The following is a 108279-nucleotide window of genomic DNA, read 5'->3' as shown; positions in this document are numbered from 1 at the left end:
AGGATTTGGGTTCTCAGGGTTAATGTTTGTGGTCTGTGATTTTAATGTTAGGATTGGGATAATATTCAGGGGTCAGAAGTTGACAGAGGGGTCTAGGGTGTCTCAGTACTAGAGTTTAGGGTTTTTAGATTTGAAAGGGCTCCTTTTTGGGTTCTAGGTCCTCACTTTGGGAGTTTAAAGTCACAGTTTTAGTGTCTTAATATCATAGTTTAGAGATCTCAAAGCCACAGTTTTCCGGCCTGGAAGTCTCCATTTCTGGGTCTGACATCTCACTACTAAGAAATTCTGAAGTCGAAGTTTGGGAATTTGCTCTTTAGTTTTAGGTCTGGATCATGACTTAGGGGCCTAAATTTACAGTTATTGTCGAGTTTGGGGTTTTTAATTTGGTCTCTGGGCCCATATTTGTGGGGCTTAGGGACGCCATTTTAGGATCTGTAGGGCTCAAAGGAGCCCCATGGGGAAAATGAAGGCTGCCTGTCATACTGCCCATTTCTTCTGGAATTCCAGAGGTCACTAATAAGTCTTTCTTTTTCCCTTTTTGTAGATGTGGGATTCCAGCAGATATCTGTGTTCCTCTGAACGGCCCAGAGCCAGTTCCCTGGGTTCCAGGAAGAGGTAAGGGCTCTCCCCGCCCCACACCACCACCACCCATCTCCCTTACAGCTCCAGACACTCTGGTTGAATAATAATAACAATAATGTTTACTGAGCATTTTCTATTTTGTCTCTTTGCTAAGCCTTTTGTTTGTATGATACCCTTTAATTTTAACAACTCCACAAGGAAGTAGGTGTGATATAACCACCATTTTCAAGATGAGAAAACGCTGAGGTAGTTGGCTGAGATCATCTCTACGCCCTTGTAGGCTTTGGCATTTTGAGTGTCTTAAATGCTCTTCCTTCTTTCTTTTATTCACATTCATTCATCCATCAAGCACTTACCAAACGTCAGGAGTCTTATAGAGGGGATTTTCCCAGCAGATTGAGGGTTGGATCAGGTTTCTCTGTCCCACACCCCCTTCAAAGTCTGGATAAAGAAAAAATAGCCAGAATTCATCTTATCCCCTACTGTCCTCCCAACCCCCATGTCCATTCATCTCTTCATTCATTAACTTCAAAAATAAGCGTCTGCTTTGCTGAGATTCTCTACTTAGAGAAGAAAATGAAGAATGCTTATCAAAGTGCCCATTCCTCCTGGAATCCCAGAGATCACCAGCAATGCTTTTTCTCTTCCCCCTTTCTAGATGTGGAGTCCTTGTATTAATAAAGACTCTTGGTTGCAATTAACAGAGACCTAGCTGAAACCAGCTTAAGCATAAAAGGGGATGTATTGGATCTTTTAAACAAAAAATTCAGGGGCTTTAGGCGTGGCTGGTTCCAGGTGGGGGTTAAATGGTGTTGCCAGGAATCTGCTTCTCGCAGCTCTGCTGTTGTCTGTGTTGGCTTCCTTCTCAAGCAGGCTCTCCTTTTGTGACAGTAAGATGGCTCCCAGCAGCTCCAAGTTCATGTCTTGCCAGCTTGACAACCCTAGTACAGAGCGTCTCATTCCAGAATCCATTGACTGATTGGCCAAACATGGTTTATGACTCCAATCCTGAATCAATCACTGTGACTCTTCTTGGCTGGACCTTGCTTCTGTGCTCCCTAGTGGAAGGGGAAGTTGGCGTTAGCCTCTCTGAACCACATGGACTGAGAGTGGGGGAGGGGTGGTTCCCCAAAGGAAGCTATTACCAGCAAAGGGGAATTGGATGTTGGTCAACCCAAAACAACAGTTTTATCAACCATAGTCATACAATAAAATACTTCCACCCCATTCGCCAATAACCCTTATCCCTAAATCATTCTGACAAATGACTACCTTCTGTCTTGAACTAACATTTTGTGAGTACTCCCTATCTGCCAGGTACTGTATTAAACACCTTCTTGACAAATCAAACTTCCTAGCCACCTGCATTTCGTAAGTGAGTTAAAAACAGGCTCAGAGAGATGAAAGCACTTGTCCAAAGTCACATAGCAAGTGGCAGAGCTAGGATTTTAATCTAGGTCTGTCTGCTTCAAAAGCTGGAGTTAATAACCAACTATAATGCTGCTTCTTGGGACTGCTCCATGATTTGCCGCACTTTGGGGCAGCTCTAATTCCTAAGTTCCTGTGCACGTTAAAGCAAATTAGGGAGCATACCTAATATAAGACATTGGGGCTGGTTCTTGGTTAAGGCTCCTTCCAGTTCCCCTAAAATAGGGAGTGCTTAGGCTGCTTAGCTCAGGGAAGAGAAAACCCAGGAATTACAGTCATTTGACATTTCAAAGCCTGAGAGGCCATCACAAGACAAAATAGGCATTCATGAATTGAACAACTTTTTATTGAGCACCCAAGTGCTGGGCATTATTCTAGGAGCTATGACTTTCATAGGACCTAGGCAATTTGGCCTTCTTGGGCCCATCCCTCCATTAAAAACATATTAAAAATTGTAGTTAACAACAGCATTGGTATAAAGATGAATATAATCCAAGCTGGATTATATCTATTTTTTTATTCTGATTATAAAGAAATTAAATCATTTTCATAAGCCCCCTCAAAGTATCATGGCCCTAGGTACTGTCCTTACTATACCTAATGGGCAGGTCAGCCTGGGATATAACAATAAATAAAAAAGACAAAAATTCCTACCCTTCTGGAGTTTATAATAAATTAATTAATTAATAAGATTTCACATGCTGATAAATTATATGGAGATGTGACAAAGAATGTGCTTATTTAGACTGAGTGGTCAGGAAAGGCCTCTCTGAAGAGGTTACATTTAAGCTAAGTGGTGAATGTCAGAGAGGAAACCAGCCATGCAAAATCAGGGCAAAAGAACATTCCAGGTGGAGGGAATAGTGAAGACCTTAAGGCAGAAGTAAACTTGGCAGTTGGAGAAACAGAAAAGGGACCCACGTGGCTGAAGCTGACCTGTTTCCCACAGACCCAGAGGGCAGAGCTGGGATTAGTGGGTGAAAAGTATAGTGACTATGAGGAAAGAACTTGGCTAAAGCCAGAACCATGCAGTGAGGAAAGGGGCAGCTTTGGGAGGGAGTGCCCGTCTTCCGGAAGCCCCTGTGAGCAGAGCCCGGGTCACACCTATTCAGGACTGCTGCCCAGGAGATGCCAAGATTTTGTGATTCTTAGTCACCCTTTTGTTCTCTCCAAAATTTTTATTTTTTTCGGTAACTTCTATGTTTGGACAGAAGGCTCTCTTGGTGCTTTGCAAACCCAGTGTAAATACCCAAGGACTACAGTTGATACAAAACTTTTTTTCTCAGACATGGTCAAATAACGCGTTGAACTTAAATAGACCTGGACACTTTTTCTGCCTTGCTTTCTGTGTTGTTTCTTGCTGGTGCTTCCAGGTGCTCCTCTAGAACAGAAGGAAAGTGGTATGCAAAATATAAATATCAGGGCTAGACAGGACTTCAGAGGTCAGCCTACCCAGTTTCTCTGCAAGGATAGAACCCCTACACCCTTGCCCCTCAAAGTTATGGTTTCTACCAGGAGGTACCTTGAGACTAATTGGTGATTTTTTCCTTTCATTCTTTAATTCAGTTGATTAATATGTATAGTCTTCATAGTGGTTTCATAGTGGTTTTCTGTATTCATAAGAGTTTTGAGGGGGTGAACTACGTAATATGCCATCCCCTGTGTAAAGCCCTTTAATGGCTTCCTGGTGGTCTTAGGATAAAGGCAAAATTTCTGTACTATGAGCCAACAAGACTCACCTGGCCCCTACCTCCTTCTCCAACCTCATCTCACCCTACAGGACTCCTTGCTTTCTGTGCTACAGACACTTCGGCTTTATTTCTTTTGAATTCATGCTCCCTCATGCCACAGGGCCTTTGCACATGTTCCCTCTATCTGAAATGTGCTTTTTCCCTCTTCACCTATATATTTCCACTAATCCTTCAGAACAGGTTCTGGCCAGGTTTACTTCCTCAGGGAAGACCTCATTGATTAGGTCAAATCCACTTGTTAACAAGCTTCCGTAACATCAAGCAACACCTCTCCTTTGTCCCCATCAGGGTTCGCTTCATGGGCATGTGACCCATTCAGTCACAGAGTCCTGTGCTTAGAAGAGCTTGATGCTTGGTTTAATGCTCTGCTCTCACCATCTTGAAATTCTTAATGTTTGAACAAGGGACCCTGCATTTTCATTTGTGGTGCACCCCCCAGCAAATTGTGTAGCTGGTTCTGGTCCTAACTGCAATTTTATGTTTGTTTGTGTGACAATTTGATTAATGACTTCATCCCTCAGTATACTGTGGACTCTCGAAGAAGCTGTATTTGTTTTTTATACTTTTGTCCCTGTCCCCTATCACAGTTCCTGGCACATAGTAGGTGCTCAATAAGTAGTTGCTCAATGAATGAGTGAGACTCTTTCATGACATCAGAGTTTGGTTAGGGAGATGTGTGTCGTTCACACTGTTCCCCCATCTCCTTGATGTCAGTGTCCGTGATTCTTCTGTTTCCCTGGCGTCCAGCCGAGGGCTTGGCAGGAAAGCAAGGGAGGTCAGAGAGGCTTCCTGGGGCAGGTGGCGATTGAACTGGGCCCTAAAGGAAGGTGAGATAAGGATTGGTGGAGACAGGTGTTTGGGCGTTCCTGAAAGAGTAGCATGAGCAATGGCAGTGGTGTGTAATTTGGGAGAGAGATTCTAATGTCTTTGTGTCTCCATCTGTCAGGAGAGAGGGTGGAGGTGTGTGTGCATGGGTATATTATGAATTATGAATTCAGGGATTAGACCCTGGAAGTTCTTCATCTGCCCAGGAGACAACTACTTTCATGCCCTTATTTATTCATTCATTTAGCAAATACGCAGTGGGTTCCCACAATATGCCAGAAATACAGTGTTCTAGGTGCTAGAAATACAGTGGTAACCCCCACATAGCTCTCAGGCCAGTGCAAGGATCAGAGAAATGCATAAGCCCAGGGGTTGGGGGACCTTAGCAGAGGTACCTCACCTGTCCTGTGGAGTTAGGGTCAGGTGAGGGGAGAGAACCAAAGGAAATAAGATGTGGTCAGCCAGGCCAGGCCATGAGGGGCATTATAAGCCATGTTGAGGGTTTAAACTTGATCCTTAATCATGGGATGGCATTGAGAGGTCTGAGGCACGTATTAGACAATTAATGTATCAGGTTCTGTGCTGGGCGATTTCACACACACTAGTTTATTTGGTCCCATTGATAATCCTCTGAGCCTGAATGATTGTCCTCATTCCCATTGCACAGATGAGAAAAGCGTGGTCAGGTTTGTGTTTCAGAACGATCACTCTGACTCTAGTAGAAAGTATGGTTGGAGGAGGCTGGAAGGGAGGCTGGGAGGCCTATGAGGGTGTCAGTACATGGACTAGGTCAGGGGCTGTGGGGATGGAGAGAAGGGATCACAGGAGGAATGGGCAAGATTTGGTGACGGACTGGACCGGGAGATAAGGGATGATGTCCCGACAAGGCCAGGGACTCCATCTCGGGTGCCTGGGGCAGGGCAACATCGAGACAGGAGGTCTGGGAGTCAGACGCTAAGTTCCATTTTGGATATCCTACCCAAAACCAGCTCTTGTCCCAAAACAGGAAGCAGAGGAAAAACCACACCGGCAAACTCCACGAGCTAGCATTGCTGCTACCCGTGACCCTGAAGACCGGTAGCAAGAAGCTCACCAAGGTAAGAGAACTAAAGGAAAGGAGGTGGGTTTGGGAGGCAGATCCTAAAATGTCAGTAAGCGGGTTAAGCTGGGCAACCTGGACAGACCTTTTCAGTGACAGCACTTAAGTGGGAATGGTCCTGCTCTGAATGGGAATTCCTGGGAGTCTGTGAGCCCATGAGTAGAAGCCTGTGGGATTCTTTCCTGCAAAAGGAGGCTGGGAGGAAAAGTACGCAAGGAGCCGGGAAGTCAGACAGACACTGGTGTGAGCCCTCCAGCTCTACAACTGCAGCAGTCTGGGCAGGATGCTCAGGTTATCCACTTCTCAAGCCTCGGGTTTCTCAGCTGTAAAACGAGAAAAGATAACCCCTCCTATACAGAGATATTGTGAGGCTAAAATGAAATACTGTGTTTCCCTGAAAATAAGACCGGGTCTTCTATGAATTTTTGCTCCAAAAGACGCATTAGGGCTTACGTTCAGGGGATGTCCTCCTGAAAAATCATGCTAGGGCTTATTTTCCAGTTAGGTCTTCTTTTCAGGAAAACACAGTAATAGCCGTGACAGGCCCTGAATAAATGTCAGTTCCCTCTCCCAGTCCCTTGTTTTGTGACCTGTAGGTATCATCTCCATGAGGTAGGAACAGATAAAGCTTCTCTGCGTGTCCCCAATGGCTACTCAATAAATGTGCATAGTGCTGAGGTAACACCAGCTCCCAGTGGGAACTGCTTAAGAGGAGACTCAGAGATCCTGCAGACTTGGCGTGATGTTTTCTTGCTATTTCAGTCATTTATTTATTCATTCATCAGCCATTTATGGAAAGATTGTTGGATAACAGAAGCTTTTATGATTGCAACTAGGGGAGGCAAAGAAATTTGAGGCCCACTCTCATCCTCTGGGAACTCAATCTGGTCAGAAAGATAAAGATTTGAACACAGGAGTAAGTGGCCCTAGCTAGAATGTGCTATGTGCCTCCAGAGAGGTTCAGAGGAGCAGGTGTTACAGAGAGATTTGCCAGACCCTAACCCTGACCTTCTCCCTGCCTCCCACGTTCCATCAATCCCCAATACGAAGCACTTTCTTGTGGCTACTGTAATGACTTACCACAAATGTAATGGCTTAAAACAACACAAATTGATTCTCTTACATTTCTGGAGGTCAGAAGTCCAAAGTCAGTCTCACTGGTCTCCGGTCAGGCTGTCAGCAGAGTTGCTTCTTCTTGGCAGCTCCAGGGGAGAATCTGTTTCCTTTCCCTGTGCCACCTTCTGGAGGTCGCTCATGTTCCCGGGCTCGTGGCCCCTGCAGAGTCAGCAGCGCAGCAGCTTCAGGTCTCTCTCCTTCTCTCTCTGCTTCCGTCGTCACTTTGCTTCTCGGCCTTTGACCTTCCTGCCTCCTGTTATAAGGAACGCTTATGATTACCTTGGGCCCACTCAGATAATCCAGAATAATCTCCCCATCTGAAGACCCTTAATTTAATCACATCTGTGAGGTTCCTTTAGTCGTATAAGGCAACACATTCACAGGCTCTGACATTAGGACATGGACGTCCTTGGGGAGCAGCCTGATGCAGGCCAGCACGGTGCTCAAAACCATTGGAGGAATTTTGTCCTCTGTCCTCAAGCATTTGAGTATTGGGCATGCATAGATGCTGTCAGAAGCTCTTGGCAGGGAGGGCAGCGATGTCTGGGACACAGTCCCTGCCCTGGCAGAACGGCCGTCTAATCAGGGGACAGGCATCATTTCATCACTGAGCAGATCTCCTGGGGGAATTCTTCCCAGGCCACTTTATTTATCATTGATTCTCTGTCTTAATGATCCCTCCTCTTCCTCATCTTCATTCTTCCTTAAATTCAGTCCTGTTCCACATACAACCTGCGTCCACATACTAGTCAGTCCTCAGCCTCCCACTTGACTGGGCTGCCTGAAGTGCATCATCACAGCTCTTCCAGGGCTGTGTGACCTGCTCAGTCCACTGCTCAGTGAACTAATGGGAGCTATCACGTGTGGCCTCTCCCGTGTTTGCAGGATGCAGCTTAGTTCTGTGGCAGCCTTCTTCGCCATCCTGGCTGATTAAGTGCCGCCTGCCCGATAAGATGCTGGAGCTTCTTCTCCCTCTGACCAGCAAAGCCCTCAACATATTACCGCGATTGTTTCCTTATCTCTGACCCCCTTTAGATGAAGAATTCTGAGATGGCAAGGACCACAATGGATAAATCTCTATCCCCAGTGCCCACAGGGCCCAACTTACAGCCGGTAACAGTAACAATTGCTCCCAATTTACTAAGAGTTCTAGGTGTCACACCCTAAATGCTGAGCGTTTTATATACATTTTTTTCATTTAATCCTTCCACAATGCTTTTGAGATGCATCTGGGTATGCTCATTTTTTAGTTTGAGGAAACTGAAGCAGAGGTGTCATATTGCCCAGAGGGACAGCTGGCTAATGGCAGAGTGAGAGAGTCAGATGTGCCCTTTCCAAAGGCCCACACCCTCTGCCACTGTCACTGAATGCTCAATAGATATTTGGGGAATGAATAAATGAATTCCCTCTGCTAAGGCAGTTGTGGCACCTGTCCATCTCACCCTCAGCAGATTTCTGGTATTTGAACCCGATGCAGCCCCCAAGCTAACCTTCCTGAAGTTTCAATTACTGAGCATTCTATTCTGAAATCTGAGGTGATGCCCAATTGCCTTCTGCATAAAACCTTTACACTAGTAATAATAATATTTTATATTACTTTACAGTTTACAAAGACCTCAGCTTAGTGATTGCCGACCATATGCCAAGCCTAGTGATGGAGATACTAAGCAAAAAAGACAGTGTCTGCTCTGGAAAAAACCCATGATGTAGTTATAAAAAGTTAGAAAAGCTGCTTATTTAATTCCTTGAGAACCTGGTGAAGGTGTTTTCCTTCAGCTGTCAACTAAGCATTTATTAGGCAACTGATGTATCCGGCTGTGTGCTGGGAGATTTCACACACAACTTATTTAGGCCTGGTAATCCTCCAAGCTTGAATGAGTATCTCATTCCCATTGCTCAGATGAGAAAACCGAGGCTCAAAGAAGTAAAATGACCTGCTCCCAGCACACAACCAGTAAGTGGTAGATTGGATCCAGGTCCTCCCAAACGAGTAGTCTTTTTGCTATGTCACATGTATTCCTTAGTTAGATTCTAGCTTCCTTCCACGGGTCAAGTTAAATAATTTCAGTGACTGTCTGTATATTTTATGGAACAGTGTCACATAAGTCCCCTCACGAGACCATATTTCCTGATTTGGGGTTTGGAAGATTACTGCTAATGGTTTTATTGTTATTCTAGAGATCCAGTATGAACCAAAAAATACTTACTGGTGTTCTTCCCTCACTTCTTTACCAGGCTAACTCCTTTCAGTCTTCAGGTCTTCAGAGAAGCCTTTCTGGACGCTCAAGCCTAATTTCAAAATCCCTTGTTATACGCTTTCATTCATAATGCTTATCACACAGTCGGTAATTTTGTATGGTTTATGAGTTTATTAAGGTCCACTGCCCTCACTAGATTATAAGTTCCATGAAGGCAAACGAAAATATGTCTCGGTCACCCTTACGTACCTGGCCCTTGGTGGTAGTAGTCTCTTTGAGCATAGTAGCTCCAATATCAATTCAGTCGGTATTTGATGGCTGGATGGGTGATGCCTGCTGGGCAAGAGGCATCATGCTTGGTGCTGTGGGGGAGATTCATTCCTTCAGCATTCCCTGGCTAAGCCACCTCTGGATTCGGTGTGCTTGGGATACAGAAATTAATTCGCTATAGTTAGTCCAAAGTCAGTGGGAGAGAACCTAATGTGTAAACAGATAATTATAAAATCGTGTGGCAAGTGCCTTGGTGGAAACAGACTCCGGGTGTTACACAAGTGCCGAGGAGGAACACCTGACCCAGCCTGGGCGAGAGGGGCCAGGGAGGTGGGAGGCTGGCAGGGGAGGACACTGTGCTGAAGCTCAGAGGAGGAGATGCCAGGTGAGGGAGTGCGTGGAAAGAGGAGCGTTTTGCAGATAGAGAATATGGCATGTGCAAAGGGCCAGGGGTGGGAAGCTGAACAGTGTGTGCTGAAAAACTGGACCAGGAGGTAGGCACACATGGGTTTAGATCCCAGCCCTGCCACTTGCCCTCTGTAACCTTAGCAAGTCCCACTAGCACTCTTAGCTGTAACTGCTACCTCGCTGGGCTACAGTGAGGACTGAACAGCAGGATAGGAACTTGTCTGTCAATGGAGGAGTTGTTGGGTGGGGAACGGGGTCCTGGAGCCTTTCTGTCTCTGGTCTCCAGCAGCCTCACATCATCTCGGGCCCCCACTCTTGAAAGTAACCCTGTGTCTCTTTTGGGGTCAGAAGGAGATTCTGCTGCACGTCCTGCACTACATTCAATACCTCCAGAGAAGCATCGATGTGGCCAAAGCCTTGCTCAAATTCCACACCACTGATGGGGAAGGTGGGCTTGGAGGTGAGTCCAGCCAACGTTTCCCAGATCCTGATACATGCCGAGTATTGTCCTAGCTGTCAGGGACACTGAGTGACTTAGATGATTCAAAGCCATCCCGGATCACAGCCTCACGGAGGGGACAAAGTCAGAGAGCTGTGCAAGATGCTGTGAACTCAAAGGAGGGTGTCTGGGAAGACAAAAGGGCAGGGGGTTTGGAGCTGGGCCTTTGAGGATAGGGGAAGGGCCAGCCCAGCCAAGCAGAAGACACAATCGGAGCAAGAGCGTGCAGGCACGAGAAGACATGTGTGGAGTGTCTGGGGACAAGCAAGCAGATGGGTGTGACCAGAGGGACCGCGCAGCATCGAGATGACATGCGCAGCCTCCGGAGCCAGATCCTGACACCAATACACGTCTTGTTGCCTTAACCTCTGTGCTTCAGTTTCCTCACCTACAAAACGGGACCAGTACTAATACTTCCCTTCTGTGTTTGTCATGAAGATTAAACGAGTTAATACATGCAGAGAATGTTGTAATGCAGTGCCTATAACATGCCAGTCACCCAGTACCATGCGTGCTGGGTGCTGCCATTACTGGTGTGAAAAGTACCAGTAATACCAGGCAAGATGAGTAGATGAGGCAGGAACGAGATCCTGAAGGTCTTCCAGTGCCCAGCTGAAAAGGGAGCGAAGAAAATGAGAATTACTGACAGGCTTCAACCTAGGACAAGCCGTGATCAGATTTTTTCTTTTAGAAAGTGGCCCCCGACATCTAGTGTGGAGGATTGGTTATTCAGTGAGAAACTGGAGTCGGGGAGCTCAGCGAAGATGCCTTTAGGAGTGATCCGGGCAGGAGACAATGAGGCCCAGTGTGGCTCTGTGGCTGAGTGTGGACAGCAGTGGGTACATTTGGAGAGGTTAATGAGGAAGAATTGAGAGGCCTCAGGGAGAGGCCCCGGGGTGACCCTGGGAAGTGGAGGAGCCGTCACTGTCTTCCAGGAGGAAGAACTGGTTCGGAGTGGGGAAGATGGGTACACATTTGGGAAGCATTAAATCTGTCTTCCCTCTTAGCCAACGCCCTGGGGAAACTCCAATTTGGCCTTGTACTTTTGCCACTTCACTATGCAACCTCAGACAAGTCTGATGTCTTCCTGGGACCTCAGTTTCCACATTTGTAAAGTCAGCCTGGGGACCAGGGCAGCCTGCTTCCCATCCCGACCAGCAGTGGGAAGCATTGTCTGGAAGGTAGAGTTTGGGTTGGGATGAGGGTGAAGGCATCTGACTGTCTCCCTCTCCATCCTGTGCAGGGCTTGGCCGGAACCCCGTTGTGGGGCCAGCAAGGCGGAGACACTCCACCCCATCCAGCTCTCCACACTCTTTTAAGTCCCGTCTTCAGGGAGCCTGCCGGAAACCTCAGAAGAAGCAGACCCGAGCGTCAGGTACAAGCTATCAATAGAGGCAGAGCCGGAAGTGGGGGTCAGAGGGGAGGGGCTCCTTCTTCAGGGCCATTATTCTCCTGGGAGGCCTGGTCAGCAATCCTGAACCCCTGACAAAGCTTCAAAGTCTGACATACCTGGGTTCAATTCCTGGCTCCTCCTCTTAGTAGCTCTGTGGCCTGGGGTGGTCACTCTTCTCGCAGCCTCACCTTCCTCATCTGGAAATTGTAGTGTCTGACACAGGGTGGTCTTAAGGATTAGGAGCCTGAGAACATACACACAATCAGTGCCAGCCAAGGAAAACTGCTCTCAGCATCAATTGTCTTTAGGGCCAGTCATCCATCCCGGAGCCAGGGCACCAGGGAGCACAGGGTGGAGGAAAGACCAAGTGTGGGAGGCCAGCTTCCTGGGTCCGGCCTCAGCCTTGCTGTAACTCACTCCATGTCCCTTCCCTTTGCAGGCCTCAGTTTCCATGTCTTTAAATAGGATTTGAACCTACCAATGGTTTCCAGCCCTGGCTGCACGTGAATCATCCAATGTGCTTTAAAAAAATGCCTATGTCTGTGCCTCACACCCAGAAAGTTGGGTTTCAGTGGTTTGGGGTGGAAGCTGGGCATCAGTACTTTTTCAGAGCTCAAAAGGTGATTCTAACCTGTGGGTAGGTGATTTCTAACTGAGGAGCCGGGCTTACCCAGGAAGCACTGATGAGGGACCGGGCCAGACAAAGCTTTGAAATAGGTGGCTGGGCCCAGAGCAAAGAAGACCTGCACCTGAGCCATCTTCTGGTGACAGTCAGACCCCCAACCCCATTTCATGCTGTCTCTGCTCTCCCAGAACGCCGGACCCGGGCCCAGAACCCTCGCCGCTGTCTGGCCTTGGACAAGCTCAGGAAGCAGGTGACCCCATCTCCAGACCAGAAAAGAGGAAACATTGGGGCGATCACCACTCCTCCAAGATGTCCCGACTCCTGCGTGCGCCCCAAGGCTGCATCGTCCCCACCTCAAGGTGACAGAAAGGGAGGAAGATCCTGGCTGACGTTGCTGGATGTGACTGAGAACAGCGTCCACTGTGACCTCTCAAGTTGGCCTCTTCCTCACCGTTAATTTAGCCCATCACTTACACACCATTTCTCAGGCCCCCACAACACCCCGGGCAGTCCTGGGAGCCGGGGCTTCAACGGTGGACAAGAGGACACTGCCTCTCGCTTCACTCAGCTTATGATCTTTGCCCCAGTTTTCTTCTCCCTCAGGCTTTGCTCTGGGTGTAAGGGCAGGACAGGTCAGTGCTGCCCTTGTGCAGGGCCTGCAGGACACAGGACTGGGGCTGAGAGCGGGGCCTCCTGTGAGACTTCACTTGGAGCAGCCAGACAGTTGCTCTCTGACTCCCCATCCCTGTGCCAGCACAGCCGGGAGAGAAAGGGCGCGATTGGAAGACAAGACCCCGGGTCATCCCGTCCTCTCCCCGTTCATTCAGTCCTTACACCCTGAGATCACCTCCACCTCTGTGCCAGGCCATGTGCTAGGTGCTGGTGACAGTCCAGTGAAGGAATCACACTGTCACTGATGAGCCCGAGTGATCCTGACTTCCTGGGGTTGCCCAGGAGGCCATGGGGGCCCAGAGGAGATGCTTGATTCACCGGGAGAGGGAGGGCTTCCCAGATCCGCTAGATGTGTGACGTTGGGCAAGCTACTTGATAGCGCAGTGCCTCAGTTTACTTAACTATAAACTGGGAAAATAATGGCACTCTTCCACAGGGGCTTCTGATAAGTATGTAAAATACTTAAAACCGCGCTGGCCTTAGTAAGCACTTTGTACTATTATCTCCATTGTCATTATTCCACTTAGGGATTTTATCTTCCTTACAGCCTCTGAGAAGGATATAGGATTCCAGAAACCTGGTGATTCGGGTTGCCCTGGAGCCTTATACAGAGACCCTGAAGCTTGAGGTTTTGGCTAGGGCGGGGGAGGGCGAGGCTGTGGCAGACCGTGGGACCTCTTCAACCCTCCATCTGTGAGGCCAGCATTTGTCCCTGCCACAGACGTGATCACCCTGACTTGCCTCCTTAGGCTGCTATCGCAAAAGGAGCACCCCGGGTGATGGGTCTTACCCTACTTTTGAGGCCCAGCAAGGGGCTGAGAGGATCCATTTTCTCAACAGGACACAGCCCTTTTCCAGGTAAGAGAACCCCAAGAGCTTTGAGGGGGAGAGGCTGAAGTTATTAGGTCTGGAATGGCTGAGGGGCAGTAAGAAATGAGGTTGATTTACATTCCTGCTGGTGTCTGTGAAGTGAGCTCTACAGCGGCATCGCGCACCGTCAGCTTGAAGGAGAGCCTTGCTTCTAGTCTTCTAGGCCCCCACCCCACTGGTCTCCCTGCCTCCCGTCTCACCCTTCCAGCCCTTCCTTACTGGTCAACTGAGTGGCTTTTCTAACACGGAGACCGTGACCATGTCAGTTCATGGTTTAAGCTCTCTCTCAGTGCCCACAGGGTAGAGCCCAAATATTTCATTGGCATTTGAGAACTTCTATGGCCATCGTTCCCCTTGCCAGCACCCTCTCCTGCCTCTCACCTGTGTATGAGTCTTACCCTTAACACCTTCAAATATTCGCCACTCCTCACTCACTCACGGGAGCCATGCCCTTGTCCCCTCTGGGCTTTTCACCCTCTGACCCCTCTTTCCAGAAAGTCAGTTCCCCTCGTCCACCTGGAAAACTCTACCGTCCTTCAGCCTGGTCTCAGTGCCGTCTTCCCTCCTGCCCTACCCGCCCTCTCTGTCCTCCCCACACTCCCCATGACTCTGTCATCAGCATGTGATTGCAGCTGCCTCTCCTCACAAGCCTTGAAGCTTCTTGAGGGCAGCGCCTCAGCTGACTAAGCTTTCTGCCCCCAGCATCCCCCCAGCAGCCAGTATGGAATGGTCCCTCTCTTATTTCACAGTGGGTGACACTGAGTCACCCAGTGGGGACACCGCTCACCCAGGGTCACAGCAATTCCCAGCCTAGGGCTCCGGGTCTGCCTCTTGAATTCCACCTCTTGCAGGCAGAAGCCGGTGTTCTACGACTCCAGCGAGGAGGTGGGCCAGGAGGCCCCGGATGCTGACCCTTGGCTTCCTGCCTGGACCCCAGAGGGCAGCCCCCATGGTGACTGAAACTCTGTCTCTCTTCGTAGGCTGGTGTGGGGCCTTCTTGGTACCTTCCTTCTGAGGAGTTCAGTGGAGAGGGGAAAGCGGGAAAGGGAATGGATGTCTGCTAAGCACAGGGATGGCAAACATAATATGCCCTCTGTCACTGAGCCATTGGTTGCCATAGCAGATATTGCAATCGTGTGTCACTCTTTCTGGCGATCCCAGACACTACCTCAGAATCTTTCTTAACACAGAGCTCCAGTAGTTACAATCAGTCTATTGGATCTGGCACATTATGATATTAATTTTTTTTTGCCATCCCTGACATAATGCCAGGCATCTTAATTTCTTCCACCAAGCACTCAAAATGAGCAGTGGACAGAGTCCCCTTTCCCCAATGTCTGGCATCATCTCATCCAAGCCAGCTGCCTTGCTGGGGGAGAGGACAACCTGACCACACCCCCAGCCTGATATTTCCTTTCCTTCAGGGAGCCCACTGGCCTTGGGGCCTCTTCAGATTGACACCTGGAGTGTGACGGGCCACCCAAGCGAGATCCTAGGCCTCAGCCCTTCCCTGTTCAGCTCTCCAGAGAAACTGCTGCCAGAAAAGATCTTGGAGGATGGCGCCGAGTACTTGACCCAAGGTGAGCGTCCTGGCCTGGGCCTGATGCTTGCTTCATTCAGAAAACACACGGTGACGCCTATCCAGTATGTTGCCCCGCGCTGGGCAATGAGGGACACCCAGGGATGCATCCCGTCCAGGCCCTGCCGCAAGGAGCCCACAGCTTGGTTAGGGGGTAGCCCCAGGCCAGTGTGGGCAGTGGGAGGCTACAGGAGCCTGGAGCAGGGACCCACTCCCTCTGCCCAGGTTGGAGGTGCCCCACGGGAGCTGGTCTGGGAGCTGGATTTGGACATGGAGATCGGGAAACCCAGAGAGTAGCACTCAGGCTAGCGGGCTGGTGGACAGGCCTGGTGCCGTGAGAGGCATTCCGGGCCCAGCCACCTCTCTGGCCTCCCTCCCTGACAGCGCTCTTTGAAGAAGTGTTCTTAGATCCTGTGTCTTCACCTTCTGCCTGCATGCTCGAGGTACCACAGAAGGTAGGCGTCTCTCCAACCATCTGTCCAGACATGGCCATCTTTCTTTCCACACACATTGCTCACCTGCTTGATTCACTCATCCATCCCCTCAACCTTTCCAGAGATGCATCTGCCCATCCTTTGAACGCTCATCGCTGGCCACCAGGCACCTGCTCTATGCTGGGCACTTAGACTGAACTAGACACAAGAGATAAAAGCTATAAAGCTGCCAGGTGCCCATAAAAGACCCCACATAGTTTTACGACAGCTCTATGAGGCAGGGTCTCTTGTGACCCCATTTGACAGATAAGGAAACAAAGCAGCAGAGTGGCCCCAGGAATCCTCCATTGGAAAGAGATCCCTCCCAGGCCCCGGGGCTCACCTCTGTTGTCACCATCTGCTCCAGGAGCTCACTGTCCTTCTGACAGAGGGGCAGCCCCAGCTCTGGTCCCCAAATGATTCTTCTTCCAGTGTGTGTGTGTGTGGGGGGGCTGTTGCTTCAATGAGTAGGTGAATGGGCAGTAGAAACAGAAAAAGACACCCTTAGCTGAGCCCTTAGTAAGCACTGGGCACTGTGCTAGGTGCTTCTCAGCCATGCGCCATGTGGGTAGTGACCACTGTTGTAGAGCAGAGGCTCAGAGAAGTTAATACTTGCCCAGAGTTTCACGGCTTCAATATGAGGTGGTGAACTGATGGGATTAAGAGGTATTGCCCCAGAATGGGAGGCAGAAGACCGGAGCCCAATGCAGCCCCTCTCTGACCCCTGTGGGAATTTGGGAATATTTGCGTGACTGTCCAGGGGGTGTTTGAATGAGGTTGTCTTGAATCCGTGATGTTTCTCATGCTCATTTCCTAGGAAAGCAGGAAGTGGGGCATGAAGGGACACCACTATCTCCCTTCACATCCCCTCCCTTTTCCTCCTTCACCCCCTAGAACACACCCTCTGAGGCCCCGAAAGACCCTCCTGACCCCCCCAGCCTGTCCCAGTCCTCCGTCTTGCAGGACCACTGCTACCTGTCGCTGAGTGAGAACAGCAAGGGGCCATCCAGTCCCAGCTCTGAGGACTCGGACCCCGACACAGGCACAGAGTCGGTGTGGAAGCCCCCGGAGGTGAGGAGGAACCGCCCCCGAGGTTGGTCCCGCCTCTCCGGCCCGCTCTCATCTCTCTGTCCTCCACCCAGGACGCTCAGGCCGACCCCCAGGGCCCCCCGTCCTCCAGCGAAGAGGACAGAGACTACACGTGGACCCCAACCCGGCGGGCCTCGGCCCTGCCCGCAGCCCGGAGGAGGACAAGAAAGGGCCAGGCGGGCAGGTGGCCCGTGAAGTCCAAGACAGCCCCATGCCCCATCCAGACGAAGAAAAAGTGTGTCAACGGCTTCATCATGTTCTGCAGGATGAACCGGAAGCAGTACATCCGGTGGGTGGGGGTCCTCGTTGGCTTGCCCCCCAGAGCATGTTGCCCTGTGCTGTCTAACACATTGGCGCCCCCTTCTGGAACCATCCACCCACCCTTCCTCAGCCGGGCTCTCCTCCAGCATCTCCTCTGGCCCCATCGCTTTGGTCAGGGCCGGTCAATTGTAAGCAGGGAAACTCTCCTCGGACTTAAGAAAAAAAGGAAATTGGCTTATACAACGTGAGGGGGGGGGGGTGGATTGCCTTCACGACGTGGGTGGTCTGAGGGCTCACCCGAGGCTGTTTGGAATCCTTGCCTGTCTCTCGGTGCCACTCGCTTCCGGGTGGGCTGGGTTCTCAAGCAGGTGGGGCCGGGTGGGGGCAGGGTCACCTTTGGGAGGTTCCGGCTCAGGTCCTGTCTCCTACCGTGGCAACCCCGTGGGAGGAGAGCTCCTTGTTTCTAAGGTTTCAAGCGCAAGTTCTTGGGACCCATGTGGTAGAGCAGGAGCCCAACCTGAACTGACCTGTGCCAGCCTGAAGCTGGGGGTGGGGTGGGAGGCCCCCAGGCCCCAGGGAGAACAGCTGGTGTCCTGCCAGGAAGATCCAGGGGCTGGTACAGGGAGCAGCGGACACAGGACTACTATGAGTCCTGGCACACAGGTGTCCCTTTCCCAACAACCATTTAGTCCAGTTCCCCCCCCCCCCTTTGGCACCTAAGCTCCAGGGAGCGGAATGGGGGCCTTTCAGGATATCCAACATGGGTGGGAAACAGCTGAGTTCTCAGAGGGAAAGCTGAGGCTCTGAGAGGGCAGGGGAGCCGCGCGTGTTCAAGCCCTTGGCTTTCATCCAAGCCAGGCTGCCCCGCAGGCCTCTCCTTACTTCCACCCTCCTGTCCCAGATCTTGCCCAGGAACCGCATCCACAGCTGCCACCAAGGAGCTGGCCCAACTCTGGCGATCGATGAGCGAGCAGGAGCGGAAACCATACAGGTGAGGAGCCCCAGCCCAGAGGTGCGGTGGAGCAGGGGCCGCCTGCTCCTCAGCCCAGCTCTACCTCCCAGAGCTTTGAGCTTCAGGAGATTGGAAACAGGCTGGGAGATTTGGGTGTTGCAAACTTTTATGAAAGATTGGGGAGTGACAGGTGGAAAGGTCACTCTTGGAGCTTAGAAGGGCAAATAGTTTAATTTGGGATTTGGACCCTGCTGCCCTAAATTTCTTTTGCCCTTTCTGCCACGGGAAGTTTCTCAGAGCAGGAAACTGGGTCTTACCTCCCTTTCACATGGCCTCCTTCCCTCCTCTTCCACCTCCTCTCCCGTCCTGAAGCCCTCTCCTCTCCATCACGGGAGCTGCCCCTGCCTGTTTCTCATTGGCTCCTGAAACACACATCTGTGAGCACAGATTTTAACAGGAACGCGGGGCTTCCGTAGAGAGCCCTTGGTGGAGTCCCATGTATAGGCTGGGCCTCCGAGGCCCAGAGGTTCGCCTGGTGGGACCAAATAAAGCCCTGGCCCTGGTCACTGCTGGGGCCAGAGCACTAAGGGCGGGGCAGAGAGCCTGGGAGGCAAGTGAGGTACCCCACCATCCCACCGCCTCTCCCCAGCATCAAAGCTCGAAGGTTCAGCCGCAGGCACAACCGGATCGTGAAACAGGAGAGCTCCAGCAGCGAGGACGAGGACTGGGGGACCCCGAAGCCCTTCTACCAGCTGCTGGCTGAGAAGGCCCGCTGTTCCTCAAAGCTGGCCCCTCTGCCTCCTCGCCGCCGCAAATGAGGCTAACTCTTCTCACCTCTCCCCTGGGCCACCTGGCAGCTCCTGCCTCTCTTCTTGGAAAGGAGCAACCATGAGGAGGACGTTGCCCCCTCTTGGGCCTCACCCCTGCCAGTGCTGGTCCCCTTGGCCAGTTCCCGAGGAGCTGGGAGGGGGCCAATTTATTGACCTGATGCTTTGTGTATTCGCCTTGTATGTGGGCAGCTGAACTCTGCCCTCCCACAGCCCACTGCCCTTCTCACAGCTCCCTTCTACCCCGGGTACATCAGAGGAGCTGCCAGTGGGGGGCGAGGGGGGGGAAGCCGGAAGTGAAATGCAGGGAGGTGACTTAGGGAGAAGGGGCTCCCCTCTGTCCTACCTCTGCCTGGCCCAGAATCAAATGGTTTTGACCCTGTTCATTCTTACCTTATCTTACTCCTCCCTCCCGTTCTATTTATAGATTATTTATTGTTGCCAACAAAATAAAATAAGTGGAACCCTTGTTACCAGCAAGGGAGACTAGACAGGCTGTCCCGCTCCCCTGCTCCTTCAGCCCTGGGCCTCTCCTTCTGCCCCGGACCCCGAGGCCCTAGGGGCTGCAGTTGGAAACTAACCACACTGGCCGCACCTTCCTTCCTAAGCCCTCCCAGTCTGACCTGCACCCCTTCCCTCAGGGAGCTGCCACCAGAAAACCAGAATCTCAAGTTGGGTTTTGTCTGGTTCAGTTTTTCTTTGGGCAAGTCATTCAGAAGGTAACCCACACCCCAGGAGGTTCAAGTTGTCTGTTAACTTTATTTTAATTGAAATGGAGGCATAATGTGTCCTAGAAAAATAAAGATTTAGAATACAAACTAGACACAGGGGTCAGGGTTGCCCCATGGGTGAGGGGATCTTTGGTCTGGGGCTGATAATGAGGGCTGTAGTCCAGGGAGAGCCAATGGGGCACCCGAGCCCAGGCCACCCCTTCCTGCGTTGCACTGGAGCAGGAAGGGCCCAGCTGGGAGGGTCTGTCAGTCCCTGGGCTCAGGACTGCCCGTCGTCCACCCTCGGCTTCCAGGCAGTTCTGAGAACACTGGATGTCAGTGGACCTATTAATAGTGTTGTAGGGAGTGATAGGGAGAAGGCTCAGGGGGGTTGGAAATCCAGCCACTTGGCAAGGTTTGTAGCTCACAGTTAGTACCAGGTCAAGGGGGGCAGAGCCCGAGTCAGAACCCCCAGATCTCCCCATATGGGGGCAGAGCAACGAGAGGGCTGTAACAGAGGTGGCTTCCCATCCAGAGGGACGTTGCCCCTGGACAGGGAGTGGACAGGGGTGAGCCCCCCTGGCATGTCCGGTTTGGAGAGGTTAAGCAGACCGGGGGGGAGGGTGTAGTGTGTGTGTAATCTTCAGATTGCAGCAGTTGTGTTTCTGGAAGGTTCCCTACTCCCGTGTCCTGGATCTCAAGCACCATTGTCAGGAGAGGCGATGAGGCCCGGGGGGGGCGGGGTCACAGTTCCAAGGGCTCTTCCACAGGCACTGACTGTAGCTGTGTCAGAACCTTGGTCTCAGCTTCCAGCCCCTCATCGACCTCGCCCCCTGACGTGCCCCCTAGGAGCAACCCCTCAGGGTCGGGGTCCGGCAGCCTCAGCACGGTGTGGGGGGCCTGCGTCCCTAGCCCCTTCTCTGCTTCTAGCAACCCCTCTGTGCCTGTGCTCAGTTCCAGTCCCGCTGGCCAGATGGGCACAGCTGTGGTGGACAGCATGAAGCCCTCGGGCGCGGGTGCTGGAAAGCTGGCTAGGAGGCTGGAGGAGTCTGTGGTGAAGGGCAGGCTGGTGGTAACAGTGGCGGCAGGAGCAGGTGCTGGCTGTGGTGGCTGCTGTGCAGAAAGTGTGCCTAGGGCGTGGGCCTCCGGGAGAGCGGGGCTGGAGGCCATCGGGAGGGCTCCTTCAGGCACTGAGATGGCCGTGTCTGGCTTCAGGGGCAGGGCCAGGCTGGGGGCAGGCGGCAGGACCTGGGAGACCAGCATGCTGGTGGGGAAGGTGGCCGTGAGGATGATTTTGCCCTGCTGCACGGCCACACCTGTCACGATGGGGCTTCCAGACACAGGGTTAGCCAGGAGGAAGTTTCCTGTGGGGAGGAGATGGCCGGGCACAGGGTTAGGGGGCAGCTGGCCAGGAACAGAGGTGGAGATGAAACTGCTGGGGGGCAGGACGAAGGACATCAGCCAGAGGCAAAGTGAGCCCCTTTGGGGTGGGACCAAGACTGGGCGGCTTGAGCCTCGGCACGACCTGGCATAGGAAGGTTATGGGACGTACCAGGGATGAGCTTCACCACCACCCCCAAACCCACTGACAGCGCCCTCCATCCCTGAAATAACCACCCCAACCCAGGCTGGAGGGAGGCAGAAGGGGTTACCTGGGGCAGTTGCCGGAGGCAGCTGCAGGGCAGTCACACCCACTCCGGAGTTTATCAGATGCACATTGGTAGGGCCCGCTGCAGCTGCCACCTTCACGGGGCTGCCTGGCCCAGCTGCTAACAGCTGCAGTGGCCCCACAGCCTGTGGCAGGGTCACCACCTGTGAGGTGGGCACCACCTGGGGCAGGTTCAACAATGGGGAGGTGGGGCCCAGGCCTGCAGGGTACCCAGGGGGTGGGGAAAGTGGCACCACTTGTGGAGCAGCTACAGAAGACACTGGTCCTGGGGGCAGAGGAAAGGTGGCAGCCGGCGGGGGGCCAGGCACCACTTGGGGCAGAGGCCCAGACACCTCCTCTACAGTGGGCCCCGAAGTAGTCACCTGGGTCCCCTTAGTTTCAGGGGTCTCAGGCTGAGCCTCCTCCAGTCGAACCTCCCCAGTTTGAGGGTCCAGGACTAAGGAGGTCTTGCCTTCGGTGGGCCCTAGAGGGCTGGGCTGTGGTGGGGGGGCGCTCCCACCCCCCGTGAGCAGCAGGGGCCCCAGGCTGGAGGCCTCGCCCAGGGCCAGGCTGTTGATGATGACAGGACTCCCATTGAGGAGCACCGCTGGTGAGCTGCTGGCAGCAAGGAAGCTCCCGTTGACAAGGATGGAGGAGGAGGCAGGGCACGGCGCAGGGGGGGCGGCCCCCGCCAGGAATATGGAGCCCTGGGCAGGGGCCTCAGTGGCCACTGGAACCACCCCCCTCTCCAGGTCCTCAGGACTGCGGCTGGACTCGTCCTCAGTGGGGTTCCCATCAGACTCGCTGGCCAGAGACAGGATTGTGAGTTGTGGCCCTGACTACTGTGTTCCCGCACTGACCGGCCAGTTTCTGCAGACTTTAGGGCACAGGCTGACCACCGCCTCCCCACCTTTCCCTAGCCCAAACCTGGGAACAATTCCCGGGAGTTCTGAAACCTCTCAGACCACCCAAGGACCCCAGGGACAGAGCCTCTCTGCAAGCGCTTCATTGACACCACTGCAAAGCTAAAGCTGGCCGCACCGCGCCATCCCCTCGGCTCCAGGCCCCAGAAGCTGAGCACCCAGACGACCCCGCGTCTCCAGGGTCAGGAAGAAAGCAGCCCAATGGCTTTGGAGAGCGAGGAGGCAGCTGCCTGCTCAGTTCCCGGTGCCTCCCCCTGGGCGTCAGAGAAGGGAGTGAGAGGCCGACGCACAGGGTGGGAGGGGAAGGGCTTGGGTTACAGGGAAACTGGAGCTGGGGAAGGTTCACGTTTCACAACAAAGACAGACTACGGACCACGCTGTTTTGGGCCCCGAGGGGGGCCGGGGGGGTGAGGAAGAGCCACGGTCAGAGATGGGCCCCGCAGCGCAGGGACCTGAAAGAAGCCGCGACACAGGGTGGGGTGGGCACAGGCCCCTCCCCCTTTCCCGCAGCCCCTTTTTCTCACTGCCTCCCCACAGTCTAGCCACCAACATGGCTAGGATCTGGGATGGAGCCCTGAGTGGAGCAGTGGGAAGAGGTCTCCCAGCCTCCGAGAGAGGAGCAGTGATGTCGGGGAGGGGGCCCGGGGCGTGTGGCTATTCCATCCACACTATTATCCGCGCGGCGGGCGCCGGAGGGTGTGAGCGGGATGCGTCCGAGGAGTTCGGAGCGCTGGCTCCAGCAGTGGGCGTGCGGGATTGGGGGGGCTAATGGGTAGCACGTCCCCGGTAAAGCGGGACCTGCGCCGCCCGGGTCCCCTCACCTCTTGCAGGGCGCACCGCTGCCGCCCCCGGTCCGGTCGCGCTGTCGTCGATTCTTGAACCAGTTGCTGACCTGCGTGAGCGAGAGGCCGGTGAGCGTGGCCAGGCGGCGCTTCTCATCCGGCGTGGGGTAGCGGTTGCCGCGATAGCAGGCCTTGAGCGCGGCGCGGGAGCGCTCCTTGAAGCAGTAGACCGTCTCCTCGCCGTCCCAGATGGTCTTGGGCAGCGGAAACTTCTTGCGCAGACGGTACTTGTCCACTGCGCCCAGCGCGCGGCCGCGGGCCCGCTCGGCCTCGTGGTAGCGCGCGCGCAGGTAGAGGTCCTGCAGGAAGGCGTGGTGGGCGGCGGGGAAGGGGCGGCTCTCGAGCAGCCGGTAGAGCTCGGCGTACTCGCCCCGTTGGAAGGCCACCAGGGCCCGAGCGCGCAGCACCGGGTCGCTGCCACGTAGGCGCTCGGCCGGGGGCAGTGCGCCCAGGAAGCGGCTCAAGCGGCCGGCGTGGCCAGCCTGTAGCAGCGCCTCGCAGACGCACGCCACCTGCTCGGGCGAGAAGCGGAGGCCCGTGGGCGGCTCGGCAGCGGCCTCGGGGGACGACCCGGGGACGCCCGGGGACCCCGGGTCCTCCGCTCCCGCCGCCGCTTCGCCCGCCCCGGCCCCGGCCGCCGCCGCCGCCTCACCCTCCGCCGCCTGCAAAGTCTGCAGAAGCTGGCGCGCTTCCTCCTCCTCCTCTTCGGTCGCCGCCACCGCCACCGCCTCCCCCCCAGCCGCCGGCCCCGCGCTCGGCTCCGCAGGCAAGGTAGCCATGTTTTGCAACTTTGGGAAGTTCCTCCCTCCTTCTCCTCCTCTCTCGGGCTTTCCCCAGCCCCCTCCCCCGTCCGTCCCCCCTCTCCGCCACCCCCCGTTCGCGCTTCCCGATCTTCTCCCCCCTGTCGACCCCGCGTCTGCCCCCTAATGCCAGTCCCGGCGCCTCACTAGGGTCTCTCTCCCAGTGTCGGTGTGTGTGCTCGTCCCCCTCCCCGTCAGTCCGTGATTCTCCCTTTGTTTTCCCTCTGCCTCAGGCCGCGCTTTTTGCCTCCCCCCCGCGTGTGCCTCTTGCTCAGGGCCTCAGTTTCCCCATCGGGACAACGGAGAAGGTAACGGGCCGTCCGAGAGGGCTAAGGGCGCGAGGCCACCTCCGCCCCGAGACTAGGCTTCTGCACGCCTCGGTCTCCAGGGTCTTCTGAAGGCCCCCCCACTCCCCGTGTCTGCCTGCGCTCCGCCCCTCGGAATTCCCAGCTCCGCAGGGGGGCGGGTCTGGCGCGGAGAAGGGGCGGGGAGAACGGGCTAGAAAGTTTGCTTCAACTTTTCTAGAGTGTCTGTCCCTAGAACGGATGCGCGTGGCCCGCGCAGGCGCAGTGGTAGGAGGATGGCTGCGCGCGCGGCCGGCCCAGCCCCCCCTTCTTCCCGGTGCTCGGGTGGCACCGCTAGGCCACAGCTGGACAAGGGGCGGTGCCTCCTGGTGGCCTACTCGCCTGATGCTATTGGTCGGATGCCGGAGGCACGCCCTTAAGTTTCCACCCCTATCCCTGACTCGTCAGCTTAGCCTCCCGCTAGCTCCCCGCCGAGGCCATTGGCCGCCTCCACTCGCCTTCTGATTGGCCCACTGAGCAACCCTTTCCCGCAACGCAAACAGCAGATACTGCGGAGTTCAGAGCTTGGACAGACGAGAGGGCCTTTTATTTGCGAGGGTCGGGGGTGGGGTCCTAGGTGGGGAGAGACAATAAATACCAAGGAATGTCGGGGTCTCAGTGCATCCAAAACGTGGACTATTGTAATGGGGTCCTGGAGACTGTCAGTGGGTCGGAGGACAGGTCAATAAATACCCAAACCGCCGAGGCGGGAGGAGCCAGCTGTGGCTCTGAGAGCAGCACACGTGAAGAAGGCGCGGGAAGCCCCGAAAAAGCGGGGCTGGCAAAAGCGAACGGTTCCCGAGAGCGGGCGGGGCTTGCGCTAGACGTTCTCCACGGGAAGAGAACGTTCCCCGGAGAGCAGGGCCTCATGCACAAGGATTTGTGGTTTTCGAGCCGATGTGGGTAGTTATGCGTGGAAGGTGAAAAACGGAACATGAGCTCTGGCCCTGCTGCCTTCTCTAGATTGTAGTTTGCTCCTCCACGTCGCAACCTCAGCCGGGCCAGTCCGGAGAAAGTGGCCCGCGATTCCCCCAGCAGCAGTATTCCAAGCTGCAAGCCCAACTCTTTCCTCCCCGGCCGCCAGGGGGCGAGCCCGGATCACAAGGCTGGAGCTGGGGCAGACACCCACGCTTGGAGTGGTCTGGACGGGAGGCGGTGGGAGTGGCTTTTGGGCCGAGCCCGGGCCACCCAACCCTCCAGTGGGCCCGAGTGGAGGACAAGCTGGGCTTTTAGGGTTCAGGGGGCGAAGGCGGTTCCTGGGTGGCGCCAGACCGGGGTGAGATGGCCTGCGCCGGCCACCAACCCAGCGCAGCCCAGGGCGGCGGCACCAGCCAGAGCAACGGTGAACAGGAGCAGGGAACGCGCCTCCGATAGGCCAAGCCTAGGGACCTGCGGGCGAAACGGCAGGATCAGCACCAGCGACACGGGCTCTGATTGGTTCCTGGGGTTCGCCCCGCCTACGCTCATAGGTGGGTCCACAATACTCCTTGCACCCGCCCCGCCCCTGACAGCACGGGCGGCTGTGGTTGGTCGGCTTGCAAGCCTCGAGTTTGGCCCGAACTCATTATTGGCTGCTTCCTAGCAGCCTGTGTTGATTGGCTGCCCGAGCACCCTTCCTCCCCACTCCTGTCAAGCCCCGCAGATGCACAGCTAAGCCGAGCGGCTTCGGGTGCTTGGAGCGAGGCGGGGGCGTGTCGGCGGCTGCGGGGGCGGCGGGCGGGTGTGAGCAGCCGGACGTACCCTGGCAGGGAGCAGCAGGTGGCGGCGGTGCATGGGGCTTGGCCCCACCAGCGAGCACTGGCCCAGAGCCACGGGCGGGGGGCCATCTAGCTGAAGAGAGAAGGGACAGGTGACCCGATCGGAGCCCAACCCAACCCAGCCAGCCGCCTCGGCAGGGGTGTGAGAGACAGCAAGGGGAGCCGAGGTCGGGGAGGGAATCGAGGGAGATTGCGGGCGAGATTTGGCGAGAAGCCTGAACGGTGGGAGATTTGGTACATGTGGGGCTGAATGGAGGGTGTCTGCCACCTGGAACCCCAAAGAGGTAGGGTAAACCCTAAATCTGGACCAGAGGATGGGGTCTGCAGAGGGGGCAGCAAGCTTGACATAGGGGAAAAATAGGGGTCTTACATGGGAAGGTGGATCCGTGGCCCGGGGACTGGGGACCCCCGTGACAGCTGGAAGGAGAAGAGAGAGGCGTGGGCGCGTGGAGTGACGGAGGGGGGGTGGCGCGGCGTGCCCCAGCCTGGGCCCCTTACCCTCCCCCAGGTGTCCGGGCTAACCTCCCCTGGCGCCCTCGGGAACGGGGGCAACTGAGGAACTCACCAGCTGCTCCTTCCGCCTGAAGCCCCTCCATCTGCTCTTGCAGCTGCCGAATATGCTCCTCCAAGTTTCGGTTCCTGGCCTCGGCCTCACGGAGTTGACTGAGGGGAGGTAAGGACCATGAGCCCTTCGGGATCTTGGAGAGAGTCTGCTAAAGGTAGCGACAGGCCCCTGTGCCCCGACCCCGACCTGGCAAAGTTCTGGTTAGCCGTGCGGATGGCCTCCAGCTCTCGGCTCAGGCTCTGTCGGGTAAGCACCTCTTCCTCCAGGGCCTCCTGGAGCTCCTGCAAGGTCACCTCAGCTGCCACAGCCGCTGGGATGGCTGCTGGAACCGCCACTGGAATTGCTGCTTCAGCCTGCATATGGGAACCCAGCTTAGGGCTGCCTGTGGCTCCTGGAGCACTCCAGACCGGCATAGATTCCAAGCCTGGGATCCTCTCTTGTCCTCTACTTGCCTATTCCTACATCTTTTTGGAATCCCCACAGCTCCTGCAATGACCCAAGCACCCAGGCCCTGCCCTGATCTCCAGCCTTAGTTGGCTCCCTTCTCATCCACCTTCCACACAGGAACGAAAGGGCTGTTCCTAAAATGCTCAACTCAACTTGACCATGTTGCTCCCCTGCTCAAAATTTCTGCAGCTCCTCAGTGCCCTCAGGAGAAGGCCTGCGGCACCAAAAGGCCCTGTTTGGTTTGTTTTCTGCTGGCCTCTGCAGCCTCCCCTCCCCTCACTCTCCACCTTCCTTCTGGAACAGTTTAGCCTCACCACCCTCCTTTCCCTGTTCAAAAACAAACCAGCTGGTTCCCACCTCAGGGTCTTTGCTCTGGAGGTTCTCTCTGCTAACCAATGAGTACTTTTCTTCCCATGGGCAGTCCTCCTCCTCCATGGGCAGGACTTCCCCTCACCGTTGAGAGCCCCCTCCACACACCCTCAGTGCCCTCTGATCATCTCTGACTAAAGTAACATTTGTTGTCTGTTTGTTGTCTGTTTTCCGACTTCCTGTGAATAGGCTCCCAGAGGGCTTAGCACACCATGGTACGCTCTACCCTGGAAGTCTTTGCCTTTTCTCTGGAATTCATCCCTCACGCCAACGACTCACTGTTTCCTCTGGTGGGGGCACCGTGGGTTCCAGGCTGGACACTTGCACAGGTGCCTCAGGCAATGGCTCAGCCTCCAGTTCCATGGGCATGGGGCCTGGAACCTCATTGTCCCTGGGGAGAGGAAGAGGGTGGGGGGGGGAGGGCCAGGACTCCCTGGCCTGTAGGCACAGGCCACCAGACCCAAGGACCCCATTATTTGAGGAGGGGGAGGGGCAGAGTGAAGGGAACAAACTGCCAGGTTGCAACAGGTCTCTTGGAAAGGAAAAGGCCCACCCCTGGGAGCTGCCCTCTCAGACCCATGTTCTAGGGTCTGTTCATCTCCTCCCTCTCCATGTTACCTTTGTACACCCTTAGGGCCTCAAGACAGTGAGGGGAGCCCAATGAGGGAGACTCTACCCAGCTCTGGCCACCGCCAAAGATACGGTCTTAAGACTGAGGTGTATCCCAAGAGTGTGACTCTAGACATCACCACACCCCCCTCACACCCAGCTGGTGGGAGGGGGACAAACCTTCCCTACAAATACGAAATGGCAATAAAGGTGGATGTCCTGCCCAACCTAGCAATCCCCTCAGGGAACTGTGTCTCAGGGACCTAATGCCAAGACCAACCTGTGGCTGTTTGTCCAGCCTGACTTATAACCGCGAGGACAGGGAGTCCTGACATGCCCAGTAAGGAGAATATACATAGCAGGTCAAGACCAGGTTGTAGTTCATGATAAGAAATGGTGTTTGCAGTACATTGTCCGGTAACAAAACAGATTAGAATACAGCACGTTCTCATGGTTAAATACATGCGAGCACACCTGTGACCCAGGGGCCATCACTGATGGTGGTCCTCCTTTTGCTTATCCATATTTTATAATTTACTTGTGACAAGCAATGTATTATTTGTAGAATTCATGTTTTTAAAAAGCGTTATGGTTATGTCAGTGATTCAGTGAATTAATGTTCTTTTAAGGTTGATTTAAAAATTCTAAACTTACTTTCTAAGATTCTGAGGTCCCATGACTGTGTACTAGAAGTCTAAGTGTAAGCTTGGAAAATTCTGGAAGGCCGGGTCTGTGGCTCTGAGGTTTTAAATTGAATATAAAATTTCAAGGTACTTATGGTCTGAAATTTTAAGGTCCTACAACTCTGGGCTCCTAAGAGTCCTTGGTCCCAAAACAATAAGCTTCCAAGACTGATCCTGCAATTCTAGTGGGTGCTGATGGGCCAGAAATACAGTAACCCTCTGGAGGCTGTCACCCCCAGCCCACTCCTCAAAGGCTGCACAGGGTCAGCTCTTACCTGAGGGCCATGCAGGAGTAGGAGAAGCCCACAAAAGGCAGGTGGACCCCCAGTGGCACGCCTTCCCGCATGTCCGACAGTGTCTCCTATACAAGAAAAGCACAGGTGGGAGGTGAGCACTGGTTGTTAGGGCTGGCCCCTCACCCCTTCCCAGTCTTGACTTAAACGTGGCACCCAAATCCCACCCTAATTTGGGGCCTATTTAAAGTGTCCCCTCTATCATTTTCTTTTATTGTGTCTTGCTGCTTCCCTCAGGGCACTTGTCACACTATCACTGTATACTTCTTCAGACTGTAAGTGGATGAGGGACCAGGGCTGACTTGGTTTGTGTGTGACCCAGCAGTGCCCAGCACAAGGGCACCCTGGCTGAGCAAGCATTCCAGGGTAGCCCGTGTAACATTGAGAAAGAGATGGCCTAAGGAAGGAAGATTCCTCTTTGGTGCCTTCCTGCCTTTCAGGTATCAGTTCAGATAGCCCCCTCCTCCAGGAAGCCCTCCAGGACCTTCCATGCTGAGTCAGGAGCTCTGCCTCCTGCATTCCCCCATCGCAGGCTTGATCTCTCTGGGGTGTCATTGTCTGGGGACAAGTCTGTGTACCCCATTTGTTTCCCCCACTGGACTGTGAGTCTAGGTCACTGCTGGGTTCCCAGCACTGGGTGGGCACAGAGGAGGTGCTCTGGGGAAGAAATGATTTCAGGACCCCAGGAGGTAGGCACTCTCCTAATCCCAACTTTATGGAACGATGGGGGAGCAGGGGTCGCAGGTACCTACCCCGCCCCCGCTCACCATGGCAGTGAGCCCATCTTCCACCACATCGAAGTTGCACGTGTCAGTGGCACCGTCAAAATCTGGCGTAAAGGGAGGCACGCTGTCTCGGAGACCATCCCAGTCAAGATCAAAGAAGAAAGGATGCTTCTGGAAATCACCTGCTCCATTCCGGCCCAGCCGCGTCTCCGGGGGACACAGGAGTCGCTGGATAAGGTCTCGAGCCTCCTCAGGAACCCCTGCATCAGCCAGCGGTAGAGACAGGTGCTCCTGCTCCAAGGGAGAGGGAAAGCGAGGATGTCAGTCTGGAAACACGTGCGGAGAGATCAGGGGCTCCTGAGACCCTGCTTACCTTGTAGTGCACGATCTTGCCGTAGGTCTCCGCGGTGGAGTCGGCATAGAAGGGCGTCTGCCCATAGAACATTTCATAGGCGAACACACCCAATGCCCACCAGTCACACTCGGGCCCGTAGCTGCCGGTCCCCGGCCCGCCGCCCACAGCCTGCAGGATCTCTGGGGACAAGTAGTCTGGGGTGCCCACAGCCACCAGCGACCGCACCTGAGCCAACAGAACCAGAGCTGGGCTCAGCCGACCCCGTCCAAGCCCTGGATCCACCCCCTCCTAGCCACGCCCCTGGAGCTTAATCCCACCCCCTGCCTCTTCTAACCCTGAGCCAAGCACACTTAGGCCTGGGTTGCCTCCTCCTCCTTCCCCCTCTAGTCCTGCCTCCATCCTATCTCTGCTGGCACTCCTCAGCCCCGCCCCCACACTCTGCACCTCAGGTCCCGCACCTGATCCCACCCCTCACTGGTGGCCCACGGTGGGCGGGCGCACCGCTCACCGTTCCATCTGCCTGCAACTTCAGGCACGAGCCAAAGTCAGCCAAGCGGATGTGGCCACAGCGGTCCAGAAGGATGTTGTCCGGTTTGATGTCCCTGCGCAGAGTGAAGAAAGGCGGGCAGGAGGTGTAAGTCAACCTCCTTCCCACTTTCTCACCAGGCTCCACCCCTCTAGGCAGCACCGCCTCAAGCCCCACCCTTAGGGACCCGGCTCTCCAATTCCCAAGCCTCCAGGTCCTGCCCTCACGCTTCACCTCCTAGGGTTCGCCCTTCGTGGATTCTACAGTTCTGAACCCAACTCCTCAGGTTCTGTCTCCAGTGGGACACAACCAGCAAGGTCTCTTTCCAGGCCCCGCCCCTCTGGGCTCTAACCTTCTAGGAACCCTTCTGGGGTCCAATCTTTACTGTCCCTCTCCCGGCCCCGCCCGTCAGGCCGTGCGGTACCCACCTGTGCACATAGCCCAGTCGGTGCACTGAGTCTATGGCCATGACAATCTCGGCCAGGTAGAAGCGCGCCATCTCGGCCGGGATCCGCTCCCCAAACTTGCTCAGCAGCGTCAGCAGGTCCCCGCCCACGTAGTACTCCATGACCAGGTACTGGGAGGGGGCGTGTCATGGGGAGTCGGTAGCCCCCCTAGATGCCTATTGCTGATAGCCTGTGACAAAGGCTCCCAGAGACGCCCCATCCCTGGGCAGAAACCCGGCAGCCCCAGCACCGAGAGAGCCCCAGAGATCTCCCAAGCCAAATCTGAGAAACCCACCAAAACACCCCCCAACTCTCTCAGGATGTCACTGGGCAGAGATTCACTTCTACATTCCCCCCCTACACACACACACACACACACACACACACACACAGAGGGAAAAAGAACCCAGAGACCTCCCAATGCCCAGAGTGTAGAGCCCAGATACCGCCCGCCCAGTGACCCATACAGACTCTACAGAGCTCTCCCATTCCAGGTAAGAATCCCCTGGCGGCGGCTGCTTTACAGAGCCCCGCAGAATCAGCCCAGGAAAAGGGCGGTGATGGACATCAACCATCCTGAGAAAAAAAGCCCGTTCCTACCACACACAGACTCCCACGGGATGTGTGGAGGTCCCCCACCCTAGAACTTCCTCTCCCTGCCCCCACCTCGTTAATTGACAGCCTCGGGGGTGGGGGTCCGTCCTTCTAGTCACCCGGCCTGGGGCTCACCAGATAGTTCTCGTCCTGGAAGGCGAAATGTAGCTGTGTGATCCAGCGCCGGTCCCCGTTCACTAACACATCCCTCTCTTCGCGGAAGCATGACACCTGCGAGGCAACCGGAGGAGCTGAAGTGGTTGGGGAGTGTGGGGGGAGGATCCTCAGCGCCCTGTACATCCAGGCCTGCGCCTCACCTCTCCTCTCTTCAGCATGTCCCACTTATTCATGATCTTCATGGCGTACACCTGGCCAGTCTGCTTCATCTTTACCACCGCTACCTGAAGGTTGAAACGGGGTGACTTGGGTAGAGGTGGCGGAGGAGCAAACAGGCTGGCTCAGACGGCACTCCACCCTAAACCCCGCCCACCAGCCACATCACGCCCACTGGCCTCAAGTCCCGCCCCCATCCCCTGCTGGTCTCCGGTTCTAAACTCATTCATCAATTTCTAAGGCCCCGCCCCAAACTCCTGCCTCCCTCCCAAGGCACGGAAAGTTGAGGCTCCCGCCAAGCGGAGCAACCACCACAGCTCAGGGCTCACCTCACTGAACGCCCCGCGTCCGATCACCTTCAGAATCTCGAAATCTTCCCTCTGCAGACGGACCTCCTTAAGCCTTGTCGCGATGGGCTCCACTGGGGGGCGGGGGGCGACGAGAACTGAGGGTCACTGGGACTGACACTGGAGACAGGAGAAGTCCCACCCTCTGGCCCTCAGTCTCCCTGCCCCTCGTTCTGTCCTGGGTCTCTCGGTCTCTCTCTTTCTCTGTCCCTCAGTTTCAATGTCCCCTTCCCTCTGCCTCTCCCTTTAGGACTGTCTGCTTCCCAAGGGCTTCCCACACTCTGTGTGAGGTTTTGTGGCTGCAAAGCAGCCCTCCTACAGAGAAAGGTGGGGTGCCTGGGAACCCCTTTTTTGAACAAGGCATTGGGCCAGAGGGATTTGTGGGAGCAGGATGATGGGGAGGAAGGCAAGTCTGCAGAAGGGAGGCCCTAAAGAATGCAGGAAGAATAGGCCCAGTGCTCTCTGGGCTTCAGGCCCCCACCCCAACTCAGAGTGATGGGGAAAACCCAGCCCACTCCAGGCTTCTCTCAGTCCAGTCTGGAACATGCAGTTTTATCCAGTTCCTCTAGGTTCAGAGTCAGGTGGCTCTTGGACCACACTTTGGGAAACACTGGATTTGGGGGCAGAGGGCCAAGAGAACTAGGAGAGAGTGACCGCATCTGGGCTCCAGGCCGGTTCAAGTGTTCTCAAAGTCCTCTCTCTCAACTCCAGGAGGAGCACTCTATTATTATCCCTTATTTACAGATGGGGACTCCAGGCTCAGACAGGTGAAGTTATTTGTCCAAGGTCTTACAGCTAAGAATGTTAAACAGAGCAGGTTGGGAATAGGGAGCCTGGGGGTGGAGGCAGGAGACTCAGGGACACAGAAAGGGAGACCTGGACCCCCTGGGGGTAGAAGCCTCTGGGGACCTCGGCAGCAGGGTGGAGAGAGGGATGGGTGCGAGTAGGAATGAGGGGTGAGACAGTGGGTTATGGAGGGCAGAGAGGGGCCCCCATGGGGTTCGGGGAAAGTGGACCGTCAGGGAAGAACCAGCCAGGGCCCAGGACGGGGGAGGGAGGAGAGAGCCAAGACATTGAGCCCTTTTAAGGCAGCGGGAACCCAGGCCCCCTCCCCCGCCCTGGCAGTCCACAGGGGAGGGGCCGTAGGATGCTGCTCGGGCCACAAAAGGAGTGCTCCTCAGGGGTGAGCCAGACCCCTGCCCCCACTTCAGTCTCAGTTTACCCTGCCAGCCAAACTTCATCCTCTGCAAAAGGGGGACTAAGAGAGTTGCTAAGGGCTGGGGATAAGGTTTTTCCAGAGGCTGAGTGGCCTGGCCCTTGACCTCCACCTTCCTATCTTGAAAATGGGAGGGGGATGGACAGGAACAGGGCCTGGGTCCCAAAGAGATGGACACAAGACAAGAGGGAGCAGGACAAGGCAGAAAGAGAAAACAGAGGGATGGAGAGAACTAGGGACACACAGAACCTCAGGACCAAGAGCAAGTCACTGAGGGACAGATCAGTGGCGGTACAGTGGCAGGGGGTCACGGAGAAACTCGAGTGAGTCTGTCCTGGGCCAGGAGAGCATGCGAGCAGACAACACAGGAGGCTGAGGTTGTAGCATCTTCCCTCTGGGCCTGTCTCCAGGGAAAGACCTGGCAAGAGGGGGCTTTGTGGGAGAGCTGGAAAGCTGGAGGTCATGAACTAGAGTGCAAGGACCTGGGCAGCTGGAGGGGAGTTTAGGCTGGCACGTGCAGACTAGGAGGGACCAAGACCAATGGGGGAGGGGTCCTTCATCCAAGGGGTGCAGGGGGTGCTGGGTGGTGCCTGTCTGCAGAGCTGGTTCTCCCCCAGGGCCTGCCTGAGTCACTGCACCCTCCCTGCCTGGGCACCTGTTGGGGCAGCTGAAGAGGCTGGCGCCGAACACCTGCCTGCCGACCGCACCCCTGGCAGCTGCCCCATCCTATCCCTTCTGCTAGCCCATGTTCTGGGAAGCCAGGGTTGAGGCCAAAGGGCCCATTTTGGTGTGTGGGGGTTCTAGGAGATAGGGCTCCCAGCATGTCCCTAGGCCTAGACTCGGGGAAGGGGATGCAGCAGAGGCCATGAGACTTCCCAGCCCAGCCTACCATGGCTCCCAAATCATGGTTCTGAGTCATGGCTGCCCGGGACTCTGCTGACCCCACTGTGCCTGGCCAAGGTGGCACAAAGGTAGGGGCATGTCACCCCAGGACCCAGGTCCAAGCTCTGGGCCCCTGAATGATCTCTCCCCATAACTATCCTGACACCCCAAGAGCCACCCCTGCACCCAACCCCATCTCCTGCCTCTGCCCTGCCCCCACCCTCCCAATGTGGGGGAGCCCATGCCAGCAGGCACTCACCCCACTGCAAGAAGTCGGCCACGTACTTGTCCTGGGCCAGGTCGGAGGCGCCCAGCTCCTGGTGGACGCCCAGGAGAAGGTCGAGCAGGGGCTCCAGCCCCAGGAAGCCGGGGTCCAGCACCAGCTGCTGGAGCCGCCTCAGCCGCACCTCGGCTGACATGTCGGGCAGGCAACACCATGGCCCCTCCAGGGGCTCGGGGTCCTCTGTCACGGGGCCTGGCAGCCCCTGTCCAGGCCCTGGGGCCCTGGCCGCATGTCGGCCTGTCCCTGGCTGTCCCCTGGGCCTCTCTGGCCACTTCTCTCTGCTGGCTGCAAAGGCCTCCTCCCCTCTCCCCTCCCCTTGGCCGGCCCCCTCCCTGCCTTAACCCCTGATAAGCCAGGCCCCCCAGAACACTTCCGTGAGATGAAGGGGGTGGAGAATCTCAACACTCAATACACACCCAGCCCATAAAAAGGCGGAGCACAAAGGAATGCTACAGGTGTGACAGAGGCCAAACATGAGCCCTCCCATTCCCCCAGAGGGGGCCTACTGAGGTCCAGAGTTACCTGGTAACACCCCTCCCAAGCCCTGGAGTTGGGGGGAGGAGAAAGGGGTGAGGCCTGGGAAGGGGGACAGGAGGCCAGGGCAGCTTTGTGGGTGACTCAGCCCCAGATTCAGACTTTGGGCCAGTTTAAATTTAGCCTTCAGGCCCTCTGCTTTACACTGACTTTTTTTTGGCAGGAGGTGGGGAAGGGGTGGTGAAAGAATCGGGAAGGGAGGCCCTCAGGAGCCAGGACCGGGGGTGATCCGCTGGCCAAAGCCTGGGGGAGGCAAAGGAGCCCCCAAAATAGCTCCTTGGCCCCTGGCATGAAGCCACATTCCTGCCCAGGCTAGGATTAGAAACAGAAACATTTCGGGGGGTGAAGGGCGGAACGGGAGAGCCAGCCAGGAGGGATTTCGTTGTCCTTTCCAGGACGGACAGTTCTCCGGGAGGAAGCCATGGTCTCTGGCAGGCTAGGCGAGCCAGGCCCTGAGGCAGCAGGAGACCTGTGCTCAAGGCCATTCACTCTAGGCCTTGGGAGCTGCCTGTGGGACCCCACCTAGGACGACCCTGTCATTTCTGATTTGGATAGCTTGGGCATTTTCAAACTCTGCAAACTCCCGATGAGGACTTTGAAGAGGGTGTCCCTCCTCCTGCCTTCGTTTTTCCTGTTATTAAAAGGGGACGGGAGGGGTGAGGGTGGTGGGGGCTGCAGGGCCTGGCTGCTCCCTGGTGAAAGTGGATTGATCTAGCAACGCAGCGCAAGCACACACACACTTCCTCCACACTGCCACTGAAGGAAGAGACACTACACTGTGAAAACAGGGAACTTTAGTATAAATAAGAGGTGCTGGGGGATAGGGAGGGCCCCAAGGGGCTTCCATAACTTAACACTCTTCAAAAGCACAAACAACAGCAAGGGGGGCAGGGCCAAGGGAGGGGTAGTAGGCTACCCCTGCCCTGCCCACGGATGAGGGGCACATGGCAGAGCTGGGGCTCTTGTGAATGGGGAGCTTCTTGCCTCCCTGGAGTGACCAGTCACATGCTGGGGACAGGGATGAAGCTAACACTGATGTTTCAGAGGAAGGGTCATTGTACTTGGCAGTGGGTGGGGACAAGGCTGAGGCCACACAGGCCACTACATCCCCCCAGGGTCTGGGCCAGTCTGGGGACCCTCTGCCCCCCAAATTTGTGCATGATGGGGGACCGGAGCAGTCCATCCGTCATGGTTAGTCTTGTTAATCCGTTGATCCGTGAGGTCAGCAGGGAGTTATGGCTAGGAGCGGGGGGTGGGGGTGGGGGACCCCGACATCCATGGCTTCACACCACTGTGCCGCTTGGGGAATTGCCTGCTTGAGAGGAGATGCCCTGGGGAAGATGAGAAGGGAGATAGGAGGGGTTAGAGACCATGTGGAGCTCCAGCCAGCCCAGAGCCCCAGGCTGCTGTCACCTGGCCTTGCCCTTCAGTCCAGCCCAGACCCTCCCCCACCCTCCAGAGGCCGCTGCCCTAGGCTTAGAAACTTACATCTCCGCTAGCTTCCTTGTCTCAGCAGGCGGCACTTTTATACAATAATTAAAATACTCAGGTGATCCTGAGCGGAGGGGACAGGGTAGAGGAGGAGGTGGGGAGAAGGGAAACTGGGGTCCCCTTCTGACTGAGGGGGTGTCCTGAGATTCTGGGGTGGGGATAGAACTCAGGGACAGTCCTACCTCTACCACTGACTTGCTGGGTGACCTGGGCCAACTTCCTTCCCCTGCCTGGGCCTCGGTCTCGTCTGTGAACTAGGGAGACAGAGGGGTCTCCTTCAGGACTTGCCAGATTCCCCAAACCCCAATGCCCCACTTCTGAGGCTCTGAGACTGGGCTGTAAGTTCTAGGGATACAGGACCTTATGATTCCAAAACCGCTCTTCTGAGGAACTAACCCATGGCTGTCAGACCTGTCATCCTGCGCACCCGAGACCAGACCCCGAGGAGCTCAGACATGAGCCCAGCGCGCCAAGGTTACAAGGTGCCCGGCCTGTGCTCCACCTCCTGGGGTTTTCCTGAACCCCAAGGCCACCCCAGGAGCTGGACACATCCCTACCCATCCATCCATCTTTGAGCTTCCCTGTCCTAAGTGGAGACTAGGGACTTGCCCGAAGTTACACAGGGAGCAGAGCAGGACTGGACCCTGAGCCTGGGATTCCACAGTCCGTGCCTCCAGCAGTGGTCTCAGACCCCAACAGCCCAGACCCAGGCTGGAAGCTGGGCCCAAGGCTCAGTCTTGCCCATAGAGCCTGACCATCAATATCCAAAAAGATTTATTTAAAAAAAATAGTGTTTTCCATAGAAATACAGATCCAGCTTCAAGTAACAAGTGTTAAGACCTGGCCGTGCTGGGCTCCTTCATAGCCTGGCTCACTCCCAGCTGTCTCTTCCACCTAACCCGCTCTGCTTATTGTCACCAAGGGTTCTGGAGCCTGTCACTCTAAGATCTGAGACCCTAAGATTTCCATGGCTTCCCCTCATCCCACAGGGCTAGAGGCTGTGACAGTGACAAAGTCCTCTGCCAATACCCGCCTCTTCCTGGGTCCCAGGCTGGCTGGAGTGGCTGACTCACCGCCTTGCCCGGCCGGGCCCAGGTGCAGATGAGGCCCTCCTGGCAGGCGGTGATGATGCAGTCCTCCAGGAACAGGAGGACCGTTAGCCGCTCCTGGGCGATCTTCTTGCACACCAGGGGCTCGAGCAGCGGCACCTCATGGATGCGTGGGCACAGCGCTGTGCCCAGCACCTTGGCTGGGTCCAGCCGGCTGCGGGGCGTGGGGCCACTGGGCTTGTCCCCGCTGCCGCTACTCCCGCCGCCCCCCCGGCTGATGTTGCCCAGGCTGTGGTAGCGCTTGTGCTCCTTCTCGGCGCCCCGGTCTCGCCGCTCCTGCAGCGTGAGTGTGGCGAAGCGGCCGATGCTGAATGGCGTGCCGGGCTCTGTCACCGCGCCTGGGCCACCCGCCTTGCCACTGCCCGCCGGGTGAGGAAGGCTGTTAGAGCGGGACAGCGAGCGTGGCAGGGGCCCGGGGCCTGGCTCGCCACCCCGAGAACTGCTGGCGACAGGTGGTGTGGTGCCAGGCGTGCTGGGGAGTGTGCGGGTGCGAGCCAAGGGTGGGTGTGGGTAAAGCACATCTTCGGTGAGGTCCCACAGGCAGAACTGCGTGTCCTGGCCAGCGGAGCCAAAGCGGTAGGTGATGGAGCCAGCCTTGGGCATCGGCGACAGCGGGGCTCCCCCTCCCGAGCCTGGGCCCGTGGCCTCTGGCTCCTCCTCCTCCTCCTCCTCCTCACCACTTGGTTCCCCGTCACCACTGGCGGCTGCCGCCTCCTCAGCCCTCGTGGTGTAAGGGTCAAAGGCCACAGCATTGACCCAGGACTTGTGGCCGTGGCCACGGGCCACCACGCGGCCCTCAGTGAAGGACCACACGGTGACCAGGTCATCCTCACCACCTGTCACGACGTAGCGCCCATCGGGGCTCCAGCACACGCAGAGCAGGCCCCCAAAGTAGCTCTTCATGAGCCCCCGCAGGAGCATGGAGTCGAAATGGAAGACGCGCAGGCAGCCGTCCTGGCTGACACAGGCCAGATGCCGGCCATCGGGCGAGAATGCGAACTCGTTGAGGGGCCCCTCGCCCACCGCCCACTTGGCCAGTGGGTTGCGGGGCGCCTTGCTCTTGGCAGCGTAGACGGCGAAGCCCTCGCCCTGCTTCAGCAGGCTGTACTGGGGCGGTGCTGAGGCACATGGGTGGCTGACGTTGTACAGGTACAGGTGGCCGCTGGCGTGTGATGCCAGGAACAGGCTCTCCGACTCAGGCAGCCACTTCAGATATGTCACCTTGGTCTTGTCGATCAGTCGCTGCCAACGGAGACCGTGGGGGTTGGGAGAAGGCAATAGGCCCCTGGCAAGCTTCCTCCCCAACCTGGTTCCCCAGGAGGCCATCAGACATGGCCCATACCTCCTGGGAGAGAGGCCCCCGCCCAGGGAAACTGACAGGCATGGGAACGCAGAGGGGGAAGGGCTACCTATGAGGTGGCCACGGGAGTCTGTGGAGCCTACATGTCCAATCTTGGAAGAACTGTCTGCTAGTTGTTTAATGCCCCCCACTGTCTTTACGCCAGGCTTAAGGCAACAAACTGATTCACAGGACATCAGCTCCTCCAAGGAAGGGACCTTTGTCTATTTGGTTCACTGTTCTAGCCGCAGAGCAGAGCTGTCCACAGGAGGCGCCTGCGAAGTATTTCCTGGACACGTGAGTGACAACCCCATCCTGCCCGCTGCTCATCTGTGCTCCTGTTCTCACAACTCACACCCAATTTTTCAACTGTGTAGAGAACCTAACCTCGGCTCACCCCCCCACCGGAGCCCAACCACCCTAGTCCCATTGCCATCTATCCTGCAATGGCCTAACTGGCCACCAGGCCACCACTACCCGTGTCCATTGTCTACACAGATGCAGAGCTGCGGTTAAAATGTGAGTCGGCTTCTGGCGCCCGTCTCCTGACCACCACAGCAGCCTTTCTCAACGAGGGCCCTGGACAGAACTAAGCCCCAGCGCCCTTAGGCACCCACTGTAAGAATGAACTCACTTCCCCAAGTATCTAAGTTGCTTCTCATTCTTGGGAGAATTTAGAAAATAATCAGATCAAACCATTTCTGTGTCTATGGCTCAGGTGAACCTGGGGAAGAAACTCTAAAAGCCCAAGTCTTTTCCACGCCTTCCAGACCTACATGACCTGGCCCTTCCCAGTGATTTCGCAGAACTCACCTACCAGTCTCCCACTCAGTAACTGCTCTAGCCACATGTCCTTCTTTGGGGCTTTTGTCCTAGCTGTCCCCTCTTCTCAGAATGTCCTTCCTCTGATAATTCTCCTTGCTTCCTTCAAGTCTTCATTTCAGTGCCATAGCCCACAGAGGCCCTTCCTGACCACCCTATTCACACCTCACCAAGCACTCCCCATCCCCCCTCCTTGCTGGATTTTTCTCCACAGCACTCTGCACCTTCTGACATACAACATACTTCACTTATTTGCTAACTGTCTGTCTCCCCAGCGGGATGAAAGCTCCACAAAGGCGGGCCCTCTGTTTTGTTCAGAGAGGAGACATCCCCAGTGCTGAGAACATGCCTGGCACAGAACGAATGCTCAGTAAATATTCTGTAAATGCATGAGCTAGGATATTTTGAATCCATTCACTGTTCCACTCACTCCCTTCTTCCATTCATGCATTCTGTATAGATGGAACACCACCTCTGAACAGAGAAAGAGACACAGGACAAGAGTAGTCCCTGCCCATGGAAAAAGCCACTTGCTGGCATTTCCTCTTATGCCAAGTCCACCCAAGACTGAGCAATCTCCACACATGATTTTACAACAGTCCTCAGTGACGTAGGGGTGAGAATTCCATTTTGCAAAGAAGGGAAACTGAGGCTCAGGAAGGCACCATCACCTTCTCAATGTCATACTGTGAGTAAATGGTACAGCAAAGATTTGAGTCCAATGCCAACAGGGCCCAGAATTTGAAGAGCAGAGGCTCTGGCTTCAAACAAGTCCCAACCCATGACCAGCCTCCATTCTCTAATCTGCAAAATGGGGACCACAATCCCTAACCCATTGGTTGATGAAAACTCCAAGAGTAACGTTCAGCATACAGCTAACACAGAACAGGGCCTGGGCACAGTAGGTGCTAGTGTCATAATTAGCTGCTGTCACACTAGCTGTTTGTCACCCATCCCACATAGCTGTCAGTCCATCCCCCTACTCTCTCTTATCCTGTCCCCCTCAGGTGTACACTGCTCCCCAGGGAGCTGCAGTCTCATGGCAAACAGCGCGTGGGTGGGTGGGAAGGAGGCCCCAAATCACCTCTTCATTGAATAGCTTGCTGGTGTCCTTCTTGATGAGATCCAGGTACTGTACCTGGCCAGCTGAGAACCCCACCAGCAGGGAGATGGTCTCTGTGGCAGCAGTGAACTGGTTGAAGTCATGGCAGGTGGGCTGGGTGCCCTTATAGATCCGCTTGTCAATTGGCTTGTTGAGGTCAATCGACTTGAGTGGTAGGAGAAAAGGAATTAATGGCTTCTACCACTGAGAGGAAGGAAGAGGGTGTTGAGGTCGGGGGGAAACCACTAAGAGGAAGCAGGGTTAAATCCCTGAGGGAAGTGGGTAGGTGGATGGGTGAGTAGAGGGGGTGGGGAGGCGACCACAAATAGGAAGGGGGACCCAAATCTCAGACAGTGTAGAGAAAAAACAGGCAGAAAGGGTTCCCCCCTCCGATCCCCTGGCGTAAGACCACAGCGCCTCCCCAAAGTTGGACTCCTCCACAGCTTCGGGGTTCAGGGTCCCCATAGTCCCTGAGCTGATTCCTTTCTAGTCCTGCTCTGTAACCTCAGCAATTCCTCTGGGTCTTAGCACCACAATATCCCAAGCCCCCCAGAAAGCAAGGTCACCCAAATCCCCAGGACTCTAAAGCCCAATGTCTCAAGATTCCCTTCACTTGGGAGTCCCTAAATTTCAGGACCCCCATCACAGTCCAGGGGCCCATTAAACCTCATGGTCCCCCACATTATCTCTTCTGGGCTCTCAGGATCCCCATCACTTCTGGGTATCACCATAAACTCCAGGGGTCTCATCCCCTCTGGCACCTACATCACTATAGAGACACCTGAATATGTCCGCTGTGGGCTCTCATCACCTCCAGACCTCCCATCAGCTCAGAGATTCTTATTTCCTCCAAGATCCTCATTACCTCCATAACCTGTTTTCTCTGGGATTACCTCTGAGCCCCCCCCCATCACTTCCGAATCCTGACCTCTCGCTGCCCAAGTCTCAAGGCCGCCCCCCCAACACCTTCAGACTGCAATACCCCTAGGTTCTGCATCACCTCAGGATCCCCCATCCCCTACGGAATGCCTGCCACCCAACCGGGAAGGAGCCACATCTGCAGTTCCCCATCACCCCAGAATACTCATCACCCCAGAACTCCCATGCATAACTGGGGGATCCTTCATGACCTCAAGGTTCCCAATCTGCTCCAGGATGCCCAGCACCCGGGGGCCTCCGCTCCCCTTTTATAATCCGGCACTGCCTCCAAGAACCCTTGCCCGCAGGGTGTCCGTCATATCTAAGATGACTATCTCAGGGCCCCACAATTCGGGGACGCTCCTATCATTTCTGGGATCACCTAGGGACCCCATCCTTCCAGCACCCAGGGCCCCGGGATGCAGGCCGCTCACCCGTTGGCTCCCGCGGCGGCAGCAGCCCGGGTAGAAATAGAGCTCGCGGCCCAAGTTGAAGCAGACGCGGTCTCCTCCGGCCCCCAGCCCCGCGGGCGTGGCGGGCGGCTCCCCGGCCCCGTCGGGCTCCCCGAGACGCACGAGGCTGAGGCGCACGGCGGGCAGCGCGGGCCCGGGACCTGCGGGCGGCGGGGACGACGCGGGGCCCGCGGCGCCGGGGCCGGAGGCAGGGCCCGGCGGGGGCTGCGGCGGCTGGGGCGGCGCCGGGGTCTGGGCGGAAGCCGGACCCGACCTGCGAGCGGCGCCATCACCGGGGAGCAGCTTGTAGAAGCCCTCGCGGGTGCGGAACTGAGACTTGATCTCCGCGCAGTCTCCCATGGCGGCGCCGGGGCCCGAGCCGCCCTCCGCGCCGCCCGCCGCCATCTTGGGCGCCCCCCCGGGCCCCGCCGCTGCCGGACCGCCGCCCGCCGCCGGGCCCCCTGCCGGAAGCCGGGGCTCGCGCCGGAAGAGGTAGGGTCGTCGCCCGGGCGACGTCTCTTCGATAGGCAACAGGGTCGGGAGGCGGGACAAGCCCCGGCTGTCACTCGGGTAACGGTTCTAGGGGCTGTAGGATGGGCGAAAAGGTGGGCGCGGTCTTTGTGTCTGGAGACCGGCGTGTGGTTGGCTGCGGGGGCGGGGTCCACAGGGGAAAGGGGCGTGGCATTTAAGAAGCATAAGTCCTTAGCAACGGCGCCCTGGGAACCGTTTGCCTAGCAACGGAGAGACCCTCAAGAGAAGACCATTCCTGGCCTTCTCATGACCTCACAGATGACCCCAGGTGAGTCTAATGTCTCCATATACTCTCAACATACACCCTCCTGACCTCTAGTGTTTCTCACTGACAAAAGTGGCCACAGCATCTCCAGCCATTCTTCCCCACTCCTGATGAGTCACCAAATCTCTCTGATCCCCATGTCTCCATTAAACCCCATCTGACCCACTACTGATTAACGGTAACCCTAAGCATCTCCATATTTTCCATCAACCTCCAATATATATATCTCCATGACTTCACTATCTTCAACAATCTCACTGGGTCCTCCAACACCCACTTCTGATTCCAAAATTTCATTGGTCCCCGCAACACCCAGTGTCCCAGTGATCCACTAGTAACCCCAAATCTCCTGATCCCAACAGTCCCCACAGACAGCCAGTGCTCCTGACTTTTGCTGAAGCCACCCCACCCCATCACAGATCTTCCCTGACCCACTTATTGAGTGGCCTCCCAGATTTCTCACTGGAATGTCTCAGAGGCATCTCACACTCAACAAATCCTACCATCTTACTCCAAATTCTACCCCTCTCCTATGTCCCATTCCTAGGGCCAGCACTGCCATCCCCCACCTGAGGTCACTCAGGCTGCAGACCTCGGTGTCATCCTAGATTTGTACCATTTTCCCTCACCCCATTTCCTGTTCCCCAGTCTTGCATTCTGTCATCTGAAGTCCTCTTTTCCAGCCCCTTCGTCTGTACAGTCATGGTCCAAACTCCTCTCTTGCTTGCCCCCGACCCCCATCAGCTTTGTCTCTGCTCTCCCAGACTCCTATCTCACCTCCTTATCTACTCTCCACTTGGTATCTAGCAAGGTCTTTCTAAAGCCAAAATATGATCAGGCCCCTCCCCTGCTCAAAGCCCATCTGTGGCTCCCTAGTGTTCTCAGGGCAAAGCCCTGAGTGATCTGTTCCTGCCAACCTTACTTTCCAACCTCATCTCTCACCGCTAACTCCACACCATGTCCCCAAAAATGAGGTTTGTGAAACTACCCCAGCCATCACATTCTCTCTTGCCCTTGGGTCTTTGCAGAGACAGTTTGTTTCCTCTGCTTGGCATGCCCTTCCCCACTCTGCTCTTGACCCTTTAAGAGTCAGCTTAGGGGTTCTGTCAGTCCTCTGGGCTCCCCCAACTGGGTTGTCATTGCCTGGGGATGCTTGTGTCTCCCCTGTAGTGTGTGAGCCCCAGGAAAGCAGAGCTGGAGCTGCTTGGTTGGTCACCTCTGTGTCCCCAGCACAGGGCTGGGCTGACAGGAGGCATTTCAATAGTCTTTTGATGGCCAGATGAATAAATAAGTGAAACAGATGGGAAACTATGCCAGGAAATGTCTGTATTCCCAGCAGAGTCCAGTAGACCTGACTTGGGGGCCATGTCAACAAATTGAGCAAATGAAAGAGTGACTGGGCCACAATGCCAGGGGGACGTTTTATTTAGAATAGCTGCTTTTCTTTTCCACCCCTGCCCTCCAGGGACAGAAATAACCAACAGTGAAAAACAACCCTTACCTCACTATGTCTAAGGGAAAACCTGCTATCTACATGCTTGGGGAAGGGGGCTGTGGGACCTTAGTCATCCTGGTCCTCATCCTCCTCTTCCTCATCTTCCTCCTCTTCCTCTGCAGCGGCCAGGGCCTGCTCCTGGGCAGCCTTGAGGGCCTGCTCCTCCTCCACTGTGGGGTCGCTCATCTCCATGATCTCCGGGCCACTGGGGTACTCTTGCTGAATTGGGGCTGGCAGGGATGGGTTGAAGTTCTCTGGGCTGTACTTGTAGCCCCAGCCAATGTACATGTTCTCAAACTTCCTGGAGGGGCAGTGACATACTGAGACATTTTCCCTCAAAGGCCCCCACCTGGACTTTCATTAAGGATGGGACCCAGCATAAACATGGCATGACCGAAAAGTTGTGCGTGGTAGGGTAAAATATGTCCACCGGGTTTCTCTGGTTATTTGGTCCTTTGGTATTTACTGAGCATCTACTAAGTACCAGGCCACATCTAGAGCTGCACTGTCCAACAGCACGCGTAGCTGTTGAAACATACATGTAGCACTTGAAACATGGCTAGTGTACCCAAAACACCAAATTTCTAATTTTATTTACTTTTCTAATTTTGCTTGTGATTTCTTCTTTGACGCATTGCTTATTTAGGAGTGTGCTGTTTAATTTGTACGTATCTGTGAATTTCCTTATGTTATCATTTCTAATTTCATTCCAGTGTGGTCAGAAAACTTACTTTGTATGATCAATCCTTTTGAATGTACTGAGACTTATTTTATGGCCTAACGTGTAGTCTATCTTGGAGAATGTTCCACGTGCACTTGAGAAGAACGTGTATTCTGCTGTTGTGGGTGGAGTGGATTTTATTTTAATTTTAATTAATTTAAATTTAAACAATAGAACTGATACTCAATTCAGTATTGGAAAACATCTAAGTATGTCTGGGACAATTTGGGCACATGAGTCTACGTTTGCAATTGTAAATGTTGTGAAATCTGAATATAGATCAAATATTTTTGATGAAAATTTAGCAGCCAAATTGACATGTGTTGTAAATGTAAATTTCACACCTGATTCCAAAGACTTAGTATGAAAAAAATAATGTAAAATAGCTGTTAATTTTTATATTATTGATTTTATGTTGTAGTGATAACATTTTGGATATTTAGGGTTACATAAAATATATTCTCAAAATCAATTTTGCCTGTTCATTTTACTTTTTGAATGTAGATACTAGAAAACTTAAAATGATATATGTGGCTAGTATTTTATGTATGTTGGACAGCGCTGGTCTAGATGTGGGGACCTAGCTGTGAACAAATTAGACCAGAATCCCTGCCGTGGGCCTACACTGTCTAGAGCAGGGGTGTCCAAACTGCTGCCCGCAGGCCAACTGCGGCCCATGATCCATTGTTAATTGGCCCATAGCAAATTCCAAAAATATATTTAGTTTACTTAAATAAACCAGGTGAGGCAATGCGTACTTCACCTCGAGTGAGTGGCCCAGCTGTTTGTGTATTTTACCGCATATGGCCCTTGGTAAAAAACGTTGAAAAAAGTTTGTACACCCCTGGTCTAGAGGGAGGAAATAACAAAGACAGAATTGGCTGGGCCTGGTCAATTCACCTGGCCCGGAATTTTAACTAGAGAAGGAAAGAGAAGCAAATGGCAGAATAGGCAGGGGACTGAGGGAAAGAGGCAGAAGGAAGTAAAGGGAGAAAGACAGAGGGAGCAGGAGAGATGGGAGGGGGATGGAGAGTTTGCCATGGGAGCAGTTTGGCTTTGACCTTGCTGTTCCCTAGAGAATTGTTTTCCTCCAGGTCTTCCTCTGAGACTTCAAATACCCTGCTTCCTCAGAAGCTCCTCCACCCCTCCCCACCTGGCTCCTGTGGTCCAGCAACCAGCAGCCTCACCAGGGAGGTTGAGCTTGCTAGGAAGGCAGGATCTTGGGCCCCACTCCAGACCTGCCCTTTAACCAGGTCCCCCGTGAGTCCTAGCACAGACAGTTTGGGAAGCTCTGGTCTAGAATATCCTTCTGCTCCCGCCCTTACTTCTTTCCCCAAAGATTTCAGATCAAGACTGATTTTCCCAGGAATCCTCCCTTTATCCCCTCAAGACATGACAGAGGTGAGCTGTCATAGGTCCCTTCACTCTCCCTAGTGGTACTTATTTTAATTTGTAACAGGATATTGGGGGGAGGGAGGACTAGGGGGAGTGGGAAGAAGGGTGAGGGGTGTTATACAATTAACGCCTATGTTTCCTCTGCCTGCTCCCAGGGCAGGATCCATATCTGCCTTTTCAACAAAGGGCTTGGGGCCGAGCATATAGCTGGCAAACAGTGACATTCAAGTCTTTATGAAGAAAAAACAAGGATGGATGAATGGATGGATGGATGAATGACGGGGTGGTGGATAGGAGGATGTATGGATGGGTGGGGAGTGGAGGATGGATGGGTGAGTGAAGCTCCCAATTTGGTTTCAAAGCAATCTTTTGCTTTCAGAGGGATGTTGGCAAGTTAGGGTGTGGCCAGAAGAAGGGCGTTGGCAAAAGCAAGCGTGCCTCTTCCCTGCTTCTGGAGGAGAAAAGAAATTGCCAAGTATGTGGTTAGAGTATCAAGATGACATGTAATCCCGCCTCGACCGTGAATCATTGCAGCGAATACAGAGTAGGTTCATCATTGAGATGGAAAAGGAAAATCTATGAAAAATCGTCATGCCATCTGGTGGAAAGAGCTAGTAAGTGCGCCATGGCTTCAGATGGCGCCCTCTAGTGGCTGAGCAGGAAAGGGTGGGATGTGCCTGGTGAGAGAGGCCGAGGGTGGGCAGTGCGTAGCTGCGTGTGGGGATGATGCAAAAGTGACTTTGGCCTGCAAATCTTTTGGGAGCAACTGGTGGGGAAGATTTCTGGCCCACAGAAAGAAGACCCTTCAAATTGGAAGAACTGTTCACGGAGCCCAAGGAAGGGGTTAGCTTCCCCAGAGATGGGACTCTGCCCCTGTCAGGGCCACACCAAAGGGGGCTCCTGAGTCCTGTGGCTCCATGACCTATACATCAGAAGAACCTGGGCCAGGAGGCCAGAGCTCCAGGTTTGAAGCCAGCACATTCTGTGTGACCCTGGGTCAGTTCCTTCCCCTCTCTGATTCCTCCATTGTCTTGCTGAGGGCCTCATACTCTTGTTCTGGAATTTCTCATTTTAGCCCCAGTGGAACCCCTGGGAGCTGAGGGAGGGGGTCAGCCCTGGGGGCTTCCCAAAGGGGGTCCTCCCAATCTCTGCCCACCCTGTGAGTTGTTCCACCCAGCCTGGCTCTGAAGAAGTTGTAGAGGCTGTCTCTGCTGGGAGGGACTCAGAGAAGACCTACTTGCCAGTGGCGTAGGCGTAGGCCCCTGGCCAGAGGTTGGAGCGCACGACAGCCACGGAGTACTGCGGGCAGAGGCTGCAGGACAGGTGGGCGGTCCAGGGTGACATGTGCATGATTTCTAGGGACGTGAAGAGCACCAGGGAGGTCAGACGTTCGCTGCTGGCTCCCCACACCCCGCAGAGCCCCCTGAAGGGGAGGGAGGGAGGGAGCAAAGAGGGAAGATGAGGAGGGCCACAAAGGGAACTGTGGTGACTAACTGCACAGGCTTCAGTGTTCGAAACCTGGCTGCGGACCACTCTCTCGCTGTGTGGCCCCAGGAAGCCATCTCACCTGTCTGAGCCTCAGTGACCGCACCCTGGAAGTGGGGATACTAATCTCACTTCCCTTGCAGGGTGGCAGTGAGCCCTGTGACCCCAGACAGGGCAGTCGCTGTGATTCTCCTCCCAGTGGACCATGTTTGGACTGGGGGGCACAGGGCAGGGGACAGGCTCTGGACCCACAGAAATCTGGGTCCAAATCCGGGCTCTGTCCATTCGCACATTCTCAGCCTCTCCCTCCTACGTCCAGGTGCCTGCGGCCCCATCCTCAGGAAATTTCTGTCCCTTCTTCCAAAATGCAGCTCAAGTCCTGCCTCTTCTGGGGAGGCCTCCCTAACTCTCTCTTTCTCTTTCCTCAAGCTCACGTGAGACTCAAAAGACCACATCCACTATCTGAGCCGTGCCACGTGCCCGACGCAGCTCACAAGATGGACAAGATGGACGTTTTCCTGTAACCCATTCGGAGGCGCTGTGCTGATGAGAGAACAGCTGAGGCTCAGAGAGACGCCTCCTCCCCCCCCCCCCCCCCGTGTCGCTGCCCCTCCCTTTCTCCTCATCTCCCCCCTGGGTTGGCACTGTGAGGTGAGGAGGACTGTCACCTGCATCTTCAGAGAGCGGCGTCAGCAGTGGGGGGCCGACCTCCTGCTCCGCCTCCTCTATCCCTTCATCAACCTTCTCTTCCTCCTCCCCGAGCTCCTCCTCTTCCTCCGTCTTCTGCAGAGGGTTCACCCAAGTGCAGCGGCCCTGGAGGTGGGGGGAAGGTTAGGTGACACCTCCCGATCTGCACCCTGGGAGGAAGTGAAGGGCCTGGCAGGACACTGGGGACTGTCCTTGGCAGCCCAGGTATGGGCAGGAGGACAGCGTTAGTCACACAGGTGGGGGTGGGAAATGGGCCAAGAGAGCAGTAGCATTGAGGTGGGGATTCCTGCATCCCGCTGGCTGTGTGGCCCCCGTCTATGCATTCATTCATTCATTCATTGGATATTTAATGAGCACCTACTACATATAGGCACTGCGGTAGGTGCTGGGGACACATCCTTCAGGAAAAAGACCCAAATCTCTGCCCTGTGGAGCTGCCATTTGGCAGCCCATATGATCCTCTCTTTGCCCATCTGTGAAATGGGGGTGTCATGGGTTCCTTTCTCATTGGATTGTTGTTGGGTTACATGACATACTGAAGAGCTGACAAATGTGGAGGGAATGAATGATCCTAAGTGCACAGCATATCACAGACCTCAGTTGCATCAACTATGAGATGGCAATGACAGCTGTACTGATCTCAGGAGTTATTGGGATTCAATAAAACCTTGTAGAGTCAATGAATGTTTATTGAATGAATGAATGAATGAATGAATGAATGAATGAAAAGTTCCTAGCACACAGCAGCAGGTATTTCCTTGAATGAATACATAAATGTATATAGAGTTCAGACACATTAGGCATTCAATAAATGCAGGTCAACCATCTCTTATCCACAACTCCCAAACCTGAAAAGCTTTGAAAACCGGAAGTTTTTCATGAGTCATTTGGCAGCGTCTCCGACCTGACTGACGAGAGGCTATGCAGTTTTGCTGCCGAAATAACACCTTTGAATACAGGCTGCCCACCCAGCTCTGCTTCGGCTGTTACGTAATACATGGGATGTGCACTGTGTCATCTTTTTAAAATCTGAAAAATTCAGAATCTCAAGATTTATCTGGCCCCAAAAGTTTCTGACAGGGACTTGTCAACCAATATCTGTTGAATGAATGAATGCGGAACAAGTAACTAAATGAATGAGGAATGGATGAATGAATGAATGTTACTTAGCACAAAGGCGGGCAGAGAGCAGGCGCCCGGTGTCACTGGGGAGGCACACCTGAATCACCCGTCCCGTCTCACCTGGGGCAGGATGTGCTGCGTGTGATGCACCCAGTTGGCCATGGAGTCCACCAGCTCGAGCACCGGGATGCCCTCAAAGTCGGGGTTCTCCTCGTAGGAGTCGCGCCCCGCGCCACCCTCCTCCTCCTCGTCGCCCTCCTCCTCGCCGAACTGGTAGAAGCCCAGAGGGCTGATGTGCGTGGCGGCCGAGATGCGGGCGATCTGGGCCCGCAGATAGTTGGCCTCGTTGCCCGGGAAGGGTGGGTAGCTGATGACCGGCGCATCCAGGCGGCCGGTGAAGAACTTCTTGATCTTGCGGGCCTGCACGATCTGGAGGGGCGTGACATGCGGCAGCCGCGTCCACGGCAGGCCCGGCTCGTTGCACACGAAATACAGGTACTTGTTGGTACCCATGCGGTTCTCCTCCTTGGGGATGACGGGCGGCGGCTTCCACGTCGGCTTGGGGATGATGTCGGAGACCTTCTCCTCGTCCTCCTCGCCCTCCTCCTCGCCGGGCGCATCCGTGACCTCGCCGCCCTCCGTGGTCTCCTCCACTTCCTCCTCCTCTACCTCCTCCTCGCCCTCCCGGAACTCCACCTCCGCCACCAGGTAGCTGCGGCTGAGCCCCAGGATCTTGCCCCAGAAGCGGCAGGTGTGGATGGGCTGCTGCTCCACCAGCTGCTTCAGGGCCATGAAGATGCGGAAACTCTCGTCTGAGCTCAGGCCTACGCCCGCCTGTTCGAAGTAGAAGGCCGACTCCATGACGTTGGGCACCGGCGTCTCTCCCTGCAGAGGGTGAGGTGGGGGGGCAGAGGGAAGAAGGCTGAAGCCCTGCTCCCTAGCCTGACTCTTCCAGTCTAGAGAGCTCCACCACTGGGTTACAACCCAGCTGCTCCTGCGACCACTTCTGGCAGTGAGATGCAGGGGTTCTATGGGGAGGGCGTCCCTTGATGGAAAAGGAAAGAGAACACCTGCTTGAAAATTAAAAAAACAAATATATAAAATGAAACTATTAAAAAAAAAAAAAAAAAGGAAAGGCAAAACCACACCAAGAGAAAAAGCCTTTGTTCCTTTATCCCTCTCCCTTGTTCCTGCCTGAAATAAGACATGAGATCTGGAGTTAGAGCAGCTATTGGGACCAGGGGGCAACACAGATCTTACAACCTAATGGTGGTGGGGCTGAAAAATGGAAACTGCCTGGTCACCAGTCGCAGCACTGACCTGCCTTACCTCCCTTGGGCTTCTGGTTTTATGGAACAAAGAAGCCACTTCTACTCATGTTTTCTGATACTTGCAGTAAAATCCACTCCTAATAGATACTCCAAATCACAAGCAATTTGAGAGGCAGGTCTTGAACCCAGGAATCAGCGATTTTTGAGGATGGTGGTGATACATCCTGCCCTCACTGCCTCCTTTTTTACTGTGTGCTTTGTTTGGGGAGGAAGGGAGGGAGGGAGGGAGGGAGGGAGGGAGGGAGGGAGGGAGGGAGGGAAAGGAGTGAGAGCAAGTAAGAGAGTGGGACTAGAACACGGGAGGTCTCGGCCCAGCCACCCCCACCTCCATGTAGCTACAGGCTATCCCCAACACTGTTTCATTGTCAGTCAGAAGTCTTTATTAAAGACTCAGTGGGTGCCAGCGCCAGGCTAGGGTAGGCACTGAGATATATCAGAGAACAAAACTGAGATCCTTCCTCAGGAAGTCAGCACAACCCGCCCTTGGCTTTGGTCTTGGCCAGCCTGACTGGGCCAGGGAAACACACAGCCCAAAGCAGGGAGACCACGTGCTCCTGCCAGAATTTGAAATCAGGAGAGAGGGAGAGAGGGAATGGGAGGCAGAATAATGACCCTCCAAAGGATGTCCGTGTCCTAGTCCCTAGACCTGTGAATAAGTGACCTTACATGGCAAAAAGGGACTTGCGGGTGTGATTAAATTGGGGAGCTTGAGATGGGGCAGATGATCCGGGATGATCACAGGGGACCCCGGGTAATCACAGGGGCCTTGGCACATGTAAGAGGGAGGCAGGAGGGTCAGAGAAGATGCGATGACAGAAGCAGAGGTCAGTCAGAGACAGATTTGAAGATGCTACACTGCTGGCTTTGAAGACGGAAGAAGGAATGCGGCAGCCTCTAGAAACTGGAAAAGGCAAAGAAACAGATTCTCCCCAAGAGCCTCCATTAGGAAGCCAACCCTTGCCAACACTGGGACTTCTGACCTCCCAAACTGTAAGATATTATTACATTGTGTTGTCTTAAACTCCCAAGTTTGTGGTGATTTCTTACAGCAGCAATAGGAAACACAGGGGCCAACTTCTGCGCGTGGCTGGAAGTGAAACACGAGAATGGGGGAAACATGTAAATGTGCAGTGGCTGATCCTCTGTGTGTGGAAAGATTATGGAGGCCAGTTTGCAGAAAGAAAGAAAAGATTGAGGGTCAGAGCTGGTTAGCTCGGGTCCAGCTGTTCCTGAGGCCCACCTAAGGTAAATCCCCTGATTCTGGGAAATGCCTTATATTTTTATGATAAATCCTGCCCCTCCCCTTTATTTTAGCAAGCTCTAGTAGGTGTCTGTTTTTGGAAACCAAGTAGTTCTGGCTCATACTCCTGTTCATCCCTCTTAATTTGGCTCAGGGGAACAGGCTTGCTTGTGGTCCAAGAAAACATAACAAAGAAAGACAGATAAGCCCCACTTAATTCAAGGGGCAAAATCAGATTCAAGGATGAGTTTCTTATTTGGGAACCAGCTTCTGGAAACTATAATGATCCCTGCTAAGCAATTGAAAGCTCAAGGTAATAAAAAGTTTCAAGGTGAACACATTTCCTCCAGTTCCTATGTATGGCTGTCTGAGTCATTGGCCATTTTTCCTGAAGAAGTGAGCGTTGTAGCACTAGTACATTTAATTGTTCATTTTTGTTAGGCACACTAAGGACTATTTGTCTCCTGTTTCAAGTGCACTGAAATATCATTCAAAGAGTTACATAAATTATAAAAAGCTGATGCATACTTTGCTAGGGCTGCTGTAACAAAGTGCCACAAACCAGATGGCTTAAACAACAGAAACTATTGTCTCACATTTCTGGAGCCCAGAAGTCCGGACCAAGGTGTCAGCAGGGTTGGTTTCTTCTGAGGGTCGTGAGAATCTGTTCCACGCCTCTCTCTTGGCGTCTAGCAGCGTGCTGACAGTCTTTGGGGTTCCTTGGTTTGTAGCAGCATCACGTCAGTCTCTGCCTTCATATTTACATGGTGTTTTCTGTGTGCGTGTGTCTGTAGCCCAAGTGAAGCTCTTATAAGGCCACCAGTCATATTGGATGAGGGCCCACCCTACTCCAGTATGACCTCATCTTTACCAATTAGATTTGCAAGGACCCTATTCCCAAATAAGGCTAGATTCTGAAGCACTGGGGGTTAGGGCTTCAACATATGAATTTGGGGGGGGGACACAATTCAACCTATAACAGATGGTTAGTGTGACGATGAATGACAGTGCTTTAATTGTACCAGTTGATGTCAAAGTTTTTGCCACAAGCACACTGAAGTTTTCATATATATATATATATATATATATATATATATATATATATATATATACACATTGCATTCTCATTTAAAAAAAAACTCCTTGTAAACAGAGTTAAAATAAACAATTGATTACATCGTCTTCCTATCTGCAAGCATAGGGCTCCCTATCACTGCACCTCTGCTTTGAAGTTCCTGATTATTCTCACATTGTTCACGAGTGTTTGAAGTCCTTCCTACAGGAGGATTATATAGTCCCACCCCCACCCCCAGTGAATTCAAGAGTGGCCATGTCACTTGCTCTGACCATTTGAAATGGCAGTGACAGGGACATGTGTCACACCAAGGCAGTAGCCATAAGAACCCATATGGGGTTTGTTAGGTCTTCTTTTTCCTTCTTTGCAACCATGGCAACGTGTCGCATCATGTTTGTTGCAGCATAATGATGGCGGTAGGCAACTGATGAGCAAAGCTCTCTTGCCAACCCTGGATGGTCAGGTCCTGTGAGCAAGAAATAAACTATGATTTTAAGTCACTGAGATTGCTGTGCTGTTTGTTATCCCCCCTGGATGTGGCACACCCTGACCAAAACTCTGTAGTAGGAGAAGGGCTGTTTTGAAAGCAATTTAATCTTAAACACAGTACAAAAGCTTGTTTGCCTAATTGATGTTTCCATCAGCAACTCAGGGGGGCAGACTAAAAACTTAATCCCAAGACTCACCACCTTGCGGCCAGGAGGGAAGATGAGGGAGTGAGCATAGGAAACCCCCTCTGGGGTGTGTGCCTGGCCCATGAGCCAATGACCATCACCCTCTTTTTGGAACCCCCTACCCCCACGGCAATGGAGCTCATGTAACCAGGTTTACATGACCTCACCTGGCCTTCCTGGCCACTATTGATGGGAATAAGAGTGGACAACTGCCCCCACGTGACAGATCAGACTGTGCTGCTCTCCTCCTGCAAACTGCTTCTTTTGGGTTGGGGGACAGTTAGGGGTGAGGGGAGAAGACAGCCCTCAGTGCCCCTTCACTGGGAGCCACCTCGCCAGCCCTAGACTGCTTGCAACCTGACCATCAGGTGGGAGGAAAACTTCTATCTTGTCGAAGCCACTTGTCTCCATTTCTGTGACATCATCTATTTCCTGCCTTACAGTGACCTGGGTTGTCCAACCAGTACAGTAAGTTGTTAGTTTTGGGACGGTGATACAATAGCACTAAAGTTAATCTAAAATTATACATGTGAGAATAATCAGGAACTTTTTAAAATAGAGGCGCAGTGATAGGGTCTCCCAAATAGCCAGACCTGCTCTGCAGCTGTACCCAACAAGCAGGAAGCCACCCAGAGGGGGAGGCACAGACTAGCGAATACAGAAACAGAAGGAGTCCTCAAAGGTGTGTATAAATGGTAAGAGGTGGCATTTCTAAGCAGCAAGCAAAGAATGGATTTTTCCCTAAGTGCTGTTGGGGATCATGGCTAGCCATTCGGAAGAAATAGAAAATGAGAGCATGAAAGCTCTTCCTCCCATCAGACGGAAAAATAAATATAAAATGCTGAATCACTGATTTCTTTGAGTCTCTTCCTAGAAATGTGCACAGGCCACAGTTTTGCCCTTCTATAGACCTCACATTAAGAACCCCAGCTCTGGGGGGTGGGGGGAGGGAGATGAATGTAAGGGGCATCAAACATATGGTGATGGAAGGAGAACTGACTCTGGGTGATGAACACACAATGGGATTTATAGATGACGTAATACAGAATTGTACACCTGAAATCTATGTAATTTTACTAACAATTGTCACCCCGATAAATTTAATTTAAAAAAAAAAAAAAAAGAACCCCAGCTCCAAGTTCTAAGGGGGTGGGGCCTCCCGGGAAAAGGCACTTGAGGGGGCGGAGCCTCCTAAGGGATTGAATTTCAACAGGGCGGAGACTCAAGAGCCACGGAGTTCTAAGGGGGCGGAGCCTCTAGGGACAAAGCGTTCTAAGGAGGTGGGCCTTCAGGAATTTGCGTTAGGTGGGAGTGTGACTTGGGGGTGTGGAGGAGGGAGGGAGCAGTTCTAAGGGGGTGGGACCTTCATGCCTAAGACTTGGATTTCCACCTGCACTCTGCTCGCAAGGGTTCATTTCTTTGTCAGGTTGTCATTCCTGCATCCTCTCACCATCCCACCTCACTGTCGCCAGAATCCTAGAATCTCAGAAGCAGAGAAATGAGCACAGACCAAAAGCATCTTCAGATAGGGTGGGGGTTGTAGCACGGGTGGAGGTCATGGTCCTGCCTTCCTGGTCCTGTGTCCCGCACTTCCTAGCTTCGTGCCCTCTGAGCCCAAGTCCTTCCTCTACAAATAGAAATAATAAATAGCACTTGCTTTGAAGGGTTCTTTCAGGGTTGAAAGGAGACCAGGCTCCTAAAGCTCTTAGCAGGGGGCCTAGGAAATGTCAGAATTATCATAGAGAGAGAGTCCTCAACAAATGTTCCTTGAAGAGTGAAAGAATACTTCACCCCAATTTTAAGCAGTCATCCAATTCTGGAAACAGAATCGTGTAATTAAATATTATGAGGATAGTAGAATTGTTAAAAAGTCATGGTAGAAGAGTTCTTAGTGAGTCTCAACTTACAAAACAGAAAACTGAGTCCTGGGGACTGGGGGCAATTCAGCGTTGAGAGACTGCAGGAGGCAGTGAGTTTCACAGAAAACATCTGCAAAGCCATTATTTTGGGGAGGGAGGAGTAAGGGATGGTGGAAGAGACCAGCCTCCACCTGCACATGGCAGCTGGAGTCAGCTTTCTAAAAAGCAGAGCTGACCAGCGTTCCTCTACTTTAAGCCCCTCCATGGCGCCCCAGTGGCCTCAGGAAAAAGCCCACGCCCCTCAGCCTGGCATTCAAGGCCCTCTGTGACAGGCTCCCGGCCCCCTCCTCCTGGCATACACACTAGACTGAGACCGTCTGTTTCTGGTTGGTGCGGTGCGCTCCATCACCTCCAGGCCTCAGCATTGGCTGTGCTGAAGCCTGGGCCACCACTCACCCCTCCACCCCGTGCCCCTCCACACTGGCTTACTCACCACCTCCTCCTCCAGCTCCTGCTCGCCCTCACCACTGCCACCGCTGCCTCCCCGGACAAACAGGGCCTTCTGCCTCTTGGCCATCTCATAGGTGGGCTGCATCTCCGGGTCGTCCCTCAGCGTGTCCAGCTTGGGGTGGAACCACTCCATCTGTGTGGTGCGGTTCAGTGACTCCAGGATGGACAAGGGGTCCTCCGGCCGCTGGTTCAGGATTTTTGTCAGCAGGTTCACCAGGTGTTCATACCTGCCTCCCGAGCGAGGGAGTGGGAGGTGGGAAACGTCACTCACTTAGCTCACTGCTGTGTGCTTGGCCCAATGTCTGGTGCTGGGGACACAGTGGAGAAAAGGTCCCTGCCCTGGTGGGGCTGATATTCTAATGATGGAGAGAGCATTAACCAAATATGCAAAATATATAGTGTCTGGTAGTAATTTCCATGGAGACAATAAAAGCAGGAAATGCCAGGGATAGGAGACGATTTGCAGTTTTAAACAGGGAGGCCAGGGAAGGCCTCACCTAAGTGACATATAAGCCGAGATCTGAATGAAGTGAGGGAGCAAACCATGCAGCTACTGGGGAGGAAAGAGTGTTTCCATCAGAGGGAACAGCAGGTACATAGGCCCTGAGTCTAACATAATCTTGATACCAAAACTGAAGGAAACTAGGAGAAAGGAAAATTCCATGCCAATGTCATTTAGAAATATAGATGCTAAAATCCTAAGCAAAACATTAGCAAATAGCATCCAGCAAGGACATGATTAAATTGAGCTAATGACAGGGATGCAAGACTAGACTATTAGAAAAGTAGAAAAAAATAATTTATCATATTAATATGTTAAAGGAGATATGAGAGATTATTTCAATAGGTGCAGATGAAACTGTTTGCTAACACTCAACACCCATTCATGATTTTTAAAAATATAGCAAACTATGAATAGAAGCCAGTTTTTTATAGTTGTATAAAGGGTGGCCACAAATAACCTACAGCACACACCAAACATAATGGTTAAAGATTAAATATTTTCTGCTATGAGATTGGGAATGAGGATGCCTACTTTCATGACTTATATTTAATACTGCACTGGAGGGCTCAGCCAATGCAATCTGACATGAAAAAGAATTGAAAAGGAAGAAGCAAAATTGCCATGGTTTGCAGATGATGATTGGGAAAAATGTGCAAAGGCCTTGAGCTGTGGGTGCACCTGGCATGTTGGAGGGACATTGAGGAGGTACATGTGGCTGGAGTGGAGTGAGGGAGAGGGGCTGTGGGAGGAAAGCAGGATGATAACAGTATGGAAATGGCTTCCAAAGTCAGGCACTATGCTGGACACTTGAGAGAATGTTAAATTTTCACCACGATCATACATCTGAGGAACAATTGTAATCCCCCCTCCCCAGAGGAGGAAACAAGCTTAGAACAGTTGAGATCATGCGGTCACACAGTGGTAGCACAGCTAGGATTTGAAACCAGGTTGGTCTGATTTCAGAGCATGTATGCCTGCCTGTGGCATGGAAACCCTTTGGCAAGTCTTGGGCATGGTGGAAGGCCATCGTTGAATTGGTAAGGGTAAGGAGAGGTCACAATTGGCCAGGGGTTCTCAGTAACGGACCTTGAAGTTCCTGAGGGTTGGGAACTGTTGAAGAAGAGCTAACGTGTTTCCCCAAAAATAAGACCTAGCTGGACAATCAGCTCTCATGCGTCTTTTGGAGCAAAAATTAATATAAGACCCGGTCTTATTTTACTATAAGACCCAGTATTTATAATATAAGACCGGCTAGGTCTTATTTTGGGGGAAACACGGTAGCAGTTAATTTTGTCTAGACTCTAGAGGATGAAGTTTGGAGAGCAGACAGGGGCAGAATTATACATGGCCTTGAAGGCTATTGGGAGGAACACAAACCTTCTGAAGTCACTGGGGAGTCAGGCAGGCTCTGAAGTTGGGAGGGCTGGGGTCAGCTTTGTGCTTTAGCAAGGCCTGTTACTTCTCCAACCGCATCTCCTTCCTCTCCCTCCTCCTTCCTTGGTGCCAGTCACACCAGCCTCTTTGCTGTTCCTCAAACACAGCAAGCCTTTAAACTTGCTGGGTCCTGCACTTGGACCACTTGCTTCCATTACCTGGAAGGTGCTCTCTTCCTCATCTCCTTCAGGTCCCTGATCAAATGTCATCTCCTCAGAGAGGTCTTCCCTGATCTCACACTATTTAATATGCACTTCCTATCCCCCTTACCCTGCCTTTTTTGCCGTAGTTCTTACCACTTATATTTATTGTTCCTTCTCCCACTAGAATATGAGCTTCATGAGGAAGTAATGGGGGGGGGGGGGCTGCTGAGAGGTGTGTTATGACTGTAGCCAAGTGGCCTTGGCCTTCCTCAAGCAGGAAAGTTTAGTGGATAACAGCCACCGAAGCCAAATCTTGGCTCTGTCACATCCTACCTGTGTTATTTTGAGTATGGGATCTAATTTCTCTGTATCTTAGTTTCCTCCTCTGTAACATAGGGACAGTAGATGAGCTCATCTCAGCTGTGAGAACTAGAGGCTAAGGTGTAAAGGCTGGCACAATGTCTGGTAAGTAAATGTTATTTTATTATTTAGCTATTGTTAGTATTTATCCCCACCGACTCCTACTAGTCTGAGTTAGATGCCTCCAGAGCACTCATTGGGTTTCCCTGAGGGACAATCCCGTCTGACTGAGGCAGGGTCTTGGCGGGGGCTCTCCCTGCTTGGGTCCCGCCCCCTGCCCACTCCCGGGCCCCCTCTCACAGGCTGAGGTCGCAAGTGACGCTGGTTTGTAGCAGGTAGGCCTTGGCATTCTGCACAGCCAGTTCCCTAGGCTCTGGCTCAGGCACCTCCATATGGAAGGGCATGAAGCCCAGCTCAGAGGGCATGAACTGGAAGGCGGGGTCATCCCTCATGTAGGGCCCGTGCTGCGTGCCTTCGCTGAACTGCAGGTCTTCTGTCTGGTACATGCTGAACTGGCCCAGGAGGCCGGGTTGGGGCTCCTGGTAGGCAGACTCCAGTTGCTGGAAGAGGTTGCCTTGGCTCTGCCGCAGCTGCTGCATGAGGGTGGCCTGGATCCTGTCTTCATTCAGATAAGCTTGGTGCTGGAACTCGGAGGGAAAGCCTGTATTCATGGGCAGGTACTCCATGCCACCCAATTGAGGTTCCTCAGCCTGGAACATCAAGTTCTCAGATTGGGTCAGGCCGGCCCCTTGTGACCAGCCCGGGAGGTTGGCCTGGCTCGCCAGCATCTCCGGAGGGCTCTGCAGGATCTGGGCGTCAAGCATCTGTTGTACCTCTTCGGGGACCTCGGGCTGGAGCTGAGAGCGGTCCGGGCTGCGCGACTGCTCGGAGACCTGGAAACTCCTCTGCCTGGAGGACTGCTGGTAAGGCGGCTCAGGGTCGGGTGGAGAGTCCCCCATAGTCCAAAAGGGGTCGCAGACTCTTAGGAGGAAGACTTGCAGACTGGCAACCCACTTGCCGGCTCTAACATGCCGGTTAGCCGCCACGCCAGCGGCGCGGGCGCGGGTTTCTACCGAGGGAGGGGTGGGCCGTTACCAGGGTAGGGCACGAGGTACGCACGGGCCTAGGAGCTGGTTTCCACGCAGGCGCAGACTCATGCCAGAGGGGCTTCCAGTCTTCCAGCGGGCTCCTGGGCGCGCTCACCAGATACCGCGCAGCCCCACAACTGACACAGCGGCAGAGACCAGAGACTGCACCCACGTCCCAGACCCGCGATCTTTTTTTATTTTTTTATTTTTTAAAGGCAAAGCACCGCCCCGCCCTCCCCGTCTCACCCCTTCCCCACCAAGCTGTCAGCTGTTCCCCTTGGTCTCGGGTTCCCCGGCTTCCTCGGTGGCGGTGGCGGAGGCAGCGGTGGCGGCGGCGGGGCTGGGGGTCTTCACAGCGTCTTCTCCGGCAGGGATGAGGGTCTGGGGGCTCTGCTCCTCCTTTGAGGTCACCCCACCCGCTGCTGCCTCCTGGTGACAGGAGAAGGGGAAGCGGGTCAGACAGCAGGCCCCAGCTCCAAGCTTTCGGTTGGGCTGTACCCACCCCGCTCCCCATCTTGGCTCCTCAGCACACACTTAATCCCAGAACCCTGATATCTTTCCTCCTTTGCTGCTCTGCGGTTGTCATCCCTACCTTAGGTAGGGGCCCCTCAAGACTAGAGTCCAGCAGCGCAGCCTCCGTCAGCCCCGAGTCGTCATCCACGCTAATGAAGATGGCCGGGGTCTCGCACTCAGGCCCCTCCTCCCGGAAATCTATGACTTCCTCCGGCTGGGGGGGGCCTGGCCGGGCCGAGGAAGTGGACGAGGAGGAAGAGGAGGGGGCTCCCACTCCTCCAGGCTTCAGCTTCTGTTCCTCCTCCAGCTGCCGCTTTAAGGCCTTCTCCTGGGCCAGCCGCAGGCCGATGAGGTCCTGAGGGGGCCGGGGGCCAGGGGCTGGTGCCAGGGCCAGGGGCTCCAGGTCGTCCTGGGGGTGGGGAGGGGCACACAGAAACTCAGAGATAGGTGGGGGCTAGGACCTAGGCTGCTCTCAGAGGATGATGGGAAAGAAGAGACAGAGACCACCCTTGAGGCAGAAGCAGGATGGGCACAGGGAGTAAGGGACAACTGTCCCCTCCCCTCCCTTTTCAGCAGGAGCCTCCTGGCAGAGACAGAGGTGGCTGGGTAGAGATGAAGGATGGGCTACAGACCCTCACCTCTTCCAGAGGCCCTGCAGGTGCTTCCTTGGCCTCCGGCTCCTGCTTGCCGCTGGCCTCCAGGATGGTCATGATGGAGTTGGGGATGTGTGCTTGCTAGGGGAAGAGCAGGATGGGGAAGCTATGGAGAGCTCTGACGCAGTGACTCCTTGAGAAAACACCCCAGATCCCTGGTCCCAGATCCTCCAGAACCCTTGACCTTCTGTGGCAATGCAAGACTCCCCTCTGCCCACCCACTCCAGCCCTCCAGGCTGGTCCCATGGGGCCACCCCCCCACCCTGGGGTACCTGGTGGGGGGTGAAGGAGCGGACGTGGGCCAGCAGGGGCTCCCGGAGCTCTGGGCACTTGTCAAAGACGGCACCTAACTGCTGGGGCGGCAGCTGCAGGATGACCTGGAAGCTCTGGGGCTTGGTGCGTTGACAGCACTTGATGAAGCCCTCCCACACCTTGGGGTACTTCCACACCTGGACGGGGCAGGGAGGGAGTGGGGGTGAGGGAGCGCACCAGCAGCCACCCCAGAAACTGGGAGAAGGACCTTGCCAAGATGAGGCCCTGCTGGGGCTCAAATACCTATCCAATAGATTCCTTTGGGGTACACAGAGCCCTGACCTCCCTCCAAAGGATCTTTTTCCCAAGCAGCTGGGACATGTGGCCAACTTGAGAGTGGCGCTTTCACCGTTGGGCTCCGGGGGTTGGGCTCAAGCTAAGTCCTTTGGGAGCATGGTCTCGTATCATTCTCACAGCAACCTCCAGAGGGCGGCATTAGCCCTACTAAACAGACGAGGCCCAGCGAGGTGCAGGGACTTGTCCAAGGTCACATGGGTACCAAGGGGCAGGGTACCCAGGGGCACAACTAAATTTGAACCCAGATCTGTCTGAATCTGCATTTAACCTCTAAGCCAGATGTTGCAAAATGGCAACCTCTGGGCTGAATCCAGTTGGAGGGCTTGTGGATGAGCTTTGGTTTTTAGTTTCATCATCGTATTCCTAAAACCCACTTTCTAGCATCTCTCAAAATTCGGACCACCTTTCAGCTCTAACATACACTCTGCCTGGATGCACCGTGCTGAGGGGCAAGCGGCAGCCATGCTTCTCCTGGAACGCAGCCCCCAACAACCCACTGCTCCTGCAACCCAACAGCCCTCACTCGTCACATTGCCATCCTGTGGCTGTTCCGACCCCTGGAATGCTGTACTGTCTCTGCCAAGGGCAGGGCCAAGGGCCTGGCTGGTCTGGGTGGTGTGGGGCAGGCAGCATGGAAAAGCCTGGGGTTGTGCCTCAACTCTGTCTTCAGTTTGTCCCTGCTGCAGTCAGTCGGGGCGGGTTACCTGCTTCATGATGAGGCGGGACAGGATGTTCATGACGAAGCCCCCCAGGCGGGGGTACATGGTCAGGGACTGGATGACGGTCCTCATGAGCAGCATGGGCAGGGGGCTCTGCTCCATCAACTGCTGCATCACCACGGCCAGCACCTCCGATGTGTACACGTTCCGCTCCGCAAAGCACAGGTTGGTGGCTGCGAGGAGGCGGAGAGTGGGCCTGTCCTCTTTGCCCAGCTGCCCCCCGGGAGGCGGGAGCCCCACCACCCTTAGAGAGCCTCAGCCCCATTATCTGCCCATGGGAGGGGAGACCCAGCCCTGACTTGCTGAAGCTCCAGGCAAAACAGAAGACTCGCCCCACCCAGCAGTCGCTCTCTCTGAGGGGACACTGGCCTGGTCCAAGGAAAAAGACATGGCCAGCTCCTGGAAGCCCCACACTGGGCAGAGTGGGCAGACCTTGGCCCTTTCTCTTCGGGGAAAACCCTTGGAAAGGCTGAGGTAGGAGACACATTGGCGACCCCTGGGGACCCATTCTGGCTTCCTGGGGCAGCATGGGACCTCCACCCCTATGGGACAGCGAAGGCAGGTTTGACTTCCATAAGCACCCCATAGGGGACAGGAGATGACCCTCTACCAGCAGGCTGCTCAAGGGACTGCCCACTCCCCATCCTGACGAGGGCGTAAGGGCTCGCTCTCCTGCTGGGCTACACCAGGCCTAGGGTTATGTGAGGACACAGAGAGTTACAAGGAAGGGAGGGGTGAGGAAGCCTGGGCATATGAGCCCCCAGCTCAACATCCAGTGCCAGGAAGGGCCCAAGGAGGGCTGGCACAACACAGGCACCCACGAAAGCCTTGGGGTCTGTTCCCTCAGGAGTGGGTTTGAGGTACCCCAAAATTGGTGGGATAGGTGGTGCTCCAATCCTCTGTGCTAGTGGGTAAGACCCCAGGAACTGCCTCTGAAGCCCTTCTTCCCCAAACATCACTTGCCATGTGAGTCTGTCAACCAGGAAGTCTTTATTGAGCCAGAAGAGAGGCCCCCAATCCTTGAGAGGCTAATGGAGAACAGGGGTGGGTGCTTATAAGGAACAGGGGGAGGATGAAGTCATTACAGGTAGACAGGCAGGGAGTAAGCTGGATGGGGGGGGGGGGTAAGGTGGGGATCTAGGCCAAAGGGGCAGAGGAGAGTGTAGAAGGTGAGGTAAGTGCCAGAGAGGACTTGCCAGAAACGGAGGAAGCACCTTCTTCTCTTCACTTCCTGGTAGTCGCTGGCTCCTGCCTATTCTGCCTAAAAGCCTATAGCATCAACCTTCTCCCCTCCTCCCCCTCAGCTTTGCCCCAGCCTCCTCTGGGGCCTCCCATCCTCCGCACAGACTGAGGGGTCCTTTGAAAGCTCAAACTGACTCTGCACCTCCCAGAGGCCAACAGATCAAGTCCAAACTACCACTGTGGCCTATGAGACCCCGTGTGGGTGGGGCCCAGGCCTGATTTTCTCAATGGATACAGGTCATGCAAGTGCATTTCTTGGCCTGTGCAAACGTTCTTCCTTTCTCTGGGATCATCTTTTCCCGTTACCTCACGCCTACTCATCCTTTGGTGCTCAGCTCAGGTGTCCCCTCCTCCAGGAAGCCCCCCCCTGATGTCCCTCACCTGGGAGGACTAGTTGGTCCCTCTGGGTTCCTGTCCCAGCCCAGCTCATTCTGGGTTGTTACTGCCTGAGGATGGACTGTGACCCTTGGGAGGGCAGGCCCAGGGTTGTCACCATCCCTGCTGTGTCCCTAGCATGGCCCAGCACAGGGCTGAGCAGAGGTGCTCACTGAGTTAATTGCTGGACCAGACCACTAAGGGCAGGTCTAGTTACAGAAAAACTCACTAGAGAAACAGGCTGGTTTAAGGAAGGAGTGAACGCCAGGAATGACTGCCGATACTATCAGGCACTGTGAATTCCAACGGTGCACAAAATAGGACTGGACTTTAGATCAGGAGCTTACAGTTAAGTGGAGCTACTAGTGCAACCAGGAAAAGCACTGGTGCCTGAGCAGAGAAACACTCAACCAGGTGTTTGGCTCAACCCGGTGCTGGGGACCAGTGGCTGGCAGGGAGACCAGCTGAGGGCTTGCCGAGAGTGCCGCAGTATGGAGGCTGTGTGTGGGGCTGGGCTTGTAGGAAGAAACAGGAGGGGTTCTCAAGGCCAGGCCAAGCCTTGCCCACATCTCCAGGAGCCTGGTTCCGGGCCGCCTGTGTGACCTGTGGCAAGACCCGTTTTCTCCCTGCGCCTTGGCTCCCTCGTGTAAGTAAGATCAGGAACCACATCTGGGTCCATGGATGGGGTGGTGGGTCTGGGAATCCTTTCAAATTGTCCACAAAACCGTGTTAGCGCACTGTCATTGGGAATGAGCCCACAGCTTTCCTGAGGTCATTGAACAGGGCAGGGAGTGTAAAAGGACCGCTCCTGGGCTCCAACCTTCCAGACAGACCCTTTTTACCTCCTGCTCTTCTGCTAGTGGGCTTAGCTCCTCCTCACTTGTAGTGCGGGCTTTAAATTTTCATAAGCTCCTTTCGTGACCTAAAAGTTTCTGAGAGAACTGGCTGGGGAAGGCTAGGAAATAAGTCACTAAAGAAGCGATTTCAGGCTAGACATGAGACTTAAGTGGCAAGGAAGGGAACCCCCACCCCACACTTAAAGGACAGAGGTGGAATCAAAGGACAGTTGTCTTCTGAGTAGAGCATGGGACAGTAAGGTGTCCAGCTCCATGGAAAAGCATAGCTTCTGGACCAGAAACCTCCTTTAGGGAGGGAGTGGAGGAGAGGGCTGAGAGCTGAGGGAGAGAGGTCTTCCCATGGGAGATGCAGAGCTGGCAGAGCTGGCAGGGCTGGGACCCCAACTCAGGTCGACTCGACTTCGGATTCTGTTTTCTCCCTCACACCACTTAGGGTCTGCTGGCTGAGCATGTTACTTAACCTCTCTGCAACCTCCATTTCCTTGGCTACAAAATGGAAGTCAGCATACTTACCCGGTAACGGTGGTGCAGAAGGCAGGCTGGCCTGTAAGGCACTTAGAAGAGCCTGGCTCAGGGACAGCGGCTATCATGAAACTGATGACTGTGGTGCGCCTGACAGTTTGTCACCAACACCCCCGCCCCCACTCTCCTGCCACAACTGGAGACCAGACTGGACCCATCATCTACTCCTGGTCCAACCTGGGCCTTGGCGCCCTCCATCCACCCTGCCGGCAGGGCCTCTGCCCCCTCCCCACCACACACACACTCGGCCCTGGGCTCTGCCCACTGCTCCTTGGGCCGGGGCTGGGGCAGGAGGGGCTCCCCAACTTTCTTGAAGGCAACTCTATGCCAGCACCAAGTAGGTACATTAGTTCCTTAGATGGAGAGCGGAAGGAAGGAAGGAAGGAGGGAGGGAGAACCAAGGGTGGGTGTCGGAGCACTGGGATGGGCCTACAGGTGGAATCACCTGCAGCTTGGCACATTCCAGTGGGGACGTTTGTGTGACTGAACTTCTTCCCCAAGTCGGTGGAGGCCAGGCCACCTGGGGGGGTGGGGGGAGAGCCTCACCTTTGATGATGGACTTCATGTCGCACTTCACCGAGTCAATGTTGTGTAATGCAATCAGAAGCTCTCCGGGGTTCAGGGGGGACAAGGCCGAGTTCCCTTCACCTGCCGTGGGAGAGAGGGAGGAGGGGAGGAGACAGCATGGAAGCCCAAGTGAAGAGATGGTCCGAGTCTCCCAGATTCGGGGAGCAGAGAGTGAAGACGAGGCACCTTGGCTTTAGTTGGACTGGGGGACAAAGGGCCAGAGTAGGGGAAGTGAGAGACTGAGAACACTAAAAGGGGGCTGAATGACTCAGCAGCTAGAAAGCCATCTCCTCCAGAAAGCCCACCCTCAGTGCGAGACTGCTCACTCTCCTCTCCCACGCTGGGTTCCCACCCTCCTTAGGACGGTATTTGAGTGTGGTCTGGCTGTTTCTCTCCCTCCTCACTGGGCTGTGCACCCACGAAAGACAAGCTTGTGGGGTCCCCAGCACAGCACAGACACTCCCGGGCATTTACTGGACAGGACAGGCTGGGGCCAGGCAATGGACTTGTGAACAGTGCTCAGGCTGAGTGCTGTGTGGGGGCGGCTAGGGGAGCTGGCACTCTGCAGGTGCCGCTCTGAGGGTCCCAGACACTCCTGTGTGTCTGTTTTAAATCAGCAGTTTGTGCGGAACATGGCCTCCAAGTCCCTCCCCAGCTTCAGGGTGACGGGGGGCACCAATCCGACACCTAAGTTGCAAGTTTGAGTTTGCTCCCTTCTGGCCATGTCAAACAAAATGTCCCTCACCCACAACTTGAGGGGTTCAGGCAAGAGCTAAGGGGCGGGAGTGGAGCCCACACCGAGGGAGACTGAGAGCAGTTGGGTCCTAAAAAGGAAGACACTATTCGAGTCAGACCCAGCTGCACAATTTTGCTCCCGCCATGTCCACCTGTCACAGGAGGGTGGCCTGGGAACTTTGGGACGATGTTCAGGCGTCGCCAAGTCTGGCTGGCAGCCCTAGGGAGCAGGATGAGCCCCTTTCTCCCTAAAGGCAGCACCACAGCCTCCCCCAGCATTACACACCTCGCCCGCCCGCCCGTGGGACCCCGTCCTCCTGCATGACCAACGGAGGTGAGGCGGGGCCTCGCGGGGGAGCTGGGGCACAGGGAGCCACGCGGGAGGAGAACTGAGGGCCAAGGCCCAGCTGGCCGCTGGCGGGAGGGGAGCACAGCACCTACCGTGCTGGGTGCCCAGCAGGCGGTTGAAGACCTCTTTCACCACGATGGGATTCAGTTTGATGAGCTTTGGAAGGGCCTGGATCACTTCTTTCTACAGGGGGAGGGCAGGGGAGGCAGGTCAGATGCGCCCCAGGGAGGCTCTGACGCTTTCCTTCGCTCCCTCCCTCTGCTCCCTCAGGGCTGAGCTCCCTCCCCATCTCACTGGGCCTGACTCAGCCCCCGCCTCATCCCATCTGAGCCCCCTTTGTGTTACTTCCTGGGACAGCTCTCCGACTCCCCCGAAAAGTGGAGTGTTATCACCCACTCTTTACACAAGGAGATGGAGGTTCACCCACGGTGACGGGGTGATGGGTGATAACTGGGATCCTCACTTGACAGAAGGAAACCAAGGCTGAGAGGGGAATGGCGAGCTCGGGGTCACGGAGAAGGCGGAGTTGAGACTGACCCCTGGTCTGACAAGCCCAGGCACACGCTCACAAAGCAACTGACAGGAACCAGGGGACCTGCCTCCTCCCCCCCCCCCCCACGTCCTCTTCAGAGGGAACATCCGAGCATCCAGTTAGTTCTGCACCTTCTCCAGCCCATTGAGCACCGGGATGAGGAAGCGGACGTCTGGCAGCCGCTTGTGGTAGAGATCCCGGACCCGCTTCACCAGCTCTGGGGACGGTGGCACTGCAGGCAGAAGGGGCAGGAGGCACAGGTGATGGGGGACAGCGGGCTGAGGGTGGGCACTGCGAGGGGAAGAGATGGCAGTGTGGGAGGGGAGGGACAACGCTATTTCAGAACAGGAGTCCTTGGCCCTTGGTTTCTCAAGTGCATTTGCCACACTGTTCCACATGGAGAAACTGAGGTCCAAGGATGGGGAGAGACACACAAGAGGTCCAACCATCTGGGGACCCAGCCACTCTGATCCCCAAGTCCTGGGAAGGCATGGGTGATGGAAGAAAATGAAAGGTGGGGACTCGGGGGGGCACCTTTGTCTGTGAGGCTGTGCAGACATCTCGTGACCAGCGTCTCTGCCCCCTTGGGACAGTTTTCCACCAGGAGTAGCAGCTCTGGAGAGTTCATGCCCATTCCTCGGATCTAGAGGTAGAGAGGGATGACAGGGGAGGCCTGGGCAATGCGGGGGGTGGGGGAGGACGGACAAGGGGGGCCAGGGTGAGAGCTCAGGGTGGCCCACGTGTCAAGGGCAAGGTGGCTGGGCAGATGCTGGGATGCTGGGGTAAGAAGTGGTGACAGAGAATAGATCTTAAAAGTTCTCATCACTAGAAAGAAATTCTAACTATGAGGTGATGGATGTTAAACTGATTGCTGTAATCATTTTGAAATATATACAGATTTCAAACCACTTATGGTATACACCTTAAACTAACACAATGTTGTATGTCAATTCTATCTCAATGAAACTGGGGAAAAAGAGCTGGTGACGGTTCTCTGAACTGGGGGTAATCTGGGGAAGGTGGGAGGGGTAGGGCAGGAGTGTCTTGGTCTCTTCCAGCTCATCTCACAGGGACTTACTGCAGCTCCAGAGCCTTTGCCAGCACTGGCTCCTACGTGGAAGGGCCGTGCCTTTCCTGTGTAATCTCTGACCTCACCTGACCTTTAATGGCCAACCTGTCCTTCAATTCCTCGGTGAAGGTTTTCTGACTTCCAAAGGCATCACTGACCCTGGCCCACCCCCTCCATGCTGCCAGTGCCCGGCTTGGCTGCTAGCTCAGCTCAGGGCTTGGCCTGCCCGCGAGCACCCAGCACATGGGGCGGAGGGCCAGGCTTCAAGCAGCCTGCCTTCCTCTGCCCAGTAAATGTTTAGGATCAGGAGTGGAAGTGACAACTTGGCCCTCCAGGAGCTCACACTCCAGTGAGCTCACCTTGACGATGGGAGAATCTGCTTCCTCCTCACAACGAGCCCACCATCCCCTTGTTACAGGAAGGATGTGGATGGAGACATCGTTGGATCTGGGTGGCAGGTAAGTGGGAAGTAATATACCACACTCTCCTTTTGATTATTTTGGAAAGTTTTCATAATAAACAAATGCCAGGACAGAGATATCAAAGTGGTTTGAAATCCAGCTGCACATTGGCAGGGCAGACATTCTGGTCTCGGGTGCCAGTTTGCAACTGAGCTGCTTCTCAAGTGGGTGGCCCTGTGGCTCCAGAGGCTCCCATCAGCGAGGCAGGGGGAGGCCAGCAGGTAAATGATACCAGTGATAGATACTTACACAGAATTCCTACCAGCAGCTCGGAGGACTGAATCACCTTCCCCATTTTTTACTGAAGGGGGTGCAAGTTCACACAGTGAGTCAGAGGTAGAATGTAAACCTTTGTCTGCCCAATGCCGGGCTCTTACTGCGGGGCCACCCTGTTGTCTTCTGATGAGCAGACGGACGTGCAGACCGCTCGCAAGCTACAGAGCTGCTTGGTGACAAGCCTTAGTGCTTAGCTCATAGCGAGGTAGGTACCAGGGGAGGGGCTGGAGCTGGGGACTCAGCCCTGCCAACGGTGGGCAGAGCCTGGTGGGCTCAGGGGCCTCACCGGCTGTTCGATGACCCTCAGCACCGTCCGCTTGATGTCAGCGATGGCCTCAGTGTACACGGCTGCCAGCTCGTGGATCAGCTTGTGGTTCTGAGGCAGGAGGGCCAGGTAGAGGTACAGGCACTGCTTTACTGTCTCCTCGGTCCAGGGCGCTGCCACCTCTGATAGGGCAGGAGGCGGGGATCAGGCTGGCCCCACTCCCCTCCCAATCCCTTCCCGCCCCGTGTCTGTCCCTTCTTGGGGGGTGGGCACAAAAGGGAGCTAGGCCCTTGGGCGGAAGGCAACAATCAGGGAAACGGGGTGGGACCAGGACTGCTCCCTTTTTGGAGGCGTCTGCACTGAATGCCCACCTCACCTCCCCGACCACCCATCCACAGGGCAGCCAGCAGATCCGTCTCAAGTGCAGCTCTGATCCTGCCCTCTCCTGCTCAGTGCTCCCATGACTGCCCTGTGCCCTCAGGGTAAACCCCCAGCTCCTCACATTGCTCTACCTGCCAGGCCCTGTTGGGGCAGCCCTTGGCCCTGGACTCTGTGCTCTGGTCACTCACACCCTACTCCTGACAGACACCCCCTCCCCCCCGCCCAGGGCCGCCACTTTGGAGCCTTTGCACATCGTGGTCCTTTGCCTGGAACACAGCTGCCCAATTCTTTGTTTTTGTACCTTCTCACCCTCTGGGTCTCATGAAGCCAGTGCCTCTCCTTGGAAGCCTTCCCAGCACCAAGGCTGTGCCAGGGCTGCTGTATTCCCAGGAGGCCCCGCGCTTCCCTCCATAGCCTGAACCGTCCAACTGAACGGTCCATTCTCATAGGGCCGGGCCCACGCATCTGTAACTCTCAGGGACCTAGAGCATTGCTGAGGGAACAGGCCTGTGCTGGTCCTGCCTGGTCTCTCCTGGAGCCCGTCACTGGCTAGCTCTCCTTGTCCTCCAGCTCTCAGCCCGTCCCCTCCTCTAGGACGCTCTTCCTGAGCCCTCATGCTGGGTCAGGTGCCCTCTGGGCTCCTTGCAGCATCCTGGTTGCCGTCCCAGGCCTGCTGCTCCGGTTATTACTGTCTGACTGTAGGCTTCCCTAGCAGGCCAGGCAGGGCTCGGCTTTGATCCAGCTGTTCCCCGGTGCAGCCCAGAGCCAGGGACACAGCAGGCGCTCAGCACGCATCTGATGACTCTGCACCAAACCTGTGTCCTTGTCAGCTCCAAACAGCACTGATGGCGGGTTGGGGTGGACCAAGAGCTGCAGGTAGTTGAGGGCAAATTTCTCCACATACTCTCGCAGCTGTTCCTTCTCGTACATACGCTTGATGAACAGCAGGGCCTGGGAACGCACCTGAGGAGACAGTGGCAGCAAGACGGTAGAAGGGGAGACAGCTGTTCTGAACTTGGCAGCACCAGTGTGAGCAAGCCCAAGATTGAGAAAGGCCAGGCACAGCTGAGTTACCTGTGCCCAAGGCTGGTCACCAGCTCTGGAGAGGTTTCTTGGCCCAATTCAGGGCCCCGAGTCACCTTACTGCCTACCTGCTCTGCCCGACCTCGTATCATTTCTTGCCTTGCTTGCTACGCTCCAACCAGAATGAGCTTTTTTCATTTCCTCAGAAGCGACAGCATTCTCACTGGCTTTGAGACTTGGAGCAAAACATTCCCACTGCCTAGAACGCCTGTCCTGTGTCACTCAGACATCCCCTGATGGAACCATGAGGACAGGGGCTGGTGCTCAGCACTGCTTTGTCCTCAGCAGCACACAAGACCGAGCCAGTGTGCAGTAAGGGTCTGCTGAATGGGCATGACAGTGTGGGGACAGAGCCAGTGTGCAGTAAGGGTCTGCTGAATGGGCATGACATGCGGGGACAGAGCCAGGAGTGGTTTCCAGGTTCTCAGCCTCACGTGGAAAGGTGCTCACTCAGGTAGTAAATGGCCATCAACTGTGACTGGATGGGCATCAGCTGTGGCTAGTTGGCCGTCAGCTGTAACCAATGAGCCATTGGCCACTAATATAACTGTTGTGGCTACACTAGTAGGAAAATGGGGGCTAGCAAGATGGTGGCTGAGCCTGCAAGCGGCACAGTGAGGGTTGCGACCAGTGTGGCTCCTGCTTCCTGTGTCTCCAACCCAGCCGCCAGCGAGACTATAGCGGTGTGACTCCCCTATCTATAGCTCCGTGGGTGTTCCTTTTTGGCCTCACCATATCCTGCATCTTTATGTGGGGAGTGGGGCCAAAGACCCTGCATGACAACAGCAAGAAAGGAGTTGGCACAAGGCTGGAGCAGGATGGCTCCAGGGCCCTCTCAATCACGTGCCCCAAACACCCATCCACTCACAGTTCAGGCCTTGGCTCATACCCTCCTCCTCCAGAAGCCTCCTGTAAATCACCTCCTCTGCCTCCCGCCCATCAGATGGGTCAGGCCCCTCCCCAGGGCTCCCACAGTCACACGCGCTGCTCCTCCCCCGGCCGTCTCCTCACTGCCTGCTGACTGGTCATGCTGGCTGCCTTCCTGATCAGCGCCCCCCTGGTCCCAGCATAGTGCCAGGTCTTGAGAGGGGCTCGGCACCACGGGGAGGAATGAGAGAGAGGATGTGACTGCCCTTCCTGCGAGGGTGAATGTATATGTGTGTATATATCCTGAGCAGCTTCATGACATCATAAATGGAAATACCACCACCTAAAAACTGCTGCCGAGAAGGGCAACTTCCAGGGGAACGTGGAAGAGGTGGGCTGAGTGTAGCACAGGACGGCAGGGAATCACCTTGTCCTTCTCATGGGAGCTGAGGTCTAGCAGGACGTGCAAGTACTGGAACTGGCGCGACGGGCGCTTGAAGATCAGGTCTCGAAGGGTGGACATGCCCAGGTAGGTGCGGCTCTGCGGCAGGAGGGGACCAGAGCTCAGCCCACTGCAGGCGCCCTTGCGATGGCTCCCTTGCCTTGCTCAGATCTGCTACTGTCCCTCCCAGAAGCCCCTGCACAGGGCTGTGTGCCCCTCAGCCCCGACACAGGCCTGGCCCCCCGCCACAGGCTGCAGCGAGCAGGGCTCCTGCCTGCACCCTGACGCTGGGACGGAGGACATCTGCCGCCCTCCTCACCTCGTCCTCGCAGTACTTGCGAATCACCTCCAGGGCACTCTCGGTGATGAGCGGCGCCTCCAGCACAACCTTGGTGAAGATCCTGCCAGAGAGGGAGGGACAGGGAAGGGCTGCAGACAGGCCACCTGGCCTCCCCGTCCTGCTGAATGGCAGAGCTTGGGGCTGGCAGGGCCTCCTGCACAGACAGCTCGACCCCTGGTTACAGAGCCTGGACGGGAACAGAGCAGGGTTCAAACGCTGCTAGCAGGGTGACTTGGGCAGAGACTTTACCTCTGAAACGACTTCTCCCCTTTGTCAACTGGGCACTCACTTAATACAGCAACGGAGGGGGTGGGGAAGGGTATCGCTATTTTAGATGTGGTGGCCACAAAAGGCCACTCTGAGATAACATTTGGGTCGACGCTGGTGGGTGGGAAGGAACCAGACATGCCGTGTGGGGAGAGCATTCCAGGTAGAGAGAACAGTGAGTGCCAAGCCCTGAACTCGGCATGTTCGCAGAACAGAAGACAGGAGGCTGGTATGGCTAAGGTTTGGGGTGGAAAGGAGCAGAGGGGCACGAAAAATGGCTAAAGAAGTTGGCAGGGATTGGATTCCACAGAGTCTCACAGGACATGGCAAGAAGGTTGCATTTTATCCCAAGAACACTGGGGAACCACGGAAGGTTTTTAGTGGGGAAGAAACAAGACAAGATTTAAAGTGTCACCCGGGCTGCTGTGTGGAGATAAGCTGGAGGCCGAGAACAAAGAGGAAGGCCCAGAACTGATTCAGGCAAAAGACAGGGATGGAGAGAAGTCAACATCCAAAACAGGCCTATGAGGCAGGCTGTTATTTACAGATGAGAAAACGGAGGCCCAGTGGGTGACACAGGTCAGGCAGCGAGCAAACAGCAGAGCTGGGGAACTAGCCCAGGGTGTGTGACCCAGAGCCCACACTGAGCTACCTTGTGTGGGCCTCCAGCCAGTGGGGAGAGAAGGGAGACTCGGGACGGGCACACGGAGGACTGACTTGGGTGGTGAGGAAGACAGAGATGGTCAGAAACCAGAAAGGCAAGGCAGGACACAGGCGGGGACTCGGGGACAGAAGGGTGCAGAGGGCCGGTGCCCTCACCCGTCCTTCTGGTCTGGCTTCTCCTGCAGGCCGGAGAGCAGGCGGATGAGGCAGTCCTCGTACTTGTCCAGGGAGCCCGAGGCGCTGGCTGCCAGGTAGGCGTTGTACTCCTGGTAGAGCCAGGCGAAGGCCAGGTCCAGGCGGGCCCGCACGTCCTCCAGGATAAAGGCCAAGACCTCGGCCTTCAGGCCCGAGTCGAACTGCGTCACCAGGCTGGCCAGGATCTTTATGCGCACCTGACAGGAGAGCAAGGCCTGTCAGCGTGGGGGTGGGCAATCCTTGGCACCCACCATCAGGACTTGCCACGCCGCCCGCCCAGGCTCAGAGAACCCCAGTGCGGACCTGGTGTTAAGTGAGGAAGGCAAGCTGAAGAACCTTATGCCTAGTAGGTCCCATTGGTGTGAGGGAAAAAGGGAGGGGGATAAAATCAATAATCACAGAATAAAGCTATGATTATACCCATATACTTAAGCATACAGGAAAAGATCTTGAAGGAGTCCCTAATGTGTACATTGGTCACCTCTGGGGAGGGGGACAGGGTACAGGTACCTCTATGGCCAGGAAATATTTTTTAACCGAGTATGTTTACATACTACTTGGTTAATTAAAAACAAACTTCGAAAAATGGGAAAAAAGCCGCTTGACTGAGGTTACAAGGCCAACAAGTGGCAGAATTGGGATTTAAACCAGGTATGTCTGAACCTAAACAGTAAGAATAAGAGTGTTGAGCACAAAGAAGAAAGCGCACAGCAGCAGCCTTCACTGGTGGGGCTGTTCCTCGCAGCCAGCGCCGCGCTGAGTTAAGAGCACACACGTGCTCACGCACTTCTTCCTCCTTGGCCCCTGCGTGGAGCTGCTGCTATCGCCTCAGTTTTACGGAGGAGGACAGAAGTGACGCTTGGAGGAGTGGCTGGTGAGCAGCAGACCAGGGGCCCAGCTCTTTGCTGTGAGGTAGGCTCTTGGGGAGAGGGGTGGAAGGACAGGCTGGGGGGGCGGGGGCGCACCTGGGCCGCCCCGCTGTAGGCCACAGCCTTCTCAGCCCGCAGGATCCGCTTCACAGCGCCCAGCTTCATGGCCTCAACCTGTGCGTCGGTCAGGGGTTTCAGTACATCACTCAGACGGAAGATCTTTTTGCGCCCGCCGGCGCCCGCCAGCCTACGTGGGAGAGATGGACAGGGGCAGTCAATCAGAACACGCTTTCGGAGCCCAGGCCCACCCGGTGGCTCTCCAGGCCATATGGAGACACCCCTACACTGCCTCGCTAACGCCCCTGTGACTCTGAGGACTGGCAGGGTGCTGAGTAACAAGAGGAGGAGGATGTTATTTTGTTTCTGTAAAGGGTTGTCAAGGAAGGCGTCTATGTGGAGGTGAAGTGTGAGTGGAGATCTGAATGATGCAAGGCGGCAAGGTATGCAAATTCTAGGCAGAGACAACAGAAGTGCAAAGGTTTTCAAGTGGGGACCTGTTTGGCTGTTCAAGGAATACCAAGAGGGGAACAGCAAGCGTGGAGGGGCAGCCCCCGGTCCCGTACCAGCACCTGCAAGGGGACTCACCGGGGCTGTGTGACAGGGATGATGGGCTCTGGCCTCCTCTTGGCCTGGGGCGCCTCCTCCTCTAGAGTGGACATGGAGCTGAGGGAGCCCACCACCGAGATGGCCTGGCCCTGGGCTGACAGGCGTCGCTTAATCAGGACACTCTCCGGCTTCACCACCTTCTCCTCCTTGGGCTCCTCCTTACACTGTTTGGTCTGCTCTACACCTGAGAGGAAGGCAGCAAATGGGCTCCAGGCATGTCAGACCCACCTGCTCCCATCCAAGGACTTCCTGTGTGCCAGCCTCCATCCTGAGCGTTGTATACACACAACTCATTTAAATCTGCAAAACGCTTTTCTGGAACATGGGCTTTTTATCCCCACTTTGCGATACAACAACTGAGGCTCAGACTAGAAATGCCATTCACTGCTGGTGGGAGTGTCAAATGTAGCAGCCACTTTGGAAAGCTGATGAGCAATTTCTAACAGCACTGAACACATCCTAGCAAGATAAATGAGGGCATGTGTGCATCAAAACACCTGTACACAACGGTTCACAGCAGCTTTATTCACAATGGCCCCAAACTGGAAACCCATAGGTCCATTATCAGAAGCATGGATGAACAAACAGCGGCTTACTCACATCAGGGAATACTACTGACCAATAAAAAAAAATAATCTATTGGTTTACACAACAAGGATGAATCTCAAAAACTGCTGAGCAAAAGAAGCCAGACTCTCTATGATCCCATTTATATGAAGTTCAAGACAAAGAAAAACTAAATCTAAGGAGACAGAAATCAGAACAGCAATTGTCTCTGGAGGTGAAATGTGTGAGTGTTGACTGAAGGGAGCAAGAAGGAACTTTCTAGAACTTTGTAGAAATGTATTCTCTTCATACAATATCTTCATCTGGGTGGTGGTTACACTGGTGTGTTCACTGTGAAAATTCACTAAGGTGTTCACTTAAGAGTTGTGTTTCACTATACATAATTTAACCTCAATAATTCTGTTAAAATGGGAAAACACCTGAGGCTCAGAGAGGTTAAGAAACTTGACCAAAGTCACACAGCTATTGAGTGGCTGAGGCAGTCTGGTTCAACTCAGACCTCAAACCCAGGTCTGTTGGATTTCAAAGCCCAGGGCCTAAAATACTGAGCACTCAATAGATCTATGGGACTTGTAATTACTGACACCTAAGAGCTCATGTGATTTTTCTCTGCATCACCACGAGGAGGCGCTGTTCCAGTAAGGAGAGCCCAGCAGGCACAGTGCCAACCCCTGGTCGGGGTCAGCTCCAGTGACACTCACCTGGGCCCAGTCCTGCGGCTGTCATCTGTGTGGCCATGAGCCGAGCCAGGTGCTTGATCTGGGCTTCAGTGCCTGCTGACTCCACTGGGGTATAGATGGCTTGAAAAGAGGCGGGCATGACCTCAGGCAGGTACACCATGGTGATGAGAACCTGTGGGATGCCCAGGAAGAGGAGCCTTTCCTTACTCATTGATTCGACAAGCGTTGGCTCCATGCCCAGGCCAATGCTGGGGAAATGGCAGTGACTAAGACAGACCTGGGCCTGCTCTCATGGAGCGCAGACTTCTGGGGACGTCAGAGAGAAAACGAGCAATGATGCATTGTGGTGCATGAGAGGGGGAAATGAAAGGGGCCGTGAGACACATCAGGAGGGCCAGGGACGGCTTCGGCTCCCCGAGGAAGTGGCACCTAGATAGAGAACTGAAGGCAGGCAAGAACCAAGCTGGCAAAGGGTGAAGTCTTGCAGTAGGAGGGAGTATGTATTCCGGGTATAGGAACTGCACTGTGGAAGGCTAAGAGGCAGCAGCTGGTACCCTGTCCAGAGAGTGGAAGGGGGTTCAGTGAAGATTGTAAGATGGGTGAGAAATTGATATAAAAAAAAAAAATCAGTATCCTCACAGAGCTCATTCATGTCTGTCAGGAACGGGTAACAAAAGATAATTTCAAACTCCCTACATGCTTGGAAGTTTAAATACATACTTTAAATAGTAAAATAATTAGAACAGAAAGATAATAAAATAACCAAATATGTGGGATGCAGCCAAAATGATATTTAGATGGAAAATCAGATCCTTAAAAGCTTATATTGGAAAAGACAGAAGACAAATAAGCTAAGAATTTAACTTTGGGGAGCAACATTTGAAGCAAATAGGAAAGAAATAAAACAAGAAAGGTTACAAAAGAATATCGACAAAACTTAAGAGCCAGTTCTTTGAAATGACTGAAAACAAGCAAGTCTATGGCAATGAACAACAACAACAAAAAGACTAAGGACATAGTACTCGGGACAAAGGAGCAGCATGTTACTACAGAGACAGCAGGTAGTGTAAAATCTTAAGAATCCTATGAACAACTTCATGCCAGTAATTTGAAAAGGACAATTTCCCAGAGTGTGATGAGGACACACACGGTACAAGTTAAGGGAGGCCAAATCTGACAGGGCCCAAGGCAAGTTGAATTTAAGTTTTATCTAGAAGAAAACAGAGCCATGGCAGGCACTGGAGTGGGGAAGCGTCCTGACTTGTGCTAGAAAGATGCCTCTGGCTGCCACAGGCCGACTGGAAGCCAGAGCCAGGTGGGTAGTGCTCAGGGTGAAAAGGCGGGGCCTGGACCAGGCAGGGGCCTGGGGATGGAGAACAGAGGAAGGACTGTGGGGGGAGGTGAAGAGCCTAACTCCCCGGTTTCTGGCTTGGAAATTGGGAGGCTGTTGCATCAAGAACACGGGAGGGGCCCCAGGCCTAAAGAGGGGTGCGGGGAGAAATTTCACAGCTTAGTTTCGACACGTTGTGTCTGCGGCGCCCGTGGAACATGCGGGAGGTGGCTGCACATCCAGGTCTGGAGTTCACCACAAAGATCTGAGCTGGAGAGAAAACTCCTCGCCACCTTCACGACAAAATTCAACTCCACTCACCCAAAACTTTTAAGCCCCTTGGAGCCTCCAGGAAGAGAAGGGAAGGCTGAGGGTGACTGTTGTTGAGCACGGGAAGAGCCATTATCCACGAGCACCCAACAGAAAGGTCTGGACGCTCCCACAGTCAGAGGACTGATGTGAGCCCCCACCCCCACCCCCAATTAACTCAAAGCAGCAGTTCTTTCTGGGGAACAGGATATCTGTGAGAATCTGAGGAAAACACTGGCCATCCCCTCCCACCAATGCCAATCCCACAGCACTGAGCACCCAAGTCATGGGGGTTCTCTCTCCAGTTCACAGACCCTCCCTGACTTCAAAGGAAAGGAGAGAGACAGAGTGGGTGGGTGTGGATGAGGATTCAGACCACCTAAGAGGGACTGCTGGGGGTGGTGACCAGTGACCCGTTGGAGGTCCATCCAAGGTGAGGAGGGCCCACAGGCCCACACCCTCCCAACACTGCGAACAGAGGTGTTTGGGGACTGATGCCACCTGGAGGAGGTGAACACTGTGGAGTGGAGGCAGGGAAAGGACAGAGATCCTTCCTCCCTTGGGGGGACGCCCCCCAGCCAGCCTCACCAGATTGGCCACGTTGTCAGGCGTCAGCAGAGGCTGTAGGAACTCGGCTGTGATGTCTGTGTCGGACTGGCCGGAGGTCTGGGCCGAGGCCTTCGAGGTCCCCGACGGGCCCGGCTCCAAGTCTTTGTCCTCGTCGTCCTCCCCGAGGTTGGGCTCTGGGACAGAGGGGACGAGATGCTGGCTCCAGAGAGGCAGCGGGTGCTCCCTCCTCCCGGGAGCCCCGTGGTCCCTGCCTCCCGGCAGCCTCGGCCACCAGGCGCAGTGCAGGGGACGAAGACCTGGGCTGTAGCCCTGCCATGGAACCCGGGGGAACTACCTGCCTCCCTCTCGGCCTCAGTTGTCCTCACCTGGGAGATGGGAGTGCCAGCCTGGCTGATCACACTGAGCTCCGAGAAGCTGAAAAGGTTAACTAAGAATTGCATGAAGCTTTACTGTTTAAAAACCTCTAGCTCCGAAACAGTGCTCGACCTCACCAGGTTCAAGATGTAAAAACAACCTCAGAAGATAGTATTTGTGTCTATATGATTGACAGACAATTAAAAGGTTGGTAGTGGGTCGCCGGTTAGCTCAGTTGGTTAGAGTGTGGTGCTACTAACACCAAGGTTGCTGCTTTGATCCCGCCTGGGCCACTGTGAGCTGCGCCCGCCTTAAAAAATAAAAATAAAAAAATAAAAGGTTGGTAGTGACCATCGTTAGCAAGGGTATGGACTGTGGAAATGTAAACTGGGCCGGCCTTTTAGAAGGGCAATTTGATAGTAGGTCAAACTGTAAACGTGTGTACCTCTTTGACAACAATTCCATTTCTAGGTATCTACCCTAAAAACGTACTCATAGCTCTACCTAAGGTAAGAGGTACAGAGCATTCACCGCAGCACTGACCAGGCACATGATCTCCATCAGTAACAGGCTGGCTAAAAGCAAGCGCAGCTGTTCTACTTCAAGGAAAAAAACACTAGCAATTTGACCCTTAGAGGAAAAGCTCTATGAACACTCATGTTCCTTAAAGCTGTATTTATGAAAGTGGAGAAGCTGGAATGTTCAATAGGTTGATGATTTAAGCAGTTTATGGCAAAAACATGATGAAATGCTATGCAGTCTTTTAAAAAAGCTCGCAGCACAGGTAACAAAGTGCTGATAGGCTGCAATAAGCACATGTAATTCAATTATAGAACATTGAACGGCCCAATAGAACGGGCACTTTACAGAAGTGCAAATGGCTAATAAATGTAAAACAATGCTCGGCCTGACTGCAACCTGTGCAAGAAAGCAAATAAACCTAGGATACCGTTTATACCCAGAGGGTTTACACAGTGTCCAGGGCTGGTAAGAGCGGGGAGACCGGCATTCACACACCGCTGGGGATGTGCAAATCCCAGAGCAGTTGTTTTGGAAAACAGTTTGGCAATGGCTATCAAGAATTTAAGTGCACCCAGTAGCAATGGGCATATCCAGAGCTCAGATCTGATTTCTGAAACCATTCTCTACTTAAAAGAAACCAGGGCTCCTTAGAGAAACAGCTGATTCCAAGGCTGGGGTACAGAAAGTCCAAGACAAGTTTAGAACTTCTTGTTATGTCAAAAATACTTAAGAATACATAAGAAATACTCAAAAAAAAACTTATGGTACATATTAAAGGCACACAGGAGCCAGCTCCCACTGGCTCAATATGAGGCATTTAGGGCAGCAAAATGAATGACAACAGTAATGGATGATAACCCAGAGAATGAGTAAGAATCCACAAGTCCATACTGATAACAAAGTAGGGAGAAGAAAAACAAAGCTCTTCATTACAGCAGAATGCCAACTAATAAATGTAGAAGGAAATCTTTTTATAACCATTATAGCAATAAGAGACGCAGGCAACAATTGCCAATGGATGCTAAAACCACGGAGTCAAAGTTGGAAGAAAAACAGGTATTTTACATCTTCAAGCATCTCCCTCAGCTTATTATTTACAAAGGGAAAAAGGGCACTTTCCACTAGAGAAACCAAGGGATCAACATTCCCATCCCCCAAACTGGGCAAATCGACATTATGTGCCTCCTGATTCCACACAGAGGTCAGGGCATCACTTTTGCAGTGTTCCTGCCAAAAATGCAGACCTGAATTCCCTCAGGAGGCAAGAGCAGACATGCAAACAGAGGGACAGTCCACCAAACAGCTGTCCTGGACTCTTCAACTAAATGCAGTGTGGGATCCCTGCTTTGTGAAGGGTACGTGGGAGTTTTCAGTACTCCTCTTGTATCTTGTCTGCAAGGTCAAAGTTATTTTAAGACAAAAAGTTTAAAGAAACAGAAAAGTAAAATTGGTGGGCAAAAAATAACTTCAAATGCTCAAACTCTCTGCCCCACTAATCCCACTACATAGAATTTGTCCTATCACTGGACATGCGCGCAAGACTATAGCAATCTTTATACTTTTGAAAGAATGGACACTAACGAAATGTCTGTCCACAGGGGGACTGGTTAAAGACTGGTACCGTCCACATGCATGACAGACTATTATGCCCCCACTAACAGAATGCAGATTTCAATGTGCGGATATAGAAAGTGCTCCAAGATGATTACTCAGCAAATTCAGGTACACTGTGCTTTGTATGCTTCATGATGGGGAAAAAATAGATCCCTACCTGACTCTTTATATCAAAATAAATTCCTTATTTTTTAAAACAAAAACACTTCTTTCATACATGTTCTAGAAACAAACATGAGTGATTACAAAAATTTTTTTGGAGTAAGAAAGCTGATAATACAACCATTAAGAAATTACTCCAAAAAGAAAAAATACTGATAAGTGACACAGAGAAAAGGAGAATGGTACACATATGAAGCATTTCTGAAAGAAAACATTAAGTGTTAATACTTGGGAGTGGTTCCTTTTGGGGAGAGGGGTAAAATGGAGGCTACTTTTATTCTATTCCTTTCTGTATAATTTAAATAATTCATTAGTATTTTAAGAATATTAGTGCTTTAATTATTTCATTTTGGTATGATTTATGTCACATTTACACAATGTAATTTATAATATTAATATAAGTGGAGCTTTTGGTTTCATGTAAATAAACACTTTAAAGGTGGCCAGTCCCTGCCCCCCGCTCCTGCCAGGCCAGACCTGCCTCCTCAGCTCACCTAGTTTCATCTTCTTGAGCGTGGAATCTGAGTCCTCTCGGGGCCGCTTGCGGGCCTCCTTGCTGTTGGGCATATTGCGGGCGATCTCAGTCTGCGGCGTGCCCAGGTCCACCAGCAGGGTGGTGATCTGGGCCTGGAACTCCAAGGAGGCCGGGTGTTTCAGCACACTCAGCAGGTGCAGCTTGAGGTTCTTGCGCACGCTGCTCACCTGAGATTTGGCCAGTGTTGGGGGCAGGTTGGCTGAGGAGAAACAAACAGTAGTTTTGTGCTGTGGACAGAGCTCATGGGGCTTTAGTCTCATTACCCAGGCCGCAGTTCGGGCAGTGGTTGTCGGCACGCCCTAGAAAAGTTCCTGCGCTCTCAGGTCTAGTGTGTGGCCTTCCCCTCGTACAAGCTTCTGCTGAAAACCCTTGAGAGGTCTCCATCAGTATTAGTCAACCTTAATGCAAAGAGAAAACTTAACCTTCCTTGTATTAAACATGAAGTCTCATCTCCCTCAAAACTTAACCTTCCTTTTATTAAGCATAAAGTCTTATCTCCCTCCATCTCTGGTCTGGAAATGTCAATGCCCCACCCTGGGGATGACTATAATCACCACCGTCACCTCCAGAATAGTCCAACTGAACTGCTACGACAGTCCACTGTTGGCCTCTGCCACCAGAATGACTTTTGAATGTGTTAACAGTCACCTTGAAGAGCAAGCCTCCCCTGCTCCAGAGAGAAAGAAGATGCCCGTAATTTCCCCTGCCTAACGTCCTTCTCTACTTCCTCAGCCAACAACACTCCCATTCTTCTTTGAAGGAACCACCCTGGTTCCATTCTTAGTTCAAGTGGGCAAGCGTCTCAGGGCCAGTAAGAACACTGCAATTCCTTGGTCACTGTGATTGGTTCACAGATAGGCTTGTAATCTCTTTTCAGCCAATCAGAAACAATGAGCATTAGCCCTTGGGCTCTCACTGGAATGACTGGGAAGGAGACACTCTCTTTCCCTGGGGTTGCCAAGTGGATAGAATGGAAGTCTGGAGGTATTGGGGAGCCATCTTCGCTACGCCAAGGAAAGAGACACAGAATGAAACCAACATGGAAAAAACAAGAGGCAAGAGATGGAACAGATTCATGCAGATCCATGACGTGCACACACTCACCCATCAACCCCCGACTTAGCAGTTTTCACACGTGTACAAAACTAGAGAAAACAGGATAATGAATCAGCATGTGCCCACCAACATTTTACTCATCTTGGCACATCTCTCCTCCTTGCTTTTTTTTTGGGGGGTGGGGGGCACGCGGGGAGGCTGGAATATTTTAAAGTATTTCACAGATAACATGTCATTCCAGCCACACATACCTCAATATTAAAGCCAGCTTTGGACCAGGTTTCTGTCACACATAATCGAAAGACTCCAGTCTAATCGAGAGAATCCTTCCCTGTGCCCACAACCTACGGCACTAGACTAATGACGCATCCCGCTGGGGCCCACTACCTAGAGCTCCCATTTCCTCAGGAAAGAGCAGACTGGCCGGCGGAGAGGAGAGAGGGAAAGGGAGGGGATCCGCCTACCGTGCAGGGTTTCGTAGGCCTGGATCACCTCCGACATGAACATGGGCCTCTGGCGGGCGATATTGGCGAGGGAGCCCAGCGCCGTGGTGAGGTTGATGGAGGAGATGGCGGGGTGCACCATGAACTTGAGCAGCTGCTCCAAGGCTGCCTTGCCCTCTTCCCACAGCACATCTAATGAGAAGAGGAGGGGACCAGTTAGGAGGAGGTTTTCTCCCAGGCCTCTGGAGGGAGCGGCCTGTGGGGCCAAAAGGCGAGAGACTCTTGCTTGTACATGGATGCCTGCGAATGGCTGAAAAGCAAAATTTAGTGTTGATGAGTCCTATGAGACTATTAACGAGTATAAACATTTAGTGATGAAGATGCTCAAAGAAGGGCTTACAATTGTGAATGACTAGAAATAACATAAATTTGAAGCATGTGAACTATGTTGCTGTAAAACTTTGAATATGTTTATATGCGTACACAGGCTCAAAGTCCTCTGTACCACCACTCTCCTTGATCCAGTCCCCAAACATTAACCCTTCACAACTTTGGTGCTTTCACTCTCAACATTTTCTATGCAAAAACATACTGGATGCCACGTTTCTTGAAACAGTGAATAAAAAATAGAATGTGATGTAACCAAATTATGGAATATTGTGTAGCAACTAAACATGATTTTCATAGGGAGAGATATAACTTAAGATAATATTGTTGAGTTAAAAAGGCTGTCAAAAAATATGTGGGAAGAGCTAGCAGTTGTGGAATGCTTACTATGCCGGCCATATTAACTCACCAAATGCTCACATCTAAAGTAGATGCCATAATAATGACCCCAATTTACCAGTGAAGAAACAGACTCGGAGAGAATAGGTCACTGTACAATGGGAGAGCAGAGATTCAAACATGAGTCACTATACTTTAATGTCTCCCTGCTGAAAATATAAAGCATAGTCCTATTTCTTATAAACAAAAAAGCCAACAAATACAGAAACTATAAATATATACAGACAAATACCTATCTCTGCATAGAAAAGGTCTGGAAGGAAACAATACTCTTAATAGAGTTTATCTCTGGGAAGCAGGACTGGGGGGCTGTTTTCCTGTGTACCCCTCCACATTTACTACTTGACACTTCAGCAGTGTGCACAAACTACTTCTATATTTGCAATTAGGACAACAGTAAAACTAGCTAGCATTTACTAAACGCTCACCGCCTCACAGAACCTCACTACAAATCCGTGACAGGGGTACTACTATCGCCTCCCTTTTACAAAAAGAAAATGAAGTTCCGAGAGAAGTAACTTGCCCAAGATCACATGCCGAGTAAGTGGGGAAGCTGGGATTGGAAGCCGGTGTCAGAGCTCTTACCCACTGTACTGTACTGTCTCCAGAAATGACACACCAATAATGAAAGAGGGGAGAAGGAGGAAGAGGAAGGGGCCGGTGCTGTGACAAAGGGTACCAGCTGATGAGGGACACTCACTGTACTGGATGTAGGGGTGGTCGCGAGGGATTCGGTCCAGGCTGATGTCGTGTTCCTGGCGTCGGGGCACCTCCGAGTCAGCAACGCGGGGCGACAGGGTGACAATGAGGCCCTCCACAAACTTGATGGCATGGGTGCGGACACCATCGTTGTCAGAGTCCAGCAGCAGGATGATGTCCCCGGCCATGGCAGACACCATGTCCCAGCAGGCCTCCTGGAGCTCGCTGATGACCCGGGACTTCACCATCCACTGGGAGCGGCCCAGGGAGGAATGGACAAACAGACAGAGAAACGGGCACATCAATCTCCAACTCTAGCACCATCCAGAGGTCCATAAGTGACAATGGATATATACATCTGGAAACAGTTCCTGAGTTACAGCTCTGTTCCAGGCCGTACCAGGTGACGCTGGGGACAGGACCGAGTGGTGACCAAGTCAGGTCTGGCCCTGCCCTCACGAGGTTCACAACGACAACCCAGAGAAGGCTCAGATCTTAAGGCAGACAAAGGAACAACAATGCTGACCTCCCACGATGGCGGCAGAGATTACGTGGATCCCCTTTTTCATTAATGCCAGGGAACATCACACAGTAGTGTGTTCTCCTTACAGCACTGACTACCATTCATAATTAGTATTTCTTTCTAATTAGTATTAGCGATTCTTTCCTCGGGATCTGTCACCGTCACTGGGCCACGAGCACCACGAGTGCAGGACCGGCGCATCTCGGTCGCAGAGGAGGTACTCGGGGGCTCTTTGCTGAATGCATAAATACATGGGTCAGTGGATGCAGGTATGGTTAATGGAGACTCCTGACCGCCAGGCAACATTAGATCCCTTTGTTGTCTCTTCCCAAAGACCAACAGCACATCTTGCCCATAAAGACTCTGACCTGACTCTGGTTTTGAACTCTAACAGGTGAATCTGTAAATGAGACCTGCCAGGTGGGCAGCGAGCTCTTACCTGGAGGGCCACCTTGTAGAGCTGGGTCATGGTGAGGATGGCCTTCTTCACCACATTCACATTCTCATCCCTCAAGAGCATGTTGAGGTTCGCAATCAGTTTCAGCAGTAACTCAATGTCTCGCTTGCTGGGGAGGGGAGGGAAAAAGGGCAAGGTCAAGGTGGTCTTTGGGCAGGCGAAAGGAACCTGGCATCCACGAGGGATGGGAAATCAGGGTCAGCGTGTCAGGAGATTGGAATGGACGTGGGCAAAGTCAGGACCTGCACCTGTCTTGTTTGCCAGCACATCTGGAAGCTGAAAATAACTGGCACCTTTGGACCTAGCTGCCCCCGAAGCTTCTATCTAGGTTGCTCATGCAGCCCCCACTCTTTTGCTCTGTTAGGGCCCTGTGTTCATATATGGGGCAGCAGAGCCAGCCCACTGTGCAAATCTGGACAACCAACTCTGTCTCATTTAGAGCAGTACCTACCTCATAGTTTGTTGTGAAAATTGCAACAATACATGTAAAGTGCTTAGAACAGTGTAGAAAGCATTCAATAAATATTAGCCATTATGACTTTAAAACACTTGGCTTTATGTAATCACTAGTTTTGTTTACTAGTTTGTTTCCCTAACAAAGGGCGGGGGCCCTTTGCAGTCTGAGTACTAGCAGAGTCTCAGTTTTTTTGTTGAAGGAAAGAATAAAAGGCCTTCAATAAATATTTGTTCAATGGATAAAAAGATTCAAGGCCCCACCTAGTGCCTAGAACATGAATGTCACTTTCACAGCACGTTATAATCTGAAATTAAATATTAAACTAATGAGTCAAAAAATATGAAACTCAACTGTCAGCTAAATGAAAGCAGGAACAAAATCTGTTTTTACTCACTGTTATATCCCTATAGCCTGACATAAATGCCTGAAAGATGGCAGGCATGCGACACATTATCAGTTGAACAAACATTTTTTTTGCAACCTCAGAAAAGTTACCACAAATTCTTCCAGTAAAAGTTAGAGATTGAGAATTTGGGCAATGTCGTTATAGACATGGGTTAAAATCCCAGGCCTGCCGCATACTGGCTGTGTGACCTTAAGAAACTCACTTCCCCTCTCTGAGTCACAGTTTTATCTTCAGTTAAATGGGCCAAACAACTAATTCATAGTGTTCTGAGGATCGAATAACAAAGTAGTTAAGGCCTTCAGTATGGTGCCTGAAAACTAGAAAATGTCACTAAATAGGGGTTATTTTATTTCCTCCTAGTCACAAATCATCCAGTAAATGTTTAATGAAAAAATGACTCAGCTTGAGCAAGTTGAGCCTCAGCTTCCCTTTCTGTAAAAGAAAGTGAACCAAGCCTCCATCCCGAAGGCTGCTGTGAAGATTACAGGTGATAACAGAGGACAGGATTTAATACAGTGCATGGCAGAGTAAGCACGCCACCTGATTACTAATATGATTAAATACTTGTTCACTAAATACGTATTGAGCCCCTCCTATGTGCCAACACTGTTGTAGACACTGGGATACAGTGGTCCACAATAAAGAGAAGTCCTGCCCTCATGGACTGACATTTTTGTGGGGAAGAGAAGGATCCAGATAATTCCAAAAACACTATAAAGAAGAATGCAGGTGGGGCGTCAGGTGTGGGGCTATACTGGCACAGCCAGGAAAGGCTCACGGAAGACGACTGGAGGAAGCGAGGCAGTGAAGCAGGTGGCTCCCTGGAGAGGAGTGTCCCTTGCAGGTACAGCCAGCAGAGGCTGTGAAGGAGAACAGCTGTTTTTCTGAGGAATAACCAGGGAGCCAGGGGATGTGAGTGAAGATCAGAGAGGCTGCCAGGAGAGGAGGCAGGACGGAGCAGTTTGGGTTTCAATCTAAATGAGACAGTGGGTCAGTGGAGGTCGGAGCAGGGAGTGCGGCGGTCGGATTTACGTTTGGCAGGCTGACTCTGGCTGCCATGCGCAAGAGGAAGCAGGGAATGGGGATGGCCATGCCTTTCGGGGGGATGAAAATGTTCTAGAACTAGATTGTGAAGGTGCTAAATGCCACTGAACTGTTCACTTAAAAATAGTTAATTTTATGTTATGTGACTTTCACGTCTATTAAACAAACAAAAAAAAAAACACAGTGGAATCAGGGAAGCCCAACAGAAAGCCACGGAAGCCATCCAGGTGGGAGGTAGGTAATGATGGCTTGGACCAGTGTAATAGCAAGAGAAGTGGCTGAAAATGGTCAAACGCCGTTTACATTTTGAAGGCAGAGCCAACAGTCCTCACTGATGAGGCAGATACGAAGTGTGGGGATGCAAGGAAAATAGCGGGTGACTCCAAGATTTCAACCTTATTAAATATTTGCTGGGGAGTCTGTGTATGGGAGGGGGAATGGGCCTGAGAAGCGGAGAGCAGGCCTCTCAGGGCAGGGCCAGGCCGGGAGCTGACGAGGCGGACGCCACCAGGGGCCTCCCAGGGGCTCCCTGCGCCACCCCATACCATGCCTCCTCGATGAAGCCGATGACAAATTTGCGTACTTCAATTGACTTGTCTACTTGGAAAGCGATGATCTCCTGCCAATGTCAGGAAGAAGGTGGGTCAGGGCTGCACCAGGATCCATCCCCTCACCCCTCTACCCACACCTTTTGGCTCCCATCCGTCACTCACATCCAGGAAGTTGTCCAGTAGTGTGGGATCTTTGTTGATGATCAGTTCCTGGACCTGAAAGGAGATTGGGAGAAGGAATACGCAGCTTAGACCAGGGTCCCATCAGTGCAGACAGGAGGGTGTAGGGGGAAAGAGCGTGGGGCTAGGCAGCAGATAAACTCAGCTCAAATCCTGGCTCTGCCACTTCCTACCTTGGGCTGGGCAAGTGGCTTCTCTTGAGTCTCTTCTGAAAATGGGACCTTAAATACCAATTCCTAGGGCTGTGCTGAGGCTTTAATAAGATCCTACAAAGCGCAGGTCCTGGTGGACAGTGGGTACACGACACACAAGGGGCTAAAGAAAAGAAGGAAGCGCCGCAGGGCTCCTGCCTTCCTGAGGCTTGTCCGTCAGTTCTCCCCACTCTCCTGCTTCTACTCCCCACTCGCACTGCCACAATTCAGCAGGCACGTATGACAGTGAGAACCTGTTTCCTGAGGCGCTCGTACCTGCCAGGCTCTTTGGAACAAGCCTTTCCCACAGACGTTCTCATATAAGCCCAGCACTGGCGTGGCTCCTACCCAAGCTGCTATTGTTGAACGGCCCTCACAGCGATGCCACCCCCAACGAGGGTAGTCTATTGCTGAGGTGCAGTCAGCTCCCCAAGGCCGCATGCTGAGCAAGTAGCAGAACTGGGGTCCTTACCCAGGCAACTCGACCCCTCAACCTCTGAACTTCACCGGTCTCCTGGTCTGAACTACACCTACGCCACCCCCCACCCCAAATTCCGCATGTCCTCTTCTGCCTTTGTGCAAGCTATTGCGTCCTCTTTCGAGTCCTCTCCCTCTCTTGGCCAGCTTCTGTCCTTATCCGCCAGGTCTCATTTCAGATGTCCCCGTTTCCAGAAAGGCCTTCCTGACTCCTCTCCCCTAGGCTGGGTCAGGAGTGCCCCCTGGGTGCTCCAGCCCAGCCCTGCTCATTCTGGGTCCTCTCTATCTCACAATCTGCATGTCTTCCCCCCAGAAAAGGACCATGGCAGAGAGGAAACACAAGGATGAAGAGCACAGGATGTGGAGTTGGAATGCAGCATTCAAGTCCCAGTTCAAAGTGACCTTGGGCTAATCATTTAAGCTCTGAGTCTTCTTCTTCCTATAAAATGGGGATGAAATTACCCTGCCTCACAGAGCTGTTGTGAAAGTTAAATGAGGGCATGCACCGTGGCAGGCATCTCCTAAGTGCTCCAGTGTGGACACCAGTGTCATGACCACTATCTTCTTTTTCACAGATTCCCACACGCCCTCCCATGTCCTGCTTGCCCACAGCACCCCAGCCCCTCACCTGCTTGAGCACTGTGATCTTTGAGTCGTTGGTGATCAGCGCTGCCTGGTTCAGGAGATCCACCACCTGGACGGAGAGGGAGGCAGGTGGTGCTGCTGGCCTTGCCAGCCCAGCCCCCTTGGCCCTCCCTGGGCTCTGCCACCTGGGGGTGGGTCACCCCAACTGGGGCTGTGACCCCACACACACCAAGCCCTTCTTTCCATGCTCACTCTCTCTGAAGTGGTCATGCCATCAATGCCCAGCCCCTCCTCTTGAGTGAAAAACTGTGATGCCACACTCCGGCGAGTGACGCTGTCCCCGCTGCTGCCTGCCATGGCTGCTGTCTAGTACTCCCTGGGGAAGAAAAAGATAGATCAAGCTCTGGGTGCCTGTGCGTGGGCTGGAAGTTTCATCCCACCATCCACAAAGGGCTCCACCATCTTTTCCAGCCTGTTCTGTCCTTGTTGAGTCTACTGAAGCCCCTCTCCACTTCAGGGTCTGTCTCAGACTGTAAGTATACACAGGGGTTGTAATGTGGGGGTGATTGATGTCTCTCAGGTCAGAGGCAGTACCTCGTGGAGTACCAAGACTCACCTCCAGTACTTCACCCGTAGCGGGCCGACCACAAACATGTGCTGAATGATGGAACAAACGAACACACAGCAGCTAAGGCACTGGCCGCAGTGCCTTCCTGACTCTTCATCTGGGCTGTACTCTGGACTGGACACCAGAGCAGGCTTTCTAAAACACACCAGTCACACAGTCCTGCTCACAGTAAGTACTCAATACATCAGAAAAGGCTCAGTTAAATAAATTATGTTTCAGCCATTTTCTGGAATGCTATGGAGTTGTTTTCAAAAAGGGGCCAGGTGGGGAGGGAAAACTTTTGGGCTCTGTCCCAAAGCCACAGTGGCACAACTATGAAATAAGAAGGCTCTCAATCACAGGACTAAGGAGCAAAAGACTATTAGCAACCACAGGGTTCTCAAAGAGGAAGACTGGCTGAAAAAGTCTGATAGAGCTACACAATAAAACACTATGCAGCTGTGAAAAGGAATGAGGGAGGGAAAAAGAAGGAACGAGGAAAATCTCTATACACTGATAATCAGTGGGCTCCAGCATATGTTCAGTGAAAACAAGCAAATTAGAAGACGATGTTTACTGTATACTCTCTTTTTACAAAAGAAACGGAAATGTGTATATGTTAAAAAAAGGAAGAAGAAAAGAAACTGAAAGGATAAGCCAAAAAGCAGAAGAGGAAGGAAACAGCAAAAAAAAATGAGTGGCTCTCAGTGCAATATCATCATAAAAAGATGTCCACCTGCTGTAATACATAACAGAACGTGTGCAATTCAATTCATTTTTGTCAAGTTTGTGTATGTCTACACAGAGCGGCCTGAGTCAGTTTTCTCTTCTGAGTCAGAGGTGGTAACAGTGCTTCTCTCACAGGAAGGACTACCTTGAGTTAGGACACACAGCAAACATGAGGTAAGTACAGCTGCTATTTTTATATACATGAGAAAAGATCGGAATGATACGGCATAAACTGTTAACAAAAATTTGAGGGTGTCTGCAGGACGAATGACTATCCAACATCCTCTTACCTAGTATCCCTGCTGCCTGTCACCCCCACATCTTGCTTGGCGTCAAAGCCAATGTCCTCACCAATGCCTAGAAGGCCTTATATGATGTGGTCCCTTCTATCTCTGCCCCCAGCTCCTCTCTCCTCTCTCTGCTCCAGCTCCTCTGGCCTCCTTGTTGTCCCATGAATATGCCAAGCATGCCCCTTCCTCAAAACCTTTGTGCTTCTCTTCCTTCTGCCTGGAACGCTCCTCTTCCCAGATATTGGCACAGCTCTCTCCCTCCACATTTCCTTCAGGTCTCAGCTCAACTACCTTGGCAGTGAGCTCTTCTTTGACCACCCTATTTCAAATATCAATTTCCTTTCTCTCCCCATCTGCGTTGTTTTATTTTTCTCCATGGCATTTATCATCTAATACACTACCTACTGTGTTTTCCCGAAAATAGGACCCGGTCTTCTATTAACAGACCCACATCTGTTCATGCAAGTCATGGCCACCCAACAACCAGCATACTGCTGTCCCCCATCAGAACATAATGAAGCTTTTCATGATGAACCTTTTTTCCATGATGATAATACATGTGGGTATTGAACCAGCAACCTTGTTAAGAGTACTGCGCTCTAACCAACTGAGCTAACCGACTGCCGCCTATAACTTCTATTTTCTTTGTAAGATATATACATATTTCCCTTTCTTTTATAAAAAGAGCATATATTAAACACCATCTTCCTTTTCATCTGTTTTCACTTAATGTATGCTGGAGCCCATTCTCTATATCAGTGTAAAGAGATTTTCCTTGTTCCTTTTTACAGTTGCATAGTATTTTGTCATGTGGATGTTATCAGTTTTTTTCTGCGAGTCTTCCTACTAAAGAATATTTGGGGGTCGACCCAGTGGCTCAGGTGGTTGGAGCGCCCCTGCTCCTAACGCCAAGGTTGCTGGTTTGATTCCCACATGGGCCAGTGAGCGGAGCCCTCTACAGCTAAGACTGTGAGCACCGACTCTCCCTGGAGCTGGGCTGCCATGTGCTGCCATGAGCAGCCAGTGGCCTGGGACCATCGTGAGTGGCAGGCAGCTGGCCAGAGCTGCCATGAGCAGGTGACTGACGACTGGGGACCAACTACCTCAGCTGGGGGTAGCACAAGGCTCTTAACACCAGCATGGTCCAGGGAGCTGTGTCCTACACAACTAGAATGAGAAACAACGGCTTGAAACCGGGTGGGGGTGGAAGAGGGAAAAATATTTGGAGTGCTTGCAATCTTTTGCTATTACCAACAGTCATTGTTTCCCCTTCCTTTCGGTGTACTCCTTATGGAGTACCACTGCCTCCCTCCCACCTAGGGGCATGACGACTCCCCTCATATACACAGTGGCCCCAGGAGTATCTTTCATTCATTCAACAAACATTAACTGGGTGTCTTCAGTGTGACGGCGTTGTGCTGGGAACACAGCAGTGACAACACACACCCAGTCCCTGCCTCCATGGAGCTCACAGTGACAGACATAATCAAATAGTCAAACAAACAAAGGTACAATAACAAATCAGAGGCCACATGACATGAAGGAAAGGTACAGGGACCTCTGAGAGCGTTTAACAGGCGGATTTCGGGATGGAGGGCAGGAAAGGAGGGCTTCGCAGAGGAAGTGACGTTGGTGCAGAGACCCGAAAGATGAATGGGAGTTAGCCTGGCAGAATGGGTAAAAGGATGTTGCGGGCAGAGGGGACAGTATGTGCAAAGATCCTGAGGCCTGAAGGCGCATGGCGAGTTTGAGGAACCGAAAGACCAATGCAACTATTCGAAGTGAGGAATGAGCAGAGGATGAGCAGAGGATGAGCAGAGGCAGAGCCAAGGCCGCGGGACGGACGCGCCTTGGGGGCCACGTTGGAACCTTGCCCTAAGGGCACTAGGGACCCACGGGAGAGTCCTGAGCAAGGGAAGAAACTGGAGTACCAAACGTCACTGCTCCCTTCTCCTCTGCCCCCATCCCTCTGCCAGCGCTCCTGCCGCTTCAGGGTCCTTCCTCCCTTGGTCCCCGGGCCCCCACGCCACCCCAGCTCACCGCGGCTCCGGCTTCCGTCCCCCTCGCGCCCCCTCAGCAGCGCCTCTTCCCAGACGCCGCCGCCATCTTCCGCTCGCCGCCGTGACACTGCGCATGCGCCACACACACGCGAGGTCGCCGGGAAATGGAGTCCACGCAGTAGGCCTACCCCCACCCCTATTTCTAGCCCAGCGAGCGGCCTTCCGGAATACTCCCGGTGGCTCTTCGTTTCTGGCGTTCGAATGCCGTGCCTTCTGGGAAATATAGTCCCTTGGCAGACGCTCGGGACAGGAAGGGAAACAGAGACTTCTGGGAAATGGAGTTCATGATGGTTGAGTTCCTGGACGGCTGGTATTAGAGAGAATGGAGAGTACGGGCGGCGAAGCTCCTAGGTCTTGGAAGTGGTCTGTTGCCCTAGTGGAGTCTGAACAGAAGCCCCAATTTCCTTCACCTTTTCTCCTAACCATTTAGACAGTTCGGAGCATTTCTATTAATAGCTGTCGGAAGCTTCAGTATTCCAGTCCATCTAATGGGACTGTGGTTTCGAGGATCTCCTACCGGTCCTTATAGAGGCAGACTGGATCCAAGGAGTTCACTGCGCTCTGAGGCCCCTTTCTTCCGCGGCGGTCGTGCTGGGTTCTAGTTATTCGCCCTCTACTGTCAAGATGATGAAACCCCCTGGGGTAGAGGGCCCCAGAGTTCTGATGTCGAGGACCTTAGTATCAGCAGTGTCTCCCAGCAGCAGCTCCCTCACTCTTCAGCCTTCTCCAGCCCTCACGTCCCCGGGCTGCGGCTCCCGGCGCCTGAGGTCTATCTCCTCGCAATCCCGCAGGGGGCGCCCCAGTCCGAGCGCACTGCCCAGGGAGAGGCGGGAGGGGAGCCGGGGCGGGCGAGGGCGGGGGGGGGGGGGTGTCCCGACTATAAAGCGTGGACGCCTCCCGCGGCGCCTGGGACGGCTGGGACCCTGGGCAGTCAGTCGGACGGGCGGGCGCCGGTTGGAACTCGGGCCGTGCCGGCTGAGAGATCCTTAGCGCTCGGTTCCCCCCCGGGCCGGAGAGGGGGCAGGTGGGGGCGCAGGCCCGGGGGATGCTGGGCTCCGTGAAGATGGAGGCCCATGACCTGGCGGAGTGGAGCTACTACCCGGAGGCCGGCGAGGTGTGTCCTCGGGGATGGCGGAGCGGGAAGTGTGGGGTAGGAATCAGGGTGCGGACTTAAATGAGGGCAAGGACTGGGGTATGGGTTCGAATGGGGGCTCCAAATAGAGTCGAGGAGTAAAGGAACTAGAGACACGGAGACCAGGTGTGGGATTCAGGGACGGGGGCCAGGCATGGGAGTGCGGTTTCCCCAGGCTAGTCGGAGTGAGGGATAAATGGTAGTCAGGAAAACTTAAGTAAGGGTCAGGTCATAGCTTAAACGTGAGAGCTGGGTGTTGGTGACCCCAAATCCAAGGGATTAAAATGAACAGACCAAAGCTAGGAATCAGACCCTCCCAGAATAGGAGACAGAGCTGGAGGATTAGGAAATGGCTTCAAAATTGGGGGAAAAGACGAACTAAGAGACGGAGGAGGGAGGTCACCATTAAGGGAAATCTGAGGTGAGAGCTCAGGGTTAGGACATTGGGGTTCAGGGATAAGGATCAGGGTGCAATCTAAGATGAGGTCAGAAATAGGGGTTCGTGCTCAAGGATAAGAGATGGAGGTTGGTTTTGGTAGTCTGAAATAACAGGTGGTTTAGAGTTGGGGTTCAGATAGATGGGGGCCCAGATGAGATCGGAGTTGGAAGCGGGAGAGCAGCGGAGGGGTCGATTTCCATTCCCCACCCCCACCCCTACTCCTGACCCTCACCCCTTCCAACTGAACTTCACTGCTTTAATTGTTAGAGACCCTCAGCAGGGATTCTCCTGTTAGAGGCTAGAAGGTTTCAGATTTCCCACCTCCCTATCCTCCTTCCAGTAATCTCCAGTAATTGCTAATGTCCTCACTAGCCCCATCTCTGACTAGACCACCCTGGAGTAGGGGGCAGGGTATCTCTTACTTCCCTCACCCCAGCAGGCAGAAAGTCCTTCCCCGGGTCTAACTCCCATTCCTCTTGCTGCAAGGACTCCCCCTTAGCTCACTGTCTCTATACTCAACAAAGTGAAGTGGAGGGGGGATCTGGACACTTAAATTCCTAACCTGGAAGGGGAGTGTGGACTTGAGGCAGGGGAACTTGAATGTCTGAGTTTTACAAGGAGACTGAGATCTGAGGGTTACAGGGGCTCCCAGGTGCTTGAGTCCTGGGTCTGGGGTTTGATGCTGTTATGTGGGACTCTCGATCCCCGGGCCTGCGGGGCTTGGCATGGTGCCCGGGAGGGGCCAGTCCTGGGGCTGTGGAGGTGTGAGCTGCACGTGGGGTGGGGCAGGCCAACCAGGGAGGGGGGGGATTGGAAGTGTTGAGAGGTGGAGATCGGCAGCTGGAGGTGTCAGAAGGCAGAGACCAGGTTGGAGGTGAAGGCTCCCAGGTATTGGGGCATCCCAGCTGAACCTCCAGAGAGGTCAGAGTCTGGGAATATGATTTAAGGGAACCAACTACAAATCAGTGTTTTGGGGGACACACCTTATAAGTAAATGTGGAGATCTAGGATGGAGGAATCCTGATTTGGGGCACTCTGAAGTTTAGGGGACACATTGTGTCAGAAATTGAGAGACAGTCTAGAGATGATCAGCATTTTGGGGCATATTTTGGAAGAGTTGACGTGGGGGACCGGAGATGGAAATACTGCCTGAGGGTCTCCCCAGCCTTTCCATCAGCTGAGCCACCTCCTCCTCTTGGGTCAGAACAAGGTAGAGAGAAACATTCACATTTACTCAGCTACTGAGAACTGTGAGGTCCCCCAAAGTGCTTCTTGCCCTCCACGCCTTCCTGCTGGGGTGATATTAACACCCCCAGGCTGGCTCCCCATGTGGAAGGAAATTGAAAGGTATCACCCTATTGGCCCCCAGTTCCCACAGATCAGCTGGTCCAACTGCTCCCCCACGTCAGAGAGGAAAAACCTGAAGCCTCCTGGAGTGTTGGGGGCTTCTTTAGGTCCTGGGTAGAGACTGGGGCTAGAAACTAGGCTTCTGGCTTCACACTGCCTCCCTCTGCTCCGTCACACCCTCCTCCAGAGACAATAAGGAAATGAAAGGCGAGAAATTTCAGCCTCCTGGGGTGGGGGTGCTGGTCCCCTGAGGGCTTTCCCCCCAATCTCAGCCCCGCCCTGGTAGGGAAATCCGGCTTAGACCCGGACACTGGGGGTTCATCCCAGCCCCGGGGCGTGGGAAAGCCTAGGGTGGATTAGGGCAGCTGGAGTTCTAGAGATCAGACCTCACGGAGGACTTCCGGGTGGGTGGGTAGGTAGCCAGAAAAGGATGGCCCTGGGGTCCCAGTCTGTCTTCCTCTGTGATACAAGAGAGTCTGACTGAGTTGGAAAAATGGGAGGGGGGGTTGCAGAGGAATTTAGGAATTCTCTGTAGATCCCCCTAAATCCATCACCTTTTCCCTTCATCTCTTCCCTTAATCTGGGGAGGGGGCAGAAGCAGCCAACCGTGGGGGAGACCAGTGCATAGGGGAGGGGAGTAGCTGGGAATCCAATTTCAATGTGAGATTTCTGAGGAGGGTGATACTGAGGCAAGGAAGCAGATAGATACAAAGGTGTGCTGAGGGAGAAAGAGAAATGGGGAGATGGGAGGGGAGTGGGGTAGAGAGAGACAGAGGGTGAGAGAAAGGAAGAAAATGTGGGAAAGGGAAAGACAGGGTAGGAGGAGATAAACATGGGGGGGGGGGGAGGGAAGGAGTATAGAGATGCTGAGACAAGGAAGGCAATGGACAGACACACACAGAGCCACCAGGGAGATTCAGAGACCTGAGAGAAAATTGCTACGTGGACAGACATATGAAAGAGAGAGGGGAGAGTTTATCCACTAGAACTCAGACCTGGGTTGGTTGCCACCTGTCCCTGACTCTCAGAGTGTCCATTTTCTCTCTGGACCTTGGGACCTGCAGATGCTCACAGTGACAGGGGATGAGAAAGGACCCACTGCCTCGTAAGAAAGTTGGCTCCAGCCAGAGCTGGAGCAGTACCCGCAGTGCCATCAGACCCCAGCAGGGACAGGGAGCAGGTGAACTATTGAAGGAGAGAGGACGGAAGACAGTGGTTGAAAGGAGTAAATACACACAGAGAGAAATCACCATCCACCGTGCTTCGTATTTTCCTTAGCTTGTTCACTTCCTGCTGAACTGTCAGCTCCATGAGGGCAGGCATTTCAGTCTGTTTTGGTCACTGCTGTTTTATAGCATGATCCAGAACACTGGTCTGGAACCAGACTGCCTGGATTCAGAAACCCAGTTCTGCCCTTTTCTTGCTGTGTGACCCTGGCAACCTCTCTGGGCCTTAGCTTGCTCAGTTCTAAAACAGGCATCATAATAGGGCCTCCCACATGGTGTGGTTGTAAAGATGAAAGGGTGCCTTTCCCTGTGCAGTGCTGGGAGCAGCGCCTGGCACTGAGTAGGTGGCCAATAAATATTTGTTGAATGGATGGAAGACTATATAGAGGGTTATTTAGAGAGACGGCAATGTCTATCGTATTTCATTCATGCATATTTTTTCACCATTTGAACATTTCCAAAAGTGGAATGGGTTTTATAGCCAATGGTATCTAGGGATTATAACTGACACTACGTTTTTCCATTCTTACTGATTCTTAATACTGCAGCTTATAAACAGTGATGTCTTACATTTGATAATATACAGTAAATGGATGATATGAGGTTGAAATGTGATTTCTGATAGTCAAACATTTTTGACCTATTAAAAACTGTAATTTTATAACCTAAAATATGGAGAGAGAGTATACATATAGATTAGATATAAATCAGCAGTTATCAGTTTTTTAGGTTTCAGGACCTCTTTACACTCTTAAAAATTATTGAGGACCCCAAGAAGTTTTCACTGATGTGGATTATGTCTCTCAATAGTTACCGCATGAGAAGTAAAAGCTGAGAAAAATTTTTTAAATGTATTAATTCGTTTTTAAATAGCAATAACTTGTTAGGATACATAATGTGTTTTTATTAAAATAACTATATTTCAAAACATTTAGTCAGAGGAGTGGCAGTGTTACATTTTTGCAGATCCCTTTTTGGATCTCATTCCATAAAAGACAACTGGGTTTTCATAGCTGCTTCTACATTCAGTCTGTTGCACTGTCACATGTCATGTGGCCTCTAGAAAACTCCACTGTACACTCATGAGAGAAAGAGTGAAAAAGGCTAGTAATATCTTAGCATTATATGAAAATAGTTTTGACCTCATGAACATACTGAAAAGGTCTTGGAGACACCCCAGGGTGTCCTGGACTGCACTTTGAGAGCCACTTAAAGCCCGAGCTCCAGTGTATGGGAGCATGGGGGTGTGGGGGAATAGGGCCCGGGGGGTTGTGCGTGAGGAAAGGGAAGAGAGAGAGAGACTTCAGGAGACCGCTGTCTACAGAGAAAAGTAAAGATGGAAAGGACTCATAGTGGAGGCAAGACAGGCAGACTGAGGGACACACGGCCGGTCCAGGGTGCTGACCAGCGAGTGGGGACTCACTGACCCCTCCCCATCTTTCTTTTTCTCCATACAGGTTTACTCTCCAGTAACCCCAGTGCCTACCATGGCCCCTCTCAACTCCTACATGACCCTGAACCCTCTGAGCTCTCCCTACTCCCCCGGGGGACTCCCTGCCTCCCCACTGCCCTCAGGACCCCTGGCGCCCCCAGCCCCCACTGCGGCCTTGGGCCCCACCTTCCCAAGCCTGGGTGCCAGCAGTGGTGGAGGCAGCAGCTCAGGGTACGGGGGCCCGGGTTCGGGACTGGTGCATGGGAAAGAGATGCCAAAAGGGTACCGGCGGTCCCTGGCACACGCCAAGCCACCATATTCCTACATCTCGCTTATCACCATGGCCATTCAGCAGGCTCCGGGCAAGATGCTGACCTTGAGCGAGATCTACCAGTGGATCATGGACCTCTTCCCCTACTACCGGGAGAACCAGCAGCGCTGGCAGAACTCCATCCGCCACTCGCTGTCTTTCAATGACTGCTTCGTCAAGGTGGCACGCTCCCCAGACAAGCCGGGCAAGGGCTCGTACTGGGCCCTGCACCCAAGCTCAGGTAACATGTTTGAGAACGGCTGCTACCTGCGCCGCCAGAAGCGCTTCAAGCTGGAAGAGAAGGTGAAGAAAGGGGGCGGTGGGACCTCCACCAGCAGGAACAGTGCAGGGTCGGCCTCAACCACCACCCCCGCTGCCACGGTCACCTCTCCTCCCCAGCCCCAGCCTCCACCCCCGGAGCCTGAGGCCCAGGGTGGGGAAGATGTGGGGGCGCTAGACTGTGGCTCACCCCCTTCCTCCACACCTTATTTCACTGGCCTGGAGCTCCCAGGGGAGCTGAAGCTGGATGCTCCCTACAACTTCAACCATCCTTTCTCCATCAACAACCTGATGTCGGAACAGACACCAGCGCCTCCCAAACTGGACGTGGGGTTTGGGGGCTATGGGGCAGAGGGTGGGGAGCCTGGGGTCTACTATCAGAGCCTCTATTCCCGCTCTCTGCTTAACGCATCCTAGCAGGGGCATGGGAGCATGGTGGGTGGGGTATGGCTGTAGTTTACACCATCAGGCTCTTGGGGCCTGATCCTCCTGGTGACACTTTGCTTGTCTCCACCAGTTAACATCTTGGTTGGTCTATTACTTAACTGTGGTGACTGCCGTTTGTGTGGGCATCGTGTCGGTCCATTGGGTACTGTGATAATGCCGTCGACATATTGGTGGGTCCATTGGGTACTGTGAAGACTGCCCTGTTGATTGATATTATTGGTTGATCCATTGGGTACTCTGATGGCCACCACCAGGGGTGACATCTTGGTTGGCCTGTTGGGTACCACGATGGACTTCCTCTTGGCTGATCCTTTGGGCGTGATGGTGATACCATTTCAATTGCATCTGCTTTGGCCCATTAGATGCTGTGATCACTTCTTTTTGGTGGACTTCTTGGTAAAGTAGGTGCCAAGTTGGCCACCATCCCTTATAACATGTTTTTTTGTCCATTGGGTGCTGTGATGGCCACCATCTTGGCTGGCCGACACAGCCAATGTACCATTGTGCACCATGACGGCCACCATAGCCCCTGTGTTGGCCAGGGCGTCACTGCCTCTTTGCTGAGTTGAGTGACGGATGGAGATGAGAATATTCCTTGGTTTTCTCTGGAGCCCATTTCCCCCTCTGGTCCAGGAGAAACCAGAAAGGACTGTTAGGGTGTGGGGAAATTCTACTGAAGTCTGGTTCTTGCCTGGGAAGTGGTATACTGGCTGTGTTTGAACATTAAAGACACCATTTCTGCCTCTTCCGGAATGTCTCTTTTCCTTGGCGGGTGGGCCCTGTGGAACTTGAACACGTGGATTGCTATTCCCCTGTCCCCTCTCCTTCCTGCCCCCAAGAGCTGGCTGCCTCTGGGGGAGGGGATGGAGGAGGCATCAACCTGACCTTTGGCTCTTTGCTGTCCCTGACCCCAAGGACAGTTTGCTCACAGATAGCAGCCCCCGCAGCAGTGGGGCCAGGGCAACAGGAGGAGGTGGCTGTGCAGTGACCAAGGCCATCTCCCCACCCCCACTCCCCAGACACACACCTCCAGCTCTGAGGCTCAGGGGCTGCTCAATTTTTGGTTAAGCGAGGGAGGAGGAAAAGGGACAGACAAGGTGTTAATTGAAGGAGACTGTGTGTTGCAGCTTGTGTGTGTGTGTGTGTGTGTGTGTGTGTGTGGACACGCGCACATACACATGCCCCTGGGTCACAGGAAAGCACTGTGCTTACTGACATCCCATAAGGTGTTATCAATTGTTTCTATCCCTGGGTTTGTTTATTCCCACTCTGGGTATGTGTTTACTGTGGGTGCCTCGGGATATCAGACTCCTGCATTTATATCTTCATTGTGTTGTTGTGTATGGATCTTTTACACACCTGGGTCTCTCACTGTTAGGTGTGTGTCAGTTTGTCTGCATACCCCTTGTCTCAGAGAGTGTGCAACTAAGTGTCACTGTGTGTTTCATGTGGATCTCTGTGTCATCATCTGTCTGTATGTTTAAAAGAAAGTCTGCCAGTGTTTGCATAATATGCCTGTTTTTGCTGTGTGCCTGTCAACGAATGCAGGGTCTGCTGGCCCTGGTGTGTGTCTGTCATTTTTGCAGGCAGGTATGTAGGGAAGGGGCTGGGTCCTCCTTGAGCTGCTGGGGACCTCTGGGTTTGGGGCCTGATTGTCTCTGTTACTCCAGGGCCCTCCCTAGGCTCTGAGTCTGGTGTCTGTCGTTGAGATGTTCTCCTCATTGGCTCTCTCGAAAACACCACAGTGAACTTCACGCCCCTCATTTCACAGAGTGGAAACTGAGGCCGAGAATAGCAAGGGACTGGGCCAAGATCATTCACCCAGGCGGGGGCAGTCAGGCAGAGTTGGTCTGAAATGGTCTTTTCCTTATGTCACGTTTGTCTTTCTTGGTTGTTGATCTCTCTCACTCACTCATTTATTCAGTCATTCAAAGATGAAAGGCTGTTTATCCACCTGTGTGTGTGTGTGTGTGTGTGTGTGTGTGTGTGTTGTCTCTCCCAGTTTGTGTGTCCATCTTTCTGTCTCTTAGTGTCATCTCTTTCTGTATCACTCTGTCCCTAACCTTCTCTTTGTGTCTTTACCTCTGTCCCTTGGTATTTTTGAAAATGTTCTTTCATTCTCTACATCTGTCCCCATATGGTCTGCCTTGCTCTTTCTCATTCTCTCCATTGCTTTGACTCTGTCCCTCCCTGTCTCTGGGCCACTGAATCTCTCCTCTTTTTCTCTAGGGGACTCTAACTCTTCCTCTCTTGGGGTCTACCTCCTCCCACTCCTTCTTTGGATCTCTGGCCTCTCTCCTCTTTCTCTGGTCTCCTTCCCTCAGCTCCCTAAGTTTCCGCCTCTACCTGCCACCTCGCACAGGCTGGGCCCTCTATTTCTGTCGCTGTGCCCGCCCTTGCGGGCTGCGTGTCACCCCCGCCCCCTGCCGTGCTGGCTCCCTGGGAGCCGTCCCGCCAGCTTCGCTGTCCTGGGCAGGCTGGGGAATTCCTCCTGGTTCCTGGAAAAAACAACTGGGGCCGAGAGAAAGGCCCTCAGTCTCCCCGGGCGCCCGCCCCCCTCCCTCGGGCCTGGGGGTCTCTCCCAGAGTCGGCCGGCCCGAGGCAGGAAGCCCTGCGGTTTCTGGCTTCTCCCAGGCGGCCTCCGGATCTGGCCCCCACCCCCCGGCCAACAGCCCAAATATTATTCCGCAGGAGGAGTCGGTGGCAGCAGGAGGAGGCCCAGGCTGAAAGAGGCTTTCAGGGCGGCCAGGCCTGGGGCTTCCTGTCCCCAGGCTTGGGCCTCAGGCCGCCCCAGTAGGGACCTCAGGTGGCCGGAGGGGCGGGTGTTGTTGTAGGGTCCTGGGGGGAGGGTGGAGCCATCCATAAGGGTGTCTGGTGGCCACCGGCTCGGCTGGCGTGGGCAGGTGTGACCCCCACCTCAGGGACAGCCGGCTGACGTCCAGCGTGGAAAAGTACCACGGTCAGACGTGGGACGCATGGACAGACATGAGGACGCCAGAAATCAGGGAAGGAGGGATAGCCATGGGGACACAGAGAAACCTGGGCTGGGAACTGATGGACCTGGATGCAGTTTATGGGCTTGAGGTGACAGGGTCCAAGGGAGGGGTCCATAGGTGGGGAAACAGAAGGCCAAGCAGGGTCTCTGTGCTGGGCAGAGGGCCATCTGCATCAGAAGGCAGGAGATGATGATGAAAATAATAACAGCTGCTAGGGCTTACCATATGTCCGGCATTGTATGAGCACCTTACAGAATCGATTGACCAAATCCTTGCCAACCCCCATTTTATTGCAGGTGAAACTGAGTCAGGAAGAGGTGAAGGGACTTGCCCCAGGCCACTCATAGTAGTGAGTGGGGGAGCTAGGACTTGAACCCAGGTAGTCTGGCCTAGTCAGTGCCCTTGACTGCTGTGCTGTTCTAGTACCTGGGAAAAGCAACAGCAACACAGTGGGGCCCCAGGGGCGCAGCCCTCCCACAGTCACCTCCACTCCAGCCACAACCTGCTACAAGAGAAGGGTGGCACTCCAGAAGCCAGGAGTCTGAGCAGATTACAAGTGTGTATGTTCGTGTCCACGTCAATATGTCACTGGGTGTCATACATGTGTCCTGGTGTCAGTATCATTGGTGTCAGTGTCCACGGGCTTATGTGTTAACTCCATGATGTGTATCCTGTTAGTGTGTTAGCGTGTTGTGTATGCCTGTATGTCTCTGTGTCAATGTCTGTCAGTGGGTTTCTGTAGGTGTTGCTATGTTTGTCACTATGTATGCATGTGTGTCACTGTTCTGTCATTGTCTTCTGTGTCTGTCACCGTGTTCTCCGTCTATCACTGTTTGTGTCTTGTTGCTGTGTCTCTGTGCCTAAGAACATGTTTGCCTATCATCGTGTCCTGCTGTCTATTACTGTGTGTGTCTGTCACTGTGTCTGTTACAGTGTGTCTTTGTCACTAGGTTCTGTGGGTCTGTTTATGCCTTTGACACTCTGGGTCTGCCTATATCTGTCTCTCTGTGTCACTGTGTCTGTCCTTCTATGTGTCACCATTTACCCAGGTGTCACCGTGTTACTCACCGCCCAGGCCACAGGTGGGCGTGTCAGGCCCACTGGTGCCAGAGCTGGGGCCCTGCCCATCCCACCCTCTCCTGCCATGGGCCAGGCTGGGCGCCTGTTTGCAATGCCTGCCCCAGGTAAACACCAAGATCCGGAACCCAAGGGCCACCTCCCTCACCTCCGCCCCTGCCCCTCGGCCTGCCCTGGACTGGGCTGCACCAGAGCCCCACAGGCTGTGCCCTCAAACTGGAGATGTGCCCTGACCCTCCCCCAACCCCTGCTCACCGGCCTCTCCAAGCCCTAGCCTTGGCCCAACCCTGTCTGTCTGCTTCTCTCTCTGTGCCTTTCTGGGTGTCTGCTGGCCTCTCTGTTTCTTTCTGTCCCTACTTCCTCTCCTTTGGGTTTCTCTGCCTTTCTCTAGAATGACCCTTGTCTTCATTCTGTCACTGTCCCTCTACCTCTAACATTTTCTGTCTTTTCTCAGTGAAGTTTGATTTCTCTGTTTTCCTGATCTGTCTACGCTTGAGTCAGCCTACTCTCTGCCAATTTCTAACTTTGGGACTCTCTGCCAGTCTTCTTTCTCTGTCTCTCTAAGTTTCTCTTTCTCCTTCTGTCACTGTGTCCCTCTCAGCCCAAGTCTCTCAGTCTTGGCCACTATCTCGGTATGTCTCCAAGCCCCCAGCCCCCCCCAGGAGCAGACCTCTGCCATGCCCAGGCCCTTAGAGAAGTGTGGCCCCCAGCTTCCCGCCCCCAGCCCACTGGTATGTATGTATGTACATATATATATATATATATATATATATATATATATATATATATATATATAAAGGTATATGTACATATTATTTATATCTGTGCCCAGGGGCAGGAGGGCAGACACTGGGGCCTTTGTGTAGCCACTGCCCGCTGCCTGCCTGCCCGCCACTCCTCTCCCTTCGTCCCTGCCGCCTGCCCGCCTCCACTCCCCCCACACAGAAAGGTTCCTGTGGGGCCTGCCAGCTTCCTCTGCCTGAGGTGTGAGTGGGCACACCACGGACCAGGCAGGCAGGGGGGCCTGGGGGATTTTTCCAGTTCCAGGGAAGCTTTCCGGGTGGAGAGGGCTGTGAAAGAAATGGGACTTCTCAGTTGGGCTGCTGTCTGTTTGCGTCTGCTGTCCCTGGGCGTCCATGGCGTTTTTAACCTGGCTTGTCCCTGAGAGTCTATCCGTACAATCTAATGTCATTCTGACTTCTTCTCTGTCGGTTTGGGTCTTATTCACTGTGCACACACTGTCATTGGGCGTATGTGCTAGGTCCTCTATTGAGCCCTGAACACATAATTAATGAGATGCTGTCCATTCCAACTGATTCTTTGCCATTTCTGTTTTATTTGCCTCACTCAGTGCTTGAAACCCTCTACCTGTTCCCATTAAAACAAAATTCAAAGTCCTTATGGCCTACATGGCCCCCGGTACTCCCTTATAATCCCTCTAAACTCATTCTTATGACTCCCCCTTTTCATAGCTGCACTTGCCACCTGGCTGCTTCTGGAACAAACCAAGCAGGATCCCACCTCAGGGCCTTTGCATGTACTCTTCCCCCAGATTACCCCTAACTCTCTCCCTCTCTTCCTTCAGTTCTTAGTGTCATTTCCTCGTGAGCCCTTCCCTGCCTTCCTCTTTAAAATTGCAACCTCCATTATTCCCTTTCCCTGGCTTAATTTTTTTCTTCTTCGTACTTACCACTCCATGGCTGTCACATTTTATGGGCCTGTCTGTCTCACCTGAATGTCAGCTCCATGAGAGTGGGGGCTGCATTCCGTTCCCTGTTGTATCCACAGTACCTCCCACAGTGCTTGTCACACAGTGGATGGTGAATTTGTTGAAGGAAAGGAACCCATTAATCTATCTAGCCTTTAAATTAGCTCTGTGCTGCGTGATGCTGGGGACACAATGGCTGTCCTTATGGGGTTGACAGTCCAATCCCCAGACAGTGATGATCAAGAATGCGCAGGGCTGGCACAGGGGAGTGTAGGGTCTGTGAGAGCCCAGAAATGGCACCTGACTCAGCCTAGGGGTCAAGGAGGACTTCCTGGAGGCGTCAGCTGAGCTGAGACCTGGAGGAGGAGCGAGTCAGGCCTTGTCTTGGAGAACAAAGGACCAAGACAGATGGAGCCTTGTCCTTCTTCACAGAGCTCTCCCTCATAGAATGTTCTAGTTCAAACCCGTCTCTTACCCTGATTTTACAGTCTGTCTCTCTCTCTCATTTGCTCTTTATTCCCCTTCTGTCTCTATTGTATCTGGATATTTCTCTACTCCTCTTTTCTGAACATCTGTCTGTTTCTACCTCCCTCATCTCAGGTCTCTTGATCGCTCCTGGTCCCTCTTTCTAGGTTTCTGCCTTATTTCTTTCAGTGAGCTGGTCTCTCTACAACTTCCTCCCCACCTCTGTAGTCTCCCACCTTTCCTTAAGTCTCTCTGTGTCTGTTTCTCAAAACCTCTTCACCTCCTTACTGATCCCCAAATAAATCCACAACCCCTTTGCTCTGGACCCACCCTGGTGCTGGGGGGAAGGGGACTGATCCAGCCCCCCACACCCACACAGGTCAGGTCCTCTGCTCTGTTAATGGTTAACCCAACCTCTATCTAGAATACACACACCGGCCAGGCTGGGGGTGACTCCCCTGCCCCCCACCCACCCACCAGCTGTTCTTAAAGGACCAGGTGTCCTCCACAGCTCTTTAGCCCCTGTTGGGGCTGAGGGCCCTGGTGTTTGGAGGCCTCCAGCCCTAAGGATGGGGGAGGGGGAGCTACCCAGCTCTTGGGTCTGCAGAGCTGGGTCTGGGAAGGCCACAAGATTGCCTGGGAGGGGTGCACAGCAGGAGAACCATCCAGCATCTCCCTTGCCCGAGGCTTATCACCAGTTGTATTTAATCAGGGGTAGTTTTCCCAGCCCTGCCCAGAGCCCAGGCTGGCAGTGCCAGGGGTGACTGAACACCTGAGCCTGGATGACTGGGGGAGGGGATGAGACCCCTCAGTTCAAGAACTGGGGGTTTAAGAACTCCAGATGTGGAGGACAAACCACCACCACCACCCCCTCCCTAATATTTGAGAGTTGGGATTTGTGGGTCTGCAAGATGTGTGGGTGGGCCACGTAGGTGACCAAGAGTATGGTTCAGGAAGGACGTCAGGATTTAGCTGATGTGCTACCTGGTTTCCTGTGATCTGGGGCAACCCTGAGTCTCAAGAGCTGTATGACAGTGCTCTGTGGTGGCAGAAATATCATCCCCGATCTCCGTCCATCCACTGGCCTTTGCGCTTGGCATTCCCCCTTCCCGAAATCGCCACTTCTGGGTCGCAGAGAAGGCCTTACGGGTGGGGGTTGGGCTCCTGGGGCAGCCACCCCCCTTAACCCCTGCTTTGCCGCAGCCCGCTCAGGCCCCGCCCCATGACGTCAGCGAGCAGGAAGTCCTGGTTAATGAACAGCCCACCTCGACAGGTGCGGGACAAGGCTTCGCACATCAGAGGCAGCCGCGGGGGGAGTGCCTTTTACCCTGCCAGTCACGGTGTTCTAGGATGGCCGCCGTTGACGCTGGTCTCCCGAGATGGGCCTGAGGAGCCCAG

The 108279-nt window shown here is 53.6% G+C and overlaps 7 protein-coding genes and 1 long non-coding RNA gene across 38 annotated transcripts; 3 read left to right on the top strand and 5 right to left on the bottom strand.

Moving 5' to 3' along the window:
• Positions 1-544: 544 nt before the first annotated feature.
• On the top strand, positions 545-19552 carry MEIOSIN (meiosis initiator). The gene is made up of 15 exons (XM_074315903.2): positions 545-614; positions 1621-1736; positions 5564-5683; positions 10026-10137; positions 11420-11551; positions 12383-12628; positions 13616-13724; positions 14588-14688; positions 15161-15316; positions 15562-15564; positions 15700-15770; positions 16683-16859; positions 16931-17166; positions 18040-18129; positions 18740-19552. Exons 1-15 carry the CDS (start codon positions 545-547, stop codon positions 18906-18908), a joined length of 1908 nt encoding a protein of 635 aa, XP_074172004.2. The 3' UTR covers positions 18909-19552.
• A 104-nt stretch (positions 19553-19656) lies between these two features.
• On the bottom strand, positions 19657-23819 carry SIX5 (SIX homeobox 5). The gene is made up of 3 exons (XM_019754806.3): positions 23020-23819; positions 21280-22079; positions 19657-20991 (listed from the first exon to the last, which is right to left on the bottom strand). Exons 1-3 carry the CDS (start codon positions 23817-23819, stop codon positions 20372-20374), a joined length of 2220 nt encoding a protein of 739 aa, XP_019610365.3. The 3' UTR covers positions 19657-20371.
• Positions 23820-24709: 890 nt separating this feature from the next.
• On the bottom strand, positions 24710-35773 carry DMPK (DM1 protein kinase). 28 transcript variants are annotated; one of them, XM_074314126.2, is made up of 16 exons: positions 34591-34904; positions 32216-32307; positions 31871-31954; positions 31689-31784; positions 30942-31090; positions 30496-30589; positions 30006-30212; positions 29815-29923; positions 29660-29736; positions 28890-28975; positions 27602-27713; positions 26693-26859; positions 26507-26604; positions 26312-26358; positions 25925-26014; positions 24710-25573 (listed from the first exon to the last, which is right to left on the bottom strand). In XM_074314126.2, the coding sequence occupies exons 1-16, from the start codon at positions 34748-34750 to the stop codon at positions 25421-25423; spliced, it is 1821 nt and encodes a 606-aa protein (XP_074170227.2). In that variant the 5' UTR covers positions 34751-34904; the 3' UTR covers positions 24710-25420. The 28 variants fall into 28 exon arrangements, with proteins under 28 accessions (XP_074170227.2, XP_074170226.1, XP_074170228.2 ...); XM_074314125.2 differs by having other exon boundaries at positions 25925-26010; XM_074314127.2 differs by having other exon boundaries at positions 29675-29736.
• Positions 25514-26846, top strand: LOC109459940 (uncharacterized). Its single transcript, XR_002139462.3, has 3 exons — positions 25514-25653; positions 26550-26614; positions 26773-26846. It is a non-coding gene; the product is annotated as an uncharacterized LOC109459940 (long non-coding RNA).
• A 151-nt stretch (positions 35774-35924) lies between the features above and the next one.
• DMWD (DM1 locus, WD repeat containing) lies at positions 35925-42786 on the bottom strand. Of its 2 annotated transcripts, XM_019754805.3 has the most exons (5): positions 42364-42786; positions 40994-41176; positions 37713-38990; positions 36822-36893; positions 35925-36479 (listed from the first exon to the last, which is right to left on the bottom strand). In XM_019754805.3, exons 1-5 carry the CDS (start codon positions 42784-42786, stop codon positions 36432-36434), a joined length of 2004 nt encoding a protein of 667 aa, XP_019610364.3. In that variant the 3' UTR covers positions 35925-36431. The 2 variants fall into 2 exon arrangements, with proteins under 2 accessions (XP_019610364.3, XP_074170234.2); XM_074314133.2 differs by lacking the exon at positions 36822-36893.
• A 387-nt stretch (positions 42787-43173) lies between these two features.
• On the bottom strand, positions 43174-60356 carry RSPH6A (radial spoke head 6 homolog A). 3 transcript variants are annotated; one of them, XM_088800093.1, is made up of 7 exons: positions 60068-60356; positions 59535-59944; positions 56776-57019; positions 50224-50988; positions 48942-49086; positions 48026-48143; positions 43174-44973 (listed from the first exon to the last, which is right to left on the bottom strand). In XM_088800093.1, the coding sequence occupies exons 1-7, from the start codon at positions 60191-60193 to the stop codon at positions 44739-44741; spliced, it is 2043 nt and encodes a 680-aa protein (XP_088656219.1). In that variant the 5' UTR covers positions 60194-60356; the 3' UTR covers positions 43174-44738. The 3 variants fall into 3 exon arrangements, with proteins under 3 accessions (XP_088656219.1, XP_019610427.2, XP_074170233.1); XM_019754868.3 differs by having other exon boundaries at positions 59535-60356; XM_074314132.2 differs by lacking the exon at positions 48026-48143 and having other exon boundaries at positions 59535-60356.
• A 153-nt stretch (positions 60357-60509) lies between these two features.
• Positions 60510-94176, bottom strand: SYMPK (symplekin scaffold protein). The gene is made up of 27 exons (XM_019754867.3): positions 94004-94176; positions 90590-90713; positions 90381-90446; positions 89067-89120; positions 88899-88972; positions 86429-86555; positions 85468-85717; positions 84003-84173; positions 82442-82681; positions 79314-79468; positions 77108-77258; positions 75819-76023; positions 75270-75420; positions 74266-74501; positions 73159-73240; positions 72825-72938; positions 71263-71410; positions 70088-70248; positions 68530-68638; positions 68127-68227; positions 67556-67646; positions 66359-66460; positions 62802-62989; positions 61761-61937; positions 61474-61569; positions 60915-61244; positions 60510-60751 (listed from the first exon to the last, which is right to left on the bottom strand). Exons 2-27 carry the CDS (start codon positions 90692-90694, stop codon positions 60587-60589), a joined length of 3849 nt encoding a protein of 1282 aa, XP_019610426.2. The 5' UTR covers positions 90695-90713; positions 94004-94176; the 3' UTR covers positions 60510-60586.
• A 738-nt stretch (positions 94177-94914) lies between these two features.
• On the top strand, positions 94915-101383 carry FOXA3 (forkhead box A3). Its single transcript, XM_019754796.3, has 2 exons — positions 94915-95137; positions 99625-101383. Exons 1-2 carry the CDS (start codon positions 95069-95071, stop codon positions 100603-100605), a joined length of 1050 nt encoding a protein of 349 aa, XP_019610355.1. The 5' UTR covers positions 94915-95068; the 3' UTR covers positions 100606-101383.
• Positions 101384-108279: the final 6896 nt, after the last annotated feature.

The sequence above is a fragment of the Rhinolophus sinicus genome, chromosome 8 (genome assembly GCF_057876585.1).
Source record: "Rhinolophus sinicus isolate RSI-liver-muscle chromosome 8, RSI-T2T, whole genome shotgun sequence".
NCBI classification, from domain to species: Eukaryota; Metazoa; Chordata; class Mammalia; order Chiroptera; family Rhinolophidae; genus Rhinolophus; species Rhinolophus sinicus.
This window is presented reverse-complemented; position numbering and strand designations above follow the sequence as displayed.

What these genes read in the sequence shown, in the direction of transcription:
- MEIOSIN (XM_074315903.2), top strand. Translation starts at nt 545, where the DNA reads ATGTGGGATTCCAGCAGATATCTGTGTTCCTCTGAACGGCCCAGAGCC. An exon ending in TGCTCGAGGTACCACAGAAG is followed by an intron (nt 15,771 to 16,682) that starts GTAGGCGTCTCT and finishes TTCACCCCCTAG; the next exon opens with AACACACCCTCTGAGGCCCC. An exon ending in CGGTGTGGAAGCCCCCGGAG is followed by an intron (nt 16,860 to 16,930) that starts GTGAGGAGGAAC and finishes TCCTCCACCCAG; the next exon opens with GACGCTCAGGCCGACCCCCA.
- SIX5 (XM_019754806.3), bottom strand. Translation starts at nt 23,819, where the DNA reads ATGGCTACCTTGCCTGCGGAGCCGAGCGCGGGGCCGGCGGCTGGGGGG. An exon ending in AGCGGTGCGCCCTGCAAGAG is followed by an intron (nt 22,080 to 23,019) that starts GTGAGGGGACCC and finishes GTCTCTGGCCAG; the next exon opens with CGAGTCTGATGGGAACCCCA. An exon ending in GCCTCCGGCAACTGCCCCAG is followed by an intron (nt 20,992 to 21,279) that starts GTAACCCCTTCT and finishes TCCTCCCCACAG; the next exon opens with GAAACTTCCTCCTGGCTAAC.
- DMPK (XM_088800079.1), bottom strand. Translation starts at nt 34,750, where the DNA reads ATGTCAGCCGAGGTGCGGCTGAGGCGGCTCCAGCAGCTGGTGCTGGAC. An exon ending in GACGCGGGGCGTTCAGTGAG is followed by an intron (nt 31,955 to 32,215) that starts GTGAGCCCTGAG and finishes TTCAACCTTCAG; the next exon opens with GTAGCGGTGGTAAAGATGAA. An exon ending in TGCCCCCACCAGAGGAAACA is followed by an intron (nt 26,860 to 27,601) that starts GTGAGTCGTTGG and finishes TCCCATATGCAG; the next exon opens with GCTGAAGCAGCAATTCCAGT.
- DMWD (XM_019754805.3), bottom strand. Translation starts at nt 42,786, where the DNA reads ATGGCGGCGGGCGGCGCGGAGGGCGGCTCGGGCCCCGGCGCCGCCATG. An exon ending in GCAAGCTATTCAATGAAGAG is followed by an intron (nt 38,991 to 40,993) that starts GTGATTTGGGGC and finishes CTCCGTTGGCAG; the next exon opens with CGACTGATCGACAAGACCAA. An exon ending in GGGCCCGGCCGGGCAAGGCG is followed by an intron (nt 36,894 to 37,712) that starts GTGAGTCAGCCA and finishes CTGTCTCCCTAG; the next exon opens with TTCACAGACGAGACCGAGGC.
- RSPH6A (XM_019754868.3), bottom strand. Translation starts at nt 60,193, where the DNA reads ATGGGGGACTCTCCACCCGACCCTGAGCCGCCTTACCAGCAGTCCTCC. An exon ending in GTCACTTGCGACCTCAGCCT is followed by an intron (nt 57,020 to 59,534) that starts GTGAGAGGGGGC and finishes CTCGGGAGGCAG; the next exon opens with GTATGAACACCTGGTGAACC. An exon ending in CGCAGCACATCCTGCCCCAG is followed by an intron (nt 49,087 to 50,223) that starts GTGAGACGGGAC and finishes CCCCACCTCCAG; the next exon opens with GGCCGCTGCACTTGGGTGAA.
- SYMPK (XM_019754867.3), bottom strand. Translation starts at nt 90,694, where the DNA reads ATGGCAGGCAGCAGCGGGGACAGCGTCACTCGCCGGAGTGTGGCATCA. An exon ending in GCAAGTACTGCGAGGACGAG is followed by an intron (nt 72,939 to 73,158) that starts GTGAGGAGGGCG and finishes CTCCTGCCGCAG; the next exon opens with AGCCGCACCTACCTGGGCAT. An exon ending in GCACAGCCTCACAGACAAAG is followed by an intron (nt 68,228 to 68,529) that starts GTGCCCCCCCGA and finishes TTCTGCCTGCAG; the next exon opens with TGCCACCGTCCCCAGAGCTG.
- FOXA3 (XM_019754796.3), top strand. Translation starts at nt 95,069, where the DNA reads ATGCTGGGCTCCGTGAAGATGGAGGCCCATGACCTGGCGGAGTGGAGC. An exon ending in ACTACCCGGAGGCCGGCGAG is followed by an intron (nt 95,138 to 99,624) that starts GTGTGTCCTCGG and finishes TTCTCCATACAG; the next exon opens with GTTTACTCTCCAGTAACCCC.